Source organism: Ciona intestinalis, chromosome 3 (genome assembly GCF_000224145.3).
Source record: "Ciona intestinalis chromosome 3, KH, whole genome shotgun sequence".
Classification (NCBI taxonomy): domain Eukaryota; kingdom Metazoa; phylum Chordata; class Ascidiacea; order Phlebobranchia; family Cionidae; genus Ciona; species Ciona intestinalis.
Window position 1 is genome coordinate 2,029,647 of NC_020168.2, and position 115,900 is coordinate 2,145,546.

Below are 115,900 nucleotides of genomic sequence, written 5' to 3' on the forward strand. Positions count from 1 at the left end.
TACTCTTTAATCGATTAAGTGTTCAATAAAAGTTGATTATTTTTGTGAGGTTTATTATTGTGATAAGATATAACATTAGTAGAAAACCATTTTTACGCGCAGATGTGCTTAGTTTTTAAAAAATCGCAATATTTAAACGAAAAACAGCACCCAGCAATGATAAAATGCTATGCCGTGGGCTCCGTAATGGTGGCGACTATGACGTCATAGACGCGAGACAATGGATAACAAGACTCGTTGTTTTACAATCCGTTTCCTAACTTGGTCTATACTAACTTTGCACCTGACAGTTGTCTGTCTATTACATCAGCCGTCACACTACAACTAACACGTGTGTTGTCCAATGCTCGGTTTGAAAACACAAGATATCTGTAAGAGTTGTAACATTCAATCGCAATAGAACTTTACATGTCACCTTTGTTTTTAAACATTTTACGAAAACAGAAAAGGAGCAAGTATTAATGTGTTTATAACATACTATCCACCGATTGATTAATTTATCACTAACTAAACAAAAAAAATAAAAATAAAATCCGAGCCGAATTTTGTAAAAATATTTAGCAATTAACAAGAGATCAACGATATAATGTGTGAGCACAGTATAAAATAATAGCATAGCATTAATCATGTTGATATACAGACTCTAGTATTAATTAACCCTCATAAAATTTAGAACGTAAAATGATTGAAGGTTTGGTAAAAAATGTGTGTAAATACGCTTTGTAGAACTCCAGTACCATGTGTTGGCTTGTAAACGTTTGTTTTTGTGAATTTGGATAAACCGTAATCACGCAGTATTATAGGTAATGTTAGAAGTTAATATTATTCATCTTTGTGGCGGCTGCATAATGATTTATTGCAAGCGGTAAACTAAAAGAGCGAAGAAAAACGACAGAGGCAGATTTTATACGGAAGATAACGATAGGAAAAAGACACTCGTCAACGCTCCGACGCACACGGACGCTATTTGTGCAGTTTTAAATCTGAAAATTTAGTCTAAAACATAAATACATTTTATGATTTGATTTCGATTCAGAGATTAAAGAATAAATGATTACTGTTTTAAAATAATAAAGAATATGTAAAATAGAAACATATATTTTGAACAGGTAAGGAATGCGAAATATATTAGGCTATAAGGTGCTAACAATATATCAGTGGCTCATCTGGTATAAAAACGTATAGTGTATTTCCAACGTTTCGTCTTCCATACTGCGAGACTTCATCAGGGAATGAAACGCAACAGTTACTACAAGCGAAAAGCAGAAAAGGTGAGAAAAGGGCGATATTAACGTGATAAGGGCACTGTAAGGAAGAGACGGTGAGAGGGCAAAAACGCACAACGGCAGTCCGTGAAAAATTGGAAACAGAAAAAAAAAGATTAAACTATTTTCATGGCTTCATAAATAAACCTAAATATTTCGTACAGCTTGACTTTGTCTTACAAAACTAGTTTTTGTTTTGTGAAAAAACTGACGCATAAACATGAGGAAAATAGGCAGAGTTCAATATTACTTTAATTTGAGATAAAAAACGACGAAAAATATCGTTCTGAAGTTGTGCATATAATGTTTACAAGGCAAAGAAACTAGCACAGTTGGTTAAATTCAGAATACTGTCAATTTAAATATATTTCAACGTAATATCCCATCTTCTTCCAGTGTTGTTTTGTAGGTTGCTATTGTCTCTGTTAATATCCCATATGTTGTTTTCATTATCCCGGCGCCGTGGTATCGTGGTTAGCGCGCCTGCCTGTAACCCAGAGGTAATGGGTTCAAGGCTCGACGCTGCTACCATTGTTGGCGTATATGTGTCCTTGGGCAAGACACTTAACGGCAATTGCTCCAACCCTGTGGTCACTAATGGGTTGTCTAAATTATCAGCCATACATAAAAAAAATCCCAAAAAAATAATCACCCACCAAGCAACATACATGGTAACTCGTAAGCTGGCACGAGGTGTTAAACCCGTGTGATAACGACTGTCGTTTTCCGGCCACGCGAGGATAAAGTAAGTTACATTCAATTCAATTCAAATTGTCCGCTGGCGCGACAACAACTTTCTTTGGGATTTAATAATGTACAAGATTACGCCGGTATTTTTCTATTGTTTACTCCAATCTGTCTAGCACTTACACTAGGAAGTCTGGAAAGTCTATCGTTCAATTTACATAACTACAAACGCTTTTGTATGTGAATACAATGTACACTTAATGGTCATATTTGCGCAGTCATCGGTCCGCTGTCACATTTCCTAGCGAGAACAGAGCTTGGCGACGCACGTGCAGAGCAAACACCACTGGTAATAATCGTGTAATAACGAACAACGAAACAGCCAAAAACCATATTATATAGAACAATTTAATGAAACGCTAAAGGTAGATGTTTTAACGTTGTGCCAAAAATTAATTATATAACAATATATTACGCCGCGCAGCACAAAATATATCGCTGAGAATGGAAAGAAATGAACATGTATAAATATGTATACTGTTGTTGGTGGTTAGGTGTGGGAAAATAATTAAAAAACGTGGATACTTCCAATGTTTAAACTCGTACTACCGACGCAGTGTAGGAATGTAGCAGCAGTTATGTGTCCATTGAGCGAATGCGCGCTCAGTTAAGGAACTCAAGGTTGCTTTTCGCAATAAAAAATTGTGGTACACATTTCAGCTACATGACGGTATGCTGCGTACAGAGAAAAATCCAAACGACCAGTTTGCACTCTGTGCTGAAAATGGAGACATCTTGTGGGCAAAACAAAAAGTTGGTAACAGTAACAAAACACCCACACCCAAGCACATTAACACACATTACCACCGAATTAAAAGCATAAGTAACTTTTAAGGGTGCTGTGTTGTGTTTATGGCACTTAATAGTGCAAATGGGGCTGAATAGTTTACATAAAAGTACACTGTTGTTGAAAAAAAAGCTTTAAATCCTTTATTAAAAAGCCACAAAACAACAGAATGCTCCTGCAACGTATAAATGGAAACTAATAAAAAAGTGTTTTAACTTGCAGATTAGAAGTTGCAAGATCTGTTCTGTTGAGATGATTCGTCTATGTCTGAAAACAAGTAAAAAAAAACAGTTTAAAATCATGACTTTTCTATTTAAATGACAGTGTGAGTAGTCAAATACAACCAAAGCAATAAAAATCCAGGCATATTGTTGGATCATCTTACCTTTTTATTCTGGACCGGTAAATAAAGTTTGAACTCTGCTGGAAGTTCATCTTCTGAGTACAACCGATCTGAGAAGTAAACTCTTCGAATGCGACAATTTGCATGAATCTGTGCAACAAGAAGTTTTGTTAAGCTTGTTTAAACTTTGGGGTATATAAATTCGGTGTAATTTTAAAAATAAAGAGGAGAATAGTATACAGATAAAGAAACATATGAAAAAGCACTAAGTTTATTACTATCAGGTTCAGTTAAGTTAAGATAGACTGTTGCCAAACTGCCAAGAAACAAATTTAAATGTTTTATATTCACACCTGAACTCGTAGAGTTTCAATGTAGTTTGTGCCGTAAGCTCTCCTGGTGAAATCGGAAAGGTTAAACTGAATCTGGTTCCAACCATCGTCGAGCCTCATGGGCATTGTGCAAATAAATGGCTTCACTCGAGTCGTGCTTTGGTAGTTTGATGCACGAAATCGCCTTCGGACATTCTTGTCGTCTAATACCTTGTGGAAAAATAACATATATAATTTTCATACTATAGCAAATCTAAAAGCTCTGAACAGTCTAATTTTAGAAAAATACTAGATGTTTAGTATAAAATTGTAAACTAATGAAAATCAACATATATATTCAATGGGCTGCATATTTTTACAATCTCAAGTTCATTTTACCTGAACCTCAAATGTGAAATATTTCTTCAAGTTCTTAATTATCATCACTAAGAAAGGAAGTTTGATTCCTAAGGTTTTGTTTGGGTCAGCAGGGCAGGTGATGAAGGTTGTGCTAACATTCGTGCCTTCAATTTCAAGAACCAGTGACTGAATGTCATTATCTGTGATTCGTTTGATGTGGCCGTTACGAACCTGAAATAAAAGTTAACTTCTCAGTTAAACCGATAAATCACTTTTATTACGCTAGTTAATATCCATTGAGTTAATACATAGAGAAGTTATTTATAAAGCCATAAACCATAAGTGTTTGCTGTATCCAATCCACATAATACGGCAACCTCGTAAAACTGTAATTCGGAGAATACCAAATTTTATCATACAAAATACAATAGATTCTATTAAATAGAATGAAACTTAGTACAATTGATACTTTAAAATACCAACAGTTTTAATATAATGTATCGAAGACAATTAAAAGAAATAGTTTCATATTTAATTTATAGCATAATGTTCTACTTTAAAGTATTTATTATAGTACAGCAGTAACATTATCTTTTGTGTAAAACAAAGTTTGTTACTTTTTCAGTCACTAACCTTTTTATCCCATATCTGTAAAGGTTTACTTCCGATGCTATATAAAATTGATAAAAACCCGCTTTGAAATGTGTTTTTAAACATCTTGACGCTTGTGAAAACTAAATGGAGCTCTATTAATTAATGCAGAAGCTCCTGTTGGGCTGCTGTTATTAATTTCGCTGCGAACACAACAAAACCTGCGGTAGCAATAAGCAAGGACCAAGAAAGATGCTCTCTTAACGGACTGAACTAACACATTGCCGGGGACGTCACGGTAGTAACGGTTTACGTTTCCATGAAAAAGAATCGTTGTCAAGCCAGCTTGCGGCTGAAATTGACAGTAACTATGCTGCCTAACGACCAGATATTCATCCGCGAGAAAGTAACTTGTAATCTACCGCCTTTCCGCATAAATAAAGTTGTATCTTTTTATTCTAAATCCATTAATACGTATAATTAAACGTAAATATAATATAAAAAATATTATTTAATACTAAATATAAAGAATATCGTTTCTTAGGATCTATGCTCTAAAGTAAGTTACATTCATGCTCATTTTAATAATGGTTGCCATGGACGGCGCACGAGGATTGGGCGATTGAAATGAGATACGCTACGTCATAAGTTGCTAAGGAACCGCAAGATGTGAAGTGGAGCGTGACAGAGCGTAAACAATAACAGCGCGGCATAGAAGTAGTATTTTGGAGCATTTCAACAACTTTTCCGACTTAAATAAGTTATTGTATAGTAAACTTATAATACTTATGTGAAGTATTATATTTATGTGTTTCAAAAATATAATTTTCCAAAAAAAAGTTGCAAAAATTCTACAGAAATTACAATTGTGGTTGCAGTAATTTACAGAACTACATCATTGGGTGTAATAAACTGAAACACCCTGCCTTGAAATAAAAAAGTTAAACAACTAAATAACCTTTTTGCGCAGATGGCGTCTATGGATACATGTAACTATATACATATCGCACGCTCCAATGCACTGCGGTTTTGTAAGTACGGTACGAAGCTGCTTTAAAAAGGCGGCGGTTTGTTAGCTCTGGAAACAAGAGCCAAGCGAAGCTGTGAGCGCTGTAGATAAATGAGCACTTAATGGAATAAAGTTCTTTGCAGCTTATGTAACGTATAGTACAGTGGAAATAGACTTATGTCTGTTAACGTTCAGATGGAATCGTTGCTTCACAAACAACACAAGGAATTGTAAGTTTATCTGAGGTCAATACTGACAACAGAAAATGGCCGGTTGATTTTACCTTTTGAATGTAAACTACCCCAAATTTATTGTTCCAGAGTCAAACGTCATACTGTCTTAGAAGAGGAAATGTCACGAATTTGTGAAAACGACAGAAGTTTGGAAAAAGTTCCAGATTCATCAACAGCACATGAACGTAACATCGAAATATGGAGGAGATGCACAAATGCTTACTCTCAAATTAATAAGAATAAAGCTTTCATCGAGTTAAGTAACCACAAAAGCTTAAAAGAAAAATATGAAAAGATGGTGCGCTCACAACAAACAAAGAAACCTGTTTGATGAATGATCATCATGTTGCAAGGGCTTACTGAGATTACCCATACTGCAATATGTTTCGTTTTACTTTACCAATCAAAGTAAAAATGGTCAATTTAAGTTGGCAATACATGTCACTGCATTTGTACTACTTCATAGTTTCATACACTGGGTTGTTTTGTCTGATTTTAATGTGTGGAACATTTATGCTAGCCATAAAGAATACTCCAAAAATACACAATTATTGAGTTGGCATGAGTTAAAACATACAAAGAAAACATTAAGGAGGTGTTTGGGAGAAACATCAAGAGAATGGGCTGAAGATGTGACTGTAATAGATCCCCAAAAATCATATTTTTTACATTTGTGATGAAAATGGCAAAGCAGTATACATTCAAAACATAAGACACAACATACAAAAGCTTAAATGGTCATGAAATTTATTTCGTCGATCGAAATTCAATGGAAATGTTTTTTCTGCACACTGAAGGCAACTAAATGCCAGAAAAAGCACGGCAAACATGCCATCTTGACAATAAGCAACACCAATTTTTATAGACGGTTATATGTTGAAATGCTTCCAAGGCTTAATTCATTGATTGAGCTGTGTTGGATTGTCGGATGGAACCGCCTGGGGAATCCTTTAGGACTCCAGTTGTGCTAGTTATTCCACCAAGGCACATTCCTTAAAATAAAAGTTGAAAAGGAATTTAGTATTTTTTAACTATATAAAACTCTTATTTAATATGTACAGTATGAATGTAACAGTCGTCAGTTGTGTTATAATTTTCAACCATGGTATGTCAAGATACAATACCATGTGGTTTGTGTTGATTGAATACAAAAATAATGATTTTATATATTGACCAGCCAAACAAGTTCAAATATCTTTTAAAATAAACATTTAAAAAAATCCAATATTTAACAGCAGAAAAATAAACTGTCTATAACAGAAATGAGGTGCCAATTTTCACATAATCGATGTGCTTAAGATTTGTAGAAAGCCCAGTTTCACCTGCATGCTGCACTGGTTATACAAATGTTTTAAAAGGAAATTTGGTATGCATGATAAATGTAATTTATCCCAGAATCAAGAAGCAGGTAAGTGAAACAAAAGCAAATCTCTTCGCTTTTGTTGTTTTAAAAACAAAAAACAACTAATTTAATGTTTACTACACAGCCAAAATTACCAACAAAAGTTCCAGGCACAAAAATACATCAAGCAGAAGTAAAGCAATGGGATGCAGGTTATTTTTAGCTTCTAAATCAGCGCTGCAACAAAAGCATGCTCCAGGTACAGACAATTCCCAAGCAGAATCACCAATTAGTCAGCTCAGCATTACATGCAATTAGTTTGTGCTATTTTTTCATTTTTAGCAGCGACAGCAAGTCAATACGAGTTAACATTCTGTGATTAAAAACCACGCTGCATAACCTCGGCCTACCTATGTACAAGTGATGTGAGTGTGATGTTATAGTCGCATGCCTGCATAAAAATATTACAACATTAACAGTGGTAGTCTTGCGGCAATTAGATTTATACCGCATACTGTACTTAGACACCGCACACAGTTGTATCCGACAGGAATACATATGACCACTTAGCAACCGTTTGATTCAGTCTATTATACATTTGCTCCATGTATAGTTAAGTTGGCTGGGCCACCTGTGTTTTCCAAAATACAACAGCTATAGCTGTCTTGACAACAGGTAAACAGAGTGGCTTGTATTAGTGGCTCAAAACTGGTAGAGAGAAACGAACCAACAAAACGTGACTCGTGTTACGGTTTTGCGTTTGACAAGAAGTTTTTATTGATCATTGCATTAATATTTAACATGATGCTCATCGCACACAGATCGAACCCAAACCAAAATCCACTGCAAACTCGACAAACACAATCTTGTTTTCAACATGGGTAGTATTGGGAGTTGGGACAAAATCATATCAAAGGTTCAACTAATTATATAAGTGTTGAGACTTATACTAACAAATGTTGGTTAAACACATGTGCAGGTTTGTTTATGGTAAGACAGGGTGTATTTTCTAACTACCTGATCCCATTTGAACTTGGCCGAGTTGGGTAGAAGAAGAAGGCAAAGTTGCATTTGATGAAAGACCTCCTTGATCCTTAACAACTGGGTCTGAAGCAGAAAATAATAGTTAGATATTGTATTGTCTCTTCTTAACATACATTATACATGTTCAATGCAAGATTGTTAGAAATGTTTCACACCATGCAAGGTTAATTTTAAGTAATTTATTATGTTTTTGGTTTACTAAAACCAAACAAATTAACAGTAAATGAAATGAAAGGCTCCAGTTTCTGCCCTACATTCTTACGTGTTTTTTATAAATGGTAGGAGAGAAGTGTGCATGAAATAAAAAATGGTATGCGAAAATTTAATGAAAACAATATATAAATGTTTGTAAACTTACAAAAGTAGGGGTGTTCCATGGATTCACGAGCAGTGAGTCGTGCTTGGTGATCATACTTGATCAATTTATCGAGGAAGTCAATCGCCTCTGGACTTACAAGATGCTGATTGTCGCTGTGAACAAATCTCTCCCATCTCTTCCGGGAGTGTCTGAAGGGCAAAAGGATGATTACTGGATACCATTGCACAACTAGCAAAGGAACAGACAACTAACCTTTTCCAAATAGTTCATTAGACCAAATAGTTCATTAGAATAAATATGATAAAAATCAACAATATGCAAAAACTACCTTCCAAGTATATCATTGAATCTTGGATCTAACTCAATGTTGTATTTGTCAAGATATTCATACAAGTCTTCAGTTCCAAGAACCTTGGCTATGCGAACCAGCTAGAATATCAAATAAACTTTTAATAGCTATTGTTGTATAAGTAAATTTAATTATTTTACAAAGCGAATTAAAACTTAACAGTACAAAATACAAGAAAACAGCTGTATGTAACATCCTGGGTATCGAAAGATTTTTCATTATGTGATGTACATATAAACAACATGTATATAACTTTGAATTGTGCATTTACCTGGTCATAATTGTCATGGCCATGAAAGAAAGGTTCCTTTCTAAATATCATTGAAGCAAGCATGCAGCCCAGACTCCACATGTCAAGTGAGTAATCGTAAAACTGATAAAATCAGAACATAGCATTAGTTTGAGTAACCCGAGGCTATGAGAATTAAACAATTTAATATTAAAAGATCACGATTTCTTAAAATTAGCGACTCTTTCTGTGAATATCCTAGCAAGTTTTCAGTGCTTTACGTAAAGTACCTAATGGTTTTTCCAGTTGTGTAACTACTATAACTCATTTTAAATGTGGGAACAAAATTTATGACATTTTTGTATAAACATGACTTATCAGTGTTTGCCACATTATGTTATTATATTATGTTTAATTGGATGTCATATGTTTCCAACAATAGTTATCCAAGTTACTTGGTAGTCCACAAGAAGTTCAGGTCCTTTAAAGTATCTAGATGCCACTCGAACATTATATTCTTGACCAGGGTGGTAGAACTCAGCTAATCCCCAGTCTATTAAACGAAGCTGTAAAACATAAAGTTGTTAATGTAATGCAAAGACCATGTCTAACCTAGCTTTTCAATATGGAATTAGGAATAACATAAACTGCTTGTCATAATGTTGAAGCTAATTTTCCACACAATGTTACGTGCATGCATTATTTCTCAATAACTACAATTATGAGATACCCAGTCTTCTACTATTTTCCATGATTCCGCATAAGTGTATTCATAACAACAGGCTATAAATCTTAATATCTATTACTGAGTCACAATCAATTATTATTATATCAACATTATTTTTATTATGTATACACTAACAGTATAAATGCTAAATGTCACAAACATATTTCTTGAGGTCCTTGGTACTGGGATTTAGGCCAGATTTGGCCCATTCCCCCAACACCGCGTAATACCATTTAGGTCTTTTAAGCTAACCATATTTTTAGCACCATTTTTTATCCTTGTGTGCCTATGAGTTACCACACTTCTCAACTTTGTGTATGAGTTTTGCTTTGATATGGCCTATGGCTTATAATTTGGACAACCCATAGTGACCGCTGGGTTGGAGCAATGTCCGTTAAGTGTCTTGCCCAAGAACACATACGCCAATTAGTGTTAGTAATGCCGTCAAGCATCAAACCGGGGACATTTTGGTTACGATGCAGGCTCCCAAACCACTGAGCCACGGCACCGAACCAAACATTTATACTTACACTAAAGCTTAAACCATAAAAATTGACAACAAAATATTACCTTTCTATTCTCATGGTCGATCATAACATTGTGTGGTTTTACATCTCTGTGCATTATACCCATACTGTGGCAGAAGTCAAGTGCCTGGAAAAACAAATATTATGCTGTTTATTCATTTGAACTACAGTACAGATATAACAAGCAATTCAAAGGTGCTGATTATAAAGTCAGGCCTAGGAAGTCGGGTATAATTTCATTAAATACCAGGCATGTATATAAACCAGCAAATTACACAGACATAATTATCTGTGTTTGAAGTTAGCTAGTTTTTCTGCTTTGTAAGCTAGTTTTTCTGCTTTGTAATCCAATTTAAGTATTAAGTCCAATGAAGCATGGAAATTTTCACCATTAAGTATTTGTATGGTAACTTTCACGTTATTCTTACATTAATGCTGTGATACACATATAAACAGAAGTGTAGATTGGGCTATAAAGCTTTGTCAACGAAATTTAAATATTGGATAGAATGTAAACAAGGACCATGAAAACTAGGGGTGCGCTTCAAATTCAAAGTAATGAAGCTTTACCTTTAGTATTTCGAACATATAGTATCGGATGTCATAGTCTGTTAATGTCTGGTACAATTGCTGGAAGAAAAAATAATTTAGTATAAAATTTAGGTGGTATATGGCAAGTAAGGAAGTAGTTCACCACATTACCTTGAAGTCAATATTATTGACATGTTCGAACACCAACGCTGGAGTTCTGGACTGCAATGAAAACAAAACACATTAACGATAATAACCACTAACTCACATGAACAATTTTTGCCATGTACAAGTTATAAATTATTGACGTGTAGACACCAGCCATACTATACACAATACCCGTGTGACATATGAAATTACTGATATGCCTTTTGACAAACATTGTTGTTTATTTATTATAATTGAGAAATTATACTGAATACACATAGCTCGTTGTTGAGCAATTCGGAAAAAAAACAAAAATTCTTAGCTATGTGTATAATAAACCACAATGAAAATGTTTGACAATTTAATCTAAAGAAAAATCCAAGTTCTCAAACTGCACAATATACTTTTCAGGAACAAGAAACTACAACCGATGTGTGAGCACATGCATGGTTTTCGCAGCTTGTTATACCGTCACACATCGTAAATACTTGTGTAATACACATAATTCTACTGTGAACAAGGGAACAATCCAAGATTGAAACTTGGCAACGATAACAAATTGAGAGATTTTAATGCCAGGCAACATGCTCATTAAGTGTTTAAAAAGATATTTAACAGTACAACTAAATGTGTAATAAAGTTGTTAAATTAGGCATATCATATATAGATAAAATATATTAGAGTATTTTTTTCTGTGAAGTACAGATATTAAAATGTCTTACAAAACCTGGCATATTGTTTTGGTTGTATATATTGCTTTTAGTGATTTAACACTAGCCACAACAACAACACCACACCATTTTTTATTTAATTAAATACTTGAAAATGAACCTTTATATTATATTTTATTTTTAAAGTCTAGCCTTTTAACTTTTAAATAGCTGCATCAAACAATAAACATATAATTTACAGATACAATACAAACATTAAATCTTGTGTATGCCTGTAGGCAAAAGGCAGGGGCTTTCTTTTAAACCTCATTGTGTTATCAGATTATGGTGATGACAGGCATCTGTACCTTGACACAAGCCTGCATCTGTAAGCTTATTACTCATGCTTAGAAACTCAGACTCTGGTAGTAGGTACATTGGGAGCAACATTCCCAATTTGATATGTGTGGCGCTATTCGCCTCACATCAGATAACAAAGATTAGGATGTTTTCTAGATTTATAAAACACTAGAAAAGTTACATATCAAAAGCAAGCCACCCTTTGCCATGTTCAATCATTACATTAAGTTCTAACTTCACCTGCCTAGATATAAAATACTTTGAATCTAAATAAGTTAACTGTTGATACACATTTTACACTCGCTTATTTGTGTGAAAGTAAATTTAGAATTTAATTTGGATCCCTGAATGTATAAGTTATATTCAATGACTTGTTAATAAATGATCAGCTTTGAATTTTGCAGGGGACAAACAATTTTAAAATTGATGATTTATATTGAAAATTAGCAAGGCAAGTAGCAGTGTACCACACATACCTCTTTCATTTACATGTATATTCCTAACTTGCATACACTGGCTAAAAATCACCCTAAATCATTATACCATACTGATTGACTATAAAAAATATTTTAGTTAATAAATCTTATGTTTGCCTGATGAAACAAGCATCACAAAAAATGCAGAAACACTCTTTACTACATTAAATCGTGATCAGAACATTTAAGTCTACAAGATGCTTCATTTACCAACAGACAGCTGTTTCTTATAAAAGAATTCACCAGAGTAAATTGGCCCATGACCTATAATTGGATGATTAAGCACGACAAAAACGTTCTATAACAGCTATGCAGGTTACGAAACATGGCGCACAATTTTATTTCCAAACACCACTCACCACTGGATCTTTCACAATGTCAAGGAGTGTGATAATGTTGGGGCCACCTCCTCGTAAGTTTTGCAAGATTTTAATTTCACGTTTGATTTTCTTCGTCTTTACAGGCTAAAATTGACAACAAAAAAAACATTTACACAGTTTCTCAAAATGAATTTTACAAATTGTTTAAAACAGCCGTTAGATCTGTTAAAGCTAATCAAAGATTCTATCAAATTTAAGCCTATTGTACACAAAAGCAATATTATACAAAATTGTTAACCTTGTAGTAGGCCTATATAAAATACAGTTCGGATCCCAATGTACCAATACAGAATATTAGGTTCTAAAATATTTTAACTATAAAACAAAATAGTAATGTAGCGTTATTTTTTCAAAACATGCAAAGCAATGACTTTAACCTAAAAAACCTTGTCTGTAGAATCACATGAACGACATGGTTACTAGTAACAAAAACTTTAACAGGTTCCCATACATTTTTTTTCAAATGATTCAACTTATGTTTAAAAACAAAACAGAGGAATTGTAGGTAACTAAAGCAAAACTGACAAAGTATGAATTTAAAACTAATTAATTATTACCTTTAAAATTTTTATAACAACTTTTTTGTTGTCTGTAACGTTAAATGCTTCAAATACTTCACTGTATTTACCCCTTCCCAGTTTTCGAACAAGTTGGTAGTCATCCTGGTTTCTGAAAGAAATGTATGAATTTTAAATTAATGGTTAAAAAAAATTACTAAAATACCAAAAATACAGTTATGAATAAATAAAATACTAGTAAGAACACCGTTCCAAGTCTTCCAACATTAGTAACGCTAGGGATTAGGATTTCAAATCTAATCTGAAACAAAGAGCTACCCACAAATTAAAAAAACAGAATTTATCACCACCACGTACTGAAAATTGTGTACCTACTTCTCCCCATACTCCCTTGTAAAAAATACAATTAAGTAAAACAACGAAGAAAAAGCATTTTTTGAGTAAATTACCACCAATGATTATCATTGTTGGTAAATTTGCCCTTAGGCACATCACTTAACAACAATTTCTCCAACCCAGCGGTCATTAATAAGTTGTCCAAATTATCAGCCACAAATAAAACAATTAAAAATTTCCGAAAAATAACCACCCACAAAGTAACATGGTAACTGTATGCTGGCATGAGGTGTATGAACACCTGTGTTATAACCACTGTCGTTTCCCGACCACATAAGAATAAAGTTACATTCATTACACAAGTCAATCATAATGGGATATCAAAATATAATCAAATCGAAGTAAATATTCACCCCCAGTCAACGACATGTGATTCATAATCCCAATATTCTCTGGGTCGGTGGGTATTGACGTCGTGATAAACACGGGCACGACTTGGAATTGCCATTCTTTTGGCTTTGTGAGGAGCAATTTTTATTCAAATTAGCGACATTCACGTGGGAATTAGTATGAATTTCAACCAAGATCCCGTTGTCACTACTTTATCTCTAAGATGTAGAAACGAAAGAGAAATTGTGTGGGTTTGCAAAATATAATATATAAGGTAGGATTGAATGAAAAAACTTATATAGGCTATCAATATTAAGCACTATTCAAGAAATAAAAAAAATACTAACAGTAAAAAGCTGCTACTACAATTTAAAATTGGCTTAATATACATAACTGACACTGCCTGCATAAGTATGATGAACAACATTTACTATAGGCCTACAGTAGTATTCAAAATCGGATGTGTTTTTTTTAACTCAGTCTCCCATGACATTAGCGATATTTACTTGTCAAATTAATACGCCTACTATTACTACTATATTCTGTATTTTACTTCAACAAACCACATAAACCGCGTTGATGGTCGATGTAAAACGCGCTCGCCTCTGTCGCGAACGCCATCTCCATTGCTGACGTCATTTCATTGTGCGAAATGAACTTCGGGCACGGCTTCTGCTTGCCATTAGTTCAGATGGTTCGTAGGTCGCTTTGTATTTTTACCAGTACAATAGAAAATACCCAACGCGTAATATAAATACGCCGAGTACAGTTGCCAATTAAAAAAATATAAATATGACTTTAGCAGCATACTTATAGGTCCGGTGAAACGAGTTGAATGAAAATTGATAAAACTGGCGTATAACTTTATAGGAACAGTTTTGTCCACTATAACCAAAGCTATGTTTTGCTAATAACTTGGGAAAGGTTCACTAACCTACTGTGCATGCGCAGTAGCGTCTCGGCACATGCGCTATAGCGCCGATACAAATATATCAAACCGAGCGAATATATCACGACAGCTGATTAGGCAAATGTGTGTTTGGGATATCCCGCACCATCCAAAACTAAGCGATTGTTCCAACACATATTATACCGAAGCGGTTTAACTTAGGAGGGACATAGAAGAGATTTAATCAAATCACACGTGGTTCTTCTTGGATTCTTGTTAGAAAGGTAAACAACTGCGATTTTATTGCAAAATTTTGTTTCAAACAGAGAGAGACAGAACTTTCGGTTAACGTAATACCTGTAATATTTATCTGCTGCAAACGGGACACAATCGGTTAAGAAATGGAATGTGTATGGGATTTACTATCTATAATAAGTTGAATTGTATACTAGAAGTGTTTTAAAAAAATGAATTTATAGTACGTCCTGTTAAAAAAAAACTAAAGCAACAAGACGAACGACGTTAAACATGCTATAGGCACTGGCACGCAATAAAAGGCAGTGTATAAAGACAACGTGTTCAACAATCAATTCACAGAAGCGCTGACGGGACGAGCGGAAGTCCAGCCATCGAAAACATCTCTGCAAATTAAAAAAAAATTAAGAGTTTATTTTGTGTTATCAGTACGATATATACGGTAACCACGAAACGATCTTAAAACTTACCGGCAGTGTTTGATGACACATTCGCTCGAGCAGAATTCTTCGTCCCATTGCGGATCTGGTATGGCAAGATTACCACAGCCGGTGCGTAAACACATACGAACAGTTTGCTGAGTAGTTCCTTGACTTTCATGTAAAGATTCTTTGCTTTCAGAGATAAGAATCTTGAAAAATTGAAACAAAACGTTTTAAAGATTGTTGGGACTTTAAAAGCAGATCTAGTTTAATATAAAAAAATGTGGTGTTCCAATATATACATAGTCCAACTAGGCTTTGTTTTCTGGTACCACAGGGGATAACATTTGTACGGTTAAGTTATAAACCTACCGGTTCCCTATCAGAAGCGTCAGTTAAGTCGATTATATCAGTATTGCCCAACATATCGTTTATGGTGCCCACCTAAACACAGAAAAGTAAACGTTAAAGAACGGAAATCATTTAAGAGTTTGTTTCATAAAAGGTACATTTACCTCCTGTTGTTCGGATTGACCAATTGAGGCATTTTGTTCTTGAGTAAGAGTTTGTAGAATCGGTTGAACACTGCTCTGCTGCGACGTCATTTGCGACTGTGTTAGATGACACTTTAATTTAATAAACTGTCCACTCCGTTTGACTATTTACGACATAAATGCGCCAAAACAAGCAGTATTAAAAAGCCTATAAGTTGTCAACTTACACTTGTCGTGCTGACAGAAACGGACACGAAAGGCCGAATGACGTCGGTCATCTTTAGGATTCGGTTTCTGTTTTCCTCAAGACTGACGATGGTAGCGGCCTATGTGGAAACAAACGCGGTAAATACAAAACCAACTATTTAATGACCTTACAGCGCAGAAATAAGATTATTTTTTTATATCGCGTCATAAAGCACAAGCTCCAATAAAGTTATTGGAAATCTTAATAATTTAGTGCTGAATAAATTGCTCCTTAGGATCAAATGTTTAAGAACACATTATTAAAACAAACAGTTAAACTTTATAAAGTCTGGAGATTTCTACCTGGTTCGGTGGTAATACTTTGATAATTTGTCCTTTCGTTGGTAGAAACGCAATTGGAGAGTTCGCTTTTGGTACAATGTTACGTAGCTGTATAGGAGGAGGGGTGGTAGTTTCCCTTACTGAATTCTCCCTTGTTTGTGGCACTGCATGAACTACAACATGACATTGACCGTCACTTGAGGGCGGGTTAACCTTTATACCATTTGATGCCACGGAGGATGTTATAGTTTGTGGTGGACCAAGTGTGCATATTGGAACTGATGAAGCACTGCTGGATAGCCCTACATAACAAGTATTGCTGTGTTATTACTTTGAACTTAAGGTGTACGTTTTACTTTCGGTTTTACATAAACTTTACTGACTTTTAAAATAAGGCTTTCGAATTATTTTGGTTTTATATGCACAGAAAATCAATCTTGATTGCTTTAATAAAGGTGATATACAAATCATCTTTTGGGTAATTAAATATCCACAGATTGAGAAAACTAACCTCGTAACGCAACATTCGGAGCGACTTGTAGCTGCGGTGGAGGAGGTAAACCGCTACCGCTAGACGTCGCTTTGTCCATCTTAATTTTAAGTATGGAGAGCGGCTGGCTGTCGTCGTCATCAGCGTCAAGACCTCCCTAATAAAATAAATGTAGATAAAGAAAAAATGTGATTCTAAAGCGGAGGTGTTATAACAAAGGAGACTTTAAAAGTTTGGGGTAAGTGGCAAAAATAAGGATTTAATTTATGAATAACAGGAACTTTGGTTTTTAAACCACTTATAATATTTACATAGGGTTACTTGGTAAGGTCAACGCCGATTATAAAAAGCTAGGAAGAGATTTACGATGCAACGCCCTTCATAAATCTTACCCTGGACACCAGATTAGCGCGGTAAGCTGCCAGCTGTTTAAGGTAGTCTCTTTTTGCAGTTTCCGTCTTCATTTTATAGATCTGTTGACGAAAACCTAAATATTTAATTCCGTTGATAAAAAAGCAACGAAAGTGGTTTTGGTGAGAACGTTTAAGAGGAAACGGCGCCACTGAGAGTCTGAGGCTATCACGTGATTAGATCAACATATGTCAAGTATAAAGTCATATGATACTCGGGTTCAAGATAAATAATTTATGTGACAAGGTTATGATAGCGAACATTATTCTTTTCTCCGGAGGCGAAAATGGCCGCGCCGGTTCCTAAAAACCGGCTACGACCGGTTAGTACCTGCTTCGCTTCCTCGCTCAAGCTGTCCCACATGGAAGCGACAATCTTTGAGATCTCGCCGAAAGTTGCACTCGGGTTGTCGGCTTTTATCGCAGCCTGGGTGTCCCTGGAGAATCGGCGAATCAATTTAACGAACAAAAACACATCAAAATTGCATGCACCCGTCAAGGGAAGCGACCGTGATGTTAACAAAGAGGCAAATTAGGGGTGGAACAATTGAAAATATCGTAAGAAAATAAATCACAACTTCGCTTATGAACATGTAAACAAAAAAGTCACGAAGAACAAACTAAATCGTGCCTAACCTGAAGAATAGAGCATACGCCGATACTGGCTTTTGTGGTTCATTGGCGCCCTTCTTTTTGCGCTTTTTACTCCCTTTCTTTTTAATGTCCGGAGAGTCGCCCTACAAAATAAAGACATGCGAAAATTGTTACACGCACGTTTCCCTTGAATTTAAAATTAAACTTACGTCGAGAAAATCGGCGTCCGGACTCGAACCTGAGTCGCCGTTCTGCAAAAGACAAAATACTAAGATGCACATGTTACCATAAAACTAAAAAAAGCGAAAAAAAGCTGTATACGACTTGTCTATGTTTATTGTAGAAACATGTATGTGGTAAAAATGGTAGAAAGTTTAGACACAGTAATAAGTTAAGACAGAAAAGTGTTTCCTTACCATGTTGCGTAGCTGTGGAGATACGTACGTCAGATGATGCACGGGTCCAGTGCGTGCGTTAACTGCTAAAAATAAAAAGGTGACATAAAGTTTAAGAAACAACATAGAAACAAAAAGTTTATTTTTTTGTTTGTAACCTGTATATGGCTGGTTGGCGTAAGATGGCTGTGTTGCAGTGCAGGTTTGGAATGACCGGAAATCGCCGGGAAAGTTTTGATTGACCTGTAAAATGCCTTATTAGCTGCATTGCTTGAAAACGCAAAACTACAATGTGAAAGCAGCGCATACAATAGTTCATTTGTTACAATCGGTGCGGGCAACTAAACACACAAACCGAGCCCGCGTATACCACAGAAAAAACGTAACGGCTCGTAAATGTTGGTACATACTACATATATGCTGCATTAGTTTCGTTTTATGTATAGACAGCTAATTCACCGTACCGGGATCGAAGGAATTAAGTTTTTTTTTTTGTTTCTACCTGTTGTCCTTGGTCCTGTATATATGTGGTAGAAGGCGTGGCGCCGTAAACCTCCCTATTACTGCTATTGTTGCAATTTAAATCGTAGTTTGGAACGTTGCTCTGCCACTGATTGCAATTTGACTGGTAATTATCTGACACCGTCGGGTAGGAAGAGTACGAGGTACACGGATACGAAGAAATCGGTAAAATCTGGTTTTGTGGATACGATGGCTGTTGTGGTTGCTGCTGGTTGGTGTTGGTGGTCGGGTAGTGCTGGTGGACTGGTGGTTTCTGCTGGTACGGGTGGTAGCGCTGGTTCGTTATGTTCACATACCCTCCCTGGTTCTGGTTGCAGGTGTAGGTCGGCATGTTTTGAGATTGCTGGTTCTGTATGGGATGGTTGTTGATGTCGTTGCTGTTGAAGCGCAAGTAATCATCTGGAAACGAGTTGAATTGTTGTTGTTGATTGGGTTGTTTCATTGAATCAGCCATCAGCGAATCATGAATAAACTGCTGTGTGACGTCATCGTCCATCATAAGTTGTAGCATCTTGAAATAACAAATCCTGAGCTTCTAACAAAATAACCCCTTATCTTTGCTAACGTAAACTATGCTGGTTGACTAGAAAAACAGGCACTTTGCTCGAACTAAAGGCACTTTGTTGTACGGTCCTTGAGTCAGTGGAACAGTTTATACGAAACTCTATTCACCGCGTTAAGTGCGGCACGCGTATTATGAGGAGAAACTACAGAAGAGCGGCATATGGCGGCGCAGATAAAGCCCTTATACTCTCCTTTCATCTATAAGTAAGGAAAAAAGGGGGAACTCTCGCTTACTCTCTCTCCACAACTCCGACCATGCGGCAATAACTTGCTTTTCAGTGGTATTTGATATGTTTCTGATTGGATTAGCATTACGACCGCAAAACTGGCGGCGCAAGTCAAACTTAAAACAAACTCGCATTCAAATTACATTGAAAAATAGAGCAGAAGTTCGGGGTAAAAATAAATTTGTAGACCAATACTATATGATAACACAGAAATTATTAAATAATTTATCAATGTAACGACCCATTTCGGTATATTTATTTAACACTGCAATGGCCGCAATAAAATTGTACCGCTAACTTAAAAATATGCAGCAATTTCAGGAAAATCGCTGTCACGTTTTTTATGTCACAGGTTACTTTCCATTTCTAGAACTCGTAAAAGACGATTAATAATTGAATATTGTACGCAGCCATGCGTGACGCAACACCTGCCGCTTCGAGGGCAGGTGCAGGAATCGCAATTGTTATGTCATAGTGGCGCCAGACTGGCGCGTGCTCGTCCTCAGGTCGCGGCCGAGAGTAAACAAAGATAAGGCGTAAACGTGTTCCGACCGGCGAATAACTGCATTTCATGCTTGTAAATTCTCTCCTCGAGACTTCGGGCGACGGAAACGGTGCAGAATTGGCTGGTTGGACCAGCGTTTGTCGCTGTCAATACGTGTTGATGAACAACGGCAGTTTGTGTCGCGTCGGCAACGTGTATTTACATTTCGCCTTCTGTTCGAGAATTAGCAAGACAAACACATTACGGAAAAGCAAACACGAAGCGATGACAAAAATCTCGACGTGGGATAGAAAACACAAAGCGTAGAAAAGAGAGAAAACCAATTTCGCGCCTTGGGAAAGCAAAGAAACCTACGGCGTGGCGAAAATATCAGGCATAATTCATCTCCGCCATTGTTTAGAGAATGGAACATCTGCCGCAAGTCGAAAAATCTCCAACTCGAAGCACATCAAAGCAGTTCAGCCATAAATCAAACAAGAGTGTGGTGGTCCGTAAGACGCGTGGCGCTCCGACATGCCATCAAACAACCATAATTAGAGGAGTTTAGATCGTTTAAAACCTAACTGCGCGAGTTATACGACGTTAAAAAAAATGGCGCTGTGTCACCCGCTCGTCTGGTAAATGCGATAGCATCAACCGATATATTCTCAATAACGTGTTGTGAACATTACGGTTAATTTAAGGAAATAGAGAAAAAGTATAAAGCTGGTCTAACTACTCATACCATTGTAATACCAACAAACCAGATATTAATGGATTGAGTTACGTAATTAGTCACATATATTAGAACAGTGCTCTTCAACCAGTGTGCACAGTGTACCCTAGGGTGGGTGCACCAAAATACGCCAGGGGTGCACCAGTGAAAAAGGGTATACAAAGGTGTATCACAACCAAAATTTTGAGCATTTTTTTGTCAAAATTTTGAACAATTTTAACAAATTTAGCCACTTTTCTACAGTTTTTTCCTTAGTTTTTGGCGCTATCTCTGCGAAACTGGTCTTCTCTTTAACCGCAAACAACCTGTTTCTAATAATTTTGACTAGCGCATATCTCCTTGATGAAGTCATTAGTTTTACTGTAAAGCAATCAGGGGTGCATAAGTTCGTCGCAAAAACTTTAGGGGTTAACCAACCCCAAAAAAGGTTGAAAAAAAGCACTGTATTAGAAAGTACTGTTATTTGTTATCTAAAGAAAAAAAACAAGAAAGACTTTTTAGGACAAACAAAGACTATTATTCAACAACAAACAGAGATTATGAACATGTAGTTGAAACAAATGAATGAATTGAATATTACATATACGTTAAGTACATTTGATTGTAAAGAGCCTTTAATTCTATATGGAGGAACCCTACACGCTACAGTACAACACGACATAATACATCCAAACCAAAGCAACACGTAATGCCAAACTCTAAATAGAAAAGTTTAAACATTTGTATATTTTGTTATTTGCTACGCCGAATCACATAGATGTACACATAATTTCTGATTTTGACAAACGTGTTAAATAAGTTTATGGTTCTCACTCACATTTAAAGTGTATTTTATTTTGTGTCCAATAAATTAAAAAGTTGCTCCTGACCTACTATTGAACTGTTGACCTGAACTATACCGCATCATTTATTTATACTGAAGCACAAAGCTTTATTAAAAAACAAAGTTTTAAGATTTAAAGATTCATGACACTGTGACAATCATTTGTGTAAGATCTATAGTTTTACCGGGTTGTCATTAAACTACAAGAAAGTAAAATTTGCATATGTAAATTATCAAGATCCAACTAATTGTATCTAAATCCCTGTGGTTTATAGTTAATGCATAAGCTGCTTTAGGAGTATATGGCTGCGCAAACACTAGCTCTTGCCACTTTTATATCTATTTTATTCTCTATTCTTTTCTGTATGGGTAAGGTATTTGGAAATTCTTTACTCTTGTTTGGGGTCCAGCACCCCAACCAAATCCACTTTTCTGTCCCGACTTGTGTTCGTTGTCCCACATTACCCCATCTACGAAGTCAATCTCAAGCCATTTGACAACTTCATTGGAAAATTCTAGTGCTCACAGCATGGCAGCCGGAAGTAGTCCGGCAGAATGTTTGTACTGCTTGCTTTCTTTTTCTAGGTAATTGTTTCTCTGCATGACTGTTAATTTGAACAACCCATTTTTGACCACTGGGTTGGACCAATGTCGGTTAGGTGTCTTGGCCTAGGACACATATGCCAACAACGATAACAACATTGAGCATCGAATACCATACCTTCGGTTATGATAAAATCACCCAAACCACGCCACCACAGCATTCTATTTGTCTTAGAAATTATTCCACTATTGCACAACCATGTTGGCATCTATTATCCTTATTTTCTTGTATGACATTTTTCTTTTACTCATAGTTTCATGACGTTGTTATAAATTGAGAATGAACTTTGAAATTTTTTCCACTATTAAAGAACCACTAGTATATAAAACAAATTGTTGAATCTGAATAAGTTACACATCCAAGTTTTACTTTTCACTATTAAAAGTCTTTCTTGCGGGATAAGTTGCTGTCCATCTTCACCTATTTAAGCAAGGAAGGAAACATCGAAAAAGAAAAGGATGAAAACAGTTAAGACGAGTTTAATAACAACTCAGTAAAACTACAGATTTGTTTAGTGTTTATTATACAAACAATACACACAGTACAGGAACCCTTGCTTTTAGACAGAAATGTGGTTCTATAATACATAAAAAGCATTTCTCATACAGTTATACCACCGGTACGTTAATGAAAATAAAGAAACTCCAAATCGTCGGAAATCGACACGAAGTGTTTTACTTACCCGAATCGTTTTATGATTTAGATGCAAGAGTAGGTTCTCGTGTCTCGATTTAATAAATTCCAAGAACTTTAACTTGAAGCAAAGATTGCAAATCAACGATTGTTTATCACAAACACGTTGCACCAAATTTTAACATAGCGATAACTGACAGATTTTCATAATAATGCATTTATTGACATTTTTAGGATTTCTATTTAAAAACGAAACACACATGAAAGTGCAAAAACAGATACGAGCAGATAAATATCACCAGAAAGGCATAAAAAACAGCACAGATATAATAGATGGAAAACACGCGTTGTAATAATGGAAAATAGATGTAAAGTTTAGATCAGAATCGGTGTTGTGATATATTTGTTCCGACTGTTGGATTTGTACCGGGCGCTATTGGGCATGCGCCGCAACGGTACTGCGCATGCGCGGTGAGTCAAAACGTATGCAATGACCACCCACTGAAGTCCAAATTTAATACAACTATTCGTTGAAAACGTTTTAGACACACACTTTCACATTCTGTAAAAGAGGGAATGTAAAACGTTATAAGCATATTTGACTTGATATATACAGTAGGGTGGGGGAAGATGGGACACTTTGTCATACGAGACTTTTTTTAATTTCTTTTTACGGACCCCCATTTAAAGATAATCAGGAAAATAAGGTTACAGAACTATTCGACAGTATTATCACGACTTTATAAAACGCCCGTCAAAGCTGATTACTGTTTTTAAATAATAAAAAAATATGTAAAATAGAAACAGTAAAATTTGAACAGGTAAAAAAATGCGAAATAGTAAGGTGCTATTTTTTAATGCTCGCTAAATCAAAAAGTAAAGCCAATGATTTTTTTTAGTTTGCGTGTGCGAACGAATAACCTATAGTTTGATAGCTTTATAAAACAACCTTGAATATTTTGTACAGTTTGATTTTGTCTCATAAAACTAGTTTTAGTTTTGTAAAAAAACACTGAGATATAAGCATGAAGAAAATGGGCAGGGGTCAATATGACTTTAATTTGAGATAAAAACAACAAAAAAATATTGGTTTAACGTTATATATATGAAGCTTACATGGCAAAGAAACTAGCACAGCCTGTTAAATTCGGTAGGTTAACAACAAGTTGCAGAATATTGCTAATGTAAATATATTTCAATTGAGAGTCCCGTCTTCCCCCACATTATACTGCTGTGCGGATCGCTAAATAACTCCTCGTGTGTTTTATTATATTTTATTAAATTGGTGTCAATTAATAAAGGAATGATAGTACTAATTCGTGGTATTACCCCAAAACCGTCATCTATTTTGATTTTGGAAATATTTGGCAATATTTGCTTAAGTGTCCCATTTTCCCCCATTGTACTATAAATGAAGAGAATTATAAAACTATATCCTCACAACTCCCATAGACCACCGTTAATTGTTTAAAACGTGATCAGGATACTTAGATATTATGTGCTAAAGGTGTCCCATCTTCCCCCACCCCACTATATAACACTTTTCTCAAACAGAATGCCTTATACACACCATACTTTTTCTTATTTATTGTAAAATTACTTGGAAAGGCATGCTGTTTAAAATGCAAACTGAATAGTTGCCTCAGTTGACCAGTGTCGAAATATATTTGTTCCGATTGATATATGTGTAAAGGGCGCTATTCCGCATGTGCCAAAACGCTACTACGCATGCGCAGTAGGTCGGAACAAATACCATGACGACCCGGTCCAAATTTATTACGACCCTCCGTTGAAAAGGTCCTACACGAGGTAGTGGATCAAGGTGATCTTTGGAATTCAAAAATTATAGCGGCTACTTTGGATATCTTCTACTGGTGCTACTCACATAAAAGTTGTGCACTGTAGCCAAAGAACATCTGTTTACTTTGCTATAGCCTACTTATAGACCCCAGCGGCACCGAATCTAAAATAAAAACTTTCGAAAATATTAACTATAAATATTATTAATTGTCATAGAAAAACATATTTATAGAATTTTCTATAGCGCTACGTATAATACCTAAAAAATAGTCATTATTTTCCTTAAAATTGTGCGGAGGTGGGTGTTAAATATTTAAAAAATAGGGTCATAACTTCTTGTGAACATTAAATTTCATATGAATATTAAATTTTCAAATATTTTCGCGAAAATATAGAACTTACGCATAGTACATCTATGATGGTCACTTTATTCATATCGCTAAATAAGAAAAAAATAAATAAAGTAATATTTTTCTATGTAATTTTCAGTCGGATACGTATTTATTAGAGCTCGTATTGTATTTGTTCCGACCGACTGCGCATGCGATAAATATTATCATTATTAATAGTATTCTGCAACTTTATGTTAACTTACCAAAATTAACCGGCTGTGCTAGTATATTTGTCATGCAAACAAAAAATTAAAGCATTCATCCCTAATTAATCCTGCCTAAACCAACATTGTAACATGCGTAGTCAAAAGTTGCAGATTGATGGTAAGTTCATAATCTTTTTCATTTCGCCCTGTGACGTTACCGCATCTAAAAAGCACAGATTAAAGAGGTAACAGTTGTGCACTGTTTTTCGTTTCTATTGTGTAAAAGTTTATTCGGCCTGCGAACCTTATTAAATATAGTAGGGTGGGGGAAGATGGGACACCTTTTTGTTTAGTTTTCTCTTTCCATTTGGTAGTAAGCAAAGAACATTCGATGAATTATAAAACCGTATCCTCACGACTTCCACAGACCGTTGTTAATTGTTTAAAACACGATCAGGCTATTTGGATATTATGTATTAAAAGTGTCCCATCTTCCTCCACCCTACTATATTTACCCTTTAAGTTTAGGTGATTTTATACTCTACGGTTTATATAGAGGATCTTGTAAGGTTTTATTTCTTAGAAGATCCATAGTTATTCGTTCTCTATGATTGATAACAACAGAAACTCCGGATGTACCACGTAACCTCTCTGATGTCTTTTGAATGAGGATTAAACAGGATGTGCATTTGCCCCGTTGCGTATGTGTATTTGCACCAAGCACTCAAAATGAATATACCAAATATCAAATTCTCTGGTGTCGGAATGACCAGCATTATTTGGAACACACAGCACAAATATAACACAAGTATGGTTGTAAACTTAAATGTCTGCTTAACAATACGTGACAAGATAGAAACAATATAAAACGAAAGATGTACACGCGCACGAGTGATAAATAGGAATGTAGATTGATAATGTTTTATGTTTATTTGGATGTGTACTTTATATTCCTTGTTTAGCACGTTGTGAATAAATATCAGAAAATACAACAAAAATAAAACTCAAATTAGGATGCGTTGCTACTGTATATGTTCTGTCGTGCCACTTCGCGACTGTTTTTTACCACCCCGGAGAGAAGCACGTGACACTCGCAACAAACCTCAATTTTTCGTGAGCGATTCCAAATTTGTGACGTCAGAGACTCTCCGGAATCACGCTGGTATTGCTGACGTAACAAAGTAATGGGGGAGTTTGGTAATCCCACACTGTCTCCTCTAAACACAGAAACGGAAACTTAGTTTATTACAATAATGTTAAGCAGCAATAGAAGGTAAACATCGAAATAAAACCGAAATGTCATTTACACACAGCATATGTGGGTTGTTTGGGTAGAATAACAGGTACAATGACGTAAATAGAATATAATATAATGCTAAGTAACATACAGCAAGTTATTTTTTTATTCCATCCTTTTTATGCATAGCAAGCAGCGTCCATTTCCAACGGGATTGTCATTAGAGTTCAATGACACGAATGAATGTTATTTGAAAATTAAAACACCAAAGTTATTTTTACCTCGTAAAGGAATAAGCGGATCGGGTGCTTGGCAACTTATGTAAGGAGGGACTTAAGGTAAACACGGGAGTTTCAATGTATTTGTCAGTGGGTGCACGGATCTGTGGATTGTATAATAGGTTTAAATCAACTGTTTTATAATGGGTTACACATTTTTTTTATATGTAGTTGGGTGGAGTAAGATGAGTCATTTTTTGTTTTCTTTGGAGTTGGGACATATTATAACCATATCGAGTGTTGGTAATTGTTAAAAACGCGTTTATGAAATATGAAATACGTGTTCTGATAGCCTGATAGTGTTCTATCTCACCCCACAGCCATAGTAGTATATATAATATAATTAGAAAGTAGCACTTGCCTTTTTAGTGCACTTGGAACAAACTTTCATCTTGCAAATTCCGCAAGTGTAAGGCCACGAGAAGACGCTGAACTTCTTCGTGCGGCAATTGAAACATATCTTTAATAAAATGAGAATACTATTACATTGAAACCGCTAAATCGATCCAGTTGCAGTTACGGTTAATGTATTTAAATTAGTGACCAAACGATTCGTACGAAACGATCAATTATGACCGGTCGGTATAGACTTATACAATTAGTGTCGATTCATTGATTAATGACAGCGTTTTACTATTCATGATCAGTTCTGATTGTAATTTAGAAGCAATAGTTGTAGATCTTTTAGTAGTAAAATAATGATGGACCGGAGTCATTTCTAACATCATATCCCATGCATTTAAACATGCTGTCAGTATGACATAAAAAGTTGGAATACCTTCTCATGTTTCAGAGCATGATAAAGCTCCTTGTCGGGTTGGTATCTCTCTAACTCAGCTCGTGTAAGAACCTGCCTTATATGCATCACCTCTTCAACTGTTAGGGATAAACTGGCCACTGGTTGACGCCATTCGTCCTTTAAAAAGATTTAAATTGTAGGAATTATTTAGGAATGGTTTTTAAAAAATCTTTCGCTTGATTTTGTGCGCTATAGAGATATTTTTTTTTATTTAAGTGACAGTTTACATCATGATTACCTTGTTTTAACATTATTATACAGAAGTAGCATTTTATTCAGTATATATAAGCTATACCTCCAAAGTAGAATTTTTTCTACGTTCCGATTTTGTGCGTCTGAAATATTGCCTTTTCTCCTCTGCCGTCACTGGAGGGCGCATGGTGGGCGGTAGTTTGACGTCACCCTTCGTGACGTCATCGGTTGACGAAGTTTCCAGCCACGTAATTTTGCGACCCATTAAACTGGGACGCTGGGTTAGGTTTGACCGTAGCGCGACGCTCTGCGACCGGCGGAGACCGTGTGAGGGCAGTTTGCTTAGAAACGATGGGACAAAAGACGAAAAATTAACCGGCGAATCGGTGGGGGTTTTAGCAGGGCTCGGCGGTAACTCCAATGGCAGTACTGAAATAAAAACAGTCGCTTAAAATTAGGAATTTACAAAGCATAAAAAAATTAAATTCCTAATTTATCTTCAGATTTTTAACATTCCACTATATAACCTACATCGTTTGCGACGGATAGAATCCGAAAATCGAATCGACAGCGGACGGTGAGTGTTGGCTTCTGTTCCGTCACTGACGTCACCGCTCGATGACGACACACCTGACGTACCTGGAACACATTTGTATAATAATAACGAAATCTTTATCATATTAAGTTTATCACATACCCGATGATCTTGGAGACGGAGAAGTTCGATTGAAACGTTTTAATGGCGAGTACGAATCATCAAGATTTTCAGACGTATTGACGTCACTTAAGTCGCCTGTGACGTCATACTCGATGTCGGACTAAAGAATGTGAAAATATCAAGTTAAAAATGGAAACTAATCTAAATTCCGTGAGATAAGAGAGTCGAGTCAGTGGTTTTACAATTGGTTTCCACGCTCAATCCTATAGTTGCCTTGGGCAAGAATACGGGAGTAAAGTCGAGTTAGAAATCAATATTTCTGCCCGGAGAAGTACGCCAGAGCACTTGGAGCTATGATTTGTGACAATTGTTTGATAAACCGACGTTCAAGTGAACGGGTTTTCATTTGTCCCCTTGAACTCTTTTCAAATCAGAACAGAAATCAAAAGCCGTTCCTTTGGTGTTCAATGTTCTTGCTATTTGTCCCCAACCACTTTAATACACATTCACAGTAAATAGGTTGCATAGAATTTATAACAGACTGCGTTATGTGTTGTTTGTACAATCATTTCGTGCAAGGTAAACACACACGCGCCATTGTTGAATAATAACGTTGTTTTTACGAAATATTCCTTTAATACGAAACTGTGTGTTATGCTGGCTAAATCCACTTAGCGAAAAGTGCCGGATTACGATTACACAAAGACGTTTAGTGTCTTGCCACAAGCAGAAAATGTCAGCGTGGAGAAACTCCCAATTAGTAAGTAAACGAACGACATATACCTCTGTTAGTGAACCGTCATCGTCGTCATCACAATCCGAGAAATTTTCCAACTTCAAGATTCTACGACACGAAACAGATGACGTCACACCTCCGACTGGATCTGCAATTACAAGAATCGGTTTAAGTTTGCTTCGTAATGAGCGGCGGCTTTATGGCTGACTGAGAAAGAGGCTGGTGGCGATAATTAGATGTTTTAAAATGTAAAACGCGGTCTACAGTAGCATTAAGCAGACGTAACGGCAGTTATCGTTTTCCGCTGACACTGATCCGATTGCCTATAGCTCGTTAGAGGTTCTATTAAAGAAAATGACGTTAGAAGAATTTTCCGAGGAAGAAACATGCAGACGTAACGGCAGTTATCGTTTTCCGCTGACACTGATCCGATTGCCTATAGCTCGTTAGAGGTTCTATTAAAGAAAATGACGTTAGAAGAATTTTCCGAGGAAGAAACATAAAATATTCAACTTCGCATGTAATAATTATGCGTGTTTGCCATTCTCAATATACATCATGTAGGTAAAAGCATAAGTAGCAAAACTTATACTCAAGTGAACATGACATTAACCCACTTAATACATTAGACGATTACAGGTTGGATTAAGTCAGGACACCAACCTAACCACGACTTCAAAAGTACAAAGCAATAAGATCAGGCAATTTAAGAAAAGGTGAAATATATGACTAATATAATCAAACTTACCCTTCACAGGCGGACCTGCATCGAAGGTTCTGGAAGACTTCATTGAGTTAAATGGGACCGGCTTGAGGGGAACAGAATGTTCATGTATTTGTTCAATAAGTTGTTCATGTAATGACTTTGACCTTGGAGGAGTTGGGGCCAAAATTCGCTTATGTGCCTGTCGGAATTTCGGCGGTTTTGTTAGATGGCAAGTTTTAATAGGGGGAGGTTGACTGGTTTAGATGTATTAAATAATGCGTAAGCGTCTGTGGATGGCGATATTTCGTTTTTGAATTAGTATATAAATCACAGTGTAAAAAATATGCTTATAGTATACACCGTGTAGTTGTGTAGTAACAGATAGTGACAATGTAATTTGATTGAAGAATATTACGAACGTTAAACAGAAACTTAAAAAAAATGTAACCAAATGCTCTATATTAAAGAGGAAGCCGGTCTGAGACGTCGGAAGGTAGTTTTCGCGATAAAGCCCCTGAACAAGCATAGACGAATGCACATCAATGCCACATTGTGACCCTGGAATGTCGATTAATACGGAACAAAGAACTCACCGGTGATAAATTTGGACGCGAACGTATAAATTCCAGTATGACGTCATGAGCGCTTTTTTTCACAAGGGGTGCAAGAATATCGTCAGTGGTTACCTAGCAACGATGACATCGTTAAAATATGTGATGACGTCATCCAAATACAAAGCATCGGAATTTAGGATAGTATATAGTACTGTGGGGAAAGATGGGATACCATTTGCACCTAAAACCCATATTTACTAATCGTGACTTAACAATTAACAACGCTTTTTAGAGTCGGGAGCATACGATAATATATACTATGCGAACAATTAAATTCATTCAACAACGGCCAGATATTAGTGATAAACCATGCTCGTTGACCCGGAAGTGCGGAGATCGTATATTCAACTTGACTTTATATATCAATATACATGTGGGTACATTCGTCGAAATACAACACCTTTCTCAAAGTGTATTTCTTTTGTCGTATGTCTTCCATGAGTATTTCGTAAGGTGTAAGTTCAAATTCAACCGAGCTTCTCGTCTGTTGATCGACTTTCTTTAACCGGGTAACCCCCCTTCGTAACTGGTCCAACACTTGCATCCAAAGATGGGCCTATGACGTCATGTTGTTATGTTAACATGTTATTATGAGAGTTTCAATGGAAACAGAGATATTTGTTTATGTTTCATTTGATAACGTACAGGAAATAACATGTTTATTATCTCAGAAATGACCTGTGTTTAAATTAAACCTAAACAATAGATTTTAAATCAAATTGATCGCACGCACTACAGGTTATACCACGATTTTTAAACCATCATGTATCATCATTAAGCACAAACGTTTAAATTATGACATTATGTTGTTTGCTTTACATATGCGTTAATCATGTAACTAAGGCGAAGATAATGGTCGAAATCAAAGGTCGTATATACTCTGGCAGAGAATAAACAGATACAAGAATGTAATATGTTCAACATATGACATGGGGGATTTATTCCGCTTATTACGTCTACGAATTTCATCATTGCTTCTTCGACAAAGTGGCAAATTATGGTTCGCACGCTACCTACCCATTCAGCAAAACCAAGGTTTGGAATGTCGTCCGTATCTATCTCACCATGAATTTGGTCACGTGAGGATGACGTAGCTTGCTGTGTGAGTTTACGCAAACTCTGGAAATAAAGAGAATTGGTGAAATTAAATATTGCTTTCAAAACATTAAGAAAGAACAAGCAAAGAGTTCAATGTTGGTTGATTACCAATAAATATCGACCACTAATCAGCCGTATATGCTTGGTCTGCGGAAAAGCTACGTATAAAGTTTATTTATAGTTGATATGTCATGTGTTCGTCGCAGGACGACAAATACACACAGTAAGTATTGGTATGCAGAAGGGTTTGAACTTTGTATTGTTACGTTTGAAGGATTAAACACTTAAAATGCCACCGGGTGTTTCCTGGATACCTTTCTAATTGCTTTTATCAGAGGATCTCTATATGAAACGTGTAGTTGATTACCAAGAGTCCATAACCGGTTATCACCTGTTTAAACCGGTAAGTGCAAGGTAATTGGGGGATGCGAAATTAACATTGTGCGGTGACTGTGTTGGTATGTGAGCCGCAGGGTTGTTCTGATAGTTAGTCGTTAGGGAAATACTAGCTCTTCCGCCTCACGATAAAAATGATACATTTGTGTAATAGTGGTGACAAGCATTCTATAAAACACCTAATGAGATGGCTATGTGTCCTTACAACGGTTTATGCAACGATTACAGGGAAATAGAGTATATTACTGTTTTGGCCACACGCAACCTTATATTAACGTTTAATGTCGCAATAAAATATTGTAACATTAATTCATCACATTCCAGTTTTACAAGCACCTTATGATTTATTCAAGGTGTGCCCGATTACGTCACTCATGTATTGAGTTTCTAACTTGAGTGTGGCACCCGAAATCACTATTTGCCACACCAATATAGGAAATGTGTAGCGAAAAACCGCATTGACGCGTTAAAAGGTTTCAGACAGGAGAAATAGAAGAATCGGTGACTTTTTATACTTGGTGAAGTTTGTAATCAAAGAGCCAGGTATATACAATGATTCACGCAGGCGCAACTGTCTCTTAATGTATCGCTATATCTAAACACGGAGAAACTTGTAACCGAAATTAAACAACTAAAAAGCATCGATCACCCGAAATACGACGTTAAGGCAATTTACGTTTAATTAGAATTCGTTTTGTTTTTATTCGCAATCGATCGTGAATGACGTGTTCACTTTTAACAATCTTCTATTTTAAGAAGGCGAGTAAAACGATCGTTTATAGACTGAACGTAGGCGTTATTGAGTAAGGGGGTGCGGGATTGACGAGTTCGCCTTTTAACGTTACCACCGTGAAGCCAACAAAGGTTTCCATCATTTAAAGTTAAAGTTAATTGGGGAGACGGAAAGTTGGAAGGCATTACATCAATTATTCATTTCTATTTAGCTAAATTAGAATTCCATTGGACACAGAAATCAAACAATTGGCTAACTTTTTAAACGGTCATCTTCATTTAAAACTCAAACTGTATAGTTATACTACTTTAATTTAAAGAAATGAGTTTCCAGTACAGGAAAAATCATGATTGATCATATAACCTCAGCAATAATTACATACATAATTGTGTGTACCTGGTTGGCGGATTGTACTTTGCTAAGAAAAACTTTAAGTTCTTGCGCCTCTCGCAGCATAGCAGTACACACAGCTGTGTAATGACTCTCCGCTTCCCATCTCCCCGAAAGTCGGTTTTCACAACACTGAAAATTAGAAATGATCACTTTATGTCTGATTTGTTCGAACAAAACGATCGATATTACAGTTGATATAAAGAATAAAACAGTAGGTCGTGAAGTTTTTAATGATTCAGGCAAAATTTTAATACAGGTTAATTAATTTATATAAAGTAATGGTTGACATTTTCACGAGATTATTGAAAATAAATAATCAATGAGACGTGTACAGTACTCGCAATGCTGCTATATTAACAACGATAAAAGCTAGTAGCTACCCTTTATATGTGTTTAAAAATGTTGACAATCGAGCGACTATTCCCTTATTAATGCAAAACTTTCTGTCTTTTTAAAGTCCTAAAACTAAATCGGACTTGGCATTGCGTAATTGAATATATAAAAAAAAAATTAAGTCAACTTACGACGATAATTGGCATGATAACGCAAATCAGGAAAAAGAAGATTCGGCCTATGACGTCACATAAAAACACCAACAAAACCAAGACAGCGAAAAATCGAGCGATACTTTTTGATAAAATATTTCTATTAGCGACTGCACGTGATCTGTAAACTACTCTCCAAGCTGTACATGGGTGCAAGTCACGTGGTACTTCCTTGTTCATCTGCAACTAGGTTCCGTATTCATTACGAAGACCAGGCCCTACTTTGCATCTAAACAGCATGCGACGAGCGAGCCTCTGGTCATCAATAATGAATGAAACGCATCCACTTGCTACCACAAGGTCTCTGCACTGCTGACTGTATAATCAGACAGCAAGCATTTTAGTTTCCCTTCGTACACTTCCTTAAGATTCCACTGCAGCATAAACCTTACCAAGCAAAGAAGCGCACCAAGATATCTATATCGACCCATGTATACGTATTCAATCGATAGCAAACTTAAACTGCCGTCTTAGTGGACCGCACGATGCGCAATGTACCAGAGGAATGCTACCAAGCCAATGAACAAAACATTGACAACAAAAATAGCATTTTAACTGCACGGAAACAAACAGCTAACGAATTTTAGAACAATAGGACACAGATTCCTATTGCTTTTAAAACAAAGTTGACCAATAAAAAACGCAGAAAGTTATTTTACGATGAGAAACATGCTTGGTAGTATCGAACATGCTGTGTCTGAAAATGTGAAACATGGAATTCATATCTGTATCAATATTTCCAATTCAGGCCAACTTGGAGTTGAAGTTAATTTAAATTAACACATGAGGTCTATATACTTAATAATGCGCATAACAGGCAGCAGTCCACTTAATATATAGTAGCATGAGGGAACATGGGACACCTTTAACACATAATATCTCATTATCCTGATCCTGTTTTAAACAACTAACAACAGTCTATGGGAGTCGTGTGGATGCCGTTTTAAAATTCTTTGAAGATGTTTTGTTTACTACCAAATGAGATGTGCAGATGTGCAAATTGAATGAAAAGGTGTCCCATCTTCCCCCACCCGAATATAAATTTAAAGAAAAACACAAGAGTCTTGATGGGCAATTAACTATACATTGTGTGACGCACTGAGGCGCAAGGCAAAACATTATAAACTGGAATGACCGAAAAATCCAATTCCATCGGGTTGTGATTTATGGTTTGACCAGACGCAACATTATAAGCTAATGCGGGCCTTGATGAGGGTTAATGAGGCTTGCAAATCGTGGCTTGGCAGATAATTATTGATGGGAAGCCGGATTGGATTAACGATTCGTATCAAAAAACGCGCTCATCACAAGAGCAAGGGTCAGCAGAATTATGGGATATAAGCATATCTTGCATATACAGACTATGTACAATCTCTCTCTGGGGTAAGAGATTAAATGTAATTTGTGAACATAAAACATAGGCAACCTTCGCAATTAAAATGTGTTTTTTTATAATTTGTTTTGGGTAATCTCCGGATAAAAATGGCCCCATTGACTCGTACTTTTGTACAAATATTAAATATTTAGCAATTGATTTGTGTTATAAAACACCACGCACAATTCAAGGAAATGTTCGTTCAGTATTGGTTGGCTTAATTGCAAAACTTAATTAATTTTCCGATCGGTAACGAATCAATAACTGACCTACTCAACACGCGGAAATCATGAAATATCTGAACCATGTTGCTGTAGAGTAATTAAAACCGAACAGTTGAAAACATAATATTAGATTTGCACAATGTAAGATCTGGCGACATGGGCATTTTGGTGTTAAGGGAAGCCCATCTTACACCATAAAGCGCTATTTTAAAGATCTAAAAGGATTGTTGTGTGGCATACACTTACCGATATCAGGTCATCAACGGAGCATGGAAGTTCCTCCGTGTTGGCTTTCTCATCATCATAACCTTCATCGTGATTATCATCATCAACTTCATTATGAATCACTGACGTCATTCGTGATATGAGGTCCTCCAATGAAAGCGAGATCTCCTGCTCTTGTTGCTCATCCAGGCCAAAATCGAGAGCAGAGAAGACGGAGACGCCAACGCGGGCAAGAGCAATCTGCAAGAAATATAATACTGTAATGTATAATACTGTTCACTTCAACTTCATAATCGGATGCTTTGTAATTGTAATCACAGTGTTTATCTGGACCTTCCAATCACTTTAGAGACATTCTCAATTGATTTTCAGTCACCGGTTTCGTAAATTAAACACTCATGCGTACGTGTTGTTCGATTTTACACTAAATATATTTTTTTAGAAATTCATGGAAAATTTTGCAAAGTGTACTCATTGGTCGTAGAATCGATGTGACTTTAGTTATTAAAGTTACATTTTATTAGGCAGTAATAGGTAAGCAAAACTACAAACATTTATATTCTTTTATTTGTATTTTTACTTTAGACCTCACTGTGTTCGTGTGTTAAACACATTATAGCATTTTAAGTACTGTTGCGCGAACAAAAACCATACATATTTAACATTCAGCTTTGCCTGCCGAGGACCCTTTAGTTCATAAATAGTTGTAAAGTAAAACTAGTATGTTTGATAGAACAAATAGTAATCAAGTCCGAGTGTGCTTGTGAAATGACGAGTGTGAACGGTCGAAGATTCGTGTGTTTGATTAGGGAGACGAAACTACGGAATCGTCGACATCATGACATGTCTACTACTCTACTTACATTTGAATATAAGTTAATAGGACTTCCAAAGTTGGGTCTACTATTATTATTAGTTGTGCAGGATCAGAGGTCGACCGTGGTAATAAATAATCGATGGAGATGAAAACAAGAAAAGCTGCATTTTAACCCAACCGCATATCGATCGCAACCGTTGGGTTTATTATCACAAACTTATACCTATATTACTGTGGGGAAGATTGAGATATAGTTAGCATCTAAATGTCCCATTTTACCCCACCCTATAGTACTATATAGTTATTGTTTTACTTTCCGCAAAAGCAACCTACTATAATCGATAAATGTATATCTAGTGTGTAGTGCCCTCTGAGAGAGGGAAATTTTGTAACTTCTAAATTACTTGCGTGGAATTGACATGGCTTTGTATATTACATCATCGATCAGTTTGCCATAGTAATAAAGGAACGGCAACATAGCTTTGTTTATTGATCGAAAACCCAGTAAAGATTTGTTGAGAGAAAAGTAGTGAAAATGTTTACTTTGTGGTTGATTGATTATTGCTTTAACTGGTTATCTTACTATCTTATATAGCGTTTTATAATTAGAGCAGTAAGTACGGTTAAAGATGTTACGTTTAAACTGCAACAAGAATTTACAACGATTAGAGCGCTCTTTCTTTAAATTATCGTTAATACTGAGACCATGTACAATAAAACGACGGCCATACGAATCTTGAGCACGCAGAAACGTGTTTTGCGAGATCGCGTGTGAAGACGCTCAAAGGGAAACGATTATCGAGTTATATTCGCTTTGCCGCGAGGCGGATTCTCGGATTCTCGCACAAGCACTCCGAAATCTATACAGACTTTAAACAAGCATATACAGGCGTTGGCTTGAAACCAACAATTTGAGACACTTGTCCATGTTGATTTAATGTAAATATCAAGAGTCAAGATGGCTTTATGACCAATTAGTTCTAATTTCATGCTTTTGCCCATGCCCTTTAACACCGACAGTGTTGTAACTCAATTTTAGGATAATTTTTTGGAAATTATAATAATTGTTAGCGAGCTAAAGGTTAATGGGGTTAAACATAATGTTGTTCCCACAAAAAAACAGTAAGTTTAAAGTATAGTAACCAATATATTGGTGAGCCCTTATGTTTGAAATACCAAAGATTTCTTTGTTGTATGTTGCTATGTTGACTATTGTGGGCTTGTTTAAATAGAAGGATCCGCCCTTGGATTTAACTTAAAGACGTTAGGCCATAAAAGTCAAACATATGATAGCTCATATTACACAGGCATTTATTGCGAAATATTAACTGAAAGAAAATTATTATAAGTTACAAAATTCAACCAAAACACAAATAAATAACAAACTATTTAGAGAAATCAATAAAATCAATTAATAAGAATCCTATAATCAGTTTGCTATTAAAAACCTGGGGTTCGGTAAATGAGAACAGTATCATACAATAGACTTTGTTAACGTGGGTGGTGCATGTTGTTAAATGGTTTTTAAAAGACAACCAACCAAAACATTAAAAAGGTTAGTTTTACAAATTTAGGTAAAGTTTAGTAACAGTAAGTACCATATGAGTGAATTCAAGTGATTGAATGGCAAAAATATGAATAAGTGGCTGTACATGAAACAAGCAAACTCATGCTAAGTAAAGTTTGTACCTGTTCCTGAAATTCATTTGGTGGTCCTAGCAAGTCCACATGTCCATTTTCATTAAAATAAATATTCTTGGGTCCTTCTGGGGCAGTAAACACCGGTTTTGTTGTGTCTAAGTGTTCTATTTCCTGCTTCTTTAAAAACTTGCCACACTGATGGCAAACTGCCCAGGCTTGTTCTTCTTTTATCGGAGCATTAAAACACTCGACTATCTCTTTTAAATCCATTATATTGACCTAAGTTTGTATATCAGCAGCTCACTCAATCAAACGTTCAATAAAGTACACCATGCTAAAGTTCTGTCGGACCACACTGCAACGTGGCCGTGAGAGAATGTTTCTAAACCACTGACTCACTTGCGTCTGTGTTGCTACCCGATCAGCTGTTCAATTCTTTCGAAATAATGCGCCTTTTTCGTAACAATACTATGAATTGAACAACTCATGCGTAAAACGTTTTAAGGGAATAGTGAATTTGTTCGGGGAGTATTCTGAATGCGCGTTTGAATTCCTTAATGAAACTGCAATACTTAAACTTATTTAGAAAATAAAAATACGTAGTATTCATAAAGTAGCTTAGTGCTACCCTCCAAAAAAAAATTTTTTAGAATAAATGAAAAATTAACCAATTCTCCGAAAATAGAAATTCAGTTTAACTTTAAAGAGATAAATTTGTATCATGTTGTTGAAGTGTATGAATTTTAGTAAGAATCTATTATGAAAATGTTTTACTGAAATACTGCAACTTTCTGTTTATAGTTACGTAAACAGTTTAACAGAGGTGTATTTAGTAACGCGATGACATGTGATACTGAGTTGACATGACATGTGATATACCTAGTTGAGGACCTCAGTGTTAGCAAATAAACAACAAACAGAAAAATATCACTGGTCACATATTAACTGCTGGGACGACCCATGATTGCGAGATCCGTAACAAAGTCTAATTGATTTTGACAAGTCCTTAAAGTATTATGAGAGCACAGAACTTAGTGATTTTAAGTACGAACAACAGTGTGCGGGGATGTAGCTCAGTGGTAGAGCGCATGCTTTGCATGTATGAGGCCCCGGGTTCGATCCCCGGCATCTCCACATGTTTATTTAAAAGTGGTTTCGTTACACACTTGTATTTTTCATCCTTTTGTTTTTACTTTATTCGTTCCGACTAATATATTTGTACCGGCTCTATTGCGCATGTGCAGTATGTCAGAAAAAATAAAACAAAACCATGCCCTCTACCACTGAGCTACATCCCCGCATAATCTATGACTCTATGTGGTACTTAAAAATACTTTTCTGTGTTCTCATAATACATCAAAGACTTGCTATTGCGCATGCGCGGTAAGTCGGAACAATTACAATACGAGGTCTGTTAAATACGAACCAACTGAAAAAATGTTCTGGGGCAAAATGTTACTAAACACATTTTGCACCGTTTCAAGGTACATTTTGTACCATCTCGATGTACTGTTGGCATCGCTATTTCTGATTACGTCAGGCATCTTGCTGTGTCGAATACCAGTAATAAAATAAACACTAAAATCACTTCGTTGTTGCACTTGACTCTGTCAGTATTGTTCCATTTTGTAAAGCAAAGGCAAAGAATATAGTTTGCATTTAGCATTGTTCATTTTTAATCAACTGAAGCAAATGTTTATAGTATTAGACACAGCATTTAAGTAATTTTACAATGAATGAAAAAAGCATGGTATGTAATCCTGTTTGATAAAAATGTGAGTATATTAAATAAAGTGTGCTAATTAAACTAATCCAAAAAAATGTGAACCGGGTGGTCACTACATTTGTTCCGACCTACTGCGCATGCGTAGCTATTCACATCCTAATAATAATAACTTTTACTGGTTGTTAGATTGATGCTGTTATACAATATAGTATAGAGTGCGGTGGGATAGGACATTTTTTTATTTTTTCGGTCTCATTTGCTAATAAAAAAAGAATATTTACAGAATTATTTAATCGTCCCAGGAAATATGAGATATTATTGTGTTAACGGTATCCCACCTTACCCCACAAAATACAGATAAACCTGTATCAGCTCACAGTTGCTAATGCGAAGCCATTTGTGTTTTTGCTGTGTATATTTTATGTAATCTATTAGTCACTCTGGGTCGGTTTATTTTGCTATTTGTTTGACTTGCAATGTCTGCACATTTAAACTATCAGACGTGTTTACTGTCTGTCGCACATTCGTTGATTAAATCTCCTAATTGGTCAAAGCAATTACTTGCTGATGAAAGGCGTTTTGTTTATCGCTGTTCGAAGGTCACAAAAGACGCACTTTTGTCGCACGACACAATATTTATCAGCAAAGTCGATTGATTTAATATTTAACTTCGTCAGGTTATATATTCCAATCAACCACTGCGCCACAAGACCAGTGTAAATAAGTGCTTGCATGTCACAGCACTGGTACAGGCTAGCTCCAAATCTCTTTATTTTTTATTTTTTTTTTGACGAGACCTGCTCGGCAAACTAAAGAATTTAAGACTTAGTGGCTTTTATATAAACTTTATAGTGTATTATAGACTGAACACAAAAAGGGTAAACATGTAAAAAATGTATATTTCAGAAAAGAATAAAACGCAGGCAGAAAATAGGAAATAAATAACAATATGAAAACTTGGCTCGTTATTTCAGCTTTTGTTGTTATTATAACAGGTAAAATGTTGTATAAGACGTGCACTATACTTACAACAGCGTATATTATATTACTGTGGGGGAATATGGGACAGCACATTAGCACATTAAATCCAAATAACCTTATCGTGTTTTAAATTAACAACGGTCTGTGAGAGTCGTGAAAATAGGGTTTTATATTTCTTTGAATATGCTTTGTTTTCTTCTAAATGGAACGAGATAATATAACGAAAAGGTGTCCCGTCTTGCCCTATCATATTCTGTAACATTACGGTTGTAATCAATTTTAATTGTTTCAGTGTCTGCATGCGATGCGGGGCCCATGCGAGTGAAAAATCCGCAGCAACTAGCTGAAGAGGTTCGGGTGAAATATAGATGCAGTAGAGGTATATAGTAATTAATATTAAAATTCATTACGACTTGGATGTATTTGTATTTGTATTTGTTAACTACTTTATTATGGTGTTAATTCCTGCCTCTGTTATATACATGTTTATTTCATGTTTGCAGCAAACGAACCGACTACAAATGCTTACATGAGGACCATGTACGCTTGTGATGGCGGTAAGTTTATTGGTTCAAGTTTATACACCATCGGATTATCCCCTTGAAAAGTTATGATATATATATATATTGCTATTTTAATGATATAGTTGCCAGTGGGGGGGTCACACATATTGCCCAATATTCTTCAATTTTCTGTGGTATTAAAAAGTCATTAAACAACCTTTGTTTTTAGTCATTACTGCTGCAGCGAACATAGCTCCGTTGCTCGACAGATCATACGCCTTTGTTGACGTTAATGGAGACAACCTGGTCACCCAACGAGAGATTACCAAACGGTTCAATCAGATTGGGATAAAAGAGAGTAAGATAAAAGTTTACCCAATATTTTATACTTAGGCTATCAGGATTAAAGTGCAAAAATACACGTTCAATATGAATGGGATGTATTTGCCCATTAAGGCGCCTATATAAAAAATAAATAAATATCCAACATTGAGGCCCGAGATGCTTTGTATCAGTTTAGCCCTGTAATTATACAGCTTTTGCAATTCTCTCATTGTTTCGTGTTTTAAACGAAGTATATATAGTAAGGCGGAAGAAGATGGGACACCCTTTCTTGCTTTTTGTCAAAGTACATTCAAAAATTAATAAACCGTTTACTTCTCCAATACATCGTTGTTATTTGTGTAAAACAGGATCAGGACATTAAAATATTATGTGATAAAGGTATCCCATGTTACCCCATAGTACTTTTCTTGATATTTTTGGTGAACTATAACTGCGCATATACAAGGTGATGAAGATCGAGATCGGTTTGGAGTTTGTGATGTAAACAACAACGGCGAGCTTGACAGGATGGAGTACAACAAATGTTCAGTGATAAGTTACAACATAATGATTGGTGTAAGTGTCCTTAGATATTCTAGTTGCGATATATCAATTAATTGAAATCTTGCGTTTGGTTTTTGAGACAGTCATATACAACCCAGTAAAATGTATTATAGTCTGGTCCAAAATTTTTAGATTAAAATAAAATTTAGAAGTCTACGTGATAAGTTATATAAGTATAATTAGTTAGGAGTTAACCGAACCCCCATTGAAGAAAGTTTTCGTAACACTATTGTATATAACCTACCTAAACTTCGAAGTATTGTTTCAACATTACTTTGTATAACAGAAAGTGGATTTTGATAACGATCACCAGTTATCTCGAGCAGAGATCATTATGTTAGTGAAAATACTTTCACAACATGTCTACATCAACATGACGCCTGCTGTGCAGCTTCAAGTGATTGACAGTATTGGTAAAAGACCAGGAGAGTCTTTTAGCTTGCACGACCTTGTAGCAGTCGATACCACCCTCTTTGAACGATTCCTTGATGGACGAAATTTGTAAAGCATTCTATAAAGTACAACTTTAACTGACTAATTAACTTTAAATCACAACTGACTAATTAACTTTAAACCGTACACGTTTATTAATACAATCGCAACTTAAACATATGAACTGTGTTTTTGTGTTCTGGTAAAATTAACCCTATACATCTTGTTTATAATTATCTGACAGTTTAACAAATACAATATAATCCTCCAAAACTTTATGACTCTAAACATTAATATTTTACTATTCAGTTTTAGTCAGATGGAAATACGGGTGAGACGCTTTTATTTCCTCTTCCATCGATTAGTCTAACAGTTTTAGCGAGTGCCATAAACGGCAAGGTGCATCCATAATCAAAGAAACGATAATCAGAGCTCGTTTAAGGCAGCTCTGTAGCATAATTTTCTCATTTGCCTAACAGCTCGCTAATTACATTCGGGGTTTTGCGCGCGAAAGAAAGAGGTTCTTGTATGTGAGAAAGCTGATGTTGTTATTGCAAGCTCATGAAACATGCATAACCGCTTGAGGTAATTATTGTGTCTTAATTGATACAAACGGCTGTCTATCTCAGACTATATATAACACTGTGGTTGTCGTTTTACGACCATTCTGGAAAACAGTTCAATCTATATACCCAGTCAGCAGCATGATCGAGAACGAGTTACTACCATTGGATTTATCCAATAAGAAACACTCCAACCAGCAGAATGACGATTCTAAACAACATGCTTGCGAAAATCAACAAACGAACAAAGATATTCCAGAAAATTTCAGCGCATCACTTTCGTTCAGAAATCGTTACGAAGCAATGCACAGAGAAGATGCAATACGGCGTCATAGAACAGCCTTCTCTCGATCGCAGTGTGTTCGCTTGGAGCAGGAATTCTTAAATGACAATTACTTATCAAGATCAAAGCGTTGCAACCTTGCCAAGGATCTGGGATTATTGGAAGGTACAATAAAGGTGAGCTTTAAAACTATAGAGTATAGAATAGACCTAACCCCTTTGCAAATCCACTGCGACACAGCATGTTTTATTATCACACACCCACCATGGCAAAGTGTAAACGCCAGTGGTCACTAATGAATTGTACGAACTAACAGCATTCAGACACATACATTAACGAGGTGTATATTTGAACCCCCGTATTATAACGACTGTGGTTTCACGGTCACGCGAAGATAAAGCAAGTTAAAATCAATTGAAATAGATGAATTTGCGTCAAGCATTTTATTAAAATCGGTATATAGTGGATTGGGGTAAGATGGGACACCTTTTCATTCTATTTTTTTCTCGTGTCGTTAGGTAGCAAACAAAGAACAATCAAGGAATTATATTATCATATCTTCACGACTCCCATATAGACCGTTGTTAATTGTTTAAAACGCGATATTTAGATATTTTGTGCCAAAGGTGTCTCGTCTTTCTCACCCTATTATATAAAATAAATTTATGTTACAGGTTTGGTTTCAGAACCGAAGAATGAAAGAGAAACGGAAGCGGATAGCAATGTCTGCTTTTCATAACTATAACCAGCAGTGTATGATCAGAAGCCCATTTATAAGTAACTCACGAACTGTGTTTCCACCTCAGGTTTTGCCTTACTTTCCATACTTTCCAGCAAACTCTCCAAATGGTTATTACGGTGAGATACAATTTGAAATAGATAACTGGTGTATTTTAACGAATTTGGGAATTCAAAATTTATTTTATTTTAGGATCACATCGCGATCATATAAATGCAGAAATGCACATGCCAGAGACAAGCTGTGAGTCATTATCTTCCTCATACGCAGGAGGGACGTTTCAATCCTTCCGAACATCATCATCAATTCCTCATTAGAACTCTACATCTCTGTCGCACCTATTTGTTGGGTATCGTTCCACGTTCTTTGCTTTTTATTCATCACAACCTTTGTTGCAAATCGCTTATTAATAAAATTGTATTATGTTTGTACCAGTTTGTACTACATAGCAGAGTTCGTATACATGTTTATACATGGACTCTGATACGCAGTGGTAGGTAGTTGCATTATTCTTTGTAGAAAGCGTAGTAAGCACATACAGGTAGCAGCGCATCACCAAAGTTTATAAAATCACTGGACATTGCGCAACACTATTTTTTACCTTAATATAAGATTTCTACAAGATAAGATATTGGGGAATACCCGTAATTTATTGTTTTTGCTTTTTCCTGCCAAGTCGTTTTACTTATGAAGTTGAGCTATACATAAAACACAAACAAATGCGTCGGTCATTAGTGTACACAAATAAGCCTTTGTATAGGTATTTAATGATTTATTGAACCTTCAGTCAACATATGTGGTGAACCGCAATTCTCCCAAATGAGACCGGTATATCGTATAGTATATCAATAACATATATTCAGCTTTTTAGACATTAGGCCTAATAAATAGTGAATGCATATAATTTCCAGACTCCCGATATAGAACTGCAGCGAAAACCGTGAGCATATTGTTACGTATATTTGATTTCGTTTTTTTGGCCGTGCAAATGACATTGGGATATAATTAGTAAAATCAGTAAGTTTGTAGTGATCAACGTGTGAAAGAGGTCAGTCTAATTGTTTTTTTTTTGTTCCGTTTACCGAGATTGCATGACAATATCGCTGGTGGTGTGTACCGCCATTAAACAAGTAACTGCCACAATTTCCTATCGGTTTCCTAATCCTGATGTTCGTGGACTAGGCTCAATGCCAAGACATTGTATCTGTATTTTGGTTGTGTGTAACTGGTTGAAAGCTTTTCTTCTCGCTGTTCACCTCTGTATAAAATGCGATTGCGACATAGATTCTCCAGCTTTGTTGAGTCCCAAAGGGAGATTATCGTAACCGTTACCTCGCTGTCAAGTTACTAATAAAGGAGTCGCTAAGTGTTGATCTGGTTCTAATCTAATTCATCCGTAAATAGACGAGGTACAGCATATAGTACATACGAAGAGGAATACGACTCGACCAAACCCAACAATGTCATCTTATTTACCTGGCTTTATTAATTACAGTTGTTTATTATCATTGATAAACTAAAATTGACAAATAAGTTTGTAACTAAAGACACCCCACTGGGTTTAAACATACCAAATAATGATGGAGCAGACCCAAAGAAGAAAACAAGAAATTGAAAATCGGTTATCTGAAGTAAGTGATAACTTTGCTTTAGCACAGATTTTAAAATTTTAAGATTGTTTAATGTGACGTCACTTTGGGCGTTAAGTTGCACTACTATTTATTGCGCCACATCATGAATTTTTTTTTTCAGGAGAAAAAAAGATCTGAAATGATTAAAGCAAGTTTGGAAAAAGCCGACCAGTTGACCAACAGCATGGTGTCTTAAATATGCTTTAATTATTTAAAATTCATGCTTTTGTTTTGCTAATACCCTTTTTGCATGGTCACTTTTATGCGCGTAAGTTCTCGCATATTTACGCGCAAAAACAAAGTTAACACGCATAACGTCATAAGCGTGTCATCTTCTGTAGAAGGTTGGTTGTTACTCGCGTTATGGGACTAAAGAAAAGTATTGGGAGGTACAGTTTCACTTTTAAGAGATTAACCTTTTTCGGGTATTATTTTTACAGTTTTTAGTTCGTAATAGCACCATAAAGTATCAGAACTTATTTTATAAACTACATTTAACAATATTTTGTTAAAATAGGCTAACTCAATGTTGATATGCGCATAAACCAATGACCATGCAAAATAGCGCGGTAAGCGAGTTATCATATGACGAGTTAGTGCGGATCGTTATTTGCATTAACTTTTTACCATGCAAAAAGGGTATAAGATGTTTGAACTTTAAACCCCTGCCAACATTAACTACTGTATGTCTGTATAGTTCAAAAAATGGAAATAGGTTATGTAAGATATCTGCACTGGTAAGATGAAGTTTTAAAAAATGAAGTTTTTTTAGGTGACAATACTCAACCAGTTTGATGAAAGGTTGCATAAGTTGGAGGATACAATCTTGCCTGTTCACCGAAAAACTAAAGACCTACAAAGACTTCAAGACAGTACGTAATTCATATCAAATATATTGAATAACAATAAGTACTTGTAGTATGAATTTTAGGGTGATAAATAATTTATGATTTAAAAAAAAATAATATTAAAAATTTCCTCCAGACATTGAGAAGACTCTGAGTTCATTAGATCATGTGATTAGTTATCATCATGTTGCTCATGATGTGGAACCTATCGTGAGACAAGGGTGGGTGGATAATATATTCATAATTTTTTCTGATAATATATTCATAATTTTGTTATGTATCTTAGTAACTTAATTTTTTAACAGTCCATCTCGTCAAGTTGACAAGTACTTATCATGCATGGAGCGACTTGTTCAAGCAGTTAATTTCTTCTCAGAAAACAATCCAGACAGTCCGGAATTAAACACAGTTGTAAGATTTTTAATTTTTGTGTGGTTGTTATAATTTAAATATTTTGAATTACACATAAACTTTAACAAGATTCTTATTGTGCAGCATACACTTAACTTTTTTGCATACAGAACACATTATTTACAAATGGAAAAGATGGTTTAGAGAAAGAATTCCAAGCTCATTTAAGTCGGCACACTAAACCAATGCCACCTCAGAAAGTCGTTGAGATGATTAAAGCTGAAAACATGGAAGGTGAGATATGCTTACATGTTTAAGGTTTATATGATGCACATTAGTCATCTACATTTTAATAACGTGTTTTATTGTGATTTGAATCATTTGTTAATTCAGTAATGTTTGATAAAAACTTTAACAATTTGACTTTGTTAAGCATGTAGGATGTAGGCATGTAGCAGTCTAATAGTATGTAGAAATGTAATAATTTGTAAGGTTCTGTTGTTCAAACGGTGATTCTTATTTTTTCGGGTTCTTAACAGCTGAATCTTACACCAATTTGCCAGAGAAGACAATGTCTGATCTATCTCAGATGGCAGAATGGTTGTCTGGAGCTGGCAAGTCCCAAAGTAAGTATTGATTATTAACATAATATCCTGTGATGCTGCCTTTATTTATTATAATTTTATTTATTTAAAGTTGATTCCAAAATGTTTTGGCAGGTTTCGTGAATGTTTATTCTGACATTCGCTCCAACAATTTGATCAAGACATTGAATGGGTTCGTTGCACTCAACTTTGATTTTATAACAGCAGCACAATATATTTGTTAATATATGCACGATCACAACAAACAACAGCATTATATAAATTATATGATATATAATTCAAGAGAATTAAAAATTAGCCCTTCTGTAAAAGTGACTTTAATTAAATATTAAAACTTTAAATTCAACAAAAATATACACTAAAATGTGTTTTAAGTTTATTCAAATTAAGTTTTACGTTTATTCAAATTTTCTTTTAACTAGGTTGAGTGATCATATAAAAGGGAATAATTTAAACACGGTGAGTGTATACTGTCTCGTGTTTACCATGTGAATAGAATGTTAAAAATATCATCAACAGGGAAGAAAAATTAGTGTAGCTGTTACTACACCCAAGAAACCTGGTAACCGTCGAGCAAGGTAAGGATAAATTAAATTTTTCTTATTGGTTGTTGCTGCAATACTTTATGCTGGAAGTTTTTGGATGGTTATCTTGAGTTTGTCGTCAGCTGTCAACACTACTACTGTATAATGGGTAATGTGACGATTCGCGCCTAAATCCCAGGTGCTTACGGTGTACCTGCCATAGGACCTACTCGTTTGTGACAGAATAAGCATCACTCTGCTGAAATGTCTGTGGTTTTGGTTAAACAGTTTTCCTTGCAGTAACTTCCGCAAGCCGAGCACTTTGTTGAGAAAAGAGTCGCTACAGAGTCTTAGTAGTATGGGAGGTATAACAGTACGCTGACGAGCGTCAACCCGTTTTTAGTTGGTGATATTGCTTGTCGCACATTCATGTAGTGAACCAGTGATTATGTAGTTGCAATCACTAACAATTAGGACCAACACAGTGTAGAGAAAGTGGTGTGTCACATATGATGATTAAAATTCCAATGTGGTGGCAAGTTTTTGTTGAAAAATTTATTGTAATTTCATTTAGTTCCTAACAAAACTAATAATCATGCAGATTATGTAAAAAATAACCCCCAACAATTATTTCAAAAATCATCCATTCAATTTCTATTTTGTACTTTTTATTATAAATTGAGATGATTACAAGTTTAATAATCTGTGATAAAGTTAACAGGCACATTAAAAATGTTGACTGAAGTATGAAAAAAAATTATACTGGTTAAAGTTGCCCTGATTAAGGGTAGGGGTTGTGGATGGCTGTTTTATAAATTGTGATGAAATCCAGCCATTCCAGCCAAATTATATGTGTAACTAACTTTTAATGTGGTAAAGTTAATATGAAATTAACCATATTTGGACATGGCTTTGTGTTTGAAATTACAGGCAACATGATAGAAGAAAAGATGCAGGTTTTCCCTGATAAAATCACTTTTATTTTACTCAGCATGCCACAAGGCCCAAGCATTCACATATTGCTATGGAAAATGCAGCTTAGCTTCACTTTTCACACCCTGAAAATATTGTTGCTTTGTATTTATTTTTTTCTGGATTGACTTTCAAACACATTTAAGCTGAGATAGACTTTTCACGCTCTCTATCATCTGCTTTAAAAATAAACCACAATAAACGCTAAGGCAGCCATGTTTCAAATCCTTATTACTAACCCTTACTTTGCAATGCAGCTTTATGTTACATATAGTTACTTGCATGCATGCTTATTTTTATACCTTTGCATGTGTTATTCATTTCATTCTTGCATGCGCGTTTTTTACTCGGCTCACTTTGTCTTAAAACGGTCTAAATTTTCCAAAAAATCAACCAGGCCTGGGCAAGTCTTCCCACGCACCCATTGCTGAAGAGGAGATAATAGAAATTGAAATTGAGCCATTCGTTGCCATGGTATCTGCATGCGCAAAACTATTTGTGGTAAGTACATATATAGTTGTTACAGTATTGCAATAACAATTTCCTATTCCATGTTTTTGTGCAGTGAGTTTCCCAACAACAGGTTGTGTCATTTATTTGAAATTCTTGAAGGGAAGAAACCGTTCTCAAACATCTCTTCCACCTGATTTCTAATGAACATACAAATTATTAATTATGATTTTTGTTTTACAACTTTTAGGTAGAGCAGAGTATGATTCAGTCAGTTATTCCAGAAAAGAACAGACGTCAGGTATTTGACAGCATCATTACTGAATCACTGAAATCTGTGGAACAAGCTGGCAATGTAAGTCTAAATTGCATTAAATAAAGAATTAAGTTATAAAATTACTGTGTAAGTATTACAAACAAAGATTGTAAGTATCTTATATTGTATAATCATGAATCCAAATAATATTCACTTTATGCAAATTTGAATGCAGAAAATTGTTGAATACGCAAAGCAGTGCATTACCAGACATGACCATCCTTCAATTGTGAATGTGTTTCCTGCTATTAAACATCTCAAAACAACCCTGCCCTCCTACCAAGCTGTGTTAAAGGTACTTTTTGGCTTATTAAGTAAATATTTATTTACGGTCCAACTTTGGTACTGAAAAAATGCAACTGAAAGTAAAGGATAATTACTTTAGCTTATTTATTTTGGTATAGAAAATAACTTATTATTTTACATCAAACATCACATTCTCATGCGTTTATTTTCTTATCAAGTTAGTTACTCGTTTTAATATTATGTCTTAGGGAGTTTCTGAGATGAATCGACTTCGAATGCCGAGGTTGATTGGTGAACTTGAAACTGTTGGAGTGAAAGTTCTTGAAGATTTCTCTGATTGTGTGAAGGTAAGTAATGAGTATAAAAACAATCTATAGGTATTTTACATACAGCATTTTAATGCATGACTTCAATAACAAATTGTTCTTTTATAAAAAAGTAGATATATTATCTCTTTTATGTTTCCACTCCTTCTTTATATATAAACTAAACATAATAATGATAAACCTTTGAAACAGAGTGACCCAGAAAAAGAATCCAATATGCCAAAGGATGGAACGGTTCATGAGTTAACTAGTAATGTAAGTATCATGTGAATGATGTTGGATTATTCATGAAACAGAACAACTCAAAACCATAGCATATTTAAACTAATTTAAAAATTTCAAAACAGTTTATAACAGGTTTGAATGTAAAAAAGGTTGCAAGATTGTAACCAAAATAATTGTTGAGAGTCACACCAGTTATCAAATTTTTATCTTCGCAGACAATGTTGTTCATGCAACAACTTGCAGACAATGTTGAGATTGTTGGTGGAATGCTTGCCTCAAAGTTCGAGTCTCAGCAATCTATGGAAAAAATACGCAGCTGTCTCGCAGATTATATAAGTAAGAATTTTTGTGGTGATCTGTCCATCACTGTAATAAAGTCACACCTTATATTAAATGGCTTAATGTTTTGACCAGTTCGGAAATGTGATTTTAATTATGTTGCTAATAAAAGGATATATTAAATTAATTGTACAACTCTACATTCTCTTGCTTTAAATGGCAGTAGGTGATGCAGTTATTTCTCTTTTTTTGTAATCTCTTTATTACTAATTTCATTTTAAATATAGCAGCTTCTATCACTTACCACACTACAACCATACAGGTCAAGTTCTTGGTGCTCTAAAACTAAATCTGGAAAACAAGTCTCGTGTTTATGAGAATTTATCACTGGCTGCTGTTTTTCTTCTCAACAATTATCACTTCATTATTACAGCACTTAACAGGTACCTTATCTCTCATTACTGGGCTTACTGACAAGTTAAGTAGGTAGACTAGCACTGTGTTTGACAATAACCATAAAGTTTCAAAGTAAAAATAATTTTTTATGCTAGTCATGCTGCACATACCCCAGGATTTCTCTTTTAAATTTAACATAATATTTGAATCTTTATTACTGAAAATTATATTTAAACTTTTCAGGCATAACTTGCTAGGCTTGGCAGAGATAGCCACACCAGGTATAGAGAATTTGTACAGAGGTTTCATTGACCATCAGAAACAAGCTTACCTGCAGTGTTGGAACAAATTTGATAATTATCTTAAAAATAAAAACAAAGGTGTGGAGATACAGGCTCAGCCTGGTGGAAAGGTAAGACACACCAAGTTAAATATAAACTGACATTTAAAGATTGTTACTGTATTTTCCATTGTAATAGAGGAGTGTGCACTTAACTAAGACATTTATAAGCATATCTGACCCTTTAACTACACAATGTAAACACGAATGTACTCTCTTTCACAGTTAAAGGACAAAGACAAATTAATTGTGAAGGACAAGTTCAAGACGTTTAACAACGACTTTGACGACTTGGTCAAAACTCACCAGCAGTGGGCGATGCCAAGCTCTGAAGTTCGAAAGGAGATCAGAAACTCAGTGAAAACAAAACTCGTCCAACCGTATGCTGAGCTTCATGAGAAGTATGTTTTACTTAGTATAAATTGTGCAATTAATCAAGTAAATCTTAAATTTTAAAAGTTAAATCATGTTTAAACTATCTTTTTGCACATTTACTTTAAAAAAAGCTAATCTCAGCAAAAAAATTACTCTGCTTGTTAAATTTCCGTGGTGATGGTTCTGGGTACCAAACTGTTTAACCAACAACTCAAATCAAAAAAATTAGCCTTTTTCGAAAACCCTTTTTTAAAGAGCAGCTTGTAGATATTTGATTCACTCAGTTCACATGAGGCTTGAGCCTGGGTCAAGTATGTTGATAATATACATCATAAACTAATGCTTTCAGGTACAGGATGGTTCAGTTCACCAAAAACATCGAGAAGTATTTAAAGTACACACCTGAAAGTGTGGCGGAGAATATTGACCGAATGTTTGGGCAGAATGCTTCATAATCTTATCCATGAATAACCAACACTGCATGATTGATGTTGTATTTAAAAATTATTGTACGATGATTTGAGTATACAAGTGCAATAAATTATATGTAGGATGTGATATAGATTAAGTAGTAAGAGAAGCAAGACATCCTCCGTCAATAGGAAGACATGATCCAGTCACCATTCCGGAGTGATCACTCAGAAGAAATAATATCACAGATACCACATCTTTAACTTCTGCAAAATAAAATTCATAATTTAGATAGCAGATCGCTTTAGACACAACAGATAGAAATGTTTGTTTCCTACCTGCGAATCTACCCAATGGGATTATTCTTCTCATTGGATCTGCCTTGACTGGATCACTCCAACCAACTTTTCCCATTTCAGTGTTTACCACTGTTGGATTAATTGCATTTACTCGAATCTGAAAAAAAGCATTGCAGTGGTTATGGCTGATGAATCCCGTTAGTACTGCAGTCCTTTTTAAGATTTTGATTAGTTATCTATTTAAGGCATTTCTTGAATTGTTGACAGGTATATTAAATGCTGTATGAAGTTTTGAAATACAGTAACTGTCAATATAGAAACATAAAACTTTACTTTGTGAGGACCAAGTTCAAGTGACATGTTTCGCGTTATTTGATCAATTGCAGCTTTGGTTGCACAATACACTGTGTGGTTCTCAATCCCTCTCATAGATGCCTGACTGGACACATTTACAATGGAACCTCCTGTTTTTCTTTCTATCATCCCTTTTGCTATAATCTAATAAAATAGTTTGGTATTTTAATTTAAATGAATATTTAGGGACATTTTATTTATCTCACTTGGGCAACAAAAACTTGTGCTTTAACGTTGATGGCAAATGACCTGAAAAAAATGCAGTGTAAAACAAAAATGTTTTGCCAACGTTTAAAGAATGTCTTACTTGTCAAAGATTTCCTCTGTCACTTCTAAAAAAGGCTCAAGTATTGCTATTGCTGCATTATTAACCAGCAAGTCAATTGCACCACATGATTTAACAGATTCTTTCAAAGCTTCAGTATCAGCCAAGTCACAATGAACAACATGTATCAATGGACACTGTAACAAACACATCATTTTATAATCAAGCTTCATGTTAGAAATATTTAAAAGTTCAGAATTAATACCTCTTGCTTTAGAGAATCAAGGTCAGACTTAGTTCGACTGAGAGCATAAGTTTCAGCTCCACATTCAACAAGTTTCTTTGCTAAATCTCTTCCAATTCCTGTCATTAAATGTAACTTACTTTATTCTCATGTAGCTGGAAAGGATTTTTTTATGTGTGGATGATAAAAATTAGTGACCACTGGGCTAGAGCAATTGCCGTTAAGTGTCTTGCCCAAAGACACATACGCCAACAATGGCAGCAGCGAGGCCTTGAACTCAATACTTTGGGTTATAGGCAGTGCTAACGAACTGTGCCACGTGGCACGTGCTGTCAATGTTCTATCTATGTAAACATAACAACTTTGTACCTTTTCCCGCACCAGTTACAAGAGCTCTCTTTCCATCAAATCGAATGTTCATTTTTACCAGATACAGAATAACTTATTACAATGTTTCAATAACACTGTTAAAGCATTAGAACTAGCAGCACCTGGAAGTACACACAATAGGAGAAGTAGCTAAATAAAATTGCAAAGATGTAAGGAACACAACGTAAGGACACAAAAATTATGAATATTCAAGGGTATGAGGTTTGAGAGTTAGGTTATTAAAGTGCCAAAAGAAGTATTTACAAACATTGGTGCAATTAGCGCATCATTCACCATATCAAGCATATCAAGAACGCTTGGAAATTATTAATTAAAATTGCAACATATGTCGAAACATTGTTAATATTATTACACAGAGAGAGAAGCAAGACATTCTCCGTCAACAGAAAAACATGATCACCATCCTGGAGTGATCACTAAAAAGAAATAATATCACAGATATCACATCTTCAACTTTTGCAAAGCAATTTACCAAAGATGAATACCCAAAGTTTTTAATTCAGCATAAACTGATCAAGGCTTTGCTGCTTTTTACACCAAAGGAATCATATTCTATTTTAAACAACCAAAGATATAACTAAATTAATAGCAAAAGTGGGCAATATACACCGAGATACACAGTTTAAGTAATGCATTGGTTAAAGGTTATATTAAAAGGTAGAATGTGATATAATGTCTAAAAACATTACTTTTTTAACTAAAAACCATGTGCAATCCTAACCGTTGAACATAAATTTAGTTAAAAAGATGAAAATCTGCAGGCAGGATCTCTTCAGAACTTACACCAGTTGCAGTGGTCACTAAGTCTGTTTTAAACAGTCATTTTTATCTTATCTTTTTGGACAATAAGGGTGCGATTTCCACAATGCAATTTTCAATTCTATGATAAAACCTGCCTCGTGATGTGCATGAAAAAGTCATATGACGAATAACAACATGATTTGCAACCGCATTGCAATGGCAGAGATCCATAGTCATACTGTAGTCAAGCGAGTAGAGCCCGACCGATATTGCTTTTTTCGAACCGATACCGATATTTTGTAAATTTCAGTTGCCGATAACCGATATTTTAGTACACCTAAAAAACTTGACTGATTAAAACGGAAAAATCTGATATAGCTAATAAAAATCAACTAACAGACTTAATTATTATTAATTAGTTATTAGTGAACTTGTAATTACTTAATTGGTTAATTTGTAATTTTTTCAAATAAATTTTACCTCCCTTCCATTAAACAAACATTATATTTATCAGCTAATGCAGTTTATTTGTGTATCACGTTGACGCGTAAAGACGCGTAAGTGACCTAAAGTAACCTCGACGTTACACGCGCCTGATAAACATGACATGCGGTGGACGCGTGATCAGACGCTTTGACCTAGTTTAATACGTTAGATTTTTACGAACGAGTTGAATTAGGTATACGAGTGAGTTTACGTTTATGAACAAGGTATCGCTCTGCATTAATTCTTACGAACGCACATTGCTGGCCGTCTGGTTACTTAGCGCCGATAATATCGGCCGTTTTTTGCCCTTGCCGATAATCGGTAAATCACCAAAAATGCGGCCGATATATCGGCTAACCGATAATCGGTCGTGCTCTACAAGCGAGTCACAAAAAGATGCCCAGAGGGTGGTATTACACATACCTAAAAATGTTTTAATATATATCACACTAGTTAGAGTAATACCAACCAATTCAACAACTAAAATCAAAGAAAAGCTGTTTATCATAGTCTTCATTTAAGGTACTGTAACCGAAAATTCCCTTCTAGTATCCTCACAATGCGTTTTCAAGGCTAAAAAAAGCTTTGGGAAACCTGAACAATTCTTGTAAACAAGAAAATCGCAAATCTGTATTAGAAAAAGAGTTAACAGCAAAAACTTGGGACAAAACGGTAGTATTAAGTTTGCCAAAAAAATGTTCTAAAACTTTGACATAACAATACTTAATTTTTTTTAACATGTGATGATGTTTTATTGCTGAATTTAAAAAAATTACTTTCTCTTTCTAATGAGACTAAACTTGCAACCGAGTAAGGAGAAATTACAACCAACAGCTATTTAAGTAACGTGTGGTCCAAAACCGACTGGAGTCGCCGTGGACAGTTAAAGGGTTAATGCTGCGGGAATTTTATGGACTGAATAATTTGTAATCATAAGGCCACAACCATACTGGATTTACCTCCAAACTCTCCAAGTGGAATTAATTTCATTGGTTCTGCTTTGGCTGAGTAACTCCACTCACTATTTGCCATGTCCGTGTTTATCATTGTTGGATTGACCGCATTCACTCTAATCGGGATGAAACAAAATCTGGTTACAAAACAAGCTCGGAAATGCTTTGTGTTCTCTGTTGTATACAATATTTTAAATTACTTTGTGTAGGCCCAATTCCAATGACAAGTTCTTGGTTACATTATCCAATGCAGCTTGTGTTGCTCCATAAATTGTGTGGTTCTCAATCCCTCTCATAGATGCTTGACTAGACACATTCACAATAGAACCTCCTGCGTTTCTTTCAACCATCCCAAATGCTACAATCTTAACAATACGTCAATCATAAAAAATAAAATTATATATTATATACATACAGTGTAATTTTGTGTAAAAATTATATAGTGTAATTTTGTGTTCTTTCAAATTAATGTTGAACAATATACAAGCAAAAAGTGTTGTATACATATGATGCATTTTCCCTAGATCCTAGTAAGCTAAAAGTTGTTTTTCTCACTTGTCATAAGCTTCTCACTAAATTGTAAAAAGGTTTATGATTTGATGTAACCAGCAAGTCAATTGCACCAGATGATTTGACAGATTCTTTCAAAGCTTCAGTATCCGCCAAGTCACAATGAACAACATGTATCAATGGACACTGCAACAAACAGTCATTTTATAACAAAACTTCATGTTTGAATTAGGTAAAAGTTTAGAAGTAATACCTCTTGCTTTAGAATGAAGGTCATACTTAGTTCGACTGAGAGCATACATAAGTTTCTGCTCCACATTCAACAACCAGTTACCAATGCTCGCTTCCCAACAAACTGAATGTTCATTTTTATAAAAAAAGGTCCTAAGATCTAAATAAAGACCTACTTGAAGTTAAACACCAAGTTTAAATGATCCAGTTATATTACATTGTAGAGAACATTGTGACATTATTCATTAAAAGCATTTAGAAACTATCTCACCAAAAAGGCACAGCAGCAAGTAGATTAAATCAGAAGATGTCAAGCATAAAACATGGCAGTGATAACATGATTAACAAAATTTTTGTTATTGCGTTCATGCTTTAATAATGGCATCAGTTATAGCAGCGAATAATACATTAGCAACATCCATTGTTGGATCATCAACAAGAACAATGTCCCAAGCATCAATATAGCGTGGTAACAAATGCTCAACTTTCTCATTCAAATATCCGATCTTCAAACAAGTATTGACATCAGGCACCCCATCAGCCATATGTAAGTCACCCATTGAGTCGCCGAGAAGACAAATGTTGTGTCTATGCTTAATATCCTCAAAGTACCAATAAGCAGAGTCAGTCAGTGCTCCCTCATTCTTGTTATAGACATGGATAAGCTCGCCTTCAAAACCCACCAACACTCCGTTCTCATCGAACTTCATGAAGTTTGAGACGACTTTTATGTTTGGCAGAAAAGATGATTTCTGATACAACACCTCCATCAGTACATCAGCAATCCCTGCAGAAAAGATTAGCAGAGGAACAGAATTCTGATTTAAAATTTGAAACATCTCCTTACAGTTGTCTTTAAGTATGACATTAGATTCTGTCACAGCTTGTTGTATGCTAGTGCGCTTAACTTTCGATTTGATCATTATTTTATGGGCAGTTTCCCACCATTCCACCATGTATGGACATTTTTCCTCAATTGTCATCGTAGGGTCAATTTCAATCGCATAGAATCGTTTCTTTAACGCTGCCAAGTCTTTTTGCGTCTCTTCATTAAACACGATAGAAGATTCTAAAATCCCATGACATGTAGTACACTTTTCACCATTATAACTTGCTCTGCTCAAAGTCCGATCAAAGTCACTAATAACTTGAAAAGAATCCACTCCTCCATCAATCAGATTCTGGATTTTCTTTGAAACAACATCTTCATCCTTGATAAAAATCTTCCCACCCTTCTCTTCTCTCATTTTTTTGATAACTTCCATTTTGCCAGTGCAATTAAAAACAACTATGATGATATAGAAAATGTGTCAGTTTCAGATGAAATCGTACTACAAGAAGTTTATTAGTTTGACCGGTGATTCGAGCTGTTAAAACTTATTGGTTTGACATAATGGGTGTAAACAGTATTTCAAGAAACTAAATTGAAAACTCTAGAATTTAAATGAATGTAACTTGCTTTATCCTCGCCAACCTCGTGTGACCAAAAATTACAGTCGTCATAACACCGGTGTTCTTTTTCATACACCTTGTGCCAAGCTTACCAGTTAACAAGTATGATACTTAGTGGGTGAATATTTTGGGGGGATTTTTTATGTATGGCTGGTAATTTGGACATCGCATTAGTGACCCCTGGATTGAAGCAATTGAAGCAATCGCCGTTAAGTAGCTTACCACATCCCCCACAATGGTAGCAGCAACGAACCTTAAACTCATTATCTCTAGGTTCGAGAAAGGCGCACTAACCAACTGTGCCAGGGCACGGGAGAATTAGTAAGCATTCATTTTGCTACGAAACCTTTCAGCATAATGGTGGTAAGCGCAATTGTTATGTAAAAAATTACCACATTAATTGCTGCTACTCCGTATGATCACTATTATGCCGAAAATTACAAAAATATATAAAAAGTATACAATATATTTAATTTTTATGTTTTTGCTGCAACAGGTTTGGTAAGAGCAGACTAGCTAATTATGTATCTTCCTCCTATGAGTATGAATTAGAGGTTTAACAGGTATTATAAAACCTAGAGTTAAGCACGTCATGATCATATAAATAGTCATAAAGCCATTTTGTGAGCTAACTTACATCGTGCAATTACAAATCATCAATGTGTCATATATGTAACAATTACGCCAAGACAAAATAATACTTACTGCAACAAGAAAACAAAAGACTTACAATTTGGTTTACAATAAAAGAACTTTCACTATATTGATTCGTAGGGGTCCTACTAAAACACGCCCGACGGGGCCCGGTGGAAAAAAAATATACTAAAACACGCCCGGTGGGGCCCGGTGGGACCCGGTGACGACCCGGTGGAACCGGTCATACTAAAACACGGCCGGTGGGGGGCCCGGTGAGTATTTCGTGTAAAGGGAGCTTTACCTATGCAAGACCCACCAAAATGTGTGTGTGAAACGGAACATGTGAAAATATTGGAAGATATTGTCCGTCTTCGAGGCATAAAGCGGACAATTTTCGGTGATAGAAATTACATTCTTGCTCCGCACGTCATCGTAGTAACAAAATGTGCATGGGAAATGAAACATGATGATGAAAATGGACACGTAATTCGCAAGTTCTTTAATTATCGCTCTGGTAAAATGGAAACAAACGTGAGATCGCGCGACTGGGCTTATAATTCTATTAAAGCTCGACAACGTGTCCGAATACGGAAAAGCCGAACACGCCAACCAAAAGACCCATCATGTCTAATATTTACATATTATGTTTTAAAAGTTACATTGTTCGTTTTTTAAAGTTTTTAATATTAAAACTTTAATTTTAATAATAAAACTTCGATCAAGTATAAGTGTATGTATATAGTACTGTGGCGTAAAGGTATAGGGCACTTTTAGCCCATATAATATAGGGTGGGGGAAGATGGGACACCTCTTCATTCTGTTTTCTCGTCCGATTTAATGTAGAAGGATGGGGGAAGATGGAACACCTTTTCATACTATTTTCTCGTCCTGCATGGCAGTAAACAAAAAACATTCAAAGAAATATAAAACCATATTCTCACGACTTCAATAGACCGTTGTTATTTGTTTAAAACATGGTCAGGATGTTTGGATATTATGTGCTAAAGGTGTCCCATCTTCCCCCACACCACTATAGTAAATAAAGAACATTCAAAGAATTATAAAACCGTATTCTCGCGACTTCCATAGACTGTTGTTAATTGTTTAAAACACGAACAGAAAATCTGGATATATATGGTAAAGGTGTCCCGTCTTCCCCCGTCTTACTATAATATTTAAATATCCTGATCGTGTTTTAAACAATTAACAACAGTCTATTAAACAATTAGCAACAGAGTCGTGAGGACATGGTTTTATAATTCTTTGAATGTTCTTTGCTTACTACCAAATGGGACGAGAAATAGAATGAAAAAGTGACCCATCCTACCTCACCCCCAATTAACAAAAATCAACGAATAGACTTTTGCTAAAAATACAGTTCATTATGTAAGTGTACAACGAAACAAACTTCGTACATCCATAATCAAATTTATTTTTTCAAAAAAATCAACTCGGGGGTGTCATTAGGCTAAAAATCTGTATACACGCATCACATTTTGGTGCATCTTGCATAGGGAAAGCTCCCTTTTCACGAAATACTCACCGGGCCCCCCACCGGGCGTGTTTTAGTATGACTCGTATCACCGGGTCCTCACCGGGTCCCACCGGGCCCCGCACCGGGCGTGTTTTAGTATATTTTTTCCACCGGGCCCCGCCGGGCGTGTTTTAGTAGGACCGATTCGTAGCGCACATGAACACACAGAGTTTCATAACAGGGGAAATCCCTTGAATTTTTCCACGTGTGGGCATTGTTCGACTACTGTAGCGTAAGTTTGCATTGATTGTCCGTATATATGAAGCGTCAGTATTTTAAATTATGTAGTTAGATTACTTGTTACACAGTATGTATCAATATAAAGATTTACAGTTTGTAGTGTTTGTTAAAATAAACTTAAACCTGTTTTGCCTATACAAATATAATATTCTGTTCTCGAACGGAAAAGGTTTGTTAAAGATATCTTAAAATTGTATTCGTTAACCTGCCTAACTACTATTTACTACAATAGTTCATTTTGAGTATATACTTATCAATGATCAATATATAAAATAACAATTTTGTAAAGTATTTTGCAGAGTGTTGATAATTTAAAACAATGAGTCAAGGTAAAGGAAAACCTAAAGCAAAACCACAAGCAAAACTACAACTTCGTACAAAATATGATTTAATAAAGAAATGGGAGCCATTTTTTACAGGAGGTCGTGTTGAAGTTTCCAACAGTGAAAACTATTTACTGTGTGTATGTGGGGACAAGATAAAAATCGTGAATGTGGATTCCGGATTGGTCGAAAAAGAGCTGAGTCATGATGGAGATGATGTGACATGTTTAGCTGTGAGTCCGGATGACTCTATGATCGTGACGAGCACCAAATCTCTTCTGTTGAAACAATGGGAGTGGAAGATGGAAGTGAAATGTGTTCGCACTTGGAGAGCAATCCACATGTTTCCGGTTGTTTCGATGGATTTTGATCCCACTTCTACTCTTCTCGCCACAGGAGGCAGCGACGGCACAATTAAAGTATGGGACATGATTCGACAATATTGCACTCACAACTTCAGAGGTTCACCTGGGATAGTGAACTGTGTTGCTTTCCACCCAAACAACCTAACTTTATACAGTGCTGCTGATGATTACAACATAAGGGTATGGGACCTAAACTCAAGTAAACTTGTAAAGGTTCTCAACAGCCATGTAAGCTCAGTGACCTGTTTAAAGTTTTCAAATGTGGATTGCCTGGTCAGTGCTGGAAGAGATAATGTTGTTTGTTTATGGAATGTAAAGGAAGGTGGTAACGAACCATACAAAGTGATTCCTGTGTTTGAAAGTGTCGAGGCAGTGATACTTGTACCGAAGGAGCTTGAAAAGTGTTTTAACTTTGAAAGAAAGGAAAATGAAACTGGATTTTTGATTATAACTGCTGGTAGCAAGGGTCAGTTAAGGGTATGGGAAAGCAGTAACGGGAAGTGTGTGTTTACAAACCCTGACAATGATTCCAACGTGGCAAGTGGATACATACATGCTAAACTCATTCCTGATACGAATAAAATGGTTGCTGTAACTTTTGATCATTGCATAGATTGTCTTGATATGAATGGGTTGGTAGTGAACAAGCAGATGGTTGGCTATAATGATGAGATTGTTGATCTAAAGTTGTTGGGTAAAAATGACAGTCATATTATTGTTGTTACCAACAGCCCTCATATTAAAGTGTTTAACATGAAAACCTCTGCTTGTCAAGTACTTAAAAAGCATAGTGACACCGTTTTGTGTGTGGATGTTTTTAAAAATCGCACTCATTTTGTAAGTAGTTCCAAGGATAATACAGTGTGCCTGTGGAGGATGGAAGAAAACACATATGCTGTAACTTGCTTGGTAGTTGGGGCAGGTCACACACATGATGTAGGTGCTGTTACTTGCTGCAACAACAAGATGGAATTTTTGGTTTCGGGCAGCCAGGACCAAACCTTAAAAATTTGGACAATCAATGAAACCTTCCAGCTTCGTGTAAAACATACAGTCATGGCACACTCCAAGAACATTAATTCAATTGTCGTTTCACCCAATGATAAACTAATAGCAAGTGGCTCCCAGGACAAGCTGGCCAAACTATGGAAAGTTAGTGATGGTTCTGTTGTTGGTACATTTAAAGGACATAAAAGGGGGATTTGGTGTGTACAGTTTAGTCCAATGGATCAAGTTTTGGCAACATCTTCTGCAGATGGTTCAATCAAATTATGGAGTTTGTCTGATTTTACATGCTTGAAGACTTTAGAAGGACATGATTGTTCCGTTTTGAAAGTCATCTTTATCGCAAAAGGTACACAGATGGTAAGCTGTGGGTCAGATGGTTTGCTAAAGTTGTGGACAATCAAGTTATCCGAATGCATTCAGACTGTCGAAGCTCATGACGAAAAAGCATGGGCATTGTGCTCTGATGTTGAGGACACAATGATTATTTCTGGGGGAGCAGATTCTATTATTTCATTTTGGAAAGATGTCACTGACGAGCAGAGGAGAGAGGACATAGAAGCGAAACAAAAGACAATGTTGCATCATCAGGAACTCCAGAACTTGCTGCAAGAAAAAAAATACGAAAAGGCTCTTCATTTTGCAATAAAGCTGAGTCAGCCCTTTACTGCATTAAACGTTATCAAGGAACTAATGTGGGAAACTGATGGTTATGATTTCCTTAATAAATATTTATCAATTTTACGGCTGGACCAAAAAAGTGAACTACTTAAATTTGTTGTGTCGTGGAATACCAACTCCAGAAATTGTCATGAAGCTCATGCAGTGTTGAAAGCACTGTTGTCTAACACAGCACCAGAAGATTTTGAACAAATAGAAAATTATCAATCAGTGATAGAATCATTGTTACCATACACAGAAAGACATTTTCATAGAATGAACAAAATCTCTCAACAAGCTACATTTGTTGATTATACTTGGCAGCTCATTAAAATGAAAGAATAATTCAAAATTCTTTGTTTTTTTTAATAATATAATTACATTGTAACTTTAAAGTGACAGCTATGTGTTTAACTAATTATACCATCAGTTAAATAAGATGTTATTTTGTGTAAGTGTCGCATGCTTCTCTGTTCTCTGGTTTAGTTATTGGTCAAACACAATTGTAATTTTTGCGTTTTTTTTAATAATGTGCGAAGTGCCATTACATTAAATAAGAAATTTCATTTTCGTGTCTTGCAGATGTTTAAATTGGATCAAATGTATGATTGATAATGTTTAGCATATTTCGAATTCAACGATGCTCCAAAGTATGCTGTATCTGGTCACAAGTAAAGCATTTCTCTGGTGACTTGTCTATGTGTTATTTTGAACCTCATTGTGTAAACATTGCTCAAACTTTTTGTTTACAGGGAAAGAGAAGTTTTACAAGGAAGCGCGAATCTGCCACAGTGACGGTGAGGATTATATTGAAAATATTTTGAAATCAAAATATAATATTTGGGGAATGTTTGCATTTGCAGGAGGTTTTGAAATTAACCTTGATAACAGAAAACTAAGAACACCAAATGGAAATATTGTGAAACTTCCGACTGAATCATTGGCACAAGCTGTATCAGTTGAATGGAACAATCAGAATAAAGTGCTGAAGTTAGACCAGATGCCCCTGGTATGTTTTATTTGCTTTGTAAATTGATATAATTGCAACCATGACATTTAATTAGGGTAGCTTTTTAATTTTTTTTCTAGACCACTCTTTGCTTCTCAGCTGTTGAAAACAAACCAACAATATCTGCAAAGACTTTGGTGTCATCCTGTTTCAATTATCTTCACACTGACACCATACTGTAAGAATGTCAATTTCACTATTAAATTGTAAAGAACCAGTATCTATGTTAACACATTTTGATAAAATTGTTTAAAGCCACAGGTAATTCAACATAAAGTAGGTCAACATAAAGTATTCCAAATGTTGTAGTAAAAATTGTGTGATTGATTTTCTATCAGGTGTAGAATAAATGAACCACCCGAACTGGAGAAGTTTCAATCTGAAAGATGGGATCCCATGGTTAATTGGCTGATGAAGAGACATTCAATTCAAGTCACACCAAGCTCTGGGTTCGCTATGCCTGTTATAAGTGAAAATGCTGAACCAGTATTGTCAAGATATCTTCTATCGTATAACTACTGGAGTATAATCGGTACATTATTGTGATTTCTAATGGGTTTGTTATATTTTTATGTCACTGTTATTATTCAGGCTTTGAAAGAATGGTTTCAAGTTTAAAATCATTGATTGTGCCGCTTGCTCTTGTTGATCGGGAAATATCAGTTGAAGAAGCCGTCAGTTTATCCAGGTTGGAACTAGAATACCAGGTAACTGAACCGATTGACAATTACCATATACTTCGATGCCTTAATTTAATTGAGGTATCTGTCATTCTGTATATTTCTTTTTTAATTTTATTAAGTATTGCTAGTAACACAATATTTATTTTGTAAGTAATAAAAAAAAATTGTTTGTGCAAACATTATAAATTGCAAAGGTAGTAGGTATTTTACAGCCCATTTATACAAACAGATATCAAAATGGGGAAATATTGCTTGGCATCATGACATTGAACTCGCTGAATCAAGAATGAAAACTGCAGCTGCTGTCATGTTCATCCAGCTGTGTAGTGAGGACTCCAAGACGGAAAGATATCGAGAAGCTTTGAAGTCACTGTGATGATCAAGTGTATCTTATTTATATCACACAAGACTTTGTTAATGCAGATCTGTAAACCCTTCCAACCCATCTGTACAATTGCTGCATATTTTTGTTACAGTGGGAGATTTTTTTTTATTAAACAAGCGAAAAAAATCCAAAAAATTATGTTTACAGTTGAGATATAAGGCTCTGTGTTGTAGCTTCAAACATGGGAAATCTATCTTCACGCAGGTAAAGGTAAGACCTAAAACAGCAAGATGTCAGTATATTATTAATCAAGATGTGAATCATGTGACTGATTACTGACTTTACAATCTTTCGTGATTTTCTTTTATTAATTACAACCAACTTCCCGGAGATTGGGTTGCATGCAATATCAGAACATACTAGTCCACTTTCATTCTCCATAAGCAAGGTCATTTTCAATACGCCCTCCTGTGTAATCAAGAAGAAAAGTTTATTAGAAAGATTAACCAATTAATTCCAGTGACGAATTACACAATTGATGGAATCATTTTAATCAAAGAGATTATAAAATCCAGCGCCATGGCACAGTTGGTTGGCACAGTTGGTTGGCACGCCTGGCTCCTTACCCAGAGGTTATGGGTTAAAGGCACATTGCTGCTACCATTGTGGGCGTATGTTTTCTTAAGCAAGACACTTAATGGCAATTGCTGCGACCCAGTAGTCACTAATGAGTTATTGCCATAATCTAAACTGTCAGCCACACATTACAAAAAATTACCCACAAAGTAATACTCTTGATAACTCATCAGCTGGTACGAGGTGTATGAAACATAACATTTCTTGTGAGGATAAAGCAATTCATTTATTTATAAGTTAAAACATATCAAACCTGTAGGGTTGTAGCAGAAATAATTCTTTTTGTGATCTCTTTATCACCAATACAAATTTTCTTCAGCAAGGATCCAGTTAAGTGATTCCTAAAAAAGAGTTGTGTTTATATACACTAAATTGTTTCTTTCTTTTGAACCAACCATATGCAGAAAATTGTTGCAGTGCATCCGACAAGAACACGAGGTTCATTATTTAAATTACCAAGAGAAACAATTGGCTGCTCTGCAGTCTGCATCACTCTCTCCAGTGTAAAGTCTCTGTAAAATTGTGTTAACAAATTCTGGACACAATTTTACCTCTTGGCAATTATACAACTTGGATAAGTTTTTTTTACATACCTCGTGGAATTCTTCCAAACATATTTCTCTGGTTGGGTGTTTCCTACTACGACACAAAGTGAAGGAAGAACAGCAGCACAAATTGAGAATGAAATACTAGTTTGAAAGTGCGCTATGCTTCCACCACTGTTTACTTGAACTTTAGAAACCCTGTTAACATCAAATTAAAATTTGCACCAGAACTACTTCTGTTATTTAACAACTTACCACAAGAGTGCACTACATTGCAATAATAGTGGATTTTCATCACTTGACATCATCCACATCATGTTTTCTACCTGTGTTTCAATGATAAATTAAACATCTTTAATCTTGTAATAAAGGTATTTAATACACATTGTGAAATTAATATAGTAAAGAAGAATGCTTAGAATGCAAGAACCTCTAAGCTTACTTGTCGAGTCCAGGAAGCAATTTCTTTCCAAAGTCCGGTTATCTTTTCTTTGATGTATAAAATTATTTTTTCATTAGCTGTGGCAACTGCAAGTAAAATACTTCCTTCTGTGAACTTTTTTAATGAGATATGATTGACGGTTGTCTAAAAACAAAAAAAAAATATTTATTTATGGTGAAGATTAAAAATGGTATGGAGAACCTTGTTGGGCGGTTGTGATTTCTTGCTGTGTTTGTTTGTTGGCTCTTCTGAGTTTACAGTTCCATCAATATTCTCGTTTGATTCCACCTTCAAGTTTTTGTTACATGAAATTTTCTCTTCATGTTTGTATATTTTGCTTGCAGTGGTATAAAGGATGTTTGCCATGTCTAGTTTAAGAGGTTTTTTAATGACGGAGATAGATTTCTTTATTAAGATGTAGGAATCATAGGACTTTGGCAAGGTGAAAAACGAACTAAACTTCTCATCTGTTAATTTCCTCAAGATTTCATCGGTTATTTTTGGGAAGAACTTTCTTCTACGTTTTCTAACTTTGATTCGGAGGACTGGAGAAGTGTAAGGATTGGGACGGGATTTTGACCTGCAAGAACGTCGAACACACAAGTCATTTCTCTGTGAACAACTATCTTCTTGGATTGCAGAACTTGGAATTATATTTTGTGTTTCTTCTTCTGTATTTAACTTTCGCTTTTCTTGGTATTCAGACGCCTTTTTCTGTGCAGAAGTATTTATTACATGTATGGCAGTCTCTCCTAACACTGTTTCAGCTTACAAGAACTTCAAGCACATCGCTGTCCAACTTTGCCTTCAAATCCAGTATCTGCTTTTTGACCTGGATTAAAAATAATTACTATAATGTTCAGGTTAAAAATACAGTTATATGAAACTGCTACTGTTGCAAAAAAACATTTTGATATTAAAACTAAACTTAATTCGTAATTACTGATAACATTTACCAGTAATTGTATATCTTCATCAAACTTGTCCAAGTTGTAAGATACAATAGTATCCATTTTGCCATATATTTTCCTTAATCTAATCAGCTATTTGTTTATAAAATCAATCTTCCTATACAAAAGTAACAATAATTGAACTACACCCATGTATACTTAACTACAGACATAAAGGGGAAAATTTACAATAAAAGAAGTAAAATATTGCACAAAGGGATAATGTTAAGATGCGAAAGTTGCAGTTTCATTAAATTCTATGACAGTCTTCATCAATAGCTCATTCTGTTCAGTGGTGAGATGAGAACTGTGATAAAAAAATAATTTAAATAATATCATATAATAGGAATGTACATGCATCAGTTGATTACAATAATGTTAGTATTATTAAAAGTATAACAAACTAAAACAATCTAATACAGCAATTTTTTTGGCATTTAAATATATAATATAGCAGTGGTGTATCACCTCAGTTCCTGTTGGAGATATTTTATTGCTGTAATGTTTCTTTCCTTGCATTCCACCTAAAACAATAGTGGTAAATATACCTAACTACTTTACAAATGGAATACAACATCACATACAACTAGTGACTGCATCAGAATAAACAAATCTTCATTCATCCCTTGGTGAGGGTTGGTGGATGAAAGTGATGAATACATTTGTAAGACGCCTCGGTGGAACGACTTTTGTTTCGATGGATATGGTTTCATATACAGAAGCAAAAGGACAAGCAGAACTTCACATTCGGTGTATAGGTTGGAGTATAAACCTAGAATATTGTTTGACAAAAATATTACTTCATCAATAAATTAAGGAAATAAACTTAAAATGTGTCAAATTATCAACTAATTCATACTTACCAAGTAATGAAAATGATTGGGAAGGGTTTTGGCCTGGTATTTGCTGTAGTATTTCAGTACAACTGCTCATTGCACCCTGGTAGTCTCCTGTCACAAAATAAACAAAATTATTTAAATTTATAGTTGTATGATATTCTACTGACCTAGCAATAACTTCATGGACAACGCTTTCCTTAATGAATAAACACTTTGAAGAATATTCTGAAAACCAAGTTCTGCCGAACGCTGGTAATGTACAAGTGCAATGCCATAATCTCCTTTGTTCTATAGTGATGTAAGGTTTAATTAATATGTGTTTTGCTTATAGGTATAAAAATGACAATTTTACTTCTAAGTATTGCGCCATTTCATAACACAGAGCAGCAGCAAAGCAAGGAGCATCTTCAGTGATGCATGTCTAAAAAAGTAAGCATTTGTTACACCCAAGTATTTTTACTTTTACCAAAAAGACATAGGCAGATGAAAACAATTGAAAACTGACCTTTACTGCAAAATCAAAGCAATTCATTGCACAGTTGCCATGCTCATTGAAATTGGGTGACATGATATCAAGCAAACTTTTTTCAGCTTCTAGAAAATGCCTTCCTGCTTCTGTTAACCCCTGAATCTCGCCAGGTGCATTTGACATATTCTGCTCACATCTAAAAAATTCACATATATTAAAACAACATTATACATTATTTATTGTAGTATACACTATATAGAAAAATTTTATTAATTATTATTGTAGTAAATTTCCTAAAATAATTTTAATCAATGATGGGGGTGACTGAGAGTGAGCGATATATTTTATATTTAAAACTATAATGACATTGTATTCTTAAGTCTTGTGCCAAAGCTAAGCTACATAAAATTTACCGAGCTAAAGCTAAACTACAGAAAGCAGCATAATGTGAACATCCTTGTTGTGACAATGTTTTTGTGAGCTGACCAAACTCTTCCCTTGCTTCAGCAATGTTTGGTTTCTTCATAAAACGCCTTGAAAATAAAGGCTGTTATTTAAAATGTATTAAGAGAGGTGTACCACAAAACAATTTTTTTTAATTAACATAAATTTACATGCCATTTGTTTATATTTACATTTTTATTATAGTATATTAAAGTTTAAAAGACGGTTGTTAACAGAGATATTCATTAACACTAACTTTTTCAGTTTGTTTGATGCTGCTTTATAACTGGCAAAGAAATCATTGTCCTGATCTCCTCTAAATGACATGATTCATATATTTAAAAAGAATGAACTAAACGAATCTAAATGTAAAATTGCACGACAATTGTTATTCAAATAATTTATAACTTTATGTACAGTTTTCTGCAATAAACCATTTTTTTCGTTCTTTCATTATATTGACAAAACGATGCTTACTTAACAAACTCATTAAAAAGCTTTATAACAAATGGTAGGTTGATAAAGTTATACAAGAATTAACAAAATAATTTTTATCTGATCTAGGATACAGTGATATTGTTTAATGGACCATTTAAGAATTTGGACATGCATTCAATCTTGGCTTTTAAGATTCCAAGTCCAACAGTTTTGTCAGCAAACATACACAGTAGCAGCCCTGAAGATCCAGCTCTTTGGATTGCAACATGGCCTGTTTCACAAGCCATTAACACACATTGCAATGCATCCTCCTGTAGAGCATTATGTTTGGTGTGCTCGTATGCTGCCCAGATATTGCTGGAGATGGTGGCTTTTGTTCGAACTGCAGAATCACCGAACCCAGAAAAGGCAACCAGAGCTCCATGAGAATTGACAAGCAGAGTGCTTTGGATACCCCCAGTGTTGGCTTGGCCCAGAATCTCTGTCAAATCATGAGGGTTTAACATTTTTCTGCTCTTATTATCTTTTGGAAAATCAATCTTCTAAAATAAACAGATTATTCTTAACTACAATACTGGCAGTTTACATTAAAAACCTGTCAACAGAGAGCCGAGACAGGCACAGTACAGTAAGTTTACATTTTTTAAATTAGGTCATAAGGTGTCAGGTAGGTAACAGATTCGCATGACTAAATAGAGACACAGGGTGGAATGTATAACATTCTTTACGGTTAAGCAACGACTCTATAACTTATACTTATGTTGAATAAGGGTTAACAACACAATGGGAAAAATCACGCGCAAATTGTTTATATACGCTTGACTGATTCTTTACTCATAGAGATCACCGCCACGCATGACTGGACTATCTTATGAAGCACTTTACATTTTTCCGGTTCGCAGACAGTTGAATTGGACGTGCCTTACATGCGTCACCGGTAGCTTAATATAACTACGTTGTAGGCGTGCTGCACCGTATTATCCGGTGGCTGTGCATAAACAAGTACCGTCTTCTTTGTTTTATAGGAAGCGCACAGCGTTAAAGTGTTTGCTTTGTAACTAATCATTTATTGCCTAATACTCATTTAGTTTATTGATGTTGGGTGTAATTGTTGCATATATTTAACAACTATGCTGTATTGGAACTAAAAACTGCATCAGACACCTTGTATCTTAAAGAAATTTTGTACTTTTGTTTGAGAAATACCAAATCAATTTTGCTCTCAGTTGGTTTGTACTGACTGGATAAAATGCTCTTATAAATTAGTTAGCAACTTGTATGTGCTGTTCACTTATAGTGATTCAGGAAAGGTTTCTAAATACTGATGCCAAAATAAGGTTGAGTCATTAAATATGAATATTTTTATATTTGAATGTAGGTAATATACTGCCGCACAGCCCTTGACAGCTTGATTTATCAAGTAGCTCTTTTCTTTTCTCATCACTTGTTTCTTATATAGCATGTTGTGTAGGAAGCTAAGCTAATGCCCTATATAAGTAATTTGAATCAAGAAATGGATAAGGCTGTAAATTTCCTTTGTACAGGAAGCCTATGTGAAGAGGTGTATTGTAGTTTTAGATAAGAATAAAAAATTGTTAATGCTTGATTTGAATGTTTGAAATTTACTTGATTTTAAAACATGAATGGACTGTATAATATACCAACAGTTTTAGTTGCTATAATTCATTATCTTAACAAGAATTTGCTCCACCATTTGTTTAAAGTATGTGTAATTTGATTCATTGAAATGAGTCACAAACCATTAAGTGTTATTCAAACAGTAATTTTATTACAAAGCAGCATTGTTATATATAAGTGTGTTATTTTCTCATTACTATTAAATAAAACATGCTCAATCAATTAGAAGTTTAACTGCTTTATAAAAGTATACTTCAATCATTATTTTTTATGTGTATGAGCTAAGTTAGTAAACCAATTTGACATTTTTTAAAAATTAGGGCTACATGTATTAGGTCCAAAAATATAATTTAATAGTGTTTCTTATTGGCAAACTTAACTGTTAAATAACTAAATGAACATTTACCGATCTTAATTAACTCTGTCCTGGGAAATGGTAATGTAAATTTATCCATTGAAGCTTTGCTATGTCCGTGTGAAATGAACTTCATGTCAAGTTAATTTTGATAAATAATCCCTGCTGCTAAACCAGAACATGTGCCAGTTTTCCAGACACAGTAGGTTTGTTGCTCAAAGTATTCTACAAATTTTATAAGTGCACTCCTTGTTTATGTTATGGTACATATGAGATTTAAAAACTTGTTTCATATCAAAATGAAGAAAGCAAAAGCTACATGTTTCAGCTATGTATTAAAGTGAAATAAACATCACTTAATATCACTGTAAAACAGATGAGACTTACTAGCCAACTCTTTTATTACCTTCCCATTTCTCATTAGTTTATTTATACAGGTTCAAATTAGGTCAGTTTCACCAGAGAGTTCATATATGCATCCCACAGTGAGGTATTGCTCAAGATTATGACGTTGCCTCTGAGACATGTAAAGGAATGTGTGTGGGCCAATAGCTAGTAAACAGGGCATTTTTCAAATTTTGTAGACGTATTGCCTTTATTAAAACCTGTTAGAGTTAAGCAATTTTAAAATATTATACAATTCTACTAAAGCTACTGAAGTAAATCCTGTGGTTGTTTTAAACTGTAGTTTCTGGTTTGTTTTTGTACTTGTTATTTGTTTTAAAACCTTAAAAATTCTAAATATAGCTTGTTCTTTGAATTATAAGTTTCCCTAAACTTCATGTTAAAAATTACGAGTAAAAGAAACATCTCTATCGGACAGTTTTAAGGCAAGAATCCGCGGTTGCAAAGAGAAGCACGTACGCTCAGCCAGGGCGCAGGTATTGACACATAACATTCGGTGCTTTTGCGTTAAGTTCTCCGCATTCCTACTCGCCACTCGAGCGATTAATGTGCGACCACAGGTAAGCGCCTCTTCTCAGCACTGTCTTGCAGTTCACGAAAAGAAAAATTTGTCTTTGGTTCCTCCAAAGCATTTTCGCGTCGATTTGCCCTTGGTATAGGCTAGTACCGTTTTGTAAATAAGTAATCGCACACCGTTTATAAAATCTATGGTTTAATCGCTAACGAATAGTTTTTGATTTTCGATATGTCCAAATACAGTTATTCAAAGAGACTATTTTGTAGAGCGATGTAAACAGCAAGTGTTAACGTCGTGTCAGCGCTAGCGGGTCAAGTTTATTTATTTCTATAAAAGAAACAGGGTTGGCATCTAGCCGTGTCCCATTTAAGAACCAAACAGAACGTGTTAGTTCAAGAGTTAACACCCATGTGGATGTGTGCAGCCAAGAGTTTGAAACTGTTACCAAATAAATCTCGTTCGTGAGTGTGAAATAAGTTTTCACAGGCCGAGGTTGCACTGCAGTAAGCAGTGCACTCAATCAGGAATGACGTATAGTGGGCAAGCGGAAATAGACTTTCGTCATTGTGTAGCGTACCTAACTGTATAAGTTGCTTTTATAAATTGAAAGACTCAAGCCGGATACAGCGTGTTTCTATCAGTTCAGGATAGGTCTGTACGTTGACTGGATTTGTTTCCTTCCTAAAGCACCCAAGGTGTTTCGAGCTATGCTAATTCTCAGAGAGTGAGTTATATAAATGTTTTCGGAACAGTCACGGGAACAGAATAAAAAAGAACCGTAAGTTAGAATTTCCTTTTGTTACATGTTCACAACCACCAAGAATGGAACATAAAAAATCCTAAGCACAGTTAAGATTTTCTTATATTTGGCTTCTGAAGTTTATTCATTTGAGTGACTCACATGCGATGTGAAGGACGGATATTCTAGCTCTAGCTTGGTTGCTCTTGCTATTTCTGTAGTTCATTGATGAGTCACAACGTCATCCAGTTTTAATTTCTACCTAAAACGGCATCCGATGTCAAAGAAAGAAAAGAGGGAAAATGAATGTTAGCGTTTCCTAACGATGATTTTTACTTAAAATGTTACGTCTGACCACAGTTGTAAATTACTATGAGATAGAAACCGAGGCCACTACATTGTTTGTTCGGGATAGTCCGGGGAGTGTGAGGGCAAACATCAAAGACAGTATTAGTAGGTTATGTCAACAACAGCAGCCATGCAAAAGTTAGTAAGCTGTATTGTACCCGTACTTTTTGTGTAGCTGCTACGATGCTGTGTAATACAAACGGAAATCGTTTCATTATTCAAAGCTCCCTTGTTTACAAACGAGTCATACGATTCTGTTGATGTTATTGATATCTACTACTGTGTTTACAAATTAAAATGAACGTACATGACGGTAGGACAAGCATACGAATTGCCCGCAATTAACGCTGGCTCAATTATCTATTATCTTTTAACAGAATTGCCAAAAGGTTTTGGGATTTGATATAGATCGTCCCACGGGTAATGAGGTTTTCGTGCGTGCACATTTCGTTGTCGCGTTGTAGATATTTTATTTCGAACTATATATGTATTTCCTTCCGTCATGTTAGGACAGAGTGTATAAATCATAGTTGAGGAAAAAAGGCCTTGCTATCAACGATCGCTTCTGTTGTATATATTAGGATGTGGGTAAGGTAGGACGAGGGACGTGTTTTCAACCTTTTCCTTGGCCCAGTTTTCTAGTAAACAAAGAATGTTCACAGAAATATACAACCGTATTCCCCTGACTCTATCACGATCAGAAATATGGGATTTATGTGCTAACAGTATTCCATCTCACCCCGAAAAATGGGACACCTCTATAGCATAATATCCAAATATCCTGGTGATGTTTTAAACAATTAACAGCGGTCTATGTAAGTCGTAAGAACACGATTTTATAATTCTTTGAAGGTCTTTGTTTATTATCAAATGAGACAAAAAAAAGAACGAAAAAGTGTCCCATCTACCCCCATTCTACTATATATATTTGCGTCAATGTAATTAAATTATTAGATTTTTTATGTACTAAAAACGCGGTTTTAACTTGCATTTCAAAGCGACACCAGTGTTTTATTTTCACCACGCACTTCAACTTGGAATGTTTAGACTCGCTATGATCGAGACGAGGTTAACTATCTTAAATTTTCTCCTGCTCAACCGAAATAATGCCTGACTGAGTTACAAGTGCTCGTCAGTATTCATTACAGGTGTTAGAAATATTTTCTTTTCGTGCAGATAAAATAGCATATTCTCAACCGAAGTAGTTGATTTAAACTCGAAAATCTCAGTAAAACGCCATTTGTTTTGACACGGGGCAGTGGCACCTATATATTTCGAAGTAGTTGTTGGACAGAGCACGATTAAATGTCATTTCTTAAAGAGAACAGTTTCCTTCTGTTTGGTATTCATTATTAACACATTTGCTTTTGTCACGTAGATAACATTTAAACCAAATGCGGCAGACCACAATTTGATTAAAATCTGATTTGTTCGAGTTTTTTGTAATCGCTGAGAGAAGGCAAACAACAAGCAAGATGGTGCATCTTAACCTGAAGATTCACATCAAGCAGTCGAGTATGACAAGAACGATGCAATTCGACCCTGCCTGTATTGTATACGACGCTTGTCGTATTATCCGAGAAAAGTCGCCGGAGGCACAAGTAGGCCAAGGTATGTTGCAACTTTCCTAAAAGAGGTCTAACTTCCGGCTCCCATCGTTTGCCCTTTGATGTCTCGTCGTCATCTATTCGACAATCACTTGCCTATTCGACAGGTTTTAAGCACCTGCGAACAGCGGAGCATCGTTTTCCTAGTTTTAATGGTTGATTTGTATTTGTGAAGCGTATCAACCACGAGCAGATAAGATACACGGAAAGCTATCGGTTGTTTTACTCGGCTGCACATTTCCACTAACTTTCGGTTGCAATCTTTATGCAAGCCTCTGACGTACGATAACACGCAGCGAGCGCTGTATTTGCTTGGGGACTTTCTGGCCGCTAACAGTAAATATGCGCCACCGCCCTTCGTAAATAGAAGACGCGCCTACAACGCGAATAGACACTCATGTTTTTATAAATTTACTAAAACTTTAACGTTTTTAACTTCCAATGTTTTGCTTGCGACTTGTTCATGACGTCACGAGTCCGCGCGTAGGTCCGTCACGCGTGCCTTCCTCTTGGGCATATAAGGCATTTCCTGTGTTCATTCATTCGCTTTATAGCAGACAATACTGCTTAAACATCACTATTAACATCGGCTTTGATTGTAGTTTCTATAGATAATCCGAACGTCGTGAGTATTAATTATGTTTAAAAAGAACCTCACACAATTATAAGCAACCAATACCTTTTAATTTGCTCAAAATCATTTGTTGACATACTTTCACACATGCATTCATTATTCACTTGTGTATTGCAGCTCAAGATTACAGCCTTTTTCTGGCTGACAAAGATCCAAAAAAGGGAGTTTGGCTTGAATCGAGACGACCACTAGAGTACTACCTTTTAAGAGATGGAGTAAGCTTGTGAAGCTTTTGCTTTACTTGTCACTTGAATTACCAATATACCTTATAAAGAAGTTTAATTGTGGCCAGAGCATATCATAACTTTAAAGCAAATATTGATTTTCATCATTGTAAAAATATTAAACAAATTGTTACACAGGATATACTGGAATACAAACAAAAACAAAGACCACTTAAAGTGCGAACACTAGATGCTTCTATCAAGACTGTCATGGTATATTCATTTAACATCTGACTGCTTATCCATTTGCACTGAGTTTCATGCTAAAGAAAAGGAATTTAACTTTTACGATATCTTGTGTGATGATATCATATGTTTATGTAAAAATAAATGCGTCTTACAACATGCATACTACATGGCTTGTTCCAGTGAAATGTTATGTTATAAGAGGTGTGGATTCTTCTTTTTTATTTATTTCTAACATCAAGCAACTGCTTTCAGATTGATGACAGCAACACTGTAGATCAACTTATGATCACAATTTGTACAAGACTTGGTAAATGTTTTTCATTCACTTTCTATTAGTTGATAAATTGTTTTGTTTGTTCTAAAGTAACCCAATTCTATATCTATAGTACTGTGGGGTAAGATGAAATACTGTTAGCACCTAAAAATAAAAAATTAACAATGCTTTTTGAATAAATATTCTTTGTTTGTTACCAAATGCATCAAGAAAAAAGATAGAAAACATTCCATCTAACCCCACCTTAATACATCATGGACCTTTAAATGCTTTGTTATATTCCCACGAAAAATGTTCATCGTAAACTTATTGTGTTCGTGCTTCAGATTGTTGAAAAAACTTTCCTCTTACTTATTTCTGGTATTAAACACTTTTATCTTAAAACTTTGTACAAAACTGTTTTGTCTAATTTCTACTTTTTTACTCACACAGGTATTGTGAACCATGAGGAATATTCCTTGGTGCGTGACACAATTGTGGATGAAGCGCCTCTACAGAAGAAGGCAAGTTAAATCATTCTTACCTTCAGAGATTTTAATTCCAATTCCTCAAATCAATTTCACAGCTTAACACCACATTCAAAATCCGTACAACAAAATGTCATCACATGAATTATTTAGTAATCGAAACATACCAATGGTCCTGTACTCGTGTACAAGATTAACTTATTGGGATTTTACATTATAAAAATACATTAGAGTGCTTCTTGGTTTAGTTTTTATTAAATAATTATTTGTGACAGTTACATAAGACATAAATTTTATACCTTAAAATTGTGATCCAAGAAAAAATATTTTAGTTTTGCAACATAAATTAGTTTTAAATGTACTCTCCTAGGAAATGGTATTAAATTTCTTAAAATGCTAACTTGAAGTATTAATGAAAATAGGACACTGGAACTTTACTACGCCCTGGTACTACAGACCGAAAATTTGAAACTTTAAAAAAGAAGCTTCACACAGATGACGAGTGTAAGTAGTACGGTATCTCATCAACTTGGATAAGTTTTTACATCTGCCATTTTAACTCTGAATAATTTATAACAGTAAACTGGCTGAGCCATGGACAAACGTTACGTGAGCAAGGAGTGGAAGAGTTTGAAACCCTCGTGTTGAGGAGGAAGTATTTTTATTCAGATCAAAACGTTGATTCTCGAGATCCCATTCAACTCAATTTACTTTATGTCCAGGTACCCTTTTACCACCCTAACACATTATTAGAAAAATGGCCGTCTTAAACTTAAAAGTACAAAACTTTTGTGTTTTAGTGTTATGTATAAATTTGCTTGTCAGAATTAATTGTTTTTACAATTAGGTATATGGAGAATAGCATAAAATATAACCATTTTTTATATATTTTTTTATAAACATATATAAACATATATTTAATAATAAAAGTCTTGTTGCAATTCATAGACAAGAGACTGTTTTATAACTCGACTCATATCGGCTGATTTCTGTTTACATATGTCATAGTGTTTATGGGTGTGTTTGATAAATACCAAGAATGTCTGTTAAAAGCATGATGTATTGATTTATTTTGAGAAACTGATGGTCTTACCAAGAATTTTGTGCTACATACATTTGTTGGTCAGTTTCAGACTTTGTACCGAAGTTATAAAAAATATCAAAAATTCTTCAAACAATATAACCAAGATTTAAACCTGAAGTCTTGATATTGAACTTAAGCCTTTTTAATATAAAAAACTAGTTGTTCCTACAGAGAATAGGTTACAACTCAGATGTTTTCCTGTTTATTTTTTTTTAATTTTATGTGTTTTACTTTTTTTTATTATTAAAGTCAAGAGATGGAATCTTGAAAGGTCAATATCCGGTAAGTGAAAAAGATGCCACAACCTTTGCTGCCATCCAGTGTCAAATTCAGCTTGGAAACCATGATGAAAAGAAACATAAACCTGGATATATAGAGTGAGTAAACTTGGAAAAAGTTATACTTAAATTTTTTATTTGTATAGACTGCCTTCACATAAGCATTGGCTAATGTAATTTTCACTGAAAGACAATATTGTCATTGCTTTTAATAATTAACTATTTTCTGTATTTTCTTTACACAGGCTAAAGGACTTCCTACCAAAAGAATATGTGAAGAGTCGTGGAATTGAAAAAAAGATATTTGCCGAACATAAAGCATTTGAATCATTGAATGAAATTGAAGCGAAAGTAAAATATACAAAGAACTGCAGAGCTCTTAAAACCTATGGGGTCACATTTTTCTTAGTTAAGGTAAAAATTATAAAAAAAACTAACTTATAACTGTTTTAGATATCTATTTTGTTTTATTGTTATGTAATTAATACTAGGTAAACAAGGTTTCAGTAACTTTAACTATTTTAATGGTTTGTATGATTTTTATACCAACTCTTTAACAAAATGATTCTGTAATAAAATTTATCATGATTTCCAAGTATAACAATTTTGCATATTATTATTTATTATGGAATTCATTTTCAAGGAAAAAATGAAAGGCCGAAACAAGCTGGTTCCACGTTTGATGGGAGTCACCAGGGAGTCTGTAATGAGAGTGGATGAGAAAACCAAAGACATGTTAAAAGTATGGCCACTTACATCAGTTAAAAGATGGGCTGCTTCACCAAAATCTTTCACTCTGGTATGTTTTTGTGACTTTCTTGAGCTTTACATTTTGTAGCTGGTTTAGTAATAATTGCATCTGCTCAACACCAATTGTGGCCTAAATCCTAGGGCCCATAGCGTGCTACGCTGCGGGAACTCACCCACAAAGAATAGAATCGAATATGCTCAACACCATTACATGATAATTTTAGTCACTATTTTAAATTTAATTTACATTTGGTTATCCACAGGACTTTGGAGATTACCAGGATGGATACTACAGCGTACAAACCACTGAAGGTGAACAGATAGCTCAGCTCATAGCTGGATACATTGACATTATTCTAAAAAAGAGGCAAGCAAAGGACAACTATGGACCAGATGCGGATGAAGACGCAGCCATGGTGGAAGATGTTGTTTCCCCTCACAGGTTCTTTATTTTAAAAGACTGGAATTAGTGTTTGCAATAATTTTAAAATAATGTTTTTTCTATTCCATCAATAATCCACTTTAGAATTAAACAAATACGATTACTTTCCCTTAACAATCTATCCATTGAAGGGCTCAGTTGGTTGCCATGCACGGTGGATCAGCAGGTTCCTTCCACTCTGGCTCTGTAGCGATGCCAGGAGTTATCCGGAACTCCTCTGCACGACCCGACAGTTACTCCATGGGAGCTATGCAGCCACCAACACAAGTCACCACACACCAAAACTTATCTTTTGGTGGCCAACCACTGGTTAGTACAGGTTTTTAACATTTTTTTATATTATTACAATTGTCCGCTGACTCTTGTAGTATATTTACTCAAACCCGCTACCGGCTAGAGGGTTTTATATTGTTGTTTGGTTTGAAAAAAAAGTAGGATTTGTAAATATTTAGTTTTATGAATACTTAAAAAATATAGGTTTTATAAAGCTTTTTACGTTTCATGATGATTAATTTTGTATGTTCAGATTAATGACAATGCTAATCTCTTTTACTTAATTTCTGTTCCTTTAACTCAAAGAAAAACACCTCACGGACACCACATCCTAAACATAAAAATTAAATTTAACATTTACTATTGGCTAGCTACCATAAATTGTCATGTTTTTCTAAAAATACAAAAGAAGGTGTTTAGTGAACTACACACCTATTTTTGCATGTAATCTCATTTCTTTTTTTTGAAACCATACAGACAGCAGCACAGCAGGCATTCATGGGCAATATAGAGCACGGGTTCAATGCATGTCGTGCTGCACATGAAGGCTTCAACAACAAAGCAAATCTTCCACCACTTGGTTCAGACGCTGTAAGTTCAATATTTCTTGGAAATAAATAAAGTTCTTATTGTCCTAATTTTTTTTTTATATACTTATCATTTTTATTTGAAATTACATATGAATATTTCAGTAAATAAATATTTAAAAAAAAAACAGTGATAAATATTCTTATCTATTTAAATTTCCTTTAATCTATGAATCAGGGATATGAAACCGGAACTCGATTGACTTTTCTTTGTTACAATGTTGAATCTGGTACTTCCCCTTATAAGTACACATTCATTCAGTCTTATTGTTTGACTTTGTGAATTGGTTTCATAAACTTTCCCACCAATCCATAAGTTTACACTGTTATCTGTGTGAGGGAATGAAGATGGTTGTATTACCACAGTCAAATAGAATCATCCAGCACTTTAGATTTTTATATTATCTTGGTTATCTTAAGCTAACACTTGTGTTGAAAAAATATTAAAACTGTTTATTCAATGAAGGATTATATATATAATGGTGCATTGAAATATTATATATAAAGTTAAGATGAGAAATCATTAACTTCCAAACAGTTACATTATGATAATACATTACTTTTTTAATCCAAACCTCTTAACAGTGTTGCAATTGAAAAAAGGAATCACTCAGTTTCATGTAACTGAGAAAACTTTTATGGTCTAACTAATATACTACTTCACTCTGTAGGCATCCAAACAATGGAAGTTAAACGCATTGGAAGAAAATCGACACAACATTCAATCAAACCTTGCAGCCATCGATGCAGCAACAGCCACTGTCATCACAAAAACATCTGGTTAGTTTCCATTTGTTTTGTTAAAAATACAAATAATAATTGTCAGTAGTTATATTATGTTTTTTTTATTGTACTTTAAAGCTCACTTCCCACTCTACTTATTATGTAACGGAAAAAAATATTTTAGACATACATTTTCACCACATTTAAAGTAACTGTTTTTAGTAGGACCTTACTAGCGTTTTATACTACTTTCTAACTTTTTATATTTTTATTCTTTCAGGTGATCGTGAGGGTACAAATTACACCACTGTAGGTTCTGCAATCACAACTATCTCATCCAACCTTAATGATATGACCAAATCTTTGAGGTTGATGGCAGCTTTGCTTGATGATGGCAGGGATGGGGATGGACTGATGAAGGTTAAAATAAAGAATTAAATAAAAATTTAATAAACATCTTTAATGTAGTAACTACAGTTCAGTTTACTCCAAAAAAATATTAAATGTTTTTTAAAGGAAAATTTGATTTTATCAGACAATTTTATTTAAAATGCATGGTTGACATAACCAATGATTTAAGGTAATTTATTTAAAGTTTTAACTAATATCTGTGCTCATTTAGGCTGCTAGGGATCTTACTGCAGCTATCCAAGATCTTCTGAAAGCAGCTCAACCCAACAGCGAAGAACCAAGGCAGAATCTTCTCGGAGCAGCTGGAAAGATCGGAGATGCAAGTCATGATATCCTCAAATACATCGGGGAGGGAGGAGATGATGAGTTTCAGGTAATGAAGAACGTGGAACTATTTTCTTATACCGTAACGGCTGTTTGAAAGTTTGTTTAAAAATAATTTGTCAAAAGGTTTTTCAAAGTAATTAGATTTATGGTAAGACATACCTTTTATAAATAGTTAGAAACGGTTCTCTGACACACCTAAAATAAAATGGTATTAAATCGTGTAAGTTTTAAAAACTGGCCCAGATATTATTGCCATTTTCTGTTATCTTAGTAAACGATAAATTTATTTACCTAAACATTTTCATGGTTGTCGGTTTTTCTTTTGGTTTGTAATTGATGATACTTGAACATCCGTACCCCCAGGACATTCTGATGAACTTGGCTAAAAAGGTAGCAAACGCAACGGCAGCACTTGTGTTGAAAGGAAAGACAGTTGCAAGTCAATCCAACGATCAGCAAGTACAAAACCAAGTGATTGCTAGCGCCACCCAATGTGCGTTATCCACTTCACAACTAGTTGCGTGCACAAAGGTATAACAAAAAAAGAAGGAACGGAAACTTTAATATTATACCATTAATGTGTATCACCACTGTTAACAGTATATTAGTTTTTGCAATATTCTAGTTTGAATTACCTTTAACCATTATATTGCTATAATGTTCTGTGTAAAATATTGTCTACATTTATACTTTTTAATGTCATATCACACCTTTCTTTACCTTGTTTAATTTTTTACCACAGGTTGTGGGTCCTACCATTAGCAACCCATCATGTAAAGAACAACTGATTGACGCCGCACGTGAGGTCTCACAGTCGGTTGAAGGATGCTTGGAATCAACACAGATTGCCACCGGGGATCCAGATTTGCTTCGGGCACTTGGAGATGCTGCATCTAATGTTACCCAAGCTCTTAATGATCTGATCAACCATATTAAAATGGTGGGTGTGTTGACAGTGTATGTTGTAGCGTGAAAATGCAGTGTATGGTTGTGGCTTATGCGAATTTATTTCATGACTTTCTGTTTTGAAGGTAGAAAATCCACTCGTTTTTCCCAAAAGGTGTATTAAAAACATGTTTTTGCTAAAAGTTCGTTTTGTTGAATCTGAAAACATAGATAAAAAGATTACTCAATTTAACATATACTTTTTCTTCCACTTTACCAGGGCTCAGAGGTCAAGGATGGTAAATATGATGACCAATGTGAGGCTATATTAAATGCAACTGACAAGTTATGCAACAGCATGGGAAATGCTGCGGTTATGGCAAAGCAGGCCAGGTTGCTGGGACAAGTGAGACATTGTGTTTTTATTGATATATTTCCATTACGTAGTTGTTGAAATAAAACAATTAGCAGTAACAGTAGTAACATGATTTTTTTTAATTTTATAGAAATTGCTAAAATGGAATTGTAATTTTTTACGAAATAAAGCCCTGACCTAACTTGGTCCCTTTGATCTACAGACAACCTCAGATCTTGTGAACTTGCTCAGATTGGAGGCAGAAGATGCACAAGATGATGATTGGAGGAAGTGGCTTCTCTCTACTGTGAAACTTGTTGCTGATGCAACAGCAAAGATGGTGGAAGCTGCAAAGGTAGTTGTTCTTTTACTGGTGCTAGATCAATCTGTTTGCCTTCTTCTCCTGTGGTTTAGTTTATATCATGTTTAACCATAAACAGTTTTTGTAAAAAATGTAAAATGAGCTCAATGCAAGAAGCATTTTAATTCTGTTGTACAATTTGCATGCTTTTTTATTGCATTAAATGAAAAACAGTAATTTAAACTAACTGTTTTCCCAGGGAACAGCAAGCAACCCGCATGACTCCCAGCAGCAACAGAAACTTAAACTTGCTGCTGAAAACCTTCGGGCAGCCACCAACGCTGCCACACAGAATGCTCTGCGCAAGAAACTTGTTCGTAGACTGGAACAAGCAGCCAGTCAAGCAGCAGTTGCTGCCACACAGACCATTGCAGCAGCCAACGCCGCAGAACCACACAACACAAATAAAACAAGCCAAAATCAACTGCTTACACACAGCAAGGTAAGTTAGTTCTTACTTTGTTTAAAGAAATGTTACAATCCTCCATATATTTTGACTTAAATTAAATCGGAAAATTGAAATATAGAACTTTTTTTTTTGTACTACCTGCGTTCATATGATCTGTATACCTATAAATTTATCAGCTTAATTTACTGCTTTTAAATAATTTCAACACTTTCTATGACAGACACTGCAGAGTGATCACATTCCCAAGTTACTGCAAGGAATACATGGAGCATATGAGGACTTGGAGAATCCAACAGTGCAACAGAATCTCATCACTGCTTCAAATGAATTTATCCCAGTAAGCATACTGATAACAGCTACGTGGTTAACCACATATTTCTGATGGGAAGTTTAAATTCCTGGATACCCAAACTAGAAAACTAACATTCAGCACAGCTTTGAGATAATACTTTTCAATATTAAATTTTAATTATTGCCCCTAATATTATATTCAATATTTTTGAACACACTGTGCAGTAACATAAAATCCCATTAGGGATTTAAGCCTTATTGGGTATTAGTAAAACATATTCTTACAAAAAGTTTCAGAGAGGTTCTATTTTTAAAATAGTTCTAGAAGTCCCACAGTTGCACTTCCCAAACACAATTAATCTCTCTCTCACTCTAGCCTGCAACAAAAATGGTTGCATATTCAAAGGCAGTCGTGCCAACAGTAAGTGAGAAATCCACAGCTCTTCAACTGGCTAACTGCACCAAGAAACTTGCACTGGCTGTTGCTGAACTCAAAACTGCAGCTGTCAAGGTAAAAAGTTTAATTTTATTGTTCGTTACTCTTTACAGTTTTTACCTTTTGTAAAATAAAGTGATTTTAAGAATCACTCATTTTGCTTTATGATTTTGGATTTGAAAATTGACCCAATAAGCATGTGCCCAATTGTTGTTTATTAATATTTTTCCTAATCTAAACAGGCTGGAGAGGTTTGTGGAGCAAGTGGAATTGATGCGGCTTTAGAAACAGTGACAGCACTCGACCGCCAACTGTCAGTCTACTGTGCTGATGCCAAGAATGGAGAGTTACAACCCCTCCCAGGTCAAACCATGCAATCTTGTGCACAGGAATTGGGAGCAACCTCAAAAGCTGTGGGATCTTCTATGGCTCAACTACTTACTGCTGCTGCTCAGGTTTGTGGTAGTTTTTCTTTTAAGGAAAAATAAATTGCTTTATTTCAATATTGTAGCTTTAAATTTTGGAATGCTAAGAATTTATTTAGAAACAGTTTTTAACTTGCCTGTATATAACCACACAACTCTTATACAAACTCAGGGTAATGAAGACTACACAGGAATGGCTGCACGAAATACAGCAAATGCACTGCGAACATTAGTCGGAGCTGCACGAGGTGTCTCAGCCAACCTGCCTGACCTAGAATCACAACTAAACCTACTGGAGACATGTCGGGATGTGATGGATAAGTCCGTGAATCTGATGCAGGAGGCAAAGTTGGCTGTGGAGGATCCAGAAAACCCGGAGAATAGACAGCGCCTCGCTCAGGTTATTATCCCAAAAGTAGTTGTGTGGGTTTCTTTATGTGGTAATTGGAGTGGAATGCAAAGATGTGCATCATATAGGGATTTTATATTTTTAAATTTAGTTTAGTCTTGATTTTTATGTTTCTAGTAAAATATTAAAGAAATGTAAATAATTTTCAATTAACTTGCATTATGTCAATAACTACTGTCTAAAGATTGTTAAACTTCTGCTTTGTTAATTATATAACTACCACAGGTTGCCAAGGCAGTTTCCCATGCATTGAACAACTGCATTAATTGTCTTCCTGGTCAAAGAGATGTTGATGAGGCTCTTAAAAATATCGCAGAGAGCAGCAAACGTCTCCTCTCTAACCAAGTAAACAATTGTTAAACATTTTCTTTATTCAAAAAATCTTTGTGTGTCAAACTACATGTTATTTCTTCTTCTTTTTATTTGTCTATACAAATTATTGGCCTTTGTAAATTTAGTATTAGACTGATTATATTTCAGCAGAAAGCAAATTTTTTTGTTACCACAGCCGATTGGTGCAATAGATGTCCCAAGTTAAAGAATATTATGTTTGTGCACATTACATAAGCAATCGTTTTAATAATTAACCAGTACTTCTCTACTATTCTTCTTAACTTTGTCTTCCTTCTTCCTTTATCCTCTACATTAGTACATGGAAGAGATCAACATGAGGAACCTGTCTTACTCTAGATTGTGTTCTGAACAGTTAAGAGGAAAGGTTGACCCTTATTTTTCACTTTTTCTTTTTCTAGATCTCTTTATATTTCTTCTTCTTCCCTAATATATGAGCTAAGAGAAACTTTAGAACTCTAGAACTTTTTTTTATAATGTTTTAACAGTTCTTGTTTTCAATTTCCATCATAGTAACCCTTTCACATCACTTTATATTTAACAGTTTCCAGTCACCAACTCAAACTTCCAAACTGCCCAAGCACAACTGAATAAGACAGCTGAGGAATTAAACATTGCAGCAAATGACTTGGTCGGTGCATCGCGCGGAACTCCATCCGAACTTGCAGCATCAAGTTGTAACTACAACGATCGCTTTACAGAATTACTGGATGCCGGAATGAACGTGGCTGGCCAGTCCCGGGTATGGGTTAAGCAAGTTCTGTTATTTAGTCTCGTAGTCACTTCATAGCATATTTTAGGAAGAGTTTAAAGTTTTCTGAGGCAGGTTTTTATGTTCATTTAATGTACAGTCCGAAATGATTCTTGTAAGTTTTGTGCGACATATGCACATATTTATATCTCAACCAGATCAACATTCTGCCCCCTAATCTTTTATCTTAACTTTAGTATTTACTCTAGGACAAAGAAGATCAGAATCATGTGGTTGGAAACTTAAAAAGTATCTCCATGGCATCCAGCAAGCTTCTTCTTGCAGCCAAAGCTCTTTCTGCAGATCCAGGAGCTCCTAATGCAAAGAACCAACTATCAGCTGCTGCCAGGTGAAGTTCACTGTTTAATAATGCTAGTATAAGTTAAGAATTATTACAAATAATAGTTTGCAAAAAAGTCAAGGGCACATTGCCAAATAAGGTTTCCTTTTTCTTATTCTGTTAGTATTATAATATTAATTAAGTCTTTTTCACTTTTCAGAGCGGTGACCGAAAGTATAAACAACCTGATCACACATTGCACTGAGACTGCACCTGGACAGAAAGAATGTGATAATGCTTTAAGACAACTCAAGGTAAGTGTGAATAATTCTGTTTTCAACTTAAATTTACACTTGTAAGGCAAAAAAGAACAATTTTCACAAGTATGAATGTATGTAAGTGTAAAATATGTTTTTATTTGATGCATTGATTTTAATACAAACCTGTTTCTCACTCAGACTGTAAAAGAAATGCTTGAAAATCCCAACGAGCCGGTGAATGACTTTTCGTACTTCGATTGCCTTGAAAGTGTGATGGACAACTCAAAGATGCTCGGTGAATCAATGAGTGGAATCACCCAACATGCAAGAGCAAGCGAGCTTGAGAGCTTTGGAGAAGCAGTCACTGCCACACAGAAATCCCTCATTGGACTTACCGAGGCTGCAGCTCAGGTTAATGCTCAATCCACAATCGTTGTGGTAGTTTTATAATGATGAACCGCAAAACTGTATTTTTATAATTAAAGTATTTAAATGTAATTGCTTTGTCTTTATAAGAATGAAAGGCATGCAATACTGTTTAGGATCTAATCTGTAGTAATTTTACAATTTTATCCCTTTAAATTTTCCACAGGCAGCATACTTAGTTGGCATAGCAGATCCTAACAGTGAAGCTGGCACTCAAGGTCTGGTTGATCAGACTCAATTTGCACGAGCCAATCAAGCTATTCAGATGGCTTGTCAAAGTTTGCTTGATCCATCTAGCAACCAGCCACAGGTAAATAGTTACTAAACTTTTTAATTTAATAAAGGATATGAAAATTTAATATGATAGTTTATAATTAACCAGTACATCAGTATGGGAATCCAATTTAGTTTAATCAAATTATCTTGATCGCCAATTACAAGCATCAAAATTCAATTATCATTTTTAAAATAAGATTTTCTCTTTTTAAATTTATACACCACAGTTGACAACATTAGCAAAATTGCGCTTTTGTAAAATTAATTAAACTTTTGCACTTTTCTTTAGGTATTGTCAGCTGCCACTATTGTAGCAAAATACACCTCCGCGTTATGCAATGTGTGCAGAGTGGCATCCAACAAAACTACAAATGCTGTGGCTCGCAAACATTTTGTGCAATCTGCCAAGGAAGTTGCTCATGCTACTGCTAATCTGGTCAGGACTATTAAGGTAGGTGTGGTGGTTGCAATAAATGTTGGAAATCTATGTGTCCTGTACTATAGGAATGAACCTTAGAAATTTTGTACATATACGCTATTTAAAAACTGTAATATTTTAAAGATTTTTGCAAGCCTATACTTTATACCAAAAAATTAAATTTACTTCTCTGTGCAATGAAATGTCTAAATTCATCACATGTGGATACATTTGTTTTGTTTCGTGGTATATTATTAATTTAAAGCACAAAACATAGAAAAGTTCAAGGAAAAATGTTAGTTACTTACCTTAGGCATTGGACGGAAACTTCTCAGAAGAAAATCGCGCAAACTGCTCACAAGCAACCAAACCATTGATAGATGCAGTGGAAAGCCTTACCACTTTCGCTTCCAACCCTGAGTTTGCAAGCGTCCCTGCCAAGATCAGTGATGAGGTGATGAATATGTAACTTCCTCAGCTGTTAGTTCTATTCTGTATGGGTGAGGTCCGTGAGGACCTAGGGTTTGGGGAAAGTTTGGCCGTGGGATTTAGGCCAGATTCAGCTGTTATTTAAAAATTCTCCTACTAATATATTTGTGGTATTTATACAATGACAGTAGTTTTTAATAAAATTGATTTATAAATTGTTGTATTATGTACAGGCACGTGAAGCACAACGTCCGATCATTGAATCCGGGAAACAAATGTTACAAAGCTCATGTGATTTGATAAAAACTGCACGAAAGTTGGCGAATAATCCTAAAGATCCTCCAACATGGCAAGTAATGGCCGGCCATTCAAGAGTGGTCTCGGATTCCATCAAAAAACTCATCGCAAATATCAGGTGAGTGGAACTTTACTATCTCTGTTGTGGTATGAATTGAAAGACTAGATACATTTAACTTTAAATTGATCAATAAATTGTAATATAGGATCTTTATTAAATATAATAATATAATTTTAGAAGATACGCCATCCATTCGAAATTGTAACATGATGGTTAGGTATAAATTTGCTCGCTGTTTTTTTCAGTTTTTAGTTTAGCCTAATTCATTCATTTTATGTGTAAGAAGGTAATTAAGAACCACTCATGTACATTTTGTAAAAGTTTTAATGGACAAGATATACCTGTTTGGCCCGAGATAAAACATAGACCTAAACTTTTAAATTTTAAAAATACATTAATCATTTATATTACCATCTTATCCACAGAGACAACGCACCAGGACAGAAGGAATGTGATGAAGCAATTGATCGAATCAATGAATCAATCCAACAATTCAACGACGCTGCATTATCTGCTATGGATCAGAGTCTTCCTGCCCGTGACGACAACTCACTCAATGGATTCCAAGCCATGGTGAGTTGGGTTGTTTTCTTTTACAATGATAAGGGAGGAGTCGGAAGTTGTGCAACATTGGGTGCAGTTTTATTAACTCCCGAATGTCTTATTTTTTGTAACGTGTTTTAGGTTGTGGACACAGTGAACCAGATCAGTCAGTGTGTTGATCCGCTTTCAAATGCTGCAAAGCAAGATGCTGCCCAACTTGGAAGACAGGTAAACAAACCTGATTTAAAAATATGTAGAATATTAGGTTGTGTTAATCAATTATTGCCTGAACGTTGCTTTTATTTATCAATCAATGCAGTGTTTTCACTTTTCCATTTAAAGACTATCTGTATAAAAAAAAGAGTTTAAATTTTATGGAAACTTTTATCTTCCGTAACATAGGTGGCACAGATGGCAAGTTATTTCGAACCACTTGCTCACGCTACCATTGGAGCTGCTGCGAATTCTGTCAATCACCAGCGACAAATGGACATTCTAGATTACAGCAAGACACTTGCTGAGTCAGCACTTCAGCTCATGTTTGCTGCCAAGGAAGGTGGCGGAAATCCTAAAGTAAGTTTTTAAGTATCTGGAGCTTGATTCCATAAAAAATACATTAAAGAAGAAAACATTTCAATAATTTTTTTTAGTTATGAGTAGTTTCCCCTTGAAACAAAATACAGGTGTCGACTCTTTTTTATGAAATGACTGGGGCATTTTAATAATTTAGTACTTTTTTTCTTAAAATTTAAATCGCTAAAACATAGCACCCTATAAAATTTACTATTTTTTATATTTTGTTGTATTTAATTTTAGTTTTTTAATTCATTTTAAGAGTGGCCTGAGCTGCATAATCAAATTTAAATTCTAGTTTAAAATAGATCATCGAAGACAGTAGAAGCACCTTTCTTTTATATAGTTTATAATGTAAACTTATAATTTAATCTTTCTGTTTTTTCTGGTATAAATTAAGATTTATATTGGAGTAGACTAACGAATGAAGTATCTGTCACATTTAAAAATGCATGTTTCCATAGACTACCCAGTTCCTAATTTAATAAATTTAAATAGCTTTGCATTTAAAGCATGAGAACTAGAGTTAATTTAAAAGGTAGAAACTGTTTAGTGATTTCTATGTTTTGAAAAATACTTTATTTAGATAAGTTTCTTTTAATTTCAAAATTGTTTCTGTTACTAAAATATCTTCACAGCACAGTACAACAAAAATAAGAAAACTTAATCTTGGGCTTGCAGATTAGTTTTTTGGTTTCTATTTAACAAACCAAACATTTCATTCATGAAAAGCCCCGACATGATACACGGTCCAGTAGCGAGATAATCTTTATTTTGACAGGACCCACAACTGCACATGCACAATAACATGAGTGGGGAGTTTGTACACCACGATCCGCACAGGATGCCGGTGTGTAACGTAGCTCACCGCAGTTCTAGCCCCACACTAACCCCTAAACTGCTTGCTGCTAACCCCAAACCAAACCCTCTACTTTTTTCTTAATTTCTTTAGTTTCAAAACTTTACTTTTTTCTAAAACTTTGTGAACAACAATTTGAGCAATTTTCGGTTTGTTTTATTGGTTAAGACGAAACTTTATCATATTTCTATCTCGTAGCCGATGCAGTTACCATCTCGTGGACACAAGAAGGTTTGTTGAACAGTGTGTGTGGCGATTTATGTTTCATGTTTTCTCGATGTTTTTTTATGTTGAGACTTTTGTTTGAGTGGGCAAGCTATGTTGTATAAACTCTTTGTGTGGTTTGTGGCAAATTCAGTTAAAAATTTCAATTACTTTTCTCTTTTCTACTTTCTTTATTTCTCATCTTCAGTTTGTTTCCTGGAACCCTTCAGTGAAGATTTATGTACAGTCTAAATTGAATCTTCTAATTAACTAACAATGCATGTTGTTTGACTGCAACAACTAAGGAAACTAACCAAACAATAGCAGTAGCTTGTCAGTAGACTCTTGCATTAGGAAGCACTTCAGAAGAAATTACACATCTTTAATTTTAATCTTAATTCCCTTAATAAAATTTCTTGCCACACCAGGCGGACAACACACATGAGGCAATAGACGAGGCGTCAGCATCGATGAAGGAGGCAATTGAGGATCTTCTTAAATCGGTCCAAGAAGCTCCAGAAGCTCTTGTCTCTGGAATGGTGGATACAATTAGCTCAGCTACTGCTGTAAGTTTGGAATATGTTTTTATTTTATGCTTTAACTTTTTGGTCAATAGACTTGTGTTTCTTGATCAGTATGTAAAGCTGCATTCAATTTCAAACGTCAACTTTTAACTCCTTAGCTTTGAATAGCAAATCTCACAGCCAGGCGGAACTGGATTTTCTCTGATTTTAATCCCAGTCCCAGGTTCTTTAGAACCTCACACATGTAGAATAAAAGTATTAAACCCATTTATCAAACCAAACCTATGTATTGGCAACTGTTGTTTAATTGGTAAATATTTTAATAGAAACCTTTCTTGGATTTTGTTTAGATTCTACACAGCAATGTGCAAGCAAATGAGGATGACACATTCGCCGATTACCAAACCTCCATCATGAAACACTGCAGAGCAATAGTGGTGACCAGTAGTGACATGAGCATGGCTATGAACAATCGTCCAGATGAACTGGCAACACTGGCAAAGAAGGTCACGGAAGAATACTCAGCGCTTGCTTCAGAAGGAGCAGCTGCTGCTTCACTTGCTGATTCCAACGAGGTTTGTGAAAAATTGTTCAATTTGATTGTACCAATGTGGATTTCTGTATTGTTTCTTTGTGTGATAAGAAAAACGGGACTGTTCTTAAATTATTTAAAAAACGATTTTTGTATAAAAGTGTAAGCTGTTGTGGTTTTAAAACTTATTCCACCATTTTAACACACCATCTTTTTCGTTTAGGTTAGCAACCACATAAAGAAGTCTATACAAGATCTTGGAGATGCTTGCAAGGAGCTCGTTACTGCATCAGGGATGGTGCAGAGCAATCCGAGAGACATCCACGCAAAGAAAGATCTCAAGGATGCGGGGAAGAACATCAATGAGAAGGTAAATGTTAGGCATTTCTTTATTATGTATATATCAATATTGCATGTGTTGTTATATTTATATATTCTTAAGATAAATATTTATTGCACTTTGAAAACAGCATTGGTTTTACTGAATCTTTAATATCAGGTATCATATGTGATGTCTTCATTACAAGAAGGTGGTCGTGGCACACAAGCTTGCATCAACGCACACACCAAGGTTCAAGGCATCATTGGTGACTTGGATACAACACTCATGTTTGTTACATCTGGTGCTCTCAACCCAGAGTCTGACAACGAGTCATTTGCTGAGCACAGGTAACACTTGTTATTCTTCTGTAACGTACAGTGGAAGGAATGTTTGTGTATTCTCTTTGTCAGTATTATGTATGTGTTATGTTTCAGAAGGTTAAGCTGCCTTGTTTTATATTATATTTCTATAACGCAAGGTAATAATAAGGTATTGATCAGAAAGTTTCTTTGTAAATGTATGTTGTGTCAATATTCAAATTGTTAATACTATGTTATGATTATTATTTTCTCTACTTGCGTAGAGAGAACATTCTCTCCACTGCGAAGGCGCTTGTGGAGGACACCAAGCAACTGGTGGCAGGAGCAGCTGGAGGACAGGAAAAGCTTGCAGGAGCAGCACAATCTGCATCACAGACCATCAGCAAACTTGCTGATGTAGTGAAAAGTGGAGCATCCAGCCTTGGAGCAGATGATCCAGACACTCAGGTACCTAACAATTTAGTAAATTGTGATAAATAAATAAACAAATCCGTTTTGCCCTAACATATTTAGAACCTGTTGCAACACTCCTGTCACTGTTATAATATAATTATTAGCCATTTAAATCTTAAGATCCATCTTATAAACCTGAAACACCACAGGTGATCCTAATCAACGCTGTGCGCGATGTGGCATCTGCACTGGCTGATCTTATTAATTCAACTAAAGATGCAGCTGGTAAATCCACCTCAGATCAAGCTATGTTCCATCTTAAAGCATCAGCAAAGGTTTCAAAAGATTTGTTTTTTATCATGGTTAAATATATTGTTGTCCTATTTAATTTTGAATTTTTTTATTGTAAAAGGGTAATTTTATCAAGTCAACTTATAAATCAAGAAAAAAATTCTATGACTAACTTCAAAAGTTTGTAGGCATGTGATAGGCAAGAAAGTATAATAAAAGTAATTAAAAACTGTATAGTATGTTAACATATTCTAAAATAAATTTACATAATGTTTAACACAGGCAATGGTGACGAATGTGACATCTCTATTGAAAACGGTCAAATCAGTTGAAGATGAAGCTGCTAAAGGACCTCGTGCAATTGAACAAACCATTAACTCCATCAAACAGGAACTTAAAGTAAAATTCAATTGGTTTCATTTTATAACTCTGATATAAACTTCAAGTTAGAGTTACCTTTAGGTACACAGTTTATTAAAGGTATGAGCAGGTATTCCCCAAAAAAGTGGTAATATTTAACTAACAATTCTTTTGCAACCTTTAGTCCACATGTATGCCCTCTTTACATCTGTTGTGGAAAATGCATTAGATTCTTATTAGAGTTAGACTTTAAGTTATGATGCATGAAGTTGAGTTAGCTTGGTTTTACTGTCAAAGCGGCTTTTGATAAGCTGTTCGTTGTCCAGGGAGCAAAAAAAATGGGAAAACACCATCTTAAGAGTCATTTTACCTATTGATGTTTACTAAAGTTTGTGTAGGAAACATAAGATTAAAAATATGCTTGTATTATTATTCAAAATATCTTATTGTTTCAACTATAAATTAATAACATATGTTAGTAATTTAACCTTTCTTTTAATATAACAAAGTTACAAAAATATTGCCAAGTTGTGTTAATAAATACGAAACATATTCCTGCATTAAAATTTTGAAAATCTTTTAACAGTCCCTGCAATCTGTGGCTGGTGAAGAAAGAAGGGCCACGCCAGAGGAGCTCATTCAAGTCACCAAGCCAATCACCAATGCCACCGCAAAAGCTGTGGCTGCTGGTAAATTCTGTCGCCAGGAAGATATGATTGTTTGTGCAAATATGGGAAGGAAAGCTGTTTTTGATATGATTCATATCTGTCGTGTAAGTTTGTCATAATATTCTTCTAACAATGTTTATTGGAAATTTCGTGTTGAAGAACAAATTAGTTTGGTTTGTAGATTTAATTTTAAATGTATGCTCCATTTTATATTTACTTTAAATATATTAAGGTACCAGTTTCACAACAATCACCATTTTTTCTCTCCAGGCATCAGCAGCCAACACGGAAGACCCAATTCAGCAACAAGATACTTTGAAATTTGGCTCAGGTGTTGCTGAAGCCTATGTTAACCTATTAAGTAATGTGTTGGCCACAAGCCACCAACCAAGTAACAATGATCTAAAAAAGAATTTGGTCCCTCTTTCAAAGAGTGTTGCTACTGCAGTGAGCAACCTTGTGCGGTCTGGAGAAAGCATGAAAGGTGAGTTTGTTTTTTTATTCAAAGAAACTTGAAACTTACTTTCTTTTTTTTTAAATAATTTATTTTTATAAATATTACATATTTACTTTTTTTCTATAATGTATTAACTTAAAATTCAGTCAATTTTTAAATTAATTTTAAAGGTCATTGACTGATCTGGCTCTGTAGTTTATGATTTACTGTTAAGTTGCACATAACATGGTGCAGTGTGAAAATATCCTTCTAAAATTGGACTTAAATAATAGATATTTCTAATATCAGGTACAGACTGGGTTGATCCAAATGACCCGAACGTCATCGCTGAACAAGAACTTCTTGCTGCTGCATCCTCAATCGAAGCTGCTGCCAAGAAACTTGCCCAACTACGACCACGCAAGAAGCCCAAGGTACCCGTGGTGTTGCTAACTAATTTATACGATATAAGTTAACCTTTAAAGGTAAACGACTTTATAGATGTTGTTCGTTGTTATATGTGAAGTAGGTGTTTATAATTTAAACATTGTTGGAAATCTTTAACAGCAAGCGGACGAGAGCTTGAACTTTGAAGAACAGATTTTGGAAGCCGCAAAATCAATCGCAACTGCAACCACAGCCCTTGTAAAAGCTGCATCTGCTGCCCAGAAAGAACTTGTGTTGCAAGGAAAGGTAAGTGAAGAAAATATGTCCAAAGCAAGTTAGAGTAGTGTGCATTTTATTGCGTCAAAAAAACATGCTAATCATCATACTGGGTAGACTAAACCTACATTTTACACAGGTCGGGTCTGTACCAGCCATGCGTCATGATGATGGACAGTGGTCCCAAGGCCTCATTTCCGCAGCTCAGATGGTGGCACGAGCAACCGGTAACTTGTGTGAAGCTGCAAACCAAGCCGTGCAGGGCGAAGCGAGCGAGGAAAAGCTTGTTACGTCAGCAAAGCAAGTGGCATCCTCCACTGCCCAATTACTGGTTGCTTGTAAAGTAAAGGCCGACCCTAACAGTGAAAACATGAAGCGTTTGCAAGTGAGTTCTGTCTGCCTGCTTGTTTTTTAAAAGAATGTTCACAAAGCAAATGTGATTCCTAGCAATGTTACATGCTGCAAAATGTTTTATCGCAATGATTTTTAAGCCAAACCCACATTGCTAGCTAACTAATTCGCCTTTTAAATCAACCCTTAATGCACCAGACGGCAGGTACTGCCGTAAACAAAGCCACCCAAATGCTTGTCGAATCTGCATCGGCCACATTTGAAGAGCAAAATGAGGAACCGGAAGTCGAGTTAGCTGGCGGGCTTGTCAGCGGTATAGCCCAGGAAATGCAAGCAATGGAGGCTATTCTTGCAAAAGAGAAAGAGTTAAAGGAAGCACAGTCACAGTTGCTCAAAATCCGCAAAAAGAAATACGAGCAAAACCAAAAGAAATAGACAGATCCCAATTTCCCATTGCAATCAGTTAATATTTTATTTTACTTTCAGTTCATTTTATTTTAAAATCTTTTATCAGTTTGCTTGCTTAGGCATTAGTTTCAACTCAGTTGACTTCCTTTATAGTTTTTAGTTATGAGAATGAAATGTGTGGCAGTTTATCGTCAGTTAAGAAACGAGGCTTCAATGTAAATTAATTTTCTTTATTTATATTTAATCATGTCCATTTATCTTTAACATTATTATAATCGTTTTTGTCTCCTTTGATTAAGTTTGAATGCGGTGGATTTTTAATTTTCTAATCGGGTTTTGTTTGCATGCACTCTTTCTACCATCCGTGGAACGAACGTGACAATAGATTGCTGGCAATGCAGTCAAGCACGCTTCAGAAGACCTCGTCAAAGCGGCGTCCGAATCCGCTAACTCTGACGACGAAGTGGAGGTTGTCATAAACTCACGACTGGTCGGAGGCATTGCGCAGGAAATGATGGCGCAAGAAGAGATTTTGCGCAAAGAGCGAGAACTACAATCTGCAAGGCAGAAACTTGCGCAGATTCGTCGGATGCGTTACAAGGATGATTCTGAATCCGATTAAGCTGTGGAAACATTTTATATCGCCCCATTCCCACAGCTTCGCATTTTGCTAGCATTCGCTTCCGGCCATCGTCCAAGGTCCAGCAAAATTACAGTGTCTCGTAAATTGTACAGCGCTGCTAAAGCCCGGCTTTATGTTCCTGTTCTCCTGTATATAAGATGAAAAACCCGTCTTGTCCGTGGCGACACCATTAAGCTGCTGAGCCTCTATATAACGGTGTTTAATTGTACATAAGCATTATTTCTAGTTCGATTATTACACAACAGTCTAACAAAATATTCTAAAAATACGCCGACGAGTGTATTCTTTTTTCAGTCGTGTTGTCTATTACTCCGATAAAGCTTGGTGTTTAAAGCGACGAGATTTTTCTCCGCTCACCCTTATGATTTCGCAAGTTGCTGTATGTTTGTTCTCGCAATTAACCTCCCTGCCTCGCCAATGTCCACTAACAGAAAGTTATTATCCTGTATAACATTCTACGTAAATCCCTGTATCATGAATGCACATTAGGCCCGACAAAATTTCTCATACGCAGAATACATCACTTTACTGAATGCGGATTGTCCTTACAAGCTATGGGGTCATGTAGTTTCACATCATGAACTTCCAGTCAAGGTATAAGAAAGGCTATACAACAAATTATTGCGATGAAATTCTATTTTAAAAAATGTTCTTTCTGAATATATAGTAGAATGGGGGAAGTTGGGGCACGTAAGCACATACTGCCCAATATTTCTAAAATCAAAAAACATTACGGTCTTTGGGTGATACTACGAATTATTACTAACTATCATTCCTTTATTAGTCAACGGCAACAAAAACCCTATTCAAAAAATGTATAAAAGAAGTTAAAATATTAAAGACACGAGGAGTTAGTTAGCGATTCGCACAACATGTATATAGTAGTGCGGGGGAAGATGGGAGACTTTGGGCGCATAATATATATCCAAGTATACTGAACGCGTTTTAAGCAATTAACACCGGTCTATGGGAGTTTTGGGGACCGGGGATACGGTTTTATAATTCGTTATAGGAAACTTATATATATATAGTACAATGGGGGAAGATGGGACACTTAAGCACATATTGCCAAATATTTCCAAAATCAAAATAGATGACGGTTTTTGGGTAATACCACGAATTAATACTACCATTCCTTTATTAATTGACAACGATTTAATAAAATATAATAAAACACACGAGGAGTTATTTAACTATCCGCACAACAAGTAAAATTTTACAAATTCGAAAACACACAGGATAAGATGGAACAGTTTAAAATCATTGTTAATTTTGATTATTAAGTGTATTTATAAATAGGAGTATACGTAAATAAAACGAAATAATACTGTACGCCTTTAAAATTAAATCTTAACATTCTTTTTCTTGCTCTACTCCGGCTTACTGCTATAGTTTTTAACATGTTACCTATATACATTATATTATTGCATAACAATTGGTATTGTTTGTACGACAATGGGTAATGTTCGAACATCAATGGATAAATATTGTATCCTACAAATGTATATGAACTTGTAATAACAGAAAATTGATTATAACTATTACATACGACTCATTAACAGATCATCACTCTCTTTTTTCACAAGTGAGCGCTCATTTTTTTATTATTATTTTCTGGGGACTTTTAAAAAACGTCGTTTTTGTGACATATAAAACGTGTATTGGAATAGTATTTCAATATTTTATAAAAAATTAAAAAAGAGTCTCGTCTGACAAAGTGTCCCATCTTTCCCCACCCTACTATAACTGTAAAACGATGTTTTGTTTGTCGTATTTATTCCAAATTACTGTCATATTGACCCCTGCCTATTTTCCTTATGTTTATATCTCAGTGTTTTTCACAAAAATAAAACTAGTTTTATAAGACAAAATCAAACTATATGAAATATTCAAGCTCTTTTATATGAACCTTTGAAACTATTTCAATCGTTTACACTCGCTATAACTACAAAATTTCGTTCGCTTTTGTGTGATTTTGCGAGCATTTAAAAGCACCTTACCATTTCACTTTTTTCGCCTGTTTAAAAAATACTGTCTCTATTTCACATATTTTTTAATATTTAAAAACAGTTTTAGGTTTTGGTGCGCGCTTTATAAAGTCGTGATAGTACTGTCGAATAATTCTGTAATATGTTTTATTCTCTGATTATCATTAAATGAGGGGCCGTCAAAAGAAAATTAAAAAGTTCCCGTCTGTTGCAAAAGTGTTCCACCTTTTCCCATCCTACTATACTCCGTTTTGCTTAAATTTACAGTCCCGTGTCATCAAAACCGAAGATAACTCAAATCTGTCTCTCTATTTCCTAGTCGTCGTTTGAACAACTCTTTGATCCAATGTTACTATATGTTCATTGGTTTGAGCAGAATATAATCAGTAGGCCTAGACTGCATGCAGAGCACATAGCACAAGTTGTAGTAGTAGTAGGCTAAGCATATTGTAATGTCTGTCGTTTTGTTAAAGCTCCTTTCAATGCGACCCTTAAACTGCTTGGGATCTTGTGTTCAAACGCGGAAACGAAAATTCGGAAATAATTAACAAAATATAAAGATAGTTCTGAACAGAGCCATAAAAATACCGAGTAGTCCAACCCATTGTTACGTAAAACACAAATTGAACGGCAATTTGGGTCCAAAATAACACAGTAGGTATAGGGAAAATGTATGTTTTTCGGTAAATTACAGAAAAACTTGGGCCTAAAAACAAATTTAAAGGTTGAAAAATGTAAAAAACATGTGTTATTTGTTTTCTGTGTCAAAATAAGTCAAAAATTAGAATTAGAAGCGCTTGATTTGCGACATTTTAGTCATTTAATGCGGCTAAATTTATACATTTTTTCTAAAAATGTTTGGTAAGGTAAATAGAAGCTGTTTTACACCTTCCCACAATAGGAAAACACAAACAAAACTTAACAAGTTCGTTTAAACCCATTGTCAAAGTCACCACTTTTGCTCTATTTTGGACACACATAGACGGCAGTTGGACTACTCGGTGTTTATACGACTCTGGTTCTGAAAAACGTTTAATCATTGTATTCACAAATTCAGTATATTTTAATACCATCGTTTTACATAACAGCTAATCGGTTATTTCTGTGGTTATCACCAAGTCATACGGCATACGCCATACATTCAGGAATTGTATTGTACGGTACCATTGCTTTCTCGCAATATTACTATGTATACGAATTATCAATATTATTTGTCATTGCTTACTACATAGTTATCTCCGGTTAGCACTTCAAGCTGTTACCTGATTGTTTTGTATCAGATATTGTGAACAATTCGTAACTGCTATCATAATGGCGTTTTTTGCGCGGGTGTGAAATAGGTGCTAGGTTGCATCTATTCTAACCGAGAAAAAGGAGAGTGAGAATTTCGCGAAAGCGATTCATTTTACAATTTGTTGTCAAGGATTCACGTTCATGATTTCGAGTTATGAGTTAAGTTTTTCTCTTGAACAGAAATTGTAGATGTATTGGTTGTGTGTTTGAGGTTACTTAACAAACGAAAAGATTTAACTTGTCGATCTGAAGGTAATTTCTTTTGGTGATATTAGGAAGTTTTCATAAATTAATTCAGGATTCATCATGTGCATAGTTTTTTAAAACTAATATGTCTTTAATTTGTAAACAAAGTTCTTGTATGAAAAACGTTAACCAGCCTATGTATTTCTCTTTCTGATGTTAAACGTCATCATACCAAGAAACATCAAACTATATATATATTTCATGAATAGTTCTAGATCAACTGTGTAATGTTTTATTCCATCCATTTGTTCATAAAGCTACATGTCTAATTTATTGACAATATATGCACATTATATTTTTAGGTTTAAATGTGGAGCATTTTTTGCATCCCTGTTACTGAATGTCTATTTGCTGTTAATGTTGATTTTGGTTGAAAGCTTTTTAATATTTTGTAGGTTTTGTCGTTAGTATTATTGATCACTTTGTCATGTAATGAAATTAAAAGCAAGCTACCTAAATAGACATTTTCATTGTCGAATATATTTAGCCTGCAGTCTGTGACAGTGGTTGTTGTTACGTAATAATACCGACCTTAATGACGTACCGGCTCTCAATAAGGTTATTTTGATCACACAAGAATGAACCCCCTTCAAGTTTGATAGCTTCCCATAGCCAATTAATTGAGGAAACGTCTCAAATGTGTTTTTACCTGATACTTTCTCTTGTGTTTTAAACATGGTAATCTAGTTCTTTTCTTGGCTACTGCAGTCTCGTCATATGTCTTTTCTCCATAACTTTAACAACTTTCCCATGCTAGTTGGTCCTGTTGATATGTGTGTAAGTTATAGTTCTAATTAATAAAAATAACCCTTTTGGAAAGTTTTTTTGTAGAATTGTTTTGTTTTTATAAAATGAAGTAAAATTTTCAAGGATAATTTGTTAACATATGGTTGTATTGCAAAAGCATAAAAATACTAACCAATTAAATTCAAAACTCAGATTTTTTGATGTATAGTTTAAGTTCATCGAAACGCCGTTTAAATAATATATATATTTTAAACCCATTAAAAAAAATAACCCACTTGATTACTTTGTTATCTGTATTGTAGTTTCAAAAGCTTTATTTGAAATGCAAATGTTTATTTATTGTAGTGTTTAGGTACTGTCTTTGTTTAAGGTTTTTAATGTAACAGTTTAAGTTAATAAATGTTTTCATCAAAAAGTTCTTCAATATCTGGAATAGAAAATAGCAATCATGGAAATGTCTACAGTAGCAAATCATATGCGGAATCAACAGGTAATTGCATCAAATATTTTCAGCTGTATCTGTTACGTAAATTTACCCATTTTTTATCAAATTTCTGACAAAAAATGGTTTCATTTCCCTCTCTTATTAATTTGATTTTTAAATGAATATAATTCAACCACACGATGCCAATCAAACGTTTTTTGCATGTTGTCCCGCTTTCTTAGTGCAACATTGCTTAAAAACCTTATTACTGTTCCAACTGCGGTGGTCCCAAAATTATCTGTAAACCACCTGTGTCAATAATGTCCAAATCACGATGTACAAATAGTGGACTTCTTTTTCAAAGAGAAGCTATAAGGCTGGTGGTGTGTACCTAGCTGGTTTTGTGGTAAATTCCATCAGCAATATCTGTCACTCTGCTGTCACAAGTTGTTACTCATATTGTGGCAACTGTCTGGGCTTCCTTTAAATTGTCTACAAAACATGAAAATCTATTTCACAAAAAGCGCTGCAGCCTGCAAGGTGTGCAAGATTGTTGGTGAAGCTACAATTTTAAATTAGTTTAGTTGGTTCAATTAAGCTTAGATTTAAAAAAAAAGTTTACTGGTGTAGTTAAATGGTCCTGTTACACTTATTAAAGTGTGCTGTTTCAATATTCACTAGGTTGGTCTGCACCCACTGATCCACCAAGAGAAAGCTACAGCTCACCCACAGTAAATATCCTGCATTAGCATTAGTTTACAACTAAACATACAATTACAATTTGGCCATTATCACAATAGGGACCATCCGACCATCTAATGTACATTTAATTAATCCTGTTTCTATCTCAAATTACCCATACAGTCTTTGTTTATGTGAAAAGTTCCAAACTGTGTTTGTTTTGCGAGCTCGTGTAAACTGACCCATCTTTATTTTCCATCCCGATTGGGTTTCTTCGTTTTTTTTAGAATTTTCACCTGCTTGTGCGCGTCGCGATTATTTTCGACAGACGATTTACTTAATCCCATTGCATGAGCTCCTGCTGCATGTTACCCAATCAATAAAAACAAAATATTATTGCATCTGAAAATTAAGGTTAAGACCTACTGTACACTATATTTGCAATGTGATTTTAGAATTACCCGAACACTGTAACAAACACGGCTGCTCGAAGTCCTAACGTGGTGGTTGGACAACCAGGTGGACCAAGTGGTAAGAAATATGTTTGTGTATTAACTTTGATATACTGGGTTTTAATATTGTTATTTTTACATAAGCATGTTGCATATTTTGTTTTGTATATTGTTTATTCATATACATTTTATGATTGTGTTTCTTAGTCAGAAATATATATAGACTATACAGTGAACTGTTCGGTTAAGCTGTTTGGCACAATACGATTGGAAAGTAGTAGGTTGTAAAAATATTGATTGGGCTGTTTTCAATGTGAAATAATGTGGAGTCCGACAATCCGACATGCATTTTGATTGATTGGACCGCCCTATGGCCTTGAATTAGACAGGCCTACTTTGACTGAACAGGCGGTCGAGTTAGCGCCATTTGTAGTGCGAGCGCAAGTTTCGTGTCCACCAATCGTTCTCCTACATCCGGTTCAAATGTTAACACCTTCGTTGCCGGAGTAGTTCGTTAATCACCGGTGCGAGAAACGAGGTCGTGGCTCGCGATTCTTTCGTTTTTATCGCTTGCGATGGCGAACGTAATCATCGACTCCCGCAACGAATTCTAAAAGCATTGTTTACGTCGTCAACATTGCTGCAGTGCGACGATATCGGCGTGACAAAACGTTGACCGGTTCCATACGTTACAAAAAACGATGATCTGTTGTTATCGATCGCTTGAAAACATCGTGGGTCAAGCACGGCCAATCAAGAAACAGAGAAATTCTGGAATGTTCGCTCAACAACAACAACGTACCGAGTCACTTGTGCACAATTAAAATATCTTGCCCGCTTTCCATAACGTAGTCAGCCAATGTTTTAAGCAGTTTAGATAAGGATCGCCGGACACACTTCAAACAACGCGCCTCGATTGATAATTTTTAACTGAATGGCAAACTGAGTTATCTTTGTCGCCACCGCGTTGTTTTTCTGCGAAAATAACTTTACTATCACAAGCCGTCGGTTATTAAGTTAGGCGACCAAGGAAGTAACTACAATTAAACCGCAGTGAAGTTAAAACTTGTCCCGAGCCAAGTGCGGCCCCGTGGGAGATGAGTAATACGTCAACCCACCTGTCAGAGAATTCTCCAGCATGGCTGTGTATCCGACCGCAAAAAAATAAGGCTTTAATTCTTGTGCACCATCAGTATTACGGCGCCTTGTATCAATGTCGTTCATGTTTGAGCGACTCACCTCCGTACCGCAACCAGAAAGAAATTTCGCAATCCCGATCCGTGGCCACTCAAGCGTACATTCTTTTGTTAGCAATTTCACCCCTGCCACTGTTGCTTAATTCGGCAAGGGGCGTCACTATTCCAAAGGGTATGTCGATCTTATCGGGAAACCCCGTTCCAGTTACTGGCACTATGAATTATAATCTGGTTGTTTTTGCACTGCGAAATTCGTGGAATTTTTGTGGCTTATAATGAACGTTGCTGCTTTGCCTGTTGCTCAGATACGAGTGTCGAATTAGAGATATTCATCCTTTGGCTGACTAAACTAAATGTGCGAGCAAGCCATGGACTGTGTTCTTGTTGTGTGGTCGCTTACGCTTGCTTGAAGAAAAGGTCTGTGGTTAACATAATTACTGAAAGAAGCGTTTGTTGTCGTGCCCCTGATGTCGAACTTGTGTGACGTGTGCACTTAACCGTGGGCTTATATTTCTAATTGATGCCAGTTGTTGTACCCAACCTATCAATTCTGGCACGAACATGAAGCGTGTTGTTCGAAAGAAGCTTGTTAACGACCCTCATTTCAATGCACGGTTTAGCAGTAGCAGCGCGTGCAACTTGAAAAAAAATCCAAAATACCAGACAACAAAGGTCTAAGCTGTTAAATACATCCTCCGATTTGAAAGAGTCGTTGCCTCCCCTTATTACTTGCCTGCTCGAACCGCCCCGCTGTGTTAATGTAATTTGTTTGCGCCCGTGCCGTCGGGCTTCTCTCCGAGATAATTTTCAATGAAAGTAAAATGCTCGTGCTGGTGCAATTAGTACCTGCTGTTGTCTCCTGTGACGAGGGCATTGTTTTCCGTTTTTTCCCTGCTTTAAAACTGCCCACCGGGAATTGTGCTGTAACTGCAGCTCAGAGTCGCTCAGAGCGCATAGTCGTGACAGCTTTGTACTGGTTTCGTAGAAACGAAACTCGAGTGTAATTTATTGCAATGTTGAAGTAAACTGTTGATCAGGCAGGAAGGAATTTTTCGCAATTATTAAATACGTATACCTGATTTAAAAGTTACGTAGGCAGGACGAGGTGTTTTGTTTGTCGAAGTACGTAGGATCAATTAAAGAGAAAGATCGTGTAAAATAGAAGTAGACATGTCTGATACGGGGAAAGAATGTACTCGCTCTATAACCATCATGCAATTTTAATGACATACACTTCACGCGAGCAGAGATAGAATAAATTGTTTGTTGTATTCGATTACCGACTTTGATATGCAACTAGCTGATGTCTCTAGGTCTTCAACATGTTTTGATATTTCAGGGAAACCACCGATGACCCCAGGACCATACGGTTATCCACGTGAGGTGAGTAACTTAATACCATATCCTATACATTATACATTGTATGCTGTACATAATGTTTTTTTAATTAGAATTGCTACTACCTATGGGAATATGAGTTACCAAATGATAAATGTTGTCTACCTAATCCGGAAATCGTTTTAGTGTTCTCCATATCGGGCTGCCATTTAGTAAAAACCATGATGTCTCCGTCCTTGAGACGGCCCTTTAACCCTTCACCCAGCATCTCAACTACAATGGGCATCGTATAATAGGAAAACACGAGCGCCACGCTTACACGTCCCGGACCGCCCATCGCCTCCCCGCGTCGTATTTAGGTAATAATGTCCATTTACCGAAGCACCGCGCCAAAGCAAGCGCCGGAAACCGAAACCGGTATTCTACTTTAGTGCTGACGCGCCAATCATTGTTAAATTGCCGCCGATGTTACCAATGTGTTAATTTACGGCGAGTTTTGGTTCCTACATTTCAAAATGAAAGCATATCATCTACAATATTATTTAACACTCGTCTATGTGAACAGTTTATTTTAGCTGTCAGTTTGTACCGTAATCTTCTATCATAGTAACACGCTCTTTAAATCTCCCCGCGTATGTGTGACCACTGGGTAACCCAAGTTTACAGCTGCCGTCTTGTTGGGATACTTTGCGTCACCCAGTGGTAGACATAGGTGGTGCCATCGTCGCACGCTTGAACGAGCACACAAAATCCGAAAAGTCACGATTTCCGCTCGGCCTTGCGCATCAGGCCAACTGTGACGTTCGCTACATTTGCACAACGATCTCTCGTAGCTACCCTTAGCGTCAAACGGGCCGATAAGAGACCGATACTACCGACGGGGAGCGAACCACGACGACGTGTTTGTTTTCCTTTGTGCTTGCTTAACGAGCGCGACACGGCGCGCAGATGGCACTCGTACGTTTGCCTGGGGGAGAAACAAAGAGAAAGGCCATGAATAATGTTCTTTTTTCAAACCGATTTAAATGCGCTGTTTTCCCACCCCGGCAGATCTCTACTATTTGTTGGGAACTTCGTTCTTTTCGTCACCGAATGACTCATAGCTAAGAAAGCGGTTCGCATTCACCGTAGCGTGTCCGCTATATGCGTGAAGCTTAACTTACATCTGCGCCACTTAAAGGCTACACAGCGACCATACCATTATCTGGGCAAGCAGCTTTTAAACTCCCATTCTCACCTGTGCGTCTATTCATCATAAAGCGTCACTTTGTTGCTACCACTTCCTTTGTTGGACCTCGCTACTAAAAACTATAGAAAACCCCTTTATGTGGTTATCCATACAACTTACCTAACACCTCATTTTTTTTCGGACCTAGCTTCTATAAAGGCTCCACTTAGGCCTCATCTTACCACTCACAAAAGAGTAGGACTTTGATGTATTGTCAATGCTACCACTATGGTACTTAAAAATGTGTGAAAGTACTTTGTAATCGCGAGCCAACCTTTTATTAACTAACGTAATAAAACGTGTCTGAAATGGCCACGAATTAAAAGATTTCGATTCTAATCTTCTTTCATCATGATCTTTGAAATATATATTTGTAAGGTTTTTGATGAATAATTTATTTTTCAGCAAAGCGTGATGTTGAATTTACATCGACCAAATAGTTCATCACCAAATAGTAGCAACAACAATAACAACCCATACCCGAACAAACGAAGACAACCCGAAGTCCATGCACGTATGTCAACTTGTTCATTACGTAATTTAGGTATCAAGTGAATATTAAATATAAAACGGTGCTTTTTACAGCTGGGAAGAGACGACGCGGACCTTACTCACCAACTCAAAGTGAGGATTATCATTCATACCAAGCACCAATTACCCCAGGTATGTTGTAACTTTATATCCGCTGGTTTTCCTCACAGTATAATACCATACTATCCATGTTAGGTGCTCTACTTGTCAACTTTATCTATCACATAAATACCTTGTATGGAACTCAGAGCTTTTATTTGCAATTGATTAAATCACATCTTTTTCATTAGATTTATTGAGTAACCTTTATTTTAAACCAATTTTAAAAAATAAATATCTTTATGTGTTACTTGCTATCTATGGCCTCTTAACATTGTGTATGAATTTTACAATTTTTTGTACTGGTTTGTCTATTTCGTTCCTTGTTATGCAAACTATTGGCTGTTGATCAGTAACCTACTGTGTACTGAAATAAATATATAACTTGTTAACATTTTACAAAATGTCTATCTTCGAGCCGCTAACCTATTAACACCTAATTTCCCACAATGATAAACTGTATAAATGAAAAGACTGCCTTTAATTTATTATGTCAAATATGTTCAGGTGATCCAATGCATGGTTCAGGGGACTGGTCATCACCAGGTTATACTGGGACCATGGGTCAGTATGGACAATGCCATCCAGCGGAAAGAATGGTAAGAATAATTACAATAAGTGCAATTTACTGCTAACATTTAATGTACGGAAGACCATACTATGCACCACTGAGTGTGGAAACTTTTTTTTACATTTAATTTATACTGCCAAACTTTGGACCAAAGAATAGAAGGTTTTATAAGTGTTAGGCATTAATCCCCCTTGCTTATTCCAATAGCAGGACTACAGACCAGACAGTTCACCTCATATGGGTAGTTGCCAACAAACTGGAATGCATGGTTCCTATCCTAATCTTACATCACCATACGGAATAAACGAGGTAAGTTTACACAGCGATATATGAAGTGTTGATACACACCATCCATCATTGGCGCAAACTTAATTACTAAATTACTGACTCATTTTATTTTCTTACATGTTTCAATTAACCAGCATAAATCAGTCACACTGTTTTTATGCTGTCCTTTGTATTTTATAAAAACAGAAAATTCTAGGTTTAAATGTGTATAAAGATTTAGTTAACTTTAGCTGTTAATTTTTTCAATATTATTATTAGATCTACCAGAACAACTCTGGGTTTCAAGCAAGCCCTGCAGCCACACCTTCACCTATGCTTGGTAATAACCAATGGAGACAACATCCGGTCGAATCCTTTCCCAATCAACACAACACACCATCTGTAAGAATTTATTCCATAAATTAACCCCCACAAGACTCACTATTAAACTATCTGTTATTTTAATTATTACAGCAAAGTTTGGATGATGTGGTTGCAGTGCTTGGTGACCATGCAGGTATACATAACGAAATGCATCGTCAACAAGTTGGCTACCCACCCCACACCCCAATAACGTGGGGCTCGCAGAATGGATCTGACGTGGCCGGGTACTCGAGGATGGCTCATTCAAACACACCATTGGTGAGTCAGGTTTTTCCAGCTTTGTTTTGTACAATTTTATGGTTCTTCTGGTGATTATTTTAAACTTTGTGAACAGGAATTGCTTTGTTGCATATTTTGCACTATATTAAGCGTTATGTAAACACTCCTAGCCTATTGTTTTGGAACTGGTAACTCAATTTAATATTGGTATATAAATCATTGTAGTTGGGAATGGTGTGTTAAGATTATACTGTAAGTCATATTGTGCGTCTCAAGCATTGGCTGAAAGCACTTGGCAAGTGTCTAGTGTTTGCATATACAAGCTATCATATCTTGTGTACCACAGAGAACAGAAATAAGTAGCTTCTTATGTGGAATATAAGAGTTAAAGAAAAGCTGTTTTCATCCAACATATGTTGAGGCAGGAGAGATGCTTCGTTTATAAGCTTAACAGATAGAATTGGCGTAACATGGTATCAGATTATGATATTTTAAGGCATTGTAAAGAGAGTAGTTGCGTGTTTGAAGCATGGGAGAGCTTCTCACTGTTTATATTCTGTGTAATATAGAGCAGGCGTGGGTTGGACTTTAAAGCACAGCGAATGTTACCAAAACACCGCAGTTTTTAATCCTCAGGATTACGAGCAGCAGCAGTCTCTCTAAGCTTACTTAAGCCCACACTCTTTTGTGTCCAATGTTCATTATTGCTGAATTTTTGAGGTTAAGTTTTATGAACGAAATTCATGTGGTGGCCAACTTGCCAATTCGGTTTATTTACGCAAGAACCTCAGTTAGAAAATTTACCCATAGCTGCAGTGTATGTAAGTAGCCAACTGTGGGGATGACGTTACCGTTAGAATTTGAATTATAATCGCGCAAATCCGTCATCTGTCTGACAGGCATGTGACTCGTTGTAAGTCAACATTATATGTCATCAATAATTCAATGGAAACCATCCCAACCAACACTTTTGCTCAACAACAATGCCACCGCTTAACTGTAAACCACCAATAATTAAACTAAAGACAATTTATTGTTCAGATTGCAGACAATTTTTTTTTTATGAGTTTATGAGATACTTCACGTAATAGATTAGTGCCTATAATAACAGAGAAGAACTTTTTTGCATCTGGTTAGGAAATTATAAATTCAATATATATTTTATATTCATGTGGTGCCTAAAAAGTTTGGAAATCACTTGACCCAATACATTGTGAATTTAATAATATATTATCTCTGTATTCTGTATGTTTAAGCTAATTATGAATGTTGTGTTTCCAGATCAGCCCAACCAACTCCACAAACATGTCTGGCAACACTGCTAACTATCCCCTCTCACAACCACCTGCCTCACACCAAACCAGGCAGATATTTTCACCAAGTAAGTAACTTACTCAGTAGACAATGAAGCAATGTAATAATACTTATGTAGGGTGGGGTAAGATGGGATATGTTCACAATATTTTTGTCCCAATTTGGTAGTAAAAAATGTTCACAAAATTATTTAATAGTAGCTATTGACCCTGGCAGAGTGTTTTAATTGTTTAAGACACCACCAGGAATATGAGATTTAGGTGCTAACAGTGTCCCATTTTACCCACAGTACTATACGTTAATTCAGCACAATTCTAACCAAATCGCTACTAATTTAAATTTTTTAAAGATTAAATTTTGTGAATCTTAACAAATGCACCATTGACAGCTGGCACCAGTAATGTTCAACCCGCATCAATCAACTCGGACAACACAAGTAACAGCGGTGCAAGCAGCATTGATGATAATATACTCAACATAAAGAAAGAGAAAGATTCTGCTGATTTAAAAGTGAAGACCAACTCGCGAGCTGCAAAAACAAAAGTAAAAAGGATATAATTTATTAAGGGTTTTGCAAAAATTGTTTTTAGAAATCAAGCCAATAATTCATTTGAATTAGGAGTTTTAAAATTTAATGCATTTACTAGATTATTTTTCCCTATTTATTTTTAAAGTAATATAAAACATATATTCGCACGATATCCCATGCATTGCTCACTTAGTGCTTATTGTATCCCTACTTCTCATTTAGGCGAGATCTGCAAGCAGCAAATCCATGGAGGACAAAGTAGATGATGATGATGAGAGCAAAGAGGAGCGGGATTTACGGAGAAGGTTGGAAACTTCATTTTTCTCTATGTTTTTACTTTTTTCATGTTGGCTTTATTTAGTATTGTTTAGTCATTAACACTTTGTTGTCTAAAGTAACCAGTATAATTAAAAGTTGTAACTCATATCACCAATGCAATGTCAGTCTCATCCATTACACCTAAAAAATTAAATCATAATATTAAATTTGACGTAAGGACCTTGGCCCATATTGGCTGTATGGCTGAACAGCTGGTTATAATATATTAATGTACAGGAGCTTACATTGTACTTGAACCCTTGCTCTTATCTTACAGTAGCATAGGATCCAAAGATAATGACGAGGACTTGACCGCGGAGGAGAGGGAGAAGAGAGAGAAAGATCGGAGGATGGCAAACAACGCACGAGAACGTCTCAGAGTCCGAGATATAAATGAAGCATTTAAAGAACTTGGACACATGGTTCAAATACACATGAATCAAGATAAACCACAAACGAAACTCACCATTCTCCATCACGCTGTACAAGTTATTCTTGGTTTAGAACATGAAGTTAGAGGTGGGTGGTAGTACGTGGTTGGAAGTTATATTGTTGAATTTACAAATATCCTGTCTTCTATCTTGAAATTGTCTTTATTTGTTCCTAATAAGTTATCTACTTCCCTTTTTTACAGAGAGAAATTTGAATCCTAAAGCAGCTTGTTTGAAACGAAGAGATGAAGAGAAAGCAGCCACTTCATCCATGCAACAACAACCAGCAGTTGATGAAGGAAGACTTTCCAACACCATTCATGCACAGGTGTTTAACTTATCAAGTTTTGTGTTTCAATAAAAATCACTAGTAAGGGTCATGTTTTAATTTTAGCTGTAGCTCTTAATTAACTTAATATGAATTGTTGCATTGTCAGTTTAATGGACAAGTGCTTGCTTCGAAACTCTTTCTTTAGCTATTTATTTACTAATCACTAAAAAAAATTACTAAAAATATGTGTGATACTAACTAAGTGTACAAAAATGAAATTCCTTTTTTGGTTATACTTATGTTAAAATTTCTGACAGCCAAGCAAACGATCACGCAGTGGTAGTGGGGTTACAGCCCCTGTTGCTCCAGGTTACCCTGGTGCTTCAACCCATCCGAACTACCATCAGAACCCACACAACCAAGGTGACCCAAACTCAATACCCCAACACCCATATGGCATCAAACACTATGGACCACATCCAGGTAACATTTCTATTTCCTATAGAATTGTGCGTAAATTTACATATGTTGTGAGACTGTATAGGATTTTAACTTAATTTTAACACTAAAAAGTTGGCAAACATTTTTTTAATAAAATCTTTTATATATTCTAGGTGAAATGATGACATCAGAAAGTATGTCAAGCTTCAACGAGCACGGTTACGTAAGTCCTGACGTCATGGGTATGGACCCCGGTGTGCAGCTCGACACTCCTTTCTCAACGGGTCACCCTTAAATGTGACGTCACAGATCCCACACTTCACCCTGTGACGTCACAAGCAGTGCTCGGTAGCACCCCTAGCGGAGAGACCGGACTAGTTTTTATGTTTCCTTCCCATCATGGTACGAGATTTAAGCAGCCGACGGCGCCGTAGTTTCTCCCGCCCGTGTTGCTTCGTGTGTGCTTACGCCTGTATTTAACGTTTTTGTTTCATTGCTTTTGCGTTTCGCCCTGCGTTGGTTCTCCCACGGTGCTCTCCAACTCTTACGAACGGTGCTACCACCAAACGGATCGTTACAAACCAAGTTCAAACGTGCGTTCACAAAAAAAAACATCCAACTACTTTGCTACTTTTCATACACACCCGTTGTCCCCATATACTTATAAATCAGTTTTTACTTAAGTATTCTTTTTCTACATTTGTAGCACGATCACTCTCTATTGCAATTGACGCCTTATTGTTATTAATAGTCCTTTTTATATCACGAAAGAGAGCTACTGTATTTTTATTGTTTTAAACGAACGAGTATCCCCAGTTCTTCTGAGTAGCAGTGCCGTCTTATATATATTCTCGATTCCGCTTTTTCGTTCGGATAACGCCAAGTGCCAAACATCAAGTGGCAAAAGTTATAAATGTTGAAGTTTTTTTCTATTTTCCCTTGACACCGACCAAGTACTGCCGCATATAATGTTGTTAATTTCTTATCGCGTAGTAGTTGTCTGCCGGCAGAGCAATTGGTATGTAGCGTATTGTGCGCGCCGGCCACCGTTCTGCCCGTTGCATAGTGTATGCAGCCCAGTCTTTTACACAAGCATTGGTATTATAACACTCGGTCGATTTTATTCTCGATCCTGTATTAAGCCGGCACCGTGTTAAAGTGCAGTATTTCCCCCGCGATGTGTCAGTCCACACCACCCCACCCCACACTACAAAATCACCAATGAATTGTTCGTTTGCGCAGTATTGTTGTTTGCCGATGAAATAATTCAAGTCATGCAGTTTTACTGGGCATGTACATTCTGGTGTGTTACGCAACTGCTAAGGTCTCCCAACCTCGTCAGTTTGCAATGTACATTCTTACCTAGACATTTTCTTGTGTACTTTTTACAGTTACTTCCTGGACGTTACCGTTTACTAAGAACACACAAGTGGAGCCCCATGTATAGATCATGTTACTGCAAAACAACACTTGTTCTGTAGAAGTCGCTTCGAATCGCTTTTTTGTATTAATTGCTTTTAGGTATTTTGCATTAAAATGAGTTGGATTGGATTCTGTGTGTTTTTTTCTGTGAGAGATAACTGCATGTTGTATACATTGGAGAGGTATAGGTTAGAATGAACGGCTTAAGGACATTTCAAATCCGGGAAGGCGAGGTTGATGGTTTAAACGACAAAACAAGGCAATTGAGAAGTTGGGAGTTGTAGGGCTAATGGTTATTTGCTTTCGATTGATACGGAAGTCCCAGAACAATTAACGTTTAATTTACCTTTATCGGAAAATACGTCAAAGTTCGTTAAGCCAAAATATTTGCGTAGAATCGTTACGCAATAGTTAGCCCGTTAAACTTTGAAATATTTGCATTAAATCTAATAATTTATACCTAATATAGGGGTTATATTTAAATATAGTTTATTAATACAATAACAAGATAATATGTAAAAAAATTATTTGAAATTTAGTCATTGCACTTGGAGATAATTTCTGAGAAGTGGTTTGTACCAAAAATATTAGCAACGCCCAATTTGTAGCAAAAACTGTGTATAGTACAATGGGGAAAGATGAGACACTTAAGCACATATTGCCAGATATTTCCAAAATCAAAATAGATAACGTTTTTGGGGTAATACCACAAATTAGTACTATCATTCCTTTATTAATTCACACCAATTTAATAAAATATAATAAAACACACGAGGAGTTATTTAGCGATCTGCACAACAGGTGAAATTTTACAAATTCGAAAACACACAGGATAAAATGGGACAGTTTAAAATCATTGTTAGTTTTGATTATTAAGTGTATTTATAAATAGGAATATACGTAAATAACACGAAATAATACTGTACGCTTTGAAAATTAGGTCTTGACATTCTTTTTCTTGCCCTACTGCTATTGTTTTTAACATGTTACCTATACATTATATTATTGCATAACAATTGGTATTGTTTGAACGACAATGGGCAATGTTCGAACATCAATGGATAAATATTGCATCCTACAAATGTATATGAACTTGTAATAACAGAAAATTGATAATAACTATTGATAAGGTTTTTATTTTTGCTACAAATTGGGTATTACTACTCTGTTTTTGGCACAAGCAACTTCTCATAAATTATCACCAAGTGCAAATGACCAAATTTCGAATATATTTTCAAAATATTATCTTTTTATTATATAAGTATCTTATAGTTGAATAACTCCTGAGGTATAAATTACTAAATTAAAAGCAAATCTTTCAAAGTTTGGCAATGAAAACATAGAAAACTACAATGTGGGGGAAGATGGGACTCAAAATTGAAATGTATTTACATTAGCAGTATTCTGTAACTTGTAGTTAACCTACCGAGTTTGACAGGCTATGCTAGTTTCTTTGCCATGTAAACTTTCTACCTATTGCCACACGGTAACAAATGGCAACCGAAAATTTTGTTGGTTAACCCTGGTTTGTTTTTGATCAAGCATATTCAACTGTGGTAATAAACAGCTAATTAAACTAAAATTTTTCAAATTTTAATACGTCCTCACTCATTAGAGCTATGCTCTCTTGTCTTCAATGTCTTGCTAGTAGCAGAGTCGTATAAACACCGAGTAGTCCAACTGCCGTCTATGTGTGTCCAAAATAGAGCAAAAGTGGTGACTTTGACAATGGATTTAAACGAACTTGTTAAGTTTTGTTTGTGTTTTCCTATTGTGGGAAGGTGTAAAACAGCTTCTATTTACCTTACCAAACATTTTTTAGAAAAAATGTATAAATTTAGCCGCATTAAATGACTAAAATGTCGCAAATCAACCGCTTCTAATTCTAATTTTTGACTTTTTTTGACACAGAAAACAAATAACACATGTTTTTTACATTTTTCAACCTTTAAATTTGTTTTTAGGCCCAAGTTTTTCTGTAATTTACCGAAAAACATACATTTTCCCTATACCTACTGTGTTATTTTGGACCCAAATTGCCGTTCAATTTGTGTTTTACGTAACAATGGGTTGGACTACTCGGTATTTCTATGGCTCTGGCTAG

At 35.5% G+C, this 115,900-nt stretch overlaps 15 protein-coding genes, 1 long non-coding RNA gene and 1 other non-coding gene across 33 annotated transcripts; 9 read left to right on the forward strand and 8 right to left on the reverse strand.

Moving 5' to 3' along the window:
* Positions 1–2,296: 2,296 nt before the first annotated feature.
* Positions 2,297–4,954, reverse strand: LOC100175467 (cilia- and flagella-associated protein 20). Of its 2 annotated transcripts, XM_002131939.4 has the most exons (5): positions 4,447–4,954; positions 3,853–4,044; positions 3,496–3,684; positions 3,185–3,292; positions 2,297–3,066 (listed from the first exon to the last, which is right to left on the reverse strand). In XM_002131939.4, exons 1-5 carry the CDS (start codon positions 4,528–4,530, stop codon positions 3,061–3,063), a joined length of 579 nt encoding a protein of 192 aa, XP_002131975.1. In that variant the 5' UTR covers positions 4,531–4,954; the 3' UTR covers positions 2,297–3,060. The 2 variants fall into 2 exon arrangements, with proteins under 2 accessions (XP_002131975.1, XP_026689670.1); XM_026833869.1 differs by lacking the exon at positions 2,297–3,066 and having other exon boundaries at positions 3,176–3,292.
* Positions 4,955–5,418: 464 nt separating this feature from the next.
* On the forward strand, positions 5,419–6,336 carry LOC104265509. The gene is made up of 2 exons (XR_717172.3): positions 5,419–5,643; positions 5,734–6,336. It is a non-coding gene; the product is annotated as an uncharacterized LOC104265509 (long non-coding RNA).
* Positions 5,698–14,231, reverse strand: ck2a (casein kinase 2 alpha subunit). 3 transcript variants are annotated; one of them, XM_026833548.1, is made up of 14 exons: positions 13,995–14,231; positions 13,285–13,396; positions 12,707–12,811; positions 12,558–12,611; positions 10,886–10,936; positions 10,754–10,813; positions 10,227–10,310; positions 9,385–9,495; positions 8,972–9,073; positions 8,680–8,780; positions 8,391–8,539; positions 8,006–8,095; positions 7,399–7,439; positions 5,698–6,638 (listed from the first exon to the last, which is right to left on the reverse strand). In XM_026833548.1, the coding sequence occupies exons 1-13, from the start codon at positions 14,087–14,089 to the stop codon at positions 7,426–7,428; spliced, it is 1,128 nt and encodes a 375-aa protein (XP_026689349.1). In that variant the 5' UTR covers positions 14,090–14,231; the 3' UTR covers positions 5,698–6,638; positions 7,399–7,425.
* Positions 14,232–15,119: 888 nt separating this feature from the next.
* cagf9 (transcription factor protein) lies at positions 15,120–19,866 on the reverse strand. 2 transcript variants are annotated; one of them, XM_009859653.3, is made up of 14 exons: positions 18,951–19,866; positions 18,607–18,691; positions 18,470–18,534; positions 18,263–18,304; positions 18,096–18,196; positions 17,791–17,896; positions 17,442–17,522; positions 17,071–17,206; positions 16,581–16,861; positions 16,259–16,357; positions 16,053–16,148; positions 15,910–15,981; positions 15,586–15,746; positions 15,120–15,501 (listed from the first exon to the last, which is right to left on the reverse strand). In XM_009859653.3, the coding sequence occupies exons 1-14, from the start codon at positions 19,479–19,481 to the stop codon at positions 15,447–15,449; spliced, it is 1,911 nt and encodes a 636-aa protein (XP_009857955.1). In that variant the 5' UTR covers positions 19,482–19,866; the 3' UTR covers positions 15,120–15,446.
* A 6,197-nt stretch (positions 19,867–26,063) lies between these two features.
* Positions 26,064–38,492, reverse strand: LOC100184854 (protein spire homolog 2). Its single transcript, XM_002131857.4, has 15 exons — positions 38,095–38,492; positions 35,610–35,828; positions 33,223–33,348; positions 31,617–31,718; positions 31,000–31,155; positions 30,579–30,671; positions 30,028–30,184; positions 29,327–29,427; positions 28,583–28,703; positions 28,417–28,524; positions 27,989–28,314; positions 27,673–27,810; positions 27,256–27,354; positions 26,898–26,998; positions 26,064–26,596 (listed from the first exon to the last, which is right to left on the reverse strand). The coding sequence occupies exons 1-15, from the start codon at positions 38,314–38,316 to the stop codon at positions 26,389–26,391; spliced, it is 2,277 nt and encodes a 758-aa protein (XP_002131893.1). The 5' UTR covers positions 38,317–38,492; the 3' UTR covers positions 26,064–26,388.
* A 616-nt stretch (positions 38,493–39,108) lies between these two features.
* trnaa-ugc lies at positions 39,109–39,180 on the forward strand. Its single transcript has one exon. It is a non-coding gene; the product is annotated as a tRNA-Ala (tRNA).
* A 1,477-nt stretch (positions 39,181–40,657) lies between these two features.
* Positions 40,658–42,756, forward strand: LOC100187246. The gene is made up of 6 exons (XM_002131843.4): positions 40,658–40,767; positions 41,046–41,132; positions 41,257–41,310; positions 41,486–41,614; positions 42,047–42,156; positions 42,431–42,756. The coding sequence occupies exons 1-6, from the start codon at positions 40,722–40,724 to the stop codon at positions 42,647–42,649; spliced, it is 645 nt and encodes a 214-aa protein (XP_002131879.1). The 5' UTR covers positions 40,658–40,721; the 3' UTR covers positions 42,650–42,756.
* A 142-nt stretch (positions 42,757–42,898) lies between these two features.
* On the forward strand, positions 42,899–44,649 carry LOC101242509 (homeobox protein Hox-D3-like). Of its 3 annotated transcripts, none has more exons than XM_026833866.1 (3): positions 42,899–43,598; positions 44,109–44,280; positions 44,354–44,649. In XM_026833866.1, the coding sequence occupies exons 1-3, from the start codon at positions 43,281–43,283 to the stop codon at positions 44,476–44,478; spliced, it is 615 nt and encodes a 204-aa protein (XP_026689667.1). In that variant the 5' UTR covers positions 42,899–43,280; the 3' UTR covers positions 44,479–44,649. The 3 variants fall into 3 exon arrangements, with proteins under 3 accessions (XP_026689667.1, XP_026689668.1, XP_004225886.1); XM_026833867.1 differs by having other exon boundaries at positions 42,900–43,598; positions 44,229–44,280; XM_004225838.2 differs by having other exon boundaries at positions 42,905–43,598; positions 44,097–44,280.
* Positions 44,650–45,654: 1,005 nt separating this feature from the next.
* LOC100180890 (exocyst complex component 7) lies at positions 45,655–52,599 on the forward strand. 2 transcript variants are annotated; one of them, XM_018817925.2, is made up of 21 exons: positions 45,655–45,792; positions 45,914–45,979; positions 46,565–46,664; positions 46,777–46,861; positions 46,946–47,051; positions 47,162–47,285; positions 47,531–47,617; positions 47,711–47,768; positions 48,019–48,055; positions 48,116–48,174; positions 48,421–48,485; positions 49,490–49,593; positions 49,793–49,897; positions 50,034–50,153; positions 50,353–50,451; positions 50,623–50,685; positions 50,871–50,991; positions 51,257–51,377; positions 51,574–51,742; positions 51,896–52,071; positions 52,395–52,599. In XM_018817925.2, exons 1-21 carry the CDS (start codon positions 45,739–45,741, stop codon positions 52,498–52,500), a joined length of 2,025 nt encoding a protein of 674 aa, XP_018673470.1. In that variant the 5' UTR covers positions 45,655–45,738; the 3' UTR covers positions 52,501–52,599. The 2 variants fall into 2 exon arrangements, with proteins under 2 accessions (XP_018673470.1, XP_002131838.2); XM_002131802.5 differs by lacking the exon at positions 48,421–48,485 and adding an exon at positions 49,051–49,076.
* On the reverse strand, positions 52,526–55,159 carry LOC100176214 (L-xylulose reductase). Its single transcript, XM_018811098.2, has 7 exons — positions 53,988–55,159; positions 53,640–53,737; positions 53,417–53,571; positions 53,316–53,358; positions 53,089–53,253; positions 52,795–52,912; positions 52,526–52,722 (listed from the first exon to the last, which is right to left on the reverse strand). Exons 1-7 carry the CDS (start codon positions 54,037–54,039, stop codon positions 52,610–52,612), a joined length of 744 nt encoding a protein of 247 aa, XP_018666643.1. The 5' UTR covers positions 54,040–55,159; the 3' UTR covers positions 52,526–52,609.
* LOC100178525 (transducin beta-like protein 3) lies at positions 54,814–63,723 on the forward strand. Its single transcript, XM_002131795.5, has 2 exons — positions 54,814–54,826; positions 61,091–63,723. The coding sequence occupies exon 2, from the start codon at positions 61,111–61,113 to the stop codon at positions 63,487–63,489; it is 2,379 nt and encodes a 792-aa protein (XP_002131831.1). The 5' UTR covers positions 54,814–54,826; positions 61,091–61,110; the 3' UTR covers positions 63,490–63,723.
* LOC100184046 (cytosolic 5'-nucleotidase 3-like) lies at positions 57,102–59,216 on the reverse strand. The gene is made up of 2 exons (XM_002131680.5): positions 59,112–59,216; positions 57,102–58,217 (listed from the first exon to the last, which is right to left on the reverse strand). Exon 2 carries the CDS (start codon positions 58,192–58,194, stop codon positions 57,295–57,297), a length of 900 nt encoding a protein of 299 aa, XP_002131716.1. The 5' UTR covers positions 58,195–58,217; positions 59,112–59,216; the 3' UTR covers positions 57,102–57,294.
* On the forward strand, positions 63,723–65,339 carry LOC100179352 (ATP synthase mitochondrial F1 complex assembly factor 2-like). The gene is made up of 7 exons (XM_002131779.5): positions 63,723–63,831; positions 63,897–63,941; positions 64,008–64,153; positions 64,234–64,331; positions 64,492–64,685; positions 64,745–64,860; positions 65,066–65,339. Exons 1-7 carry the CDS (start codon positions 63,759–63,761, stop codon positions 65,210–65,212), a joined length of 819 nt encoding a protein of 272 aa, XP_002131815.1. The 5' UTR covers positions 63,723–63,758; the 3' UTR covers positions 65,213–65,339.
* On the reverse strand, positions 65,302–69,854 carry LOC100186428. Of its 3 annotated transcripts, none has more exons than XM_002131727.5 (10): positions 67,741–67,961; positions 67,557–67,616; positions 66,986–67,498; positions 66,785–66,928; positions 66,598–66,668; positions 66,391–66,540; positions 66,193–66,309; positions 66,051–66,138; positions 65,502–65,629; positions 65,302–65,438 (listed from the first exon to the last, which is right to left on the reverse strand). In XM_002131727.5, the coding sequence occupies exons 1-10, from the start codon at positions 67,795–67,797 to the stop codon at positions 65,363–65,365; spliced, it is 1,404 nt and encodes a 467-aa protein (XP_002131763.1). In that variant the 5' UTR covers positions 67,798–67,961; the 3' UTR covers positions 65,302–65,362. The 3 variants fall into 3 exon arrangements, 2 of the variants coding, with proteins under 2 accessions (XP_002131763.1, XP_018673485.1); XM_018817940.2 differs by having other exon boundaries at positions 65,311–65,438; positions 65,502–65,626; XR_003395790.1 differs by lacking the exons at positions 65,302–65,438; positions 65,502–65,629; positions 66,051–66,138; ... (3 more) ...; positions 66,785–66,928; positions 66,986–67,498 and adding exons at positions 68,203–68,258; positions 68,319–68,506; positions 68,598–68,684; ... (3 more) ...; positions 69,456–69,575; positions 69,743–69,854 and having other exon boundaries at positions 67,741–68,041.
* LOC100177011 (ragulator complex protein LAMTOR2-B) lies at positions 69,848–70,673 on the reverse strand. Its single transcript, XM_002131719.5, has one exon. The coding sequence runs from the start codon at positions 70,428–70,430 to the stop codon at positions 70,047–70,049; it is 384 nt and encodes a 127-aa protein (XP_002131755.1). The 5' UTR covers positions 70,431–70,673; the 3' UTR covers positions 69,848–70,046.
* Positions 70,674–75,270: 4,597 nt separating this feature from the next.
* Positions 75,271–97,939, forward strand: LOC100176155 (talin-2). 5 transcript variants are annotated; one of them, XM_018817905.2, is made up of 52 exons: positions 75,271–75,537; positions 76,285–76,382; positions 76,530–76,604; positions 76,833–76,887; positions 77,287–77,357; positions 77,744–77,825; positions 77,901–78,043; positions 78,655–78,782; positions 78,929–79,097; positions 79,327–79,482; positions 79,697–79,875; positions 80,007–80,184; positions 80,626–80,739; positions 81,407–81,515; positions 81,739–81,878; positions 82,081–82,242; positions 82,560–82,727; positions 82,939–83,136; positions 83,362–83,487; positions 83,660–83,791; positions 83,997–84,239; positions 84,427–84,543; positions 84,874–85,008; positions 85,176–85,388; positions 85,531–85,758; positions 85,993–86,112; positions 86,663–86,860; positions 87,079–87,218; positions 87,370–87,463; positions 87,608–87,820; positions 88,002–88,145; positions 88,401–88,562; positions 88,843–88,983; positions 89,192–89,373; positions 89,742–89,889; positions 90,001–90,087; positions 90,262–90,432; positions 91,214–91,282; positions 91,490–91,522; positions 91,924–92,061; positions 92,370–92,594; positions 92,775–92,921; positions 93,051–93,220; positions 93,457–93,640; positions 93,796–93,921; positions 94,160–94,276; positions 94,824–95,009; positions 95,176–95,389; positions 95,651–95,775; positions 95,909–96,034; positions 96,144–96,389; positions 97,149–97,939. In XM_018817905.2, exons 1-52 carry the CDS (start codon positions 75,402–75,404, stop codon positions 97,383–97,385), a joined length of 7,698 nt encoding a protein of 2,565 aa, XP_018673450.1. In that variant the 5' UTR covers positions 75,271–75,401; the 3' UTR covers positions 97,386–97,939. The 5 variants fall into 5 exon arrangements, with proteins under 5 accessions (XP_018673450.1, XP_018673451.1, XP_018673452.1 ...); XM_018817906.2 differs by lacking the exon at positions 97,149–97,939 and adding an exon at positions 96,554–96,998; XM_018817907.2 differs by lacking the exon at positions 91,490–91,522.
* A 4,065-nt stretch (positions 97,940–102,004) lies between these two features.
* e12/e47 (transcription factor protein) lies at positions 102,005–113,925 on the forward strand. 4 transcript variants are annotated; one of them, XM_018817842.2, is made up of 17 exons: positions 102,005–102,170; positions 102,786–102,835; positions 103,241–103,316; positions 105,773–105,816; positions 107,405–107,513; positions 107,585–107,662; positions 108,137–108,228; positions 108,411–108,509; positions 108,747–108,869; positions 108,942–109,109; positions 110,352–110,451; positions 110,773–110,927; positions 111,136–111,218; positions 111,509–111,750; positions 111,866–111,990; positions 112,251–112,416; positions 112,548–113,925. In XM_018817842.2, exons 1-17 carry the CDS (start codon positions 102,080–102,082, stop codon positions 112,667–112,669), a joined length of 1,923 nt encoding a protein of 640 aa, XP_018673387.1. In that variant the 5' UTR covers positions 102,005–102,079; the 3' UTR covers positions 112,670–113,925. The 4 variants fall into 4 exon arrangements, with proteins under 4 accessions (XP_018673387.1, XP_018673389.1, XP_018673390.1 ...); NM_001078480.1 differs by having other exon boundaries at positions 102,031–102,170; positions 108,408–108,509; XM_018817844.2 differs by lacking the exon at positions 102,786–102,835 and having other exon boundaries at positions 102,006–102,170; positions 108,408–108,509.
* The last annotated feature ends 1,975 nt before the right edge of the window (positions 113,926–115,900 follow it).

Coding starts and splice junctions, on each gene's coding strand:
- LOC100177011 (XM_002131719.5), bottom strand. CDS start 70,430: ATGTTAAACCCTCATGATTTGACAGAGATTCTGGGCCAAGCCAACACT.
- LOC100176155 (XM_018817905.2), top strand. CDS start 75,402: ATGGTGCATCTTAACCTGAAGATTCACATCAAGCAGTCGAGTATGACA. Junction 79,098..79,326: donor TCACATTTTTCTTAGTTAAG/GTAAAAATTATA, acceptor TTCATTTTCAAG/GAAAAAATGAAAGGCCGAAA. Junction 87,219..87,369: donor CAACTATCAGCTGCTGCCAG/GTGAAGTTCACT, acceptor TTCACTTTTCAG/AGCGGTGACCGAAAGTATAA.
- cagf9 (XM_009859653.3), bottom strand. CDS start 19,481: ATGCTACAACTTATGATGGACGATGACGTCACACAGCAGTTTATTCAT. Junction 18,692..18,950: donor TACAGGACCAAGGACAACAG/GTAGAAACAAAA, acceptor GGCATTTTACAG/GTCAATCAAAACTTTCCCGG. Junction 18,535..18,606: donor CGCCAACCAGCCATATACAG/GTTACAAACAAA, acceptor TTTTATTTTTAG/CAGTTAACGCACGCACTGGA.
- LOC100179352 (XM_002131779.5), top strand. CDS start 63,759: ATGTTTAGCATATTTCGAATTCAACGATGCTCCAAAGTATGCTGTATC. Junction 63,832..63,896: donor ACAAGTAAAGCATTTCTCTG/GTGACTTGTCTA, acceptor TTTTGTTTACAG/GGAAAGAGAAGTTTTACAAG. Junction 64,332..64,491: donor CTTCACACTGACACCATACT/GTAAGAATGTCA, acceptor ATTTTCTATCAG/GTGTAGAATAAATGAACCAC.
- LOC100187246 (XM_002131843.4), top strand. CDS start 40,722: ATGAAAACTTGGCTCGTTATTTCAGCTTTTGTTGTTATTATAACAG. Junction 41,615..42,046: donor TCAGATTGGGATAAAAGAGA/GTAAGATAAAAG, acceptor CGCATATACAAG/GTGATGAAGATCGAGATCGG. Junction 42,157..42,430: donor GTTACAACATAATGATTGGT/GTAAGTGTCCTT, acceptor TTTGTATAACAG/AAAGTGGATTTTGATAACGA.
- LOC100184854 (XM_002131857.4), bottom strand. CDS start 38,316: ATGGATTTAAAAGAGATAGTCGAGTGTTTTAATGCTCCGATAAAAGAA. Junction 35,829..38,094: donor CAAATGAATTTCAGGAACAG/GTACAAACTTTA, acceptor TATTTCTTGCAG/ATTGCTCTTGCCCGCGTTGG. Junction 28,525..28,582: donor TCCGTCTCCAAGATCATCGG/GTATGTGATAAA, acceptor AATGTGTTCCAG/GTACGTCAGGTGTGTCGTCA.
- LOC101242509 (XM_004225838.2), top strand. CDS start 43,281: ATGATCGAGAACGAGTTACTACCATTGGATTTATCCAATAAGAAACAC. Junction 43,599..44,096: donor TATTGGAAGGTACAATAAAG/GTGAGCTTTAAA, acceptor TTTATGTTACAG/GTTTGGTTTCAGAACCGAAG. Junction 44,281..44,353: donor CTCTCCAAATGGTTATTACG/GTGAGATACAAT, acceptor ATTTTATTTTAG/GATCACATCGCGATCATATA.
- e12/e47 (NM_001078480.1), top strand. CDS start 102,080: ATGTTTTCATCAAAAAGTTCTTCAATATCTGGAATAGAAAATAGCAAT. Junction 109,110..110,351: donor CTCATTCAAACACACCATTG/GTGAGTCAGGTT, acceptor TTGTGTTTCCAG/ATCAGCCCAACCAACTCCAC. Junction 111,751..111,865: donor TTTAGAACATGAAGTTAGAG/GTGGGTGGTAGT, acceptor CCTTTTTTACAG/AGAGAAATTTGAATCCTAAA.
- LOC100175467 (XM_026833869.1), bottom strand. CDS start 4,530: ATGTTTAAAAACACATTTCAAAGCGGGTTTTTATCAATTTTATATAGC. Junction 4,045..4,446: donor TACAGATATGGGATAAAAAG/GTTAGTGACTGA, acceptor CTTTTATTTCAG/GTTCGTAACGGCCACATCAA. Junction 3,685..3,852: donor ATTTCACATTTGAGGTTCAG/GTAAAATGAACT, acceptor TTTTTCCACAAG/GTATTAGACGACAAGAATGT.
- LOC100178525 (XM_002131795.5), top strand. CDS start 61,111: ATGAGTCAAGGTAAAGGAAAACCTAAAGCAAAACCACAAGCAAAACTA.
- LOC100176214 (XM_018811098.2), bottom strand. CDS start 54,039: ATGAACATTCGATTTGATGGAAAGAGAGCTCTTGTAACTGGTGCGGGA. Junction 53,359..53,416: donor ACAGAGGAAATCTTTGACAA/GTAAGACATTCT, acceptor CATTTTTTTCAG/GTCATTTGCCATCAACGTTA. Junction 52,913..53,088: donor TTGAACTTGGTCCTCACAAA/GTAAAGTTTTAT, acceptor GCTTTTTTTCAG/ATTCGAGTAAATGCAATTAA.
- LOC100180890 (XM_018817925.2), top strand. CDS start 45,739: ATGATGGAGCAGACCCAAAGAAGAAAACAAGAAATTGAAAATCGGTTA. Junction 45,980..46,564: donor ACCAGTTGACCAACAGCATG/GTGTCTTAAATA, acceptor AAGTTTTTTTAG/GTGACAATACTCAACCAGTT. Junction 50,686..50,870: donor TTCATGAGTTAACTAGTAAT/GTAAGTATCATG, acceptor TTATCTTCGCAG/ACAATGTTGTTCATGCAACA.
- LOC100184046 (XM_002131680.5), bottom strand. CDS start 58,194: ATGGAAGTTATCAAAAAAATGAGAGAAGAGAAGGGTGGGAAGATTTTT.
- LOC100186428 (XM_002131727.5), bottom strand. CDS start 67,797: ATGGATACTATTGTATCTTACAACTTGGACAAGTTTGATGAAGATATA. Junction 66,669..66,784: donor TTGCTTCCTGGACTCGACAA/GTAAGCTTAGAG, acceptor ATTGAAACACAG/GTAGAAAACATGATGTGGAT. Junction 66,541..66,597: donor CAATGTAGTGCACTCTTGTG/GTAAGTTGTTAA, acceptor TGATGTTAACAG/GGTTTCTAAAGTTCAAGTAA.
- ck2a (XM_026833547.1), bottom strand. CDS start 14,089: ATGGCAATTCCAAGTCGTGCCCGTGTTTATCACGACGTCAATACCCAC. Junction 12,612..12,706: donor ACATTGTGAAAGATCCAGTG/GTGAGTGGTGTT, acceptor ATCCAATTATAG/GTCATGGGCCAATTTACTCT. Junction 8,781..8,971: donor GCCATGACAATTATGACCAG/GTAAATGCACAA, acceptor TTGATATTCTAG/CTGGTTCGCATAGCCAAGGT.